The sequence below is a fragment of the Bombina bombina genome, chromosome 5 (assembly GCF_027579735.1).
Source record: "Bombina bombina isolate aBomBom1 chromosome 5, aBomBom1.pri, whole genome shotgun sequence".
NCBI lineage: Eukaryota > Metazoa > Chordata > Amphibia > Anura > Bombinatoridae > Bombina > Bombina bombina.
The window spans coordinates 232,580,437-232,724,615 of record NC_069503.1 but is presented as its reverse complement, the minus strand read 5'-3'; the positions used below and the strand labels follow the sequence as shown (position 1 = coordinate 232,724,615).

The window sequence follows — 144,179 nt, the reverse complement described above, 5'->3', positions numbered from 1 at the left end:
AGGGCTATTTGTAGGGTTAGACTTAGGTTTAGTGGTAGGGATAGTTTAGTATTTTAAGGGTTAAATAATTTAATATAGGTGGCGGCGGTATAGGGGGATTAGATTAGGGGTTAATAATTCTAAAATAGATGGAGGCGGTGTTAGGGGCTCACTTTAGGGGGTTAGAGATTTAATATAGCTGGCGGCGGGGTATGGGAGCGGAGGTTTAGGGGTTAATAACTTTATTAGGTTGCGGCTGGCTACGGGAGCGGCGGTTTAGGGGTTAATACATTTTTTTATTGTTAGGCTAGTGAGGGGGGATAGCGGATAGAGGGTTAGACGTGTCGGGCTATGTTTAGGAGGCGTGTTAGACAGTGCGGGTGATTTAGACTTTAGTCAGGTTTTGTAGGCGCCGGCAGTTTCTAACGTGGCGCAAGTCACTGGCGACTCCAAAAATCTGTACTTACGCAGATTTCTGGACATCGCTACTTTGTCAGACTTGCGCCACTTTAGCAACTGACGGCGCCGCATATTGGATAGCTCGAGTTGCGAGCTGAAACTGCGGGCGACGCGGGTTCCCTCGCTTGCACCGCAAACTACGCCGTTTATCGGATCGCGCCCGCGATGTCCACACTTAATATATGCGTATGGCGTTATTACATGTGCAATAGAGCAAACAAATAGTGAATATTTTAAACCCCTGTACAAATGAAAAATACATATTCACATACTACTCTAAAGGTCATCTAAAGATTTTAGAAACTATTTTTATTTATATATATCTCCAAAAATTCACGTCTCATGAGAAATCATAAGATGAGGATATACTAACTATTAAATAGTCTTATACACAGTTAGAGAGCTATACAAACATTTATTTTGGTCACAATACATTGGTATATATCTGATGATGTATTATGAATATGAATGTTTTATATCATTGTTTTGTATAGCTATGATGATGTTTTTATGTTATATTTTTGTTGCTACACAATATATCGGTACACACCCGATGATGTATTATGAATATGAATATCTTATATTATTGTTGTGTATAGCCATGATGATGTTACTATGTTACACTTGGTTGCTACATCATCTCTTGATATGTCAATCACTATGGCCTAGATTTAGAGTTCGGCGGTAAAAGGGCTGTTAACGCTCCGCAGGCTTTTTTCTGGCCGCACCATAAATTTAACTCTGGTATCGAGAGTTAAAACAAATGCTGCGTTAGGCTCCAAAAAAGGAGCGTAGGGCATTTTTACCGCAAATGCAACTCTCGATACCAGAGTTGCTTACGGACGCGGCCGGCATCAAAAACGTGCTCGTGCACGATTCCCCCATAGGAAACAATGGGACTGTTTGAGCTGAAAAAAAACCTAACACCTGCAAAAAAGCAGCGTTCAGCTCCTAACGCAGCCCCATTGTTTCCTATGGGGAAACACTTCCTACGTCTGCACCTAACACTCTAACATGTACCCCGAGTCTAAGCACCCCTAACCTTACACTTATTAACCCCTAATCTGCCACTCCCGCTATCGCTGACCCCTGCATATTATTATTAACCCCTAATCTTCCGCTCCGTAAACCGCCGCAACCTACGTTATCCCTATGTACCCCTAATCTGCTGCCCTAACATCGCCGACCCCTATGTTATATTTATTAACCCCTAATCTGCCCCCCACAACGTCGCCGACACCTACCTACACTTATTAACCCCTAATCTGCCGAGCGGACCTGAGCGCTACTATAATAAAGTTATTAACCCCGAATCCGCCTCACTAACCCTATCATAAATAGTATTAACCCCTAATCTGCCCTCCCTAACATCGCCGACACCTACCTTCAATTATTAACCCCTAATCTGACGACCGGAGCTCACCGCTATTCTAATAAATGTATTAACCCCTAAAGCTAAGTCTAACCCTAACACTAACACCCCCCTAACTTAAATATAATTTTAATCTAACGAAATAAATTAACTCTTATTAAATAAATTAATCCTATTTAAAGCTAAATACTTACCTGTAAAATAAACCCTAATATAGCTACAATATAAATTATAATTATATTATAGCTATTTTAGGATTAATATTTATTTTACAGGTAACTTTGTATTTATTTTAACTAGGTACAATAGCTATTAAATAGTTAAGAACTATTTAATAGTTACCTAGTTAAAATAATAACAAATTTACCTGTAAAATAAATCCTAACCTAGGATATAATTAAACCTAACACTACCCTATCAATAAAATAATTAAATAAACTACCTACAATTACCTACAATTAACCTAACACTACACTATCAATAAATTAAATAAACACAATTGCTACAAATAAATACAATTAAATAAACTAGCTAAAGTACAAAAAATAAAAAAGAACTAAGTTACAGAAAATAAAAAAATATTTACAAACATAAGAAAAATATTACAACAATTTTAAACTAATTACACCTACTCTAAGCCCCCTAATAAAATAACAAAGCCCCCCAAAATAATAAATTCCCTACCCTATTCTAAATTAAAAAAGTTACAAGCTCTTTTACCTTACCAGCCCTGAACAGGGCCCTTTGCGGGGCATGCCCCAAGAAGTTCAGCTCTTTTGCCTGTAAAAAAAAACATACAATACCCCCCCCCCCCAACATTACAACCCACCACCCACATACCCCTAATCTAACCCAAACCCCCCTTAAATAAACCTAACACTAATCCCCTGAAGATCTTCCTACCTTGTCTTCACCATCCAGGTATCACCGATCCGTCCTGGTTCCAAGATCTTCATCCAACCCAAGCGGGGGTTGGCGATCCATAATCCGGTGCTGAAGAGGTCCAGAAGAGGCTCCAAAGTCTTCATCCTATCCGGGAAGAAGAGGCGATCCGGACCGGCAACCATCTTGATCCAAGCGGCATCTTCTATCTTCATCCGATGACGACCGGCTCCATCCTGAAGACCTCCACCGCGGACCCATCTTCTTCCGGCGACGTCCAACTGCAGAATGACGGTTCCTTTAAGGGACGTCATCCAAGATGGCGTCCCTCGAATTCCGATTGGCTGATAGGATTCTATCAGCCAATCGGAATTAAGGTAGGAATATTCTGATTGGCTGATGGAATCAGCCAATCAGAATCAAGTTCAATCCGATTGGCTGATCCAATCAGCCAATCAGATTGAGCTCGCATTCTATTGGCTGTTCCGATCAGCCAATAGAATGCGAGCTCAATCTGATTGGCTGATTGGATCAGCCAATCGGATTGAACTTGATTCTGATTGGCTGATTCCATCAGCCAATCAGAATATTCCTACCTTAATTCCGATTGGCTGATAGAATCCTATCAGCCAATCGGAATTCGAGGGACGCCATCTTGGATGACGTCCCTTAAAGGAACCGTCATTCTGCAGTTGGACGTCGCCTGAAGAAGATGGGTCCGCGGTGGAGGTCTTCAGGATGGAGCCGGTCGTCATCGGATGAAGATAGAAGATGCCGCTTGGATCAAGATGGTTGCCGGTCCGGATCGCCTCTTCTTCCCGGATAGGATGAAGACTTTGGAGCCTCTTCTGGACCTCTTCAGCACCGGATTATGGATCGCCAACCCCCGCTTGGGTTGGATGAAGATCTTGGAACCAGGACGGATCGGTGATACCTGGATGGTGAAGACAAGGTAGGAAGATCTTCAGGGGATTAGTGTTAGGTTTATTTAAGGGGGGTTTGGGTTAGATTAGGGGTATGTGGGTGGTGGGTTGTAATGTTGGGGGGGGGGTATTGTATGTTTTTTTTTACAGGCAAAAGAGCTGAACTTCTTGGGGCATGCCCCGCAAAGGGCCCTGTTCAGGGCTGGTAAGGTAAAAGAGCTTGTAACTTTTTTAATTTAGAATAGGGTAGGGAATTTATTATTTTGGGGGGCTTTGTTATTTTATTAGGGGGCTTAGAGTAGGTGTAATTAGTTTAAAATTGTTGTAATATTTTTCTTATGTTTGTAAATATTTTTTTATTTTCTGTAACTTAGTTCTTTTTTATTTTTTGTACTTTAGCTAGTTTATTTAATTGTATTTATTTGTAGCAATTGTGTTTATTTAATTTATTGATAGTGTAGTGTTAGGTTAATTGTAGGTAATTGTAGGTAGTTTATTTAATTATTTTATTGATAGGGTAGTGTTAGGTTTAATTATATCCTAGGTTAGGATTTATTTTACAGGTAAATTTGTTATTATTTTAACTAGGTAACTATTAAATAGTTCTTAACTATTTAATAGCTATTGTACCTAGTTAAAATAAATACAAAGTTACCTGTAAAATAAATATTAATCCTAAAATAGCTATAATATAATTATAATTTATATTGTAGCTATATTAGGGTTTATTTTACAGGTAAGTATTTAGCTTTAAATAGGATTAATTTATTTAATAAGAGTTAATTTATTTCGTTAGATTAAAATTATATTTAAGTTAGGGGGGTGTTAGTGTTAGGGTTAGACTTAGCTTTAGGGGTTAATACATTTATTAGAATAGCGGTGAGCTCCGGTCGTCAGATTAGGGGTTAATAATTGAAGGTAGGTGTCGGCGATGTTAGGGAGGGCAGATTAGGGGTTAATACTATTTATGATAGGGTTAGTGAGGCGGATTCGGGGTTAATAACTTTATTATAGTAGCGCTCAGGTCCGCTCGGCAGATTAGGGGTTAATAAGTGTAGGTAGGTGTCGGCGACGTTGAGGGGGGCAGATTAGGGGTTAATAAATATAATATAGGGGTCGGCGGTGTTAGGGGCAGCAGATTAGGGGTACATAGGGATAACGTAGGTGGCGGCGCTTTGCGGTCGGAAGATTAGGGGTTAATTATTGTAAGTAGCTGGCGGCGATGTTGTGGGGGGCAGATTAGGGGTTAATAAATGTAATATAGGGGTCGGCGGGGTTAGGGGCAGCAGATTAGGGGTACATAAGTATAACGTAGGTGGCGGTCGGAAGATTAGGGGTTAAAATTTTTAATCGAGTGGCGGCGATGTGGGGGGAGCTCGGTTTAGGGGTACATAGGTAGTTTATGGGTGTTAGTGTACTTTAGGGTACAGTAGTTAAGAGCTTTATAAACCGGCGTTAGCCAGAAAGCTCTTAACTCCTGCTTTTTTCAGGCGGCTGGAATCTTGTCGTTAGAGCTCTAACGCTCACTGCAGAAACGACTCTAAATACCGGCGTTAGAAAGATCCCATTGAAAAGATAGGATACGCAAATGGCGTAGGGGGATCTGCGGTATGGAAAAGTCGCGGCTGCAAAGTGAGCGTTAGACCCTTTAATCACTGACTCCAAATACCAGCGGCCGGCCAAAACCAGCGTTAGGAGCCTCTAACGCTGGTTTTGACGGATACCGCCGAACTCTAAATCTAGGCCTATGACTGGTTTAATTAGGTAACACCCACATCAGGTGTTGCTCATTGTTTAGTTGAAGGTGTATGGTATATATAGCAAGTATTCCTTACTCAATGTATTAACCCTGATGAAACAGCCACTGGTTGTCTGAGAAACGCGTTGCTAGTATTTTAACAATTTTTAAATAAAGTATGTTTATTATACTTACAACTTGCTGCCATACACTTTATTTTCCTAACCACCACAACTTGATTGGATTACCGGGAGCTCCTGCTTACCTATTATCAGTCTACTGGGTGACTGTTTGATCCCAATTCGCTTCTATTGCACTAAGGGAGGTGCTTCACCAAATGTGATTGTAAACTTTACCCATTTTACACCTCTCCTGTTTAAACAATATTAGGCCATATTGGCACCCTTATTCTTCTGATTATGTCACTTACAGATTTTATTACAAGCACAGAGACTCCTATTTTGCTAATCATTCTTTTTACTACTTATGAAAAATGAAGAAAAACAGAGGGGCGTCTCATGTGTGGTATCATCAGTGGGAAACAGAAAATTGTAGATAATATAGCCAAATGAGTACTCACATACTCCAGTAGCACACTTATGTGCTGGTAGGGACAGGCTGCAGAATTTAAAAGGTGTGACAGCTCACCCGTCCAACAGCGCTCTTACGGCTAGATTTAGAGTTTTGTCGGTAACGACCCGCGTAGCTAACGCTGGCTTTTTTCTGGCCGCACCTCTAAAATAACTCTGGTATTGAGAGTCCACAGAAAGGCTGCGTTAGGCTCCAAAAAAGGAGCGTAAAGCATTTTTAACGCAACTGCAACTCTCGATACCAGAGTTGCTTACGGACGCGGCCAGCCTCAAAAACGTGCTCGTGCACGATTCCCCCATAGGAAACAATGGGGCTGTTTGAGCTGAAAAAAACCCTAACACCTGCAAAAAAGCCGCGTTCAGCTCCTAACGCAGCCCCATTGTTTGCTATGGGGAAACACTTCCTACGTCTGCACCTAACACCCTAACATGTACCCCGAGTCTAAACACCCCTAACCTTACACTTATTAAGCCCTATTCTGCCGCCCCCGCTATCGCTGACCGTTGCATATTATTTTTAACCCCTAATCTGCCGCTCCGTAAACCGCCGCTACTTACATTATCCTTATGTACCCCTAATCTGCTGCCCCTAACACCGCCGACCCCTATATTATATTTATTAACCCCTAATCTGCCCCCCACAACGTCGCCTCCACCTGCCTACACTTATTAACCCCTAATCTGCCGAGCGGACCGCACCGCTATCATTATAAAGTTATTAACCCCTAATCCGCCTCACTAACCCTATAATAAATAGTATTAACCCCTAATCTGCCCTCCCTAACATCGCCGACACCTAACTTCAATTATTAACCCCTAATCTGCCGACCGGAGCTCACCGCTATTCTAATAAATGTATTAACCCCTAAAGCTAAATCTAACCCTAACACTAACACCCCCCTAAATTAAATATAATTTTAATCTAACGAAATTAATTAACTCTTATTAAATAAATTATTCCTATTTAAAGCTAAATACTTACCTGTAAAATAAATCCTAATATAGCTACAATATAAATTATAATTACATTGTAGCTATTTTAGGATTAATATTTATTTTACAGGCAACTTTGTAATTATTTTAACCAGGTACAATAGCTATTAAATAGTTAAGAACTATTTCATAGTTACCTAGTTAAAATAATAACAAAATTACCTGTAAAATAAATCCTAACCTAAGTTACAATTAAACCTAACACTATACTATCATTAAATTAATTAAATAAAATACCTACAATTACCTACAATTAAACCTAACACTACACTATCAATAAATTAATTAAATACAATATGTACAAATAACTACAATGAAATAAACTAACTAAAGTACAAAAAATAAAAAAGAACTAAGTTACAAAAAATAAAAAAATATTTACAAACATAAGAAAAATATTACAACAATTTTAAACTAATTACACCTACTCTAAGCCCCCTAATAAAATAACAAAGACCCCCAAAATAAAAAATGCCCTACCCTATTCTAAATTACTAAAGTTCAAAGCTCTTTTACCTTACCAGCCCTGAACAGGGCCCTTTGCGGGGCATGCCCCAAGACGTTCAGCTCTTTTGCCTGTAAAAAAAAACATACAATACCCCCCCCAACATTACAACCCACCACCCACATACCCCTAATCTAACCAAAAACCCCCTTAAATAAACCTAACACTAAGCCCCTGAAGATCATCCTACCTTGTCTTCACCTCACCAAGTATCACCGATCCGTCCTGGCTCCAAAATCTTCATCCAACCCAAGCGGGGGCTGGCGATCCATCATCCGGTGGCTGAAGAGGTCCAGAAGAGGCTCCAAAGTCTTCATCCTATCCGGGAAGAAGAGTAGATCCGGACCGGCAACCATCATCTTCCAATCGGCATCTTCTATCTTCATCCGATGAGGACCGGCTCCATCCTGAAGACCTCCACCGCGGACCCATCTTCATCCGGCGACGTCCAACTGAAGAATGACGGTTCCTTTAAGGGACGTCATCCAAGATGGCGTCCCTCGAATTCCGATTGGCTGATAGGATTCTATCAGCCAATCGGAATTAAGGTAGGAATATTCTGATTGGCTGATCGGAACAGCCAATAGAATGCAAGCTCAATCTGATTGGCTGATTGGATCAGCCAATCGGATTGAACTTGATTCTGATTGGCTGATTCCATCAGCCAATCAGAATATTCCTACCTTAATTCCGATTGGCTGATAGAATCCTATCAGCCAATCGGAATTCGAGGGATGCCATCTTGGATGAACCGGCGTTAGCTCAAAAAGCTCTTAACTCCTGACTTTTTTCTGCGGCTGGAGTTTTGTCGTTAGATTTCTAACGCTCACTTCAGACACGACTCTAAATACCGGAGTTAGAAAGATCCCATTGAAAAGATAGGATACGCAATTTACGTAAGGGGATCTGCGGTATGGAAAAGTCGCGGTTGAAAAGTGAGCGTTAGACCCTTTTTTGAATGACTCCAAATACCGGCGGTAGCCTAAAACCAGCGTTAGGAGCCTCTAACGCTGGTTTACACGGCTACCGCCAAACTCTAAATCTAGTCCTTAGTGTTGTAGTGCTGGTACTACAGTGAAGATACAAGACAAGAGCACTACATGTGCAGACTATTTAAGATGCAACCAATAGTATTTTCTTAATATAAGTGGGTACTCACATACTCCAGGAGCACACCAATGTGCTTGTGGAATCCGGCTGCAGATTTAGGCAGGTGTGGCAGCTCACCCAAACAGATGGTCTCTGCAAGCAGTGGTGGGGAGACAGAGATTAATTTGACACTGTATTCAGCATACCTTGATTATTGCACCCTCTGTTATACAAACACCAAAACCACCAAGAGACCATCTGTTTGGGTGAGCTGCCACACCTGCCTAAATCTGCAGCCGGCTTCCACAAGCACATTGGTGTGCTCCTGGAGTATGTGAGTACCCACTTATATTAAGAAAATACTATTGGTTGCATCTTAAATAGTCTGCACATGTAGTGCTCTTGTCTTGTATCTTCACTGTAGTACCAGCACTACAACACTAACGCCTAGATTTAGAGTTCTGCGTTAGCCGTCAAAAGCAGCGTTAAGGGCTCCTAATGCTTCTTTTTACCGTCCGCTGGTATTTAGAGTCAGTCAGGAAAGGGTCTAACGCTCACTTTCCAGCCACGACTTTTCCATACCGCAGTTCCCCTTACGCCAATTACGTATCCTATCTTTTCAATGGGATCTTCCTAACGCTGGTATTTAGAGTCTTGGCTGAAGTGAGCGGTACACCCTCTACCGACACGACTCCAGCCGCAGAAAAAAGTCAGTAGTTAAGAGCTTTCTGGGCTAACACCGGTTTATAAAGCTCTTAACTACTGTGCTATAAAGTACACTAACACCCATAAACTACCTATGTACCCCTAAACCAAGGCCCCCCCACATTGCCGCCACTCTAATAAAAATTTTTAACCCCTAATATGCCGACCGCACACCGCCGCCACCTACATTATCCCTATGTACCCCTAATCTGCTGCCCCTAACATCGCCGACACCTACATTATATTTATTAACCCCTAATCTGCCCCCCCAACGTCGCCGCTACCTTATCTACACGTATTAACCCCTAATCTGCCGACCGGACCTCGCCGCCACTATAATAAATGTATTAACCCCTAAACCGCCTCACTCCCACCTCAAAAAGCCTATAATAAATAGTATTAACCCCTAATCTGCCCTCCCTAACATCTGCGACACCTAACTTCAAGTATTAACCCCTAATCTGCCGACCGGACCTCGCCGCTACTCTAATAAATGTATTAACCCCTAAAGCTAAGTCTAACCCTAACACTAACACCCCCCTAAATTAAATATAATCTTATTATTATTAAATAAATTATTCCTATTTAAAGCTAAATACTTACCTGTAAAATAAACCCTAATATAGCTACAATATAATGAATAATTATATTGTAGCTATTTTAGGATTTATATTTATTTTACAGGCAACTTTGTTTTTATTTTAACTAGGTACAATAGCTATTAAATAGTTATTAACTATTTAATTGCTACCTAGTTAAAATAATTACAAAATTAACTGTAAAATAAATCCTTACCTAAGTTACAATTAAACCTAACACTACACTATCAATAAATAAATTAACTAAACTACCTACAATTATCTACAATTAAATCAACTAAACTAAATTACAAAAACAAACAAACACTAAATTACAAAAAAAAAAAGATTACAAGAATTTTAAACTAATTACACCTACTCTAAGCCCCCTAAAAAAATAAAAAAATGTCCTACCCTATTCTAAAATAAAAAGTTAACAGCTCTATTACCTTACCAAGCCCCCCTTAAAAAACCTAACACTACCCCCCTGAAGATCTCCCTACCTTGAGTCGTCTTCACTCAGCCGAGCAGCGATGGACCAAAAGAAGACATCCGGAGCGGCAGAAGTCTTCATCCTATCCGGGCAGAAGAGGACATCCGGACCGGCAAACATCTTCATCCAAGCGGCATCTTCTATCTTCATCCATCCAACGAGGAGCGGCTCCATCTTCAAGACCTCCGGCGCGGAACATCCTCTTCTCCCGACAACTACCGACGAATGAAGGTTCCTTTAAGTGACGTCATCCAAGATGGCGTCCCTCGAATTCCGATTGGCTGATAGGATTCTATCAGCCAATCGGAATTAAGGTAGGAAAAATCTGATTGGCTGATTGAATCAGCCAATCAGATTCAAGTTCAATCCGATTGGCTGATCCAATCAGATTGAGCTTGCATTCTATTGGGTGTTAGTGTTAGGGTTAGACTTAGCTTTAGGGGTTAATACATTTATTAGAGTAGCGGCGAGGTCCGGTCGGCAGATTAGGGGTTAATACTTGAAGTTAGGTGTCGCAGATGATAGTTATTTTACAGTTAATTTTGTAATTATTTTAACTAGGTAGCAATTAAATAGTTAATAACTATTTAATAGCTATTGTACCTAGTTAAAATAAAAACAAAGTTGCCGGTAAAATAAATATAAATCCTAAAATAGCTACAATATAATTATTCATTATATTGTAGCTATATTAGGGTTTATTTTACAGGTAAGTATTTAGCTTTAAATAGGAATAATTTATTTAATAATAATAAGATTATATTTAATTTAGGGGGGTGTTAGTGTTAGGGTTACACTTAGCTTTAGGGGTTAATACATTTATTAGAGTAGCGGCGAGGTCCGGTCGGCAGATTAGGGGTTAATACTTGAAGTTAGGTGTCGCAGATGTTAGGGAGGGCATATTAGGGGTTAATACTATTTATTATAGGCTTTTTGAGGCGGGAGTGAGGCGGTTTAGGGGTTAATACATTTATTATAGTGGCGGCGAGGTCCGGTCGGCAGATTAGGGGTTAATACGTGTAGGTAAGGTAGTGGCGACGTTGGGGGGGGGCAGATTAAGGGTTAATAAATATAATATAGGTGTCGGCGATGTTGTGGGCAGCAGATTAGGGGTACATAGGTATAATGTAGGTTGCGGCGGTGTACGGAGCGGCAGATTAGGGGTTAATAATAAAATGCAGGGGTCAGCGATAGCAGGGGCGACAGATTAGGGGTTAATAAGTGTAAGGTTAGGGGTGTTTAGACTCGGGGTACATGTTAGGGTGTTAGGTGCAGACTTAGAGAGTGTTTCCCCATAGGAAACAATGGGGCTGCGTTAGGAGCTTAACGCTGCTTTTTTGCAGGTGTTTTTTTTTTTTTGAGCCCAAACTGCCCCATTGTTTCCTATGGGGATATCGTGCACGAGCACGTTTTTCCAGCTAGCCGCTACCATAAGCAACGCTGGTATTGAGAGTTGAAGTGGCGGTAAATATGCCTCTACGCTCCCTTTTTGGAGCCTAACGCAGCCCTTCAGAGAACTCTAAATACCAGCGTTATTTAAAAGGTGCGGGGGGAAAAAACACGCATAGCTAACGCACCCCTTTGGCCGCAAAACTCTAAATCTAGGCGTAAGAGCGCTGTTGGACGGGTGAGCTGTCACACATTTTTAATTCTGCAGCCTGTCCCTACCAGCACATAAGTGTGCTACTGGAGTATGTTAGTACTCATTTGGCTATATTATCTACAATTTTCTGTTTCCCACTGATGATACCACACATGAGGCGCCCCTCTGTTTTTCTTCATTTTTCATAGTTACACCTGGATCAGCCGGCGAGGAGGAGGCAGCCAATGCAGAAATTCGTCCATTTATCTAAAGGACATTAATACCCTTTTTTCACTTCCTCAAAGGGTATTATTTGTTGCAAGAAAATTGCTTGCCACATATTTTGTTGTTATTATTATTTTTTATAGATGTTTATTATCCCATTGTCCATTTTTTAGCGCCCCCTCTGTTGTGAGTAGGTCACATTGCATATACTTGTTTTTACTACTTATGCAGCTTTTCACAGAAATAACATATCAGAAAACACAGAAAAAGTTGAACAATATAGTGAAAACGAGAACAACCAATGAAAAGGTTGTATGCAAATGAGCTGATGAGAGTAGCCAATGAGCATACTCATAGTGCCCATTAGTGATGTCGCGAACCTAAAAATTTCGGTTCACGAACGGCAGGCTCGAACTTCCGGTATTGTTCGCGAACCCGCGAACCGCCATTGACTTCAATAGGCAGGCGAACTTTAAAACCTACAAGGACTCTTTCTGGCCACAATAGTGATGGAAAAGTTGTTTCAAGGGTACACCTGGACTGTGGCATGCTGGAGGGGGATCCATGGCAAAACTCCCATGGAAAATTACATAGTTTATGCAGAGTCTGCTTTTAACCTGAGGATTAAGATCAACAATCAAAAATGTTTTAATTTTAACCAGTAACAATACTTTGACAACAATTATGATTGGTGTAAATAGTTGGCAAGACGGCCTGGCACACAGGCTGGCAGGCAGGAGGTAAATGCAATTCAATGGCACTAGGAGACTGAATATTTGCAGTCCAAAAAATTATGATTTTTATTTTTTTATATACTGTTACAAGAATTATGATTGGTTCCACTAATTGGCTAGTTGGGCCTGGAAAACACGCTGGCAGGCAGGAGGAAAGTGCAATTCAATGGCACGAGCAAACTGAGGAATCACAAGCGATCAATTTGGAATTTTAAAGATTAACAATACTTTTACAACAACTAAGATTGGTGGCACTAATTGGCTAGTTTGTGCCTGGCACACAGGCTGCCAGGCAGGAGGAAACTGCAATTCAATGGCACTAGTAGACTGAATATTTGCAGTCCAAAAAATTATGAATTTTAATTTTTTTGATACTGTTACAAGAATTATGATTGGTGCCACTAATTGGCTAGTTGGGCCTGGCACACAGGCTGGCAGATATGAGTCGTGGATGGTAGGTAGGGCAGCAATTTAACACAGTATGCTGTGTAAGTGACAAAAACACAGGCCTGATAGAAAATTAAGTTTGATTACACTAGCAAAATATTTTAAAATATTAGATTTTAATATTAAAATTATGTTAAGAAGTGCAATGCACATATGAGTGGTCGCACTGGCTGGCTGCTACGTAGGGCAGCAATTAACAACAGTATGCTGTGTAAGTCAGACAGTTAGACACAGGCCTGATAGAAAATAAAATTAGATTACACTAGCATAATGATTTAAAGACTTTTTTGGGGGAATTTAAAGAAAAAGGTTAAGCACATACATATGAGTCGTGGCTGATAGCCTTGGAAGGGCAGCTATTAAAAACAGTAGGCTCTGTAAGTCAGATACACACACGCCTGATAGAAAATACTATTAGATTACACTAGAAAAATGATTTAAATTATTTTTTTGGGGGGGGAATTAAAAAAAGGTTAAACACATATGAGTCGTGGCTCATAGACTAGGGAGGGCAGCAAGTAAATACAGTAGGCTCTGTATGTCAGCAAAACACACAGGCCTGATAGAAAATTATATTAGATTACACTATCAAACAAATTTAAACTTTTTTTTTTTATATTTAAATTAAGGTGAAGAAGATATGAGTGGTGGCTGCCTGGCACATACCAATTAACCAAAAGACTGAAAAAAAAATGAGGTATATTAATGCTGAGTGAGCCTGACAGACACAGGCCTGATAGAAAATGTAATTAGATTACACTAGAAAAATGATTTAAATAAAAAAAATTAAATTTAAAATAATGTTCTAAACGGATATTAACACTGGTGGCTGGCACAGAGCAATGAACCAGAGTATATGCTGTGTGACACTGGCCTGATAGAAAATGAAAAATAATTACACTAGCAAAATAATTAAAATTTTTGGTTAGTTAAATTTAAACTAATGTTGTTAGGGAGATATCAGTGGTGGCAGTAATCACAGCATATGCTGTGAGCCTTAAACACACAGGCTGAAAGCCAGGCAAATGCTAATAAAAAAAAATAAAAAAAACGGCACGAAATATAGCCCTTGCAGCAGAGATGAGTGGAGTCCTTCTGGACTGTAGTGGACACTAAATACACTAGCCTAGTTATGTTTTTCCTATTAATGTCAGGAGCAAAAACACAACACGTCCTCTCATTAAGAAAGCAAGGTCGTTATGAGTCTAAAATGGCGGATTCCGAGTAGCTGGGAGGGTCTGTGAGGGAGTGTCTGATGTTGATTGGCTCTAATGTGTCAGACGGCTGTGACATACAGGGTCAAAGTTTCCTCAATGATGACACATAGGGGCGGATCGAACATCGCCATGTGTTTGCCCGCAGACGCGTACGCGAATAAGCTATGTTCGCTGTGAACCGTTCGCGGTCGAACAGTTCGGGACATCACTAGTGCCCATATACTGCCCACATAGTCCCAATTCCTCCACTTTCTTTTTGCTGCTTGTGCAGATAAGTACATTTATACAATACATTAAATATTTCCTTATTGTATGTTATTTATTTTAGTGCCTGTGTATTTTCCCTTATAAGTCTTTCCACTTCATTTTTCTAATTCAGTTTAACCTTCTGGTTTTAGGTTTCCCCTTCTCCCTTATGGTACTCCGTTTTTATACCATTTTATAGCTGCTAACAGCTTTTATGTCCTACTTGTGTGCTCCTTTTCCCGCCCTTTTATTTACCTCAGAGCTGACATTTAGTCAGACAGCTCACTGCTGCATCCCTCTCCGCTTGTCAGCTGTTCTAGTGGATACTTTGTAAGAGTTTTTCTCTTTCTATTTCTTCTCTGCATGTAATTATTTTTTCACTCCACTAAGTGTACAGTTCCTAAATGTTTTTACCTCACTATTTCCTTATTTCATTACACACTCGTTGCTTCCCCAAAGCAGTTAAATATTAAATTAATCCTTGGTTCTCCACAATTATTATTTTAAAAAATGTCTCAAAATGAAAATAATATGGAAATCTCTGTTAACTCTCTCAACGACAAATTGCCTAATTGTATATCCCAAATGGATAACAAAATGAACTCACTTATGGCAGTTATTAACCCTAATAGTTCTGCTCCTAGGAAGTGTAAATCCAAAACTAAACATTCATTATCTGCTTCCCTAAAGCCGTTAAAATCTTTAGGTCTGTCCCATCCAGACTCTCCTCCTGCACCTCTGCAAATTGCAGACAACTCTTCTGCTGGCCGGCAGATTACCCTAGGCACCCGAACCCCTGATCATAACAAGAGCTGTATATCAGGGCGTATTTTTTCAGACTCTGACCTCACTAATTCTCTTTTAAAGAGATCAGTTTCTGACCTAAAGGCTCGTAAAAGACAATTTAACAATATTTCCTCTTCTAAGGAAGATTATTTTTGTGATAATGAGCATTCTAATCACTCTTATGATTTCTCCTCTGATTTTGACTTCCATGGTTTTTAAAATATAAAAGACGCAAAATAGCCCATCATAATATACCCCATAAAGATTATTTTTTTCTAGATTCCCTTGGTATGTGAGATTAGAGATTATATGGACCATTAAAAAATCTGCTAGTTCTAAACTTAGATCGGAATGCCCAAGACCCTCACTTGATCCCCAAGGTTCTAATTTGAAAAATTGGTTCTGACCTGCTCCTTCGGGCCTGTCAAGACACACTTTTAGACACTACTGGTCCCATAGCAAAAAATGTTATTTAATTAAAGAGGCTATCGCTTCCAATTCTTCTCTAGACCCTTTTGTCATAAGAGAATGGATTTTAAGGTCTGTAGCCTTTCGGGGGAATGCTTACGAAGTGATTGTTGCAGAAAGGAGGAGAAACATCATTAGAAAGTTAGACCCTAAGCTTTCTGATTTTTCCACTACCCAATGCTCCACCGATACTAATGGTCTACTTTTTGGAGACATTTATTCAAAATGAATAATTATGCCAAAACTTTCAATACATTGTCTAAAACAAAATCAACTATTAAAAAGACCCTTTTACACACAGTCTAGTGTTTTTGACAGGGCCCGGAAGAGAAGGGTCAGTTTTTCCGGCCGCTCCAATTACAACGCATTCAATACAAGGTCCCAATATTATTACTCCAATAAGTACCAAACCCAAACACAAAACTCCTCATTTTTCACCTTAAGAGGTCATTCCTGGCCATCAAGGTCTTTCAGAACCAGAGGTCATTCCAGAGCTCACTCAGGAAAATTTCTTCTTCCCCCCTTTTCACCTTTATTCCTCAACAAAATAGATGGCAGACTCACTGTGTTTTTCCCCAATTGGCAACTTATCACCTCAGATCCCTGGATTCTGCAAACCATATCTGGAACCATAATAGATTTTGTCAAAACCCCTTGTCAATTATCTCTTCCAACTCCTATAAAATTCTCAAATCTAGACAAATGAGCTATAGATTCAGAAATTTCATCTCTGACATCAAAACAGGCTATAGAATTGGTCCTCAGGGACAGGAACAGTTACATAAGCAACTTTTTCCTGGTCAAAAAAAGAAGAATGGTCTCTTTCGACCGGTGATCAGTCTCAGAACTTTGAATGTCTCTGTCCTTTATCAACACTTTAAAATGGAGGGCATTCATCTTCTTCGAGATTGTCTCCAAGATCGAGATTGGTTGGTTCGTTTGGATCTAACTGATGCTTATCTGACTGTTCCTGTCCATCAGGATTTCAGGAGATTTTTTTCGCTTCTATTGGAACAACATCCTTTGGCAATTCACATACCTCCCATTCGGTCTTTCCTCTGCCCCATGGATCTTTACGAAAATTCTGAAAACCAGTCTCAGCTTGGCTAAGGTTCAGAGGTGTTCGTCTTATCATTTATCTGGACGATATACTCATAATGAATCAAGACCATTCTACCCTTTAATCTCATCTCAACCTCACCATCTCCCTCTTAGAAAATTTGTGTTTTCTCATAAACTGGAAAAAAAAATCAGCTCTTACTCCCTCTCAAAATCTTTCTTTCCTTGGTTTCCAAATAGACACCATTTCCTCTATCCTCAGTCTTCCTCAAGACAAGATTTCCAACATAAAGAAAGAAATTTTGCTTGTGCTCAAAATACCTTTCTTCCCTCTGAGACTTCTAGCTTGCATCATTGGGCTTCCTTTCTCCTACATCCAGGCAATATTTCCTGCTACCCTCCACTATCGGTCACTTCAACGTCTGAAAATTCACTTCTTTCACAAAGGTCTTTCTTATTCACATCCTATGTCCCTCTCCCAGGAAGCTTGTCAGGAATTCAACTAGTGGCTTCTCAATATGGATGCATGGAACGGCAGAGTCATCTTTGGGAATGCTCCAGACATCATTATAGAGGCAGATGCCAGCAATTCTGGCTGGGGCGCCCATTGTGGTTCTATTATCACTGGTGGTAAATGGACAAATGCGGAGAGAAATCTTCACATAAATTGCAAGGAACTTCTTGCGGGTTCTTTTGCAATAAGGAGTTTTGTTCGAAACACTTCTTTATCTTCGCATGGACAACATTTCTGCCGTGAGATATCTGAACCGCTTGGGTGGAACCAAATCAAAAGCCCTTACAGAGATCACGAAAGATCCAGGCAGAATACATTCCTGGCCTCTCCAATTTTGCCGCAGACTGGAGATCTCGTTATCTTCAAGACTCCAGCGATTGGAAATTACTTTGGAAATGTTCCTCTCTCTTTCCTCTCTGAAAGGTCCCTTTTAAATAGATCTTTTCACTTTCAGATCCATCTTCCAAATGAGACCCTATTTCAGTTGATGTCCGGACCCAGAGTCCTCTGCAATAGACGCGTTTTTCCAAACCTGGCAAATTCAATGCACCTATTCCTTTTTCCATGATTCCGAGAACCATCGCTCATCATCAAAGATACCAGATCTCCCTTCTCCTGATAACTTTGGCCAATCCAATCCTGGTACCCCTCTCTTCTGAAGCTCTCCTTCATTACCCCTCTTCTCATCCCTCAACTTCCCAATCTTCTATTAGACCCTCTAGATCTAGATCATCCGCATCCCCTCTTTCTGGACAGATCCCTCAACCTCGTAGCCTGAACAATTTCAGGGTCCCCTGGACCTTCGAAGGACTTTTGTAAAGGTCTAAATCCCTTCTTCAGGAATCATGGCCTCCTTGCACCAAAAAAGCATACCTTTTAGCCTGGTCCAAATGGTCTGGCTGGTGTTCACAAAGGAGTTTGGATCCAATTTCTGCCCCTCTTCCCAAAATAATTAATTACTAATCTTCTCTTTTTGATAATGGTTTTGCTTATCGTTCCATGAATCATGCCCGTTCCGCTATTTCCGCTAGTCTTTAATGATCTTCCTATTGGTCTTCACCCCCATATTTGCCACCTTCTCAAAGCCATTAGATTCAAGAATCCTCCTTTAAAATACTATTTTTTCTGGGATGTAGATCTTGTCATTTCCTTCATGCTAAATTGTCCTTCTAATCCTAATCTTTCCCTCAAACAACTCTCAGCTAAATTGGCTACCCCTCTCTGTCTCCTTTCCTTCCACAGGGTTTCAGATGTTAGAGCTATTGACATCAATTCTAAAATGTTTTCTCCTTTTAGCGTAACTTTTATCATTTCTTGTAGAACTAAAACTCTTTCTAAATCTTTCTTCTATCCTTTTTCCCTGCCCAACCCAATCTTTGTGTTGCTTCTTGCCTCAGGGAATACGACTCTAGAATCTCTTCTCATAGATCCTCTTCTTCCTCTCAACTCCTAATTTCCTTTTGTCCCTACTCAGAAACCTTTCTCCTCTTCCTCTATCGCTAGATGGGTAAAAAAGTTTTTTATACTTTTAAACGTTCTACGCGTTGGGGTATGCACAATACTGTGACGGAGAGTTACATCTGAGCAAGTGTTCAAGTGACAAGGCAATATGGATTACAGAACGCTGACTATCGTCACTCTTTGATTATCACCAAGGAGCTATCTGAAGTTTGGCTGTCCTGTTCCATACTCTGAGAGGTGCTAAGCATCCTATCAATACGAATTCATCCTTACCTCATATGTTTTAGTTTTTTTGAAGTAAGTGTACATCTGAGTAGGGGCTGTATATGAAGAGACTCTTTACCAGCAATAATTTCTTACTTCATTTAATCATCTAATTTTCTCTGGAGCCAATTTTTAGTGGACTTGTATTTCTCAAGACCTAATGCTGTATTATTGTATTTTTATGTTAATGATATATATTTATAACTTGCATTATTAACAATACTGTGCATGTATATCAATTCAATTTAATTATAAGCGCCATTGAGGTTCTTTTTGTTATATATATATATATATATATATATATATATATATATATATATATATATATATATATATATTTATATTTAGACATATGTGTCTATATGTATCTCTATGTTAAATCCCTTTGAAGCTGAGACCTCATATTTTTCAGCCCTTACAATTTTTTTGTGCAATTTTGTTTTTTAAATAATTTTTATTAGATGGTGTTATTATGTGTGTAACTGTACTTTGTAATGTGTTTTTGATGTGTTTGTGATTGTGACTCACGCATTCGCGTTTACTTTCAACTTGTAATATGAGCACTAAACATGACAAGCACAAACACCTGCGATAAACCCCTTTTCGCTCATGCATAACTGTTAACTCGACACTCTTAATCTGCCCCTCTGTTGGGATATTTGTAAAGTAAACAAACGTGGTTTCAGTATAAACAACAGATATGAAATGTTAATGTATGTTTAGACATTTATATGTTATTATTATGTGTATGTACATTTTTATTTTATTTTTATTTTTAATTCTGTTCTCTTATTTTTTTGTTGGAGATAGTGAAAAAACTTAATACAGATATTAAAAAAAGTTTCCCCATGTAACACAAGCAATCACACAAAATTCATGGCATTCTCTAGCAAGCAAAAATGGGAGAGTCAGTTGCATTTGGCGCCAAATGGTTTAGGCCCAGGACCACGTCAAGGACGGTCTCTCTCCCCTGCTGGCACCCTAAAGAGCAGCTCAAAGTAAGTGTGTGACTAAGAGTACGCTAATAAACTGTGTATGTGTGTACAGATGAGTATGTTTATAGACACATGAGTTTCTGTCTGTTGATAATTTTGTTTTGCAATTTTCTTTATGGGCTTGTTACCCAGGCTGGTCATGCATGCTTTCAAACAAACAACCTGAGAACCACCCAGGGTGACACAGGCCTTTGTAATTTCCCTAAGCACATACAAAACACAGAAATGGGCTGTGCTCTTAGACTGGACTGGGTACACATTCTAAGCGACTGTAAAACCCACAGCGCTGAATACTTACAGACAGCTGTACAGTTTCCAGAAACTCAGACAGTTAACCCCTGACCAGCCTGGGTGATAAGCCCATAGGGAAAATTACAAAACAAAATTATCAACACACACAGAAAACCTGGTAGTCTCTAGCAAGTACACAGTAATATTTAAAAGCAAAAATGGGAGAATCTGTTGCATTTGGCGCCAAACAGTTTAAGCCCAGGACCACATCAAGGTCTCTACCCTCCTAGGACCCTAACCTGCACACACACAATACATGTTTTCAAACAAACGGAGAACCACCAGGGTGACACAGGCTTCTGTAATCAAGGCTGGATTGGCCTACTAGGACACCAGGAGATTTTTGGGTGGGCTGCAGCAGTTTGGTCTGGTTGCTGGAGAGGCTATGTACTCTCTTATCTTCCCCTTTGAGCAATATGTATTTTCTTGTAAATTTTATCTCTTAGAACATGCACCATTTTAGTAGCCTTTCTTTTTACTTTGAATGCTTTTTTTTTATATATAATCTAATCAAGTCAGACTATGAAACAGAGTGACACACCGTTTGAGCCTCTTCTCCAAATCACACTAAGGATAATCATTTTCCCACTGTGAAGGGGAATCGTGAATACAATTGGCTTGTTGGCTGCCTAGATCACAACTATCTGTCATTTTTTTTTTATTATAAACTAATATAATTTAATTCTGAAAAAAATATTAGAAAAGGAGTATCTCAGTAGGGCGTGTGTATTCTATGGACTCAACCGAAAATTGGGCTGGTTTTAAAAAATTTCCAGGTCTGCTTTTTATTCCCAGTCCGGCCCTGTTTGTAACTTCCCTAAGCATATACAAAACAGAAATGGACCACACTCTCAGACTGGACTGGGTGCACGCCCCAAGTGACTGCAAAACCCACAGCCCTGAATACTTATAGACAGCTGTACAGTTTCCAGAAACTCAGGCAGTTAACCCGTGACCAGCTTGGGTAACAAGCCCATAGAGAAAATTACAGAACAAAATTATCATCACAACACACAGAAAACTAATTTGTGCACACACAGACAGAAACTCATTTATATATAATCATACTCATCTGTACACACATACACAGTTTATTAGCATACTCTTAGTCACACACTTACTTGAAAACAGAGTGTCACACTCACACTAATCTACACACACTCATAAAAGCAAACAGGCAAGCAATCACTTTAATAAGATAATAAGATTAGTTTGTGTGTAGGGGAGCAGCTGTGCATGTGGGCAGAGAATGTGGGTAAAAAGCCCAGCTCCCAGTACAGATAGTGAGTGTTGAGTACTCACAGACTGTTGGTAGGGTTGCACACTCGCCTATGTTTACCTGGACATTAATGAGTTACACATACTGCAGGGTGTGCCGGGAGGAGCATGATTTGATGTGCTATCCAGATGCATATTACATTTTCCTACCTGCACACCCGCTGCAAGTGTAACTCATAACTGTCCAAGATACCATAGCCGAGATGGCAATCCTAGCGGTTGATCATCCAGCTATAGCTGAGAGCTGTAGTGGAACACACTTGGCTAGCTTTGTAAATGGGTGGCCAGTAGAACTAGTTAGTGTCTGAAGTACATGTCAGCTCCCATGCTCATAATATACATAATGTGCAGAAGCACAACATAGGCAGTGTATGTAGTAGGTTAATAAGCCAAAGTGGGCAGTATGCAGCTATTCTGTGCTTAGGAAAATAAAACTCTGCTAAAATGTGTCCCTGCTGCAGGCTCATGCTGTTCTTCTGAATATTTTGCATGAATACTGCACACCTTGTGAAACTTCTGCTGGAGGCATTGCTTTTCTCAGCTTCCTTGTAAGGGCAGATTGAGGAAGCACTAGCTGCCATCTGGTTCCTGTTAAAGAGAAAGATAAGTTATCATTTTAGGTTGAATTCTCATCTGATATTCACATATTCACCTGTTTCTGTGAAAGTAGAGAGCATTACAAAGAAAGAATGCCTGAAGAATGATGTCAGTTGTTTATGTAAAATGTAAAAACAAAGATAAAAGGAAGAAACTGTTTCCCCTCTTGGTAACTTGCAATAAATAAGTACAAACAAGCAAAGTGGTTTTAACCCCCCTTTCCCCCAAACTACTGTCCACCATAATACAGACATCAACAGGTTCACAAAGATTTCAAGGAGAAAATGAATAAACAATGTGATGTTAATGCTATTTGTTTAAAAGATACTGTGACAGTGGGAATCCTGTCACTCATAATTACTCTGTAAACACTTATGCTTGAAGTAGTCAGCAGTGACTAAATGAAAGCACAGTAAACCCAACATTTTTCTTTCAGTATTCAGATAAACAACATTCTATTTACTTCTGTTGTCTAATTTGCTTCAACCTTTCAATATCCTTTGTGGAAGAAATAGCAATGCACTTGGGTGAGCCAATCCCACAAGGCATCTATGTGCAGCCTCCAATCAGCTACTGAGCCTTTTTAGATATGCTTTGTAACTAAGGATATAAAGAGAATTAAGCAAATTAGCTAATAGAAGTCACTGGAAAGTTGGTAAAAATTGCATGCTCTTTCTATATCATGAAAGAAAATATGTGGGTTTCCTTCCCCTGTAACTCGTTGACAAGCTAGGAGACATGTTGAAAGAAGAGAGAAAGAAATACTTTGTAGCACACTTACTATATGTAATTGAGAATTATACCAACCAATATGAAGGGAAGGGGGAGAAGGAAAGTGGGGAAGACTTAAAAATAAAATTTGACTTTTAATATTTATTAGTTAAAAAACTTAGACACATATTAAAATCATTAAAAACATACAGAATACATATACTTGCCCTCTGGAGAATAAGTCACAGAACTTAATACAATTATGTCACACAAGTGTCTATAAAAGGTTTACAGTATACATAAGAAAGTGCTAATCACAATTTATACTATTAGTCATACTCGCTTGTACCGCGTTTGGATATCGCACTTAAAGGTAACCAATGAGTTAAATGTATACAGAACCAACGTAGCTATACTACACAGGGATCTCTGTCTCACTATTAGCCGCTGTCTAATTGTTTGCCACTAGGGCTTACACTGACTCATATAGCACCTACGTCAAGAATCAGTTTGTAAAGAGACAGGGTTAATCCCAAGTCCATACGCTACTTATTTACATAATTAAAAGATAGCAATGTGTAAGTTTAAACTATATGCGTGAGCACCAATATATAATCAAACAGAGGAGGGCAGGGCGAACACCTGACGCGCGTTTCACCACTGCTTTCTCAAAGGCCTTTATATGTTGGGGATTAGGCACATAGTTTAAACTCATACGTTGCTATCTTTTAATTATATAAATAAGTAGCATATGGACTTGGGATTAACCCTGTCTCTTTACAAACTGATTCTTGACGTAGGTGCTATATGAGTCAGTGTAAGCCCTAGTGGCAAACAGTTAGACAGCGGCTAATAGTTAGACAGAGATCCCTGTGTAGTATAGCTACGTTGGTTCTGTATACATTTAACTCATTGGTTACCTTTAAGTGCGATATCCAAACGCGGTACAAGCGAGTATAACTAATAGTATAAATTGAGATTAGCACTTTCTTATGTATACTGTAAACCTTTTATAGACACTTGTGTGACATAATTGTACTAAGTTCTGTGACGTATTCTCCAGAGGGCAGGCATATGTATTCTGTATGTTTTTAATGATTTTAATATGTGTCTTAGTTTTTTTTTTCCTTCTCCCCCTTCCCTTCATATTGGTTGGTATAATTCTCAATAACATATAGTAAGTGTGCCACAAAGTATGTCTTTCTTTTTTTTTCAACATATATACTTAGTTAGCACTTGGCACTGCCTTTTGCAGTAACTTGGGCTTTTCTGTTCTAGGATTTTGAGTATTTACCCCACCCCCCCCCTCTGGCCTCCGTGTCTGCCTTTGTTGTCAGACAACAATCTAACAATGCTAGGAGACATACCAGTTCTGGGGATTAAAAACCCGGATTGCTAGGCAGGTTGACAGAGAGGGGAGAGAAAACAAAGATATATTTTTTTGTCCTAGCTGAAATGCCGTTTTTTCCTTTCTGTGGATTTATGAAAAACTGCCCTGGAAAAAGGACTTTATTTTACTTTCTGCACTTGCAGCTTTACAAGTGTTCAAATAAAATGTTTTCCTGGAGATTTTAAAGGTACAGCACTTTGGATTGTTTTTATTAGCTGAAAATAAGCTGTTTTTATGTACCAGTTCTGTCATGCAATAAAGCTTGTAACTGTTTAATGTAAAAAGTAAAAGGACGTCAAAACCTGGCTCTTCGACTGAATGCCCATCCTCTCCCCCCTCCTATCCCCTTTCCCTTAGCGCCTTGACACCCTCACGGGTGATTAGTTTGCACTCTATAAGTACCCAATAGATAGATAGATAGATACATAGATAGATAGATAACAATGCTTTTTCCCTAACGCCGCTATTACAAGTCTTGTCAGAATAGGTGTATGTCACGGATATCAGACGGCTAAGGTTACCCCCCACCTCCCTACAACCTCACCCCTGTTGTTTCTCAGTGGTTTTGGGCTCCTCAGAGCAACCACCATCTCTGGAAGCTGTTTGTTTGCTTTGTGTTGGCTTGTTTTTGTGTTCAGAGAAAAGTTGGTGTATGACCAGGAAAACCCTCCTAGGCTGGCTGGGCTCCTGGAACTCCCGGTCGGCTGCCTTACAACGGACACCTGCCTAACCCCTCTCAGGCTGGCCAGGCTCCTGGAACTCCCGGTCGGCCACAGGACAGCAGAACACCCGCTAACTTTAACCCAGGTCGCTCCAGCAACCATGTGCCCCAGAGCTCCGCTCTTTTGGGGATTAGTAGCCCCTGGGGAGTACAAGGGGTGGGGGAATTGCCGGGGGGAGCTCCTTTTGGACACCCCTAACCCCATAACTTCAACGGACTGTAACTCCGGTCCCCAGTAACGAATCAGGCTGATTTTTGGACTGTGGCATTTTGTGACCGAGAGATTTAAAATGACACCCTGGAAGTGCCGCCGCTCCACCGGGATCACCCGAAACTGCCACCCCTATGTATTGGGATTATGTGAGACTGTGGCTCCTATGGAGGTGCCGGGCTGTCTAGAGGGGCGGGAATGGCGGGAAATTAGTGGGATTGTCCAGGGTCTTATCAAGATTAGCTGACTGTATAAAAGGAGTGTGTGTTTTCAATAAAACCAGTTCCTGTTAAACCTGAATGCTAGGCTGTCTAGTTATTTGGGTTTGCTCCAGCTAAAATCACTTTTCCTGAGCTACATAGCAGCCTGTTCCAGGCAGAGGAAGGACACTCTGACAGAGCTACCTAGTCTGGTAGCTGGAGTCTGCTACAGGGTGGGACCCTGAGTACTGGTGCTGTCAGGCATCAGGGGTGGCTACAGGCTGTGGTCACTTGCCAGCTACATAGCTGCAATCGGCAGGGAGGAAGCAGGACCCCTTTTGGCGGAGCTACCCAGTCAGGGTAGCCGGGGGTATACGTCACATTGGCTGGCAGTGGTGGGATCTGCTACTTTTACAAGGTTCCTGCTGACAGAGGAGACGTACCACAGTAGCCGGTAAATATGGAGGCAGAGTTCCTAGGGAGAGTACAAAAGATGCTGACTGGAACAAAGGATCCTTGTTCGGAACAGGACGTTCTGACATGGAGGAACCTTGCCCTCCGAGACCTTTGGTGGGAGGCTCTGCAACAGGAGCAGGAAAATGGAAAGGTCCTCCCCACCAATGACACGAGATTCTGTGTACAGTGGACCGTGAGACTGCCTTTCCTGGGAGAACAGCCAAAGAAGGAATGGCTAGCTGTTCTACATAGACTGATCCAGCAAGAGATGTGGGTGGAGGACGGCTATCGAGCCCTCCAATGGCTCGCTATGCAAGCACAGCCATGGCTGGAGGAAGGATCCCCCATAGAGGGCTTTGGCTTCGGCGGCCCTGGATTGTTGTTTACAAAAAGGACAGAGGACCCACAGTTTGGGAGCGAGACAGACCAGGGTCTAGAGGATATCTCTGGGCTCCAAGAGGAACTGCTGGATCTCTTGGAGGAGACCTGGCTGCTGGACGATCTGGATTTTATAATTGACCAGGAAGAGGCACTGGTCAAGGAATACAAGAGGCTGCTGAATCTCGCTAAGCAGCGTGCCAGGGGCATACAGATCTGGGGTGCAGCCCTCTGGGATTCATGGAGCTTGACTGTGGAGGAGTGGCAGCAAAGAGAAAGGGAACCAGGGCTCCTGGATCCTGATTAGTAGTCTGGCTCTGAGATTATAGACTTGGAGAAGGGAGAGATGGATGTCGATAACTCTCCATAGCGGCAGAATCCCTTGCTGGGAGAGGAGACAGTTGGTCTCTCTCCCCAGCGGCAGAGCCATCCCCTGGGAGCAGAGGTAGTCGTCCTCCCTCCCCGTAAACAGAACCCCTTCCTGGGAGAGGAGACAGTCGGTCTCTCTCCCCAGCGTCAGAGCCAGGAGCCGGGAGAGGAGACAGTCGGTCTCTCTCCCCAGCGGCAGAGCCAGGAGCCAGGAGAGGAGACAGTCAGTCTCTCTCCCCAGCAGCAGAGCCATCCCCTGGGAGCTGAGGTAGTCGTCCTCCCTCCCCGTAAGCCGAACCCCTGCCTGGGAGAGGAGACAGTCGGTCTCTCTCCCAGCGGCAGAGCCAGGAGCCAGGAGAGGAGACAGTTGGTCTCTCTCCCCAGCGGCAGAGCCATCCCCTGGGAGCGGAGGTAGTCGTTCCCCCTCCCCTTACAGAGAAGCCCTTGCAGGGAGAGACGGGTATCAATATCTCTCCCCAGCGGCCGAACCCCTTCCTGGGAGAGGAGACAGTCAGTCTCCCTCCCCAGCGGCAGAGCCAGGAGCCGGGAGAGAAGACAGTCGGTCTCTCTCCCCAGCGGCAGAGCCATCCCCTGGGAGCGGAGGTAGTCTTCCTCCCTCCCCATAAACAGAACCCCTTCCCGGGAGAGGAGACAGTCGGTCTCTCTCCCCAGTGGCAGAGCCAGGAGCCAGAAGAGGAGACAGTCGGTCTCTCTCCACAGCGGCAGAGCCGGGAGAGGAGACAGTCGGTCTCTCTCCCCAGCGGCAGAGCCAGGAGAGGAGACAGTCGGTCTCTCTCCCCAGCGGCAGAGTCATGAGCCGGGAGAGGAGACAGTCGATCTCTCTCCCCAGTGGCAGAGCCATCCCCTGGGAGCGGAGGTAGTCATCCTCCCTCCCCTTACAGAGAAGCCCTTGCAGGGAGAGACGGGTATCAATATCTCTCACCAGCGGCCGAACCCCTTCCTGGGAGAGGGGACAGTCGGTCTCCCTCCCCAGCGGCAGAGCCAGGAGCCGGGAGAGAAGACAGTCGGTCTCTCTCCCCAGCGGCAGAGCCATCCCCTGGGAGCGGAGGTAGTCTTCCTCCCTTCCCGTAAACAGAACCCCTTCCCGGGAGAGGAGACAGTCGGTCTCTCTCCCCAGTGGCAGAGCCAGGAGCCAGAAGAGGAGACAGTCGGTCTCTCTCCACAGCGGCAGAGCCGGGAGAGGAGACAGTCGGTCTCTCTCCCCAGCAGAAGAGCCAGGAGAGGAGACAGTCGGTCTCTCTCCCCAGCGGCAGAGTCAGGAGCCGGGTATGACCAGGAAAACCCTCCTAGCCTCGCCGGGCTCCTGGAACTCCCGGTCGGCTGCCTTACAACGGACACCCGCCTAACCCCTCTCAGGCTGGCCAGGCTCCTGGAACTCCCGGTCGGCCACAGGACAGCAGAATACCCGTTAACTTTAACCCAGGTCGCTCCAGCAACCATGTGCCTCAGAGCTCCGCTCTTTTGGGGATTAGTAGCCCATGGGGAGTACAAGGGGTGGGGGAATTGCCGGGGGGGAGCTCCTTTTGGAACTGGGGGTTTTGGACACCCCTAACCCCATAAATTCAACGGACTGTAACTCCGGTCCCCAGTAACGAATCATGTTTTTGGACTGTGGCATCTGAGGACCAAGAGCTTTAAAATGATACCCTGGAAGTGCAGCTGCTCCACTGGGATCACCCGAAACCGCCACCCCTATATATTGGGATTATGTGAGACTGTGGCTCCTATGGAGGTGCCGGGCTGTCTAGAGGGGCGGGAAAATAGTGGGATTGTCCAGGGTCTTATCAAGATGAGCTGACTCAGATCTTTCCTTCACTCCTCACATTCAGCCCTTGGCTAAAGCCTGCCGCTTCCACCTTAAAAACATCTCTAAAATTAGACACTTCCTTACACAAGACACAACTAAGATTTTAATCCACTCTCTCATTCTTTCCCACCTTGATTATTGCAACTCTGTCCTCTCTGGTCTCCCCACTTGCCTCCTAGCTCCTTTACAATCCATAATGAATGCCTCTGCCAGACTCATCTTCCTTACACGTCGCTCTTCATCTGCTACACCTCTCTGCCAATCCCTTCACTGGCTTCCTCTTGCTTCTAGGATCAAACTCAAAACTCTCACTCTTACATACAAAGCCCTCAACTGCACCGCTCCCCCCTACATCTCAGACCTTGTCTCCAGATACTCTCCCTCCCGTCCCCTTCGCTCTGCTCATGACCTCCTACTCTCCTCCTCTCTTGTCACCTCATCACACTCCCGTTTACAGGACTTCTCCAGACTGGCTCCCATCTTGTGGAACTCTCTGCCTTGGTCCACAAGACTCTCTTCTAGTTTTAAAAGCTTCAAGTGCTCCTTAAAGACTCTACTGTTCAGGGATGCATACAACCTACGCTAACCTTTCCTAATACCAGTTCCTCTCCTCCATTGCTATCCCCGGAACCCCCTTAGCATGTAAGCCTAAAAGTCCAGCTGTTTGTAGATCACCTTCTTAAGAGCTGACAGTGCAACTCTTGGCAGGGCCCTCTACCCATTTGATCCCTATAATTGTTTTGTTGTACTCCCCCTTTGCTTATAGCGCTGCAGAATCTGTTGGAGCTCTACAAATAACTAATAATAATAATAATAATAATAATAATAAAAAGAGTGTATGTTTTCAATAAAACCAGTTCCTGTTAAACCTGAATGCTAGGCTGTCTAGTTATTTGGGTTTGCTCCTGCTAAAATCACTTTTCCTGGGCTACATAGCAGCCTGTTCCAGGCAGAGGAAGGACACTCTGACAGAGCTACCTAGTCTGGTAGCTGGAGTCTGCTACAGGGTGGGACCCTGAGTACTGGTGCTGTCAGGCATCAGGGGTGGCTACAGGCTGTGGTCACTTGCCAGCTACATAGCTGCTATCGGCAGGGAGGAAGCAGGACCCATTTGGCGGAGCTACCCAGTCGGGGTAGCCGGGGGTATCCATCACAGTGTACCGCACACCTTTTTGGCTGTCACGCAACGTCAGTACTGCACTTTAAGAAAAGTCCTTTTTCAATGGGACTTTCATAGTGCCGATATTACGAGTTTTGCGGTGAGGCCAAAAAGTGAGCGGTACACCCTAAAATGACAAGATCCATACCGCCATCTAAAGTCAGTAGTTATTAGTTTTATGCTACAAAGCTGTAACATAAAACTCATAACTAAACTATCACAAAGTACACTAACACCCATAAACTACCTATTAACCCCTAAACCGAGGCCCTCCCGCATCGCAAACACTTAAAAAAATGTATTAACCCCTAATCTGCCGCTCCAGACATCACCACCACTTAAAAAATGTATTAACCCCTATTACGCCGTTCCCCGACATCGTCGCCACTATAATAAAATTATTCACCCCTAAACCACCGCCCTCCCGCATCGCAAACACTATTTAAATATTTTGCATAAATAAAATTTAAATATTATTAACCCCTAATCTGCTGTCCGCCCACACTGCCACTATAATAAACCTATTAAAAATTAAACCACAAGCCCCCCACAACAAAATATACTAAATTAAACTATTAACCACTAAACCTCTGGCCTCCCACATCACTACATAAATATATTAACCCCTAACCCTAACCCTAAGCATAACCCTAACCCTAACACCCTCTAGATTAAATATAATTAAAATAAATCTAAATAAACCTTACAATTATTACCTAAAATACGTACTTACTTGTGAAATAAAACCTAAGCTAGCTACAAAATAACTAATAGTTATATTGTAGCTATCCTAGGTTTTATTTTTATTTCACAGCTAAGTTTGTATTTATTTTAACTAGGTAGACTAGTTAGTAAATAGTTATTAACTATTTACTAACTACCTAGTTAAAATAAATACAAAGTTACCTGTAAAATAAAACCTAATCTGCCTTACACTAAAAACTAACATTACAATAAAATGAAATAAATTAAATTAATCAAATAGAATTATCTAAATTTAAAAAAAAAAGAAACACTAAATTACACAAAATGAAAAACGAAATTATCAAAAATAAAACAAATTACTCCTAATCTAATAGCCCTATCAAAATAAAAAAATCTAAATAAACTTAAACTAACCATTGCCCTGAAAAGGGCATTTGGATGGGCATTGCCCTTAAAAGGGCATTTAGCTCTTTTACATTGCCCAAACCCTAAGCTAAAAATAAAACCCACCCAATAAACCCTTAAAAAAACCTAACCCCCGACGATCCACTTACAGTTTTCAAAGACCGGATATACATTCTCATCCAGGCGGCAGAAGTCCTCATCGAAGCCGGCAGAAGTCTTTATACAAGCGGGCAGAAGTCCTCCTCGAAGCCGGCAGAAGTCTTCATCCAAGCAGCAGAAGTCTTTATCCAAGCGGCAGAAGTCTTCATCCAGACGGCATCTTCTATCTTCATCCATCCGTCACGGAGCGGGTCCATCTTCAAGACATCCGGCGCGGAGCATCCTCTTCTTCCGATCATCGCTGGAAAATGAAGTTTCCCTTTAAGTGACGTCATCCAATATGGTGTCCCTTACATTCTGATTGGCTGATAGAATTCTATCAGCCAATAGGAATTAAAGGGGGAAAATCCTATTGGCTGTTGCAATCAGCCAATAGGATTGATCTTTCATCCTATTGGCTGATCCAATCAGCCAATAGCCTTGAGCTTGCATTCTATTGGCTGGTTGGTTAGCTTGGGTTTATTTAGATAGGTTTTTATTTGTGGGGTTTGGTTGTGTGGGTGGTGGGTTTTACTGTTGGGGGTTATTAGTATTTTTTTTTACAGGTAAAAGAGCTGATTTCTTTGGGGCAATGCCCAGTAAAAAGCCCTTTTAAGGGCCATTAGCAGTTTAGTGTAGGCTAGGTTTTTTTTATTTGGAGTGGGCTTTTTTTATTTTGATAGGGTTATTAGATTATGAGTAATTCGTTTTCATTTTTGATAATTTTGTTTTTTATTTTGTGTAATTTAGTGTTTATTTTTTTGTAATTTAGGTAATTCTGTTTGATTAATTAATTTTTTTTTTATTGTAATGTTAGTTTTTAGTGTAAGGCAGGTTAGGTTTTATTTTACAGGTAACTTTGTATTTATTTTAACTAAGTAGTTAGTAAATAGTTAATAACTATTTACTAACTAGTCTACCTAGTTAAAATAAATACAAACTTACCTGTGAAATAAAAATAAAACCTAAGATAGCTACAATATAGTTATTTTGTAGCCAGCTTAGGTCTTATTTCACAGGTAAGTACGTATTTCGTTTTAAATAGGAATTATTTAGGTAATAATTTTATTTAGATTTATTTTAATTATATTTAAGTTAGGGGGTGTTAGGGTTATGCTTAGGGTTACGTTAGGGTTACGTTAGGGTTAGGTTTAGGGGTTAATATATTTATTTAGTATTAGTGATGTTGTAGGCCAGAAGTTTAGGGGTTAATAACTTTAGTATAGTGGCGGCGACATTGGGGGTGGCAGATTAGGGGTTAATAACTGTAATGTAGGTGGTGGCGATGTCAGGGGCAGCAGATTAGAGGTTAATAAGTATAATGTTGGTGTCAGCGATGTCGGGGGCGGCAGATTAGGGGTGTTTGGATTCAGGGTTTATGTTAGGGTGTTAGGGGGCGGCAGATTAGGGGGTTAATAAGTGTATTCAGGTGGCGGCGATGTTAGGGGCAGCACATTAGGGGTTAATAACTGTTTGTAGGTGGCAGCGATATCGGGAGCGGCAGATTAGGGGTTAATAGTTTTATTTAGGTGGCGGCGATGTTAAGGGTGATAGATTAGGGGTTAATGACATTTATGTAGGTTGCGGGGAAGTCGGGGAGGAAGATAAGGGGTGTTTAGACATGGTTTTTATGTTAGGGTGTTAGGTTTAAACATCACTTTTTCTTTCCCCATAGACATCAATGGGGCTGCGTTACAGAGCTTTTCTTTCCCCAATCGCAGGTGTTAGGCTTTTTTTTTGCCGGCTCTCCCCATTGATGTCTATGGGGAAATTGTGCACGAGCACGTCAAAGCAGCGTTTGTATTTAGGTGAAGCATGGAGCTCGATGCCACCATATCGCCCGCACAAGCCTGCTTTTTGCAAACATGTAATAGCAGCGCTATGAAAGGTGAGCAATGAAAATAGCGTACACGAAATTAGCGAGCAGCCATAACGCCATAACTTGTAATCTAGCTGAATATAAGTAGAAATCGCTAGTTAGAAGGACTATTAATAGGTGAGAAAGAGTGTAGGGTAGACATGCTACTAATGCTCACAAATGTAGAATCGTCCCTCCCAGCCCATCTTGGGGTAATTTGAGAGGTATGGTAGAGTATCTAGATTTCCTCTTAGCCTGTCTAAATCGAAGCTACTGAGTATATCCTTGAGACATAGATTATTTTAGATTGCTTGCGAGCAGATTTCCCTTTTACAATTAAGAAAAATTACCTAACATATTTGGGAATATATTTCTTTTCATCATCTAAAGACATGTTTAAAGAATGAAACAACCCAAGACTTATTTAAGTAGGTAAAAAGCCTATTTCTTGGCTGGGTCAAATAGGAGTGATTAGAATGAACATTCTCCCAAAAATATTTTACCTTATGCAGACTACCCCTATCCCACTCCCAAATAATTATGCCATGTAGTTTCAACAACTACTAGAGAATTATATATGGAAGGTATCAAGCTTTAGATCAATAAAAATGCACTGTATCTGCCTAGGAGAAGGGGAAGTCTAAACTTGTGCCAAATCTGCATCTATTTGTGCTGCAAAGACTAGTAGAATGGTATAATAATTATATCCAAATATATTGGGTACAGCTGGATGCTGAGATCATCCAACAAGGTAATCTTTTATTATTATTATCAGGTATTTGTAGATCGCCAACAGATTCCGCAGCACTGTAAACATAGTCGGTATACAGGATAACTTTTGTAGGGATCAAGTGGGTAGAGGGCCCTGCCGAGAGTTTCACTCTTGTAGTCGGCTCTTATGAAGGCGATCTGCAAACAGCTGGGCTCATAAACTTACATTCTAAGGGGTTCAAGGGGGAAGCAATGGAGTAGGAAATGTTAGTGTTGGTTGTATGCATCCCTGAATAGTAGAGTCTTTAGAGAGTGCTTGAAGCTGTTAAAACTAGGGGAGAGTCTTGTGGAGCGAGGCAGGGAGTTCCACAAGATGGGGGCCAGTCTGGGGAAGTCCTGTAAATGGGAATGTGAGGAAGTAACAAGAGAGGAGGAGAGGAGGAGATTGTGAGCAGATCAAAGGGGACGGGAGGGAAAGTATCTGGAGACAAGTTCTGAATGTAGGGGGGAGCAGTGCAGTTGAGGGCTTTGTATGTCAGAGTGAGGATTTTGTGTTTAATCCTAAAGGCAAGAAGAAGCCAGTGAAGGTATTGTCAGAGAGGTGCAGAAGATGAAGAGCAACATGTAAAGAAGATAAGCCTGGCAGAGGCATTCATAATGGATTGTAAAGGAGCTATGCGGCAGCTAGGTAGACCAGAGAAGACAGAGTTGCAGTAGTCAAGGCGGGAAAGGATGAGAGAGTAGATTAAAATCTTAGTTGTGTCTTGTGTAAGGAAATGTCTAGTTTTAGAGATGTTTTTAAGGTGGAAGCGGCAGGCTTTAGCCAAGGACTGAATGTGAGGAGTGAAGGAAAGGTCTGAATCAAGTGTGACCCCAAGACATCTAGGCTCGCTAGAATGGATTGAAGCCAGGGTGAGACCACCCTTGCTCTCTTGATACCCACTACTCAAGGAATTCTTTCAAGAATTGGACATGGTCATACATACTAGCAGGAATATCTGGACCCCCTTCTCACCCATTAACCCAATAGCAGGCACTCTAGCAGTGCCTCCTCCACTCAGGAAATTTAGCCCTAGTTCTAGGTATAGCTTGAGGCAAGGCATTAATTTAAACATTTATGACCAGGGAAAAGTCAAACCACAAAGTGAGTTACAAGAATGGAATGCAGATATCTTCTCCTTTTGTTTTAAATACACGCGGATCACACACTACATGACCATACACCAACATAAACAACTATTTTCTAGGGCAACCACTCTTCTGAGAGGTTTTGTATACAAACAATACCCCTAGACACACAATTTCAATAATCTACAAACTTCCAGTACAGACACCCTTTCCGACTTATTTACATAACTGACATAAGGACCTAGGAACCACGTTATCTGAAAGAATGGTTAAAACTTTTGAAAATAGCCAGATGGTTACCTGCTATATCCTGGAAAGGATGTGGACTTGATGGTAAAACCCTACATATTTGGTGGCAATTCTCAAAATGGAAACCTTCTGGAGGGAGGTATTACCGCCCGTGAACAGAGTCCTGGAGACAGACTATTATTATTATTATTATTATTATCATTTATTTGTATAGTGCCGCCAAATTCCGTAGACTATTGGCATGACCCAGGTATACTCCTATTGTAAGAGACCCCAAAAAAGTAAATACAAAATTAAACAGTTACTTACAACACTAATGCTGACAAGTGTGAAAGGGTTGATACCCCAACATTGGAAAATGGCAACAATTCCTACCAAGTCAGACAGGGAGATACAAGTAGCAAATACCTTACAACTAGAAAGATACCACTATATAAAATAAGGGGAAATTGAACTACATGAAATATTGTAAAGGAGAACTGACTGCATGATAATTATGTAGATGAAAATGACTTGGTGCATACTGCCTGTCACTCATTGACCCTATACCCCCCCCCCCTTTTCTTTTTATCTCGCTACTGGCTAGATATAATATGCCTCAGGGCATACCTGTATAAGGGTACCTCATAAACTTCAATATAAACAGGCATATGATGTCACCTTATCTTGCATAACAGTTCTACTATTTGAGAACTTACTTTATACTGATCTTTTTGCATAGTACATTAGTAGGAATTAGTAAACAATTTATTGAAGTATTGAAGTTTATTTGTTAACATTTGAAAAGTTAAAGTTCAATGGGCTTGGGGAGGGGTTAATCATGCCATAGGCATAGAGGTTACCTTATTTTATAAGCTACGGCCTTTAATTAAAGGACTTCAGAGGACATTGGGAGCTGGTACTTAAATGACTAACCAGTAAGTAATTATAATCAAATAGGACACACTATAAAACTAATCTATAACAGCAGCAAATCTTTGACTTAAAGGGACAGTAAGGTCAACATTTTAAACTTTTATGTTTTTGATAGAGCAACAACTTTCCAATTTAATTCTGTTACCAAATTTGCTTGGTATATTTTATTAAAGCTAGGTAGGCTCATAAGAGCTCAGGAGTGTGCACGTGTCTTTAGTACTCTTTGGCAGCTCTGTTTTGCAACATTATTTGTAGCTTTTTTATACAATGTTGCAAAACACTGCTGTCATAGAGTACTAAAGACACACTTACTTACTCTTACTGTCCCTTTAAGTGCCCAAGTGTGATATACCTTTAAGGTATATCACCTGTTTGGCCTCTAACCCTATATAAGGCTTCCTGTTCCTGTATCTCATTGCCTGAATAATAAAGGACATATGCACTGCAGTGAATCTGAGTATCTAACTTTCTCTGATTGTTCTGCTGTGTTTCAAACTTCCTACTACAAGTTCTATTACTAAGTTCTAATTATTACTCTGTAAAGCAATATCGTTACTTTTTCCTTTTGCATTGTTGGGCAAGCTCTTGACAGCCTTTTCCAGGAATCTCTCATTCAAACTTACCGTTACGCTGACAGGAGTTAGCTGTCTGCAAAATCTCTCAGCGAGGACACAGCGTCTGCAGGACCGGAAGTTAGTCACGCACATACCCGCTGCTGTGTAAACTCTAAACACGCCGAGGAGGACAGGTATCAAAGTGTTATCCACTTCAAGTGTATTATTTCTCTCATTGATTTGTGTACATACAAACCTTTGTATCAACTTTCTCACCAATTGCCACTGCAAATACCGTAACTCATTCTATGACTGTTTACCTACACTTTTCCTCAGTATTGCTCATTGCTGGATTCCTCTCTATAATTGTGAGCTTCTGTGAGTGCATGTATTGTACGTGTGTGTGTGTGTGAAGATAGAAGGACACTAACAGTTAATACCTCATCAACTGTGTAAGGATTCTTACTGCTGTAATACCAATTCAAACCACTTATCTCCTTGCTAATCTATTCATATAAGAGTCAGCCCACGCTGTGAGAAACATCTTAAAGCATAAACTCTGCTCTCATTAATCCTGAAATTACTTAACATAAAAACTAGCTCACTGTACTGTTACCTAGAGTAATCAGTGACTCTTGGGTTTCATTCACAAAAGAGCAACAAAAACTCATTTATCTAACAAATATTGCAGCAATTATATCGTATTTGTTACACCAAGAAGGAACTTTAAATATCTTTGCTGGCATGCCACCCTGGGCTTCTAGACTGCATCTAGAAAACTACAATTCATACATCATGCTACAACTGTGCATGCGTGTGCAGAGATTATCAGAGAGACAAAACATGCAACAGACACTATAAGGTAAATGCGCACACTGAGACCAATGTAAAGGATGCTTATATATAAATATTGGTATCTGTATCTATACCTATATATAAATTGTGTATATACTGTGTATATATATATATATATATATATATATATATATATATATATATTCCAAACAGTGGTGTAAGTGCACTCTCACCAACTTTTGCAGCTTGTCAGGGTGCTATAAGGTTAATAATAGAATGTAGCAAAAAAGCACTCACTGAACAGTTCCAACTGTGACAAAAAGTTTTAATTCAAACTAGTGACGTTTCGGGACAGCAACAGTCCCTTCCTCTGACAAATCAACAATGTGAAAATGCAGGCCTTAAATAGGCACCAAACTGCCCTCCCCTCGTGATTGACCAATCATGGCCAAAGTTGCATGACACACCTTACAAATTGACTAATAGCTATCAATGATACAAAACTAGTGTATATAATGATTCAAGTGAATAGTAGAAAAGTAATTTAAACATGAAACTCTGTGTTGCCAATAAAAAGGGGGGGGCAATCTCACTCCAACCATACATAAAAGTCAGCTAAATATCATTAAATATGTAAACAAAACAGTAAATCAACAGTGAAAGAGGGGGATCGTGATTCAACCAATCATTGTCGCCCTGGCTCATGGAGATCGTAATACCACCAACCAGCAGTGTTCTAACTCTTGGAGATCATAGTGGCACCAATCAGCGGCGTTATGGCACTCAGTGCTAGATACGTCATAACTACATGCATTCAAACTACGCCCACCTGTCACTAGGGACGCATATTGCCTCTAAAAGCCAAAATATCCCATTTAACATACTCTCAAATATAGCGCTCCCCAGACCGCTGCATGTCTATAATAAAACAACATTATGAGGCCGCCCTTAGATCACCAGTGTTAACTCTAAATATGTGGCCGAAACTGATCTGAATTTGTGTTAAAACTACCATCTCAAGCATCTCAAGCAGCACAGATTACAGAATCAGCGTTGTCACTCTATACAAGCAGATTAACACAAATATGTAAGCCCTGTTAGAGCCGCACTTGGTTCTTCTGCTACAGCCATCCTACCAAAGGTAAATACAATGCAGAGAACTATCCCATCGTTAGTGGGACCGCCCCCATATGGGCGTATCAAAACATTGCCAAGTGTTAACCGAGTCTATGTGTCGTATTGTGACTGAAATTATAAATTATGTAATGGTGGATACATCTCCTCTTTGTTCTGGTTACTTAGTCCTTTGAATTTAGTAGAGGAGCTGTGACTCCTTTTAGCTTAGAAAATAATTACTATAGAGCGACACACAGGGATGACAGCGATATACAGCTGACTTATGGATATCATCCATTATGTGTTGATAATGGATGTCTTTAATTGTGTTAGATTTGTCTTATTTTTCTTTTTTTGCTTTATTTTTTGAGCCTTATTATTTGGCTTTATTCTTTGTATATATTTTTATTTAGGTTGGTGATTGATGCACTGGAGGTGACCTTACATTCTGGTAGCTCATACATTGAGATGGATCAAAATTACACTTAGGTCTCAACATGAGATTAAGCACGTTTATTTATTTTTGTAGGACTAATGTGATCAAGTGCCGGTCTGATAATGTAACTCACTCTTAGGATGTTCATGCCTGCATTTGATGAGAACAGAGCCAGTGCTAGGTGAGAACACAGCCACAAACAGTTGAGTGGTAACGGTATGAATTTGGTAGGTGTGCTTATCAGTCACAATACGACACATAGACTCGGTTAACACTTGGCAATGTTTTGATACGCCCATATGGGGGCGGTCCCACTAACGATGGGATAGTTCTCGGCATTGTATTTACCTTTGGTAGGATGGCTGTAGCAGAAGAACCAAGTGCGGCTCTAACAGGGCTTACATATTTGTGTTAATCTGCTTGTATAGAGTGACAATGCTGATTCTGTAATCTGTGCTGCTTGAGATGCTTGAGATGGTAGTTTTAACACAAATTCAGATCAGTTTCGGCCACATATTTAGAGTTAACACTGGTGATATTTGAGAGTATGTTAAATGGGATATTTTGGCTTTTAGAGGCAATATGCGTCCCTAGTGACAGGTGGGCGTAGTTTGAATGCATGTAGTTATGACGTATCTAGCACTGAGTGCCATAACGCCGCTGATTGGTGCCACTATGATCTCCAAGAGTTAGAACACTGCTGGTTGGTGGTATTACGATCTCCATGAGCCAGGGCGACAATGATTGGTTGAATCACGATCCACCTCTTTCACTGTTGATTTACTGTTTTGTTTACATATTTAATGATATTTAGCTGACTTTTATGTATGGTTGGAGTGAGATTGCCCCCCCTTTTTATTGGCAACACGGAGTTTCATGTTTAAATTACTTTTCTACTATTCACTTGAATCATTATATACACTAGTTTTGTATCATTGATAGCTATTAGTCAATTTGTAAGGTGTGTCATGTAACTTTGGCCATGATTGGTCAATCACGAGGGGAGGGCAGTTTGGTGCCTATTTAAGGCCTGCATTTTCACATTGTTGATTTGTCAGAGGAAGGGACTGTTGCTGTCCCGAAACGTCACTAGTTTGAATTAAAACTTTTTGTCACAGTTGGAACTGTTCAGTGAGTGCTTTTTTGCTACATTCTATATATATATATATATATATATATATATATATATATATATATATACAAATATATATGTCCAAAGGGACTAAATGTAGAAGGAGAAAATGTATGGCTGGTGACTCTAGATGACACTAGCTTGTACACAGTTATTCCCCACCTAGAAGGATTAGCAGCGGTTAGAAGACAACTACTAAAGTATCCCTACGTGGGGCCACCCCTTGAATTCATACTCAATTTATTGGAAATATGTCTGAGGAGGAATTATTTCCGATTTGAGTGTCAGTTCTATCTACAGCTAATGGGCACAGCGATGGGGTCCAGTGTGGCCCCATTTTACGCAAACCTATTTATGGCCAATTTTGAGAGCATTGGAACTGCAAGTTTTCAAAGACCAGAAATAAAATACTTTAAAAGGTATATAGACGATTTACTGATTGTCTGGTCTGGTACAGAAGAGAGTTTACAACAATGGTTTAATGAGCTGAATACAGAACATGCTCAAGTTAAAAATAAACTACAATATACAAGAAATATAAATTCCTGGACTTAAAGATAGCAAAAAACAACAATGAGCTATATACAACATTGTTCAGGGAAAACTACAGATAGGAATTCCCTCCTAAATGCCTCCAGCTGTCACCCACCAGCCCTAAAAAGAGCACTCCCTAGGTCTCAATTCATTAGGGTGAAAAGGAACCAAACGGATAAAGCCTTGGCAGAAATTCGGATGGATGAGATTAGAGGTTGTTTTATCCAAAGAGGTTATCAGAAGAAAATACTACAATGGCATATGATGTCTATAGATCAAGAGATTGGTCACAAGAATATTGAGCAAGGTCAAGTCAAAATGACTCTCTCAACAACATACACTGCAGATAAAAATGAGTTCAATACCATCCTAAAGAAAAACTGGGAGATACTAAGCTCAGATGACACGCTTCCCTTTAGGAGACTGGGGAGCCCAAGAGTTGGCTACCGAAGGGGAAGATCATTAAAGGACATTCTATAAAAGAAACTAAAACATGGCTGGGTAATGTCAAACCAGGATGCTACAAATGTAGCAGCTGTACTACGTGTAATGGAATGATATCTGGCAAATTCTTTCACCACCCCAGAGATAAGATGAAATACTATGTGAAACACAGAGCTACATGTACCACTAATTATGTGATTTATTTGCTGCTCTGTCGTGTTCTATGTGGGAAAACGAGTGACAATATGAGAATAAGGATGGCCAACTACAGAAACTCAATACGTACAGCCTTAAAAAACAAAGATCAACCAGTGGTCCATCACTTTTTACAGTGTGGACATAATGTGGCAGACCTGAGATATACAATAATAGATCACTTCCCCCCATTGCAGAGAGGTGGAGGTCATAATAAAGTCCTCATGTAGAGGGAGGTCAAATGGACATATGAGCTTGAGACTTTAAGTCCGAAAGGGCTTAATACCAAAATAGAATGGCATTGTTTTCTATAAGTGTTCTACATTTCCCATATTTCATATGCCATTGGTAGCACTCCTCTGATGTTTAGAATTGATCTAGCTTGTATAGCTTATTGCTGCAATTTAGAATGATATACTTAAGCAGATTAGAATGGATTCGATTGACTTATCTTCCACTAAGACGATATATAGATTCTGAGTGAAAACATGTTTAATGCTTTAACAATAGGTGTAAGTAGATATGCACTAAGGATCATTACCTATCATTTTTAGGTATAGTATAGTCTAATTGAGTATACCTTTGTGCAGACCTACCTGAATCAAGTAGTAATTAGTTAGGGAGTTGTATATGTAGTTAGGAGAATGAATAGGAATCAACAGGTTAAAATACCTTATTCTTAGGTTTAGATCTCACGGTTGCTTGCTATTTCCTAGTTACGGATGAGTAAAGTAGGATTAGTAATTGTTGTGCTGTTACCGATCATATGTACATACAATACATGTCAAGTTTATAGAAATTGTTATGTTGTGGCAGGTTGCTAGGCAACGGGCATCGCCCAGTAGTGACGAGTGCACCGCACCAAACAAACAGCTAATGATTTTGGAAATACATGAGGTGAATGAAGCTGATAGGATCACTTAGGTTGTAAGTTATATAACTATTGTATATGTTTTAATATGGTTGTAATGGTCTGAGGACGGGGTTGAAACCCCCGAAAACGTCACTTTGGAAATGAAAGAAATTTGTTTATTGTAATACCAGAGAGTACTTGCCATACTTTGGAGGATATATATATATATATATATATATATATATATAGTACCAAAATACCATCATATGTATATTAAATATGTATTTATGAATAAATAGAATATATTCTGCTAAATGAAGAACATTGGAATGTGAAATATTCATATTTTCTTGTCGGGTTAGTGCGCTAGTTAATATGCAACCATGTTTGCGTGCTTAACACGTGCACAATATTTAAAGTTTGGGTTTTTGTGTGCATAGGGTTAGCACACGAGAGATAACTTTTAACTTGTAATACGCCCATTTCTCGATGCATGCAAAAAGCTTACTTCTAGCGGAGATAGAGTGGGAGTGTTAAATACCGCTCCACTTGTGATCTGGTTCTATGTCCGTCTTTAATTTTTGGCTTAGAGATATACTTCAGGGAATTTAGAAGACATTGATAGAATAATAAATGAAAATTAAATTTTTTTTACTTACACTGCCACCACACAATTTCTTCTACACCGCCGTGAACCATCAAACTTTACATTCAGTCTAGCAGTGTGTGAACTTTACATTTTTGCATTTTTACACAGTTTTACAGTTACACAATATATATTTAAAAAAACACTCAATAATATAGAGCAATGCAACCACTGCATAAATGTAGAGCTCCTGCTCTGTGTCATGCACCCTAACCTGAAGCACATTATACAGATGTCAGAAAGTTGACAACAAATGTACAGCTCCTATAGACTGTGAGCTCTCCGGAGCAGGGCCCTCTTCCTCCTGTACTAGATTTGTTTAGTTTTGTTATGTTTTGTATTTTATCACAAATCTTTGTCATTGTATACCCCTATCATTGTACCCAGCGCTACGGAATTTGGCGGCGCTTTACAAATAAATGATAGTAATAAATAATAATAATAATAATATGTAAATGCAACTACAACGAGGTGAAGCTTCACCATCGGACAACATTTCAGGGGTTAAACAGGAACATGGCTTTCAAGAGAGCTGCAGCAACAGGAGGGAAAGCAAAAGCATTGTGATTAGTAACCATTCTAGAGTATTTGTGCTCAGCAATTTATTGCCCCTTTTTTCAATGCTCAAGAACTATAATGCAAATCTAAAATTAAAAGCAAGTTTGATGCACGGGATATAGGAATAGAAAATGGCTGCTATATAGAACTACAAAAATGGCTTCTATGAAAAACCATGAATAGGAAGTACCAAATATGAGCATTGTATGAAACTACAAAGTTGGCCTCCTTTTGAAAGAAAAAGGTTTAATAATGCATCAAAAAGCATAAAAAAAAACTCTGGCCTAAAATGGTGAAATATGTGCAAAATGTAAATGTGCAAAAAGATTTGTGTGAGTAGATTTGTGCTGGGGCATAATTATAATGAGTGCATTTTGTAACAGATGTAGGGTTGCTACCCTGGCCATGTTTTCCTGGACATTTATGAGTTACACATGGTGCAGGGTGTGCAGGGAAGAATATGGATAGTGTTGTTCAGCAGCACTGTGTGACTTCCAGAGCCACAATGCATATTCCTCCCTGCACACCCTGCAGCATGTGTAACTCAGAACTGTCCAGGAAAACATGGCTGAGGTGGCAACCCTAAACAGATGTCATGTGCTAGTTGAAATTAATTAAATATGTCTAAATATAAACATGTTTGTTCAAAGCATAGCTATAATTTTTATTAGTTCTAATTTGTTTTTATGTATAGGATATTTATAAAGAATACTATAGCATTCAAAGTCAACAAAAATATATAGGCTTCGTACAGATAATCAGTCAGATATTCTATAATCAAAAAACAAAAGACCTATATCAACATACCTAATGATCATAGTTTGATTTTTAATTGTCAGTATATGGCCGGGTTATAATACAATATATTTAATAATTATCCTTTAAAATAAAACCCCAATAAAATGCATATACGAAACAATAAAATTAATGTAAATTCCTAAATTCTTTTTATTAGTTAAAATTTATAGACACATTGAAATATATTTGTAGAAAGCCAGATATGAATCAATATTATACACATTTAAACTATTATAATATGCTATGCAAAGATCATAAAAGTTGCCTTATTCCCAATAGTCTCTCAAATCAGAGTTGCATTTAAAATACCACAATGAGATATACAAGATTCTGAGCCACTAACATTCAAGCAGTACAATCAGCTATATAGCCATAATTTATTTTATATCATTTAAATTTAAAACATCAGAAATTGTATATATTATTTGTGCCAACAACCAAACTCCTATGCCAATTTATCTAAGCTGAAATGAACTCTTAGTAACTTACAATTAAGACCAATTCTAAGATATATATATATATATATATATATATATATATATATATATATATATATTTGCCAAGATAAATTACTTATCACTAAAGATTTGTTTTAAAATACACAGGCTATGAAATACAAGGTTAAAATACAATGTATTCCTTTAAGTCTGCTACCTACAGCAACAATAGATGTTTGTTTAAATATTTAGCATACAAAAGGCAAGCTTAAAACTATCCAGGACTATGAATATGAGTCTAAAATATAAATATGCTCTTTAAATCTATCAGTTGTAATTTAACTGTAGCGACTATGCATATATTTTGTTTTAAATATTACCTATATTTAGCAACCTCTTATACTTTACCAAATCGATATTCAGCTTCCAGTATTTCTCAACAGGTCCAATATCACCTCAGAATACAAAAGGGGAGTTCTGCAATGTGGAGAAGTAAGGATAGCTATAATGCCTTTTTGTAACTGTATTTCAAACGCAGTCAATTTCAGTTACCAGTTAGCACACAGACAGCAGCCCCCCTTTACTATCCTATGCTTGGGGTTTTATCATGTGATATAACCCCACCCCTTTTTGTTCTGTACCATCATTGGTGAATTGGTTTGGGAGGCCCTTCTAGCTGAACATCTCATTGGACACCTGGGAGGTCTTATCGGATTGGCCCTGGGAAATTTCATTTTTAACTTTTTGGCTGTAATACTGGATTTTGGCCATCAGGGGCAGCAGACAGACAAACAGTTTTATTTTATACTGCTAACAGAAAATTACAGATTGTATATTTTTAATGTGTACACTATAATTTGATATTAATACATATTCATAGGATCATATAGGGCTATTTTCTCTGATCACTTCAATATCAGACATAAGCATATTTTTAATAATCATATTAATAAATAATTTATACTGCTAACTATTATCTTAAACTCCATTTAAAAATAGCATTTGGTTATTTCCCTTTATTCGTATAAAACCACAGCATATCTCATATTCAGTACACCTCCCATTGGGATAACCACACGGGTATTTGTTATATGCCTGGAAAATAAATAAATAGATTATTAAAATTGGTCATAGTAAATTGTTAAAAACATCTTATGTTTAAAAGAAAAATACATAGGTCAAGGCATGTTGAAATCTGGATTCCTAGGTTTTCAGCTATTCATATTTAATATGTGTCTGAATATATATGTTCATTTGAGTAACTCCTTATATTCATACAAAATACAGCATATTAAACATTGTTATATAGTATTTAAATTGTGCAGGCTGTAGTTTAAAAATTAATTTAATGGCTACAATGCAAACCATGTGTTTTTGCATGGCCAAACTTCCATTGTCTAGAATATGTGGATGCAAACACAATAGGGGCCCCATATCTTTGCATGTACTTAAGTTTATCACTCATCTTGGTATACACATCTGAGGGGTTTCAAAATGCTAATTTCGCTTTTGTAACTGTCTGTTTGCTCATAATATGTTAGCTTATCAGGAAATAGTGCATAACTTTGTCTACAACAGAGGTTGGTGGTCTAAGACCTGGAATAAACAGCCATGTAGATGATTATTATTTGTTATATAGTATTTAAAATGTGCAGGCTGTAGTTTAAAAATGAATTTAATGGCTACAATGCAAACCATGTGTTTTTGCATGGCCAAACTTCCATTGTCTAGAATTTGAGGATGCAAACACAATAGGGGCCCCATATCTTTGCATGTACTTAAGCCATGTTTGATACGTTTATCACTCATCTTGGTATACACATCTGAGGGGTTTCAAAATGCTAATTTCGCTTTTGTAACTGTCTGTTTGCTCATAATATGTTAGCTTATCAGGAAATAGTGCAGAACTTTGTCTACAACAGAGGTTGGTGGTCTAAGACCTGGAATAAACAGCCATGTAGATGACTATTATTATTTTTTTTAAACAATCTGTTTTTCTATACAACAGTCTAAGCCTTTGTTCTTTTCTGAGATAACTATGCAAATAGTTTCTTTGATGAGTGAGTGAAGGGGGTCTTGTCCACACAGTGACTTTTTGGAGTTTTACAAATAAAATGAATTATTTGGTGTATACAACCATCTATATATATTAAATAATAATATGTATATATATATATATATATATATATTATTTAATAACATTCACAGATCGTCTGACATAATCAAATCATGGAGTGCTTGTCTTTTATAGTTTGTTAGATTTTTCCTTTTAAAGGGAATTTAAACACTAAATACATGGAAAAAAATGATGCATTCAGAGCAAATATTAGCCTGAAAATAGAATGAATATGTTGAAACCTAGGTTTCCCATATATAACCTCTTCTGCTGAGGACATTTAGAGACAGATATAAAAGAGTCAGTAAACTGTGCTGTAAGGAATATAGCTATATTAACAGAAAGATTTGAGGCATTGCTGTGTAAGTTGGCATGATACTGTATCACAAGGGGTGATTGCAGGTGGGCAGCTTATTATTGTAACTTAATGGCCTCAGCAAGGAATGAGAACAGACTTCTAATTCTAATTTTTGGACTTTTATTTACAGGGGTAGATTTACCAATGTCTGTCTGACATGATACGCTGTAGCATATCATGTCCGACAAACATCTCTGAATTGCCTCAGAGGCAACGGACAAGTTATGGAGCAGTGGTCTTTAGACCGCTGCTTCATAACTGCTGTTTCCAGCAAGCCTGAAGGCTCATGTGGAAATTCGGAGCTTGATTATTCGACCCCGTAGACTCAATAAAGATTCAGCAGGCAGCAATCTGCTTTTCTAAATGACAGATCTATACAATTTAAAAAATAATTTATTTTTTAGGCAATATTTATTAAAGTAAATGATACTCATGTAGATTACAAGTTTTGCGTCCGTGTTTTAACGCTGAAAAAATGTCTATTTCAGCATTAAAACAGCAACGCAGACATTACGAGTCTTGTCGGTATAACTGTACTGCAAGCCTTTTAGCCTGTAACGCAACGTTAGTCCCGCACTCGAAAAAAATGAAATTGTTTCATGGGATTCCCATAGCGTTGCCATTATGAGTTTTGCAGTGAGGCCAAAAGCTTGTGTTACACCCTATAACAACAAGATCTGTACCGCCATCTGAGAGCAGTAGTTATGAGTTTCACGCAACAAAACTGTTACATAAAACTCATAACTAAAGTGTTACAAAGTACACTAACACCCATAAACTACCTATTAACCCCTAAACCGAGGCCCTCCTGCATCGCAAACACTATTTTTAAGTTATTAACCCCTAATCTGCCACTCCCAACATCGCCGCCACTAATAAAATGTATTAACGCCCACACTATACTAAAGTTATTAACCCATATTCCCTTGCACCCCAACATCGCCCACACTAAATAAAGTTATTAACCCCTAAACCTCTGGCCTCCCACATCACTGCCTCTAAATAAACCTCTTAACCCCTAAACCGCCAGCTCCCCACATCACCAGAAACTAAAGTAAACTATTAACCCCTAAACCTAACAACCCCCTAACTTTAAATTAAAGTTAATTGAATTGAGGTGTCAGCTAGGTGCACCTTATCCCGGGCTGAGGTACACCTTAGGGCGCTATTCTCCACATTACCACGCTTTAAATTAAAGTTACAAGATCCCTATCTTAAAATAAATAAAAATTTACCTAGGAAATTAAAAAAAAAACTAAATTTAAACTATGAATTAAAAGACTTAAATTAAACTAACTGCAAATTAAATAAACTAAATTGCAAATTAAATAAACTAAATTACACATTAAAAAAACCTAATCCTGCTAAAAAAAAAAAAATCTACTATCACAAAAAATAAAAAATTCTAAAGTGCAAAAAAATAACAAACACTAAATTACGAAAAATAAAATACAAAATTATTCAAAATAAAAACAATTACACCTAATCTAATAACCCTATAAAAATAAAAAGCCCCCATCCAAAATAAAAAACCCTAGCCTACAATAAAGTACCAATAGCCCTTAAAAGGGCCTTTTGTAGGGCACTGCCCCCTGTAAAAAAAATACAAAGACCCCCCCAACAGTAAAACCCACCACCCAACCAACCCCCCAAAATAAAAAACCTAACTCTAAAAAAAAAACTAATCTACCCATTGCCCTGAAAAGGGCATATGTATGGGCATTGCCCTTAAAAGGGGCATTCAGCTCTTTTCTTGCACTTAAAAGGGCATTCAGCTCTTTAAGAAATGCCCAAACCCTAATCTAAAAAAAAAAGGCCAATCCAAAAAAACCTTAAAAAAAGCCTAACACTAACCCCTCTTTAGGTACTCACAGTTGCTGAAGTCCCGCTTGAACGATCTTCATCCCGGCGGCTCCATCTTTATCCAGGTGGCTCCATCTTGATCCATCGCGGGACTGGCATCTTCTTCATCCTTGCGGAGCGTTCGATGCGTGGAGGCGGAGGTCCAGCGAAGGTCCAAGGTGGAGGTCCAGGCGAAGGTCCAAGGAGGAGGTCCAAGGCGGAGGACCAGACAGAGGTGCATCAATCCGACTTGGTCCATTTAATTTTTCAGCCAATAGAAATGCAATGGTACCCCCAGTATAAAGGGGTACCTTGCATTTGAAGCCTCAGTGTGCGACGGACGATCGCATGAAGAGGATCTTCACGTCGGATCAATGAACCTCCGTCTGGACCTCTGCCTTGGACCTCCGCCTGGACCTCCACCTTGGACCTTCATCTGGATCTCGGCCTTGGACCTTCGCCTGGACCTCTGCCTCTGCGCATCAACCGCTCACACCTCCCCAGGGATGAAGAAGATGCCTGTCCCACGATGGATGAAGATGGAGCCGCCAGGATGAAGATCGTTCGAGCAGGACTTCAGCAACTGTGAGTACCTAAAAAGGGGTTAGTGTTAGGCTTTTCAAAAGGTTTTTTGGGGTGTTTTTTGTTTTTAGATTAGGGTTTGGGCATTTCTTAAAAGAGCTGAATGCCCTTTTCAGGGTAATGGGTAGATGACGTTATTTTTAGATAGTTTTTTTTTTGTGGGGGTTTGTAATGTTAGTGGCTCTTTGTATTTTTGTTTAGAAAAAGAGCTGATTTTTTTTAGGGCAATGCCCTACAAAAGGTCTATTGGTTATTTATTATTTATTATAGACTAGTCCTAAAGCCTGTTCACACAGGACATTTTTTGCAGTACAGCGGTCCCACTACTTGCTCTCTCCCCCTCTCTTTTGTGCTCTCTCCCCTCTCTTTTGCACTCTCTCCCCCTCTCATTTGCACTCTCTCCCCCTCTCTTTTGCGCTCTCTCTCGCTCCACCTCTCTTTGCTCTCTCTCTCCCCCCCTTCTCTTTTGCTCTCTCCTCCCCCCCTCTCTTTTTGCGCTCTCTCTCTCCCCCCCTCTCTTTTGCTCTCTCTCTCCCCCTCTTTTTTTGTTCTCTCTCCCCCCTCTCTTTTGTGCTCTCTCCCCCTCTCTTTTGCTCTCTCTCCCCCTCTCTTTTGATCTCTCTTCCACCTCTCTTTTGCTCTCTCTCTCTCCCCCTCTATTTTTGCTCCCTCTCTCCCCTCTCTTTTGCTCTCTCTCCCCCTCTCCTTTGCTCTCTCTCCCCCCTCTCTTTTGCTCTCTCTCCCCTCTCTTTTGCGCTCTCTCCTCCTTTTTTATGCTCTCTCTCTCTCCCCCTCTCTTTTGCGTTCTCTCTTTTGCGCTCTCTCTCTCCACTCTTTTGCACGCACTCTCTCCCCCTCTCTTTTGCATGCTCTCTCTCTCCCCCTCTTTTGCGCTCTCCCCCCTCTCTTTTGCGCTCTCTCTCTCTCCCCCCTCTCTTTTGCACTCTCTCTCCCCCCCCCCCCCTCTTTTGCACTCTCTCTCCCCCACTCTCTTTTGCGCTCTCTCTCCATCCCTCTCTTTGCTCTCTCTCTCTCCCCCTCTCTATTGCTCTCTCCCCTCTTTTTTTCTCTCTCCTCCCCCTCTCTATTGCTCTCTCTCCCCCTCTCTTCTGCACTTTCCCCCTCTCTTTTGCTCTTTCCTATCTCTTTCTGTCTCTCCCTCTCTTTCTATTTCTCTCCCCTCTCTCGCGCCGACTGAGCCCGACCACGCCCCCGACCACGCCCACATTCCTGCTCAACCACGCCCACTTTCGCCGCAACAGCATGTCAGGTAAGGCCAGGTGTGTTTGTCCTCGTGCTGTCTCTACTGCGCATGACAGCTTTGGAACAAACACACTTGGCCTTTTATATAATAGGATTAGGTTTCTTTTATTTTGGGGTGTTTTTTTTAAATGGGTATTAGAATAGGAATAATAGTTATTATTTTGGATAATTCGTTTGTTATTTTGTGTAATGGTTTTTTTTTTGTTTTTGGGTGTTTTTTTTTTAGAATAACCATTTTTTAGATTTCTAGATCTAGATTAGATTTTACTTTATTTTTATTTTGTGGGTTTGGGGAGTAAGGGGTTTGTATACTATTGGGGGGGGTGGGGTTCTTTTGTAGAAAAAGAGATGATTTCTTTAGGGCAATCCCCTACAAAAGGCCCTTTTAAGGGCCCTTGTTAGTTTATTATAGATTAGGGGGTTTTTATTTTGGGGTTTTTTTATTTTTCTTTTAAAACAGGGTATTACAATAGGAATAATTTTATTGTTTTGGATCATTTTGTTTGTTATTTTTTTGTAATGGTAGGTTTTTTATTTTTTGTAATTTTAGTGTTTATTATTTTAGTGTAAGGCAGCTTAGGTTTTATTTCACAGGTAAGTTTGTATTTATTTTAACTAGGTAGTTAGTAATGGTTAAAAGTTAATAACTATTTACTAACTAGTCTACCTAGTTAAAATAAATACAAACTTACCTGTGAAATAAAAATTAAACCTAAGCTAGCTACAATATAACTATTAGTTATATTGTATCTAGCTTAGGTTTTATTTCACAGGTAAGTATTTAGTTTCAAATAGGTATTATTTAGTTAATAATTGTAACTTTAATTTAGCTCTATTTTAATTATGTTAAAGTTAGGGGGTGTTAGGGTTACGGTTAGGGTTAGGTTTAAGGTTAGGTTTAGGGTTACGGTAAGGTTTAGGGGTTAATATAGTTTAATTTAGGTTGTTGTGATGTGGGGGGCTGGCGGTTTAGGGGTTAATAGGTTTATTTAGTGGTAGTGATGTGGGAAGCCAGAGGTTTAGGGGTTAATAACTTTATTTAGTGGCAGTGATGTCGGGGAGCGACAGAATAGGGGTTTATATCTTTATTATAGTGTGGGCAATGTTGGGGTGTGGTGGGAATAGCAGATTATGGGTGTTTAGACTCGGGGGTATTATGTTAGGGTGTTAGGTTTACACGTAACTTTTTTTTCCCCATAGACATCAATGGGGCTGCGTTATGGAGCTTTTCATTCCGTGAACGCAGGTGTTCGGTTTTTTTCTAACACTCTCTCCCCGTTGATGTCTATGGGTAAAGAGTGCACAAGCACGTCAAAGCAGCGCTTGTATTTTGTGCAGTATGGAGTTCAACGCAACCATATCGCACACACAAGCTGGCTTTTCTAAAACTCGTAATGGAAGCGCTATGGAGGGTAAAATAACCTAACTTTTGTTGCGTTCGTTAACTACCCTCTATAGCGCAAAACTTGTAATCTAGGTGACTGGGAGGTTTTACCTGTAGTGCTTGAAAATGTATGGCAATGTCTCCTCATTTCTCAATGATTTTACATAGATTATTGATAAGTACATAGTGTTAATTGCTAGCAGGTGATAGAAGCAACTACTAAAATATCTCTACACCAACTTGCCTGCTTTAAACGTTAGTATCAGGTGCTAAAAGCTCTATCCTAGTTTAAAGCCAGGGTTATGAAACAGGGGTAAGCAACCACTTCCTGAAGCATGGAATGGACCGTGAGGCTGCTAGTCTGTCCCCACGATCCAGGGCCAAAACGCGTCAACAGTTTTGGTAAGCCTTATTCTATTATCTGTACGATAGTTTTACGATTGTAAGTTCCCACGGGAACAGGGCTCCCAATTCCCCCTGTATTTGTTTGTTAAATTTTGTCTGGTGTCTCATATTGTACTGTCCTTTTATCTTTGTTACCTATGAACAGCGCTGCGGAATCTGTTGGCGCTTTATAAATAAATAAATAATAATATTATTAATAGTTTTAGCTTTATTGCACTATTGTGATATATTTCTACAGGTCACTAGCAAGTTACAATGAACATCACTTTAGAAGATTCACTACATCACAGAGGGATTTCATGTAAGGATCACATTATCTTCATAGATTTTATGTTCTGACATCGTCCATCTTTATAGTCGATATAAATTTTTTCACTTCTCACCTATCACTTGTTGACAATCTTTTGTGATTTATTTTTGTGATTCATTAACTTTTTACTCATTTTTATTTTTCAATTTATTTTTATTTTTTCACGTTTTTATTTTATTTTTCTCTCTATTTTTTCTATTTTTTGGGAATTTTTTCACCATCACATATTGAAATACGTCATCACTGGAAAACGTTTGCTTTCATCTTGGACGTTTAGTTTTATATGTTTTTAATATACTGTGCTTAAAACGTATGTATTGTTTTGTACTATCCTTTTAAGTATTTTAATATAAAATATACATTCACACAATCTTTTGGCGCTCTTGACACTCTTTTGACCATAACATGTACTAGCAGTCTCTTTATATAATGTGATCTTGCCAATGAGTATGGGTATTTTTTTAGCATTAGGATTTTGATTACTATGGGTGCTGCTAATTATAAAGTAAATCTTTAAGTCATGACAGGATTAGGGTTTTGCCCTTTGTCATCTCATGAAATAATTTTGAGTAGAAGCTTAAATTACTAAGTAACGGACTGAGGATACTCAGAAAGGTTTGTGGTGCCCTCATTTTGCTCACCACATCTGCAATCACCATGTAGAAAAAGAAAACAAGTTCCTGAAACAAGAAAGTGAGACGTTCCACTGGCTGAAAACACAACATTTTATGAATGTTCTTCTTCTTATGCTTTGCACTATAGTTCAGTTCATTGCACTGCAAGAACAAAGATAAACAGACACCGTTTCTGCCATTGGAAAGTAACTTTTTAAGAGATGGTTTAGTCTGTGAAATGCTCATTTTTTCTCATTCAACATAAGATATAAACTTCTTTAATAAATGCTGTGTTTTTATTTCAATTCTCACTTGTTTGTGATGAAAATGTTTGATTTACTTTCTTTCATTTTTTTTTACCCTTTTGATTCAGGGGCTGAATCTTATTCGGGTACAGACATTGGGGCCAATTTACTAAGCAGCGTATGCTGCTCATTTCGGCTCGCTGGAATCAGTAGTTAAGAAGCAGCGGTCGTAATTGTGCTGCTCCTTAACCCGTCTGCCACCTCTGAGGTGGCGGACTAAAATCATCCCAATCAGATACGATCAGGATGATTGGCCACAAATGTGCAGGGGGTGGCATTGCCCAAGCATTTTACAAGAAATGCTTGAGAAATGATAAATGCAGAGAGCGTATGCTGTCGGCATTTATCACTGTCGGGTTACAGCGAATCATGTCTGCCCGCCATATAACAAATCGGCCCCATTGCTTTTACATATCTCTGCTTTTTGCACTTGCAGTAATGATAATCATCATCATTGTCATTATTAATACTTTAATGACACTTTCAGATAGTTAAACATATTATAAATCCAAAGATGCTTTTTCTGGATAGTTTATTATCGTACACGACAAGCAGTAGAATTAATCATTTTTAATTCACATACTTTGGGCTAAATTAAAAGTGGAGCGCTAATTTATTGCACGCCCGCAAATAGGCAAATTTGCCTGTTTGCGGGGGGTGTGATAAATAACCAGCAATTGCTGGGTTTATTGCTATCAGATCTCTGGTTAATTTTCTAAAAGTGCCCCAAATGCTCCCAAAATAAAGGGTCTTTTAGTTTTTATGCGTTAAAAGTGGCGGGTGTGGGGTGTTAGAACAGAAAACCAACTAACTAGTAATTGTAAAAAGGCTTACAAAGAGTAATAGGTAACTCAAATCTGTGTGCAAATAGATTATGAGCAAAGCCCTATAACAGTCAAACGAATAAAAAACATTCATGCACTAAAATTTATTGAATTATAGTTTACTAAACCACACATACATTAGCAAGGGCTAAAAATTAAAAACACTACACCCCAGATGAACTGGAAATCTGATTATATCAGAGTTATCAAAGTACTATCTGACTAGCAGCATATATATGAGGATAAATATATAGGCTAAGCCCTTACAATCCGAGGGCTAAGTTAATATTAATTTTTACTGTTATCAATTATGCTGCTAAGAAAGTCAGAACAACTAGGGTGAGCAAATTAAAAAAGGGAAAGACAGAGCTTATCCCAGAGGACCCTGACGTACGTTTCGCAAAAAAACGCTTTCTCAGAGGGGTCAAAGGTCAAGGTGTTAGAACAGAAACGGAACTAAAAAAGTGCCTTTACATAGCGGTCTATGGGGACCGTGTGTTCCCTGTATATATATATATATAATATATAATATATATATATATATATATACACATATATATATATATATATATATATATATATATATATATATATATATATATATATAAAAAAGTCAATGAAAAGGTGCACTCCATGAAACTGTATGTAACTGCCGTGGTGCTGCATATAAGTAAATAGCATATCCAGTTTGCCTCAAAATAGAGAAAAAAGCAGATGCTGCACTCACCGGTCTTGTAGCAAACAAATCCTTTAATGTTATAGTTAAAAATCCATCAAATAAACAAAAATACTTGATGGACTTTTAACTATAACATTAAAGGATTTGTTTGCTACAAGACCGGTGAGTGAAGCATCTGTTTTTTCTCTATTTTGAGGCAAACTGGATATGCCACATATATATATATATATATATATATATAGAGAGAGAGAGAGAGAGAGAGAGAGAGAGAGAGAGAGAGAGAGAGAGAGAGAGAGAGAGAGAAAATAATGGGGAGTGCACTCGCCAGGACTTTTCAGAAGTTTAATTCCAAAATGTGAACGTTTTCGGGGGGTTAGCCCCTTCTTCAGACACACAAAGATACAATATGACAAACCCACACCCAGACACCCTTATATATATAGGTCAGCCAATCACCAGCTCTCCGGGTAGGGTGCCACCCACACGGAGTGGACACTCCCCTAGCAACCAGTGGGGCTGACAAAGATAAAAACAACAGTGCATTAAACAGTAAATCTATACAGCAGGATATAAATAGAATGCAGGATATAAATAAAATGCATAAAGACCATATGAATTATATAATTACATTACAATATTGGACATAATGTCAGGCACAAGAGGGTGAAATAGGCAAGCCAAAGCAATATAATCAACCTGCAATGAGGCAGAGATAAGCCCAAAGTTAGTGTATGGGCCATGTTGGCCCGGCAACCAGTGTAATCTAAGTTAGCATGTCAGTGTAAACAGTGTTGCGAAGGGGCCAAGGTAATTATGTTTCACAAACAAACGATAACATGATATCCAAAGTCAAGTCTGAACTAGCAAAAACTAACAAAACCAGGGACCCTAATCTCAAGTGGCTTAGCGTAAACAAAATCCTAAAAATAAAAGCTTAACAGCCAGAAGAGAACAGCAATAATAACATTAATAACGGGCAGAGCATATCATTGATCAAATGTAAAATATAAGATAATGCCTGTCAGTGTTAGGAATACCTGCCCGCAACTGTGGCAGTTACATCGGTCATTCAAGTTACAAAAGACCGGGAACACAAGTCATTTAAACCCGACCGGTTGCCTAGCAACCAGTAAACACAAATTCTGCAAGCCTGTCAGCGGTTAATACCGCAATCATTACAGGGACCGTGCACACATAAAGAAAAAGAAAAAGTCAGATGCCAAATCCATAATATAAGAGGCAGGGTTAGCGCTGGATATATATATCAGCAACACTGAGAAACCACATTAAATCAGTATACAAAATACAGCACCTTACCCACTAGCAATATGAGGACCAATCAATTATATGAGAACAAGGGGCACTGTAAAAGAGCATACAGCCAACATGGGGAAATGTTGTATGGCAAATTGTGTGTGTGCCTGTCAACATTCGTGTGTAAATAGAAAGGGACAATTATAAGAACGTGTGTGGGGAGTAAGCTAATAGGCAGCAGTAGAGCAGCCCAACAGAGACATGTCAATGGTCATGGGGATAAAGCAAAAAACAAAGCAAAAAAGGGGGAGCAAAAAAACAAAAAAAGGAATCAACAATACAACCAGCTGAATAAAATAAAAATAAAACAATAACATACTGCACACAATCAAAGGCACATGAATAAATACTGTTGTGACAGTATATGAGCATATAAATATAGGAGAGAGAAAAAAGCAGAGAAACATGGATGGTAACATGAATAAGAAACCATGAGTAAGAAGCCAGGGCACAACAGACCCTAGATCAAAATTTCAATTTAAGCGGTTGGAAGTTAGTCTTGGGGCATAATTCATAGACACACCTGCCAGTCCAGATGTGTGTTGAGCCCTTTAGGTATGAGTGTCTCCAAGTCATATGTCCAATGTGCCTCCTTTCTGAGTAACAGGGTACCCCTGTCACCACCTCTGCTAAGGGGGGGTACGTGATCAATGATGGTGTAACTAAGGTCCTTAAACGTGTGCTGGTTGTGAGCGAAGTGTCGTGCCACCGGTTGTTCAGAGGTCCCATTTTTGATAGCTATTCTGATGGCTGACCGGTGATTGGCCATTCTAGTGCGAAGGTCATCGGTCGTTTTACCCACGTAAAAAAGGCCACAAATACAATGTAGCAGATAGATTATGTGGGTGGTGGTACAAGTTAGTCTGTACTTATGAAACTACTTTTTCTTTTTGTGCGGATGTGTGAAGTAGTTGCCAGTAGTTAGAGCGCTGCAAGTGGTGCAGCCAATGCATCTGAAGACGCCTTTTTTATCCAGATTAAGTCAGGTACTCTTGTTATAGCTTTTTATAGGGTCAGTTTTCACCAAAATATCTCTGAGTGATCTTGATCTTCTAAAGCCAATCCTAGGTGGTGGCATGGACTGAAATGGTAACGCAGGATCCGTGCTCAAAATATGCCAATTTTCTTGGAGATGTTTGTTGATTCTCTGTTTATCACCAGTGTATGTGGTTACAAAGGTCATTCTGGGAATATGCTTGTCCTCATCAGCAATGTCCCCATTTTCCAAAAGATGTGTTTTATGTTGTTTGAGCAATTTTGCAGGGTAACCCCTTTGGGAGAATCTGTATTCCATTTCTGTCAACTGTTCATCCTTTTTCAAATCCAGTGTATTATTTCTTAGGACTCGTTGTAGTTGAGATTTAGGCAGAGCACTTTTGAGCGCAGGGGGGTGGCAGGATGTATAGAATAGAAGGGAGTTCCTGTCAGTCTCTTTTCTGAACAATGTGGACTGTAGTTTGTCCGAATCTTTAAACAAGCGTACATCCAAAAAGTCAATTGTGGTATTAGAATAATTCATTTTAAATTTTAAAGCTGTGGATGCACTGTTCAATTGATGGAACCAGAGGTGCAATTCCTGTTCTGTTCCACTCCATATCAGCAGCAGATCGTCGATGTAGCGTTTGAAAAACTTTATCCGCTGATCTTTGAATAGGTCTGTGTCTTTGGTCTCAAAGTGTGCCATATAAAGGTTAGCGTATGAGGGTGCCATATTAGACCCCATGGCCGTCCCCTGTTTTTGCAGGTAAAAATGTTTTTCAAATTTGAAATAATTAGTTGTTAAGCAGAATTCCAATAGATGGATCAGAACGTTTACTGGTGGCCCCACATAGGCCCTTTCTATTTACACACAAATGTTGACAGGCACACACACAATTTGCCATACAACATTTCCCCATGTTGGCTGTATGCTCTTTTACCGTGCCCCTTGTTCTCATATTGCTAGTGGGTAAGGCGCTGTATTTTGTATACTGATTTAATGTGGTTTCTCAGTGTTGCTGATGTATCCAGCGCTAACCCTCCCTCTTATATTATGGATTTGGCATCTGACTTTTTCTTTTTCTTTATGTGTGCACGGTCCCTGTAATGATTGCGGTATTAACTGCTGACAGGCTTGCAGAATTTGTGTTTACTGGTTGCTAGGCAACTTAGTGCTATGGCGCGGTCGGGCCGGGCTGTGACTATACAGCTGGCCCGATGCGCTGACTAAAAATTACATACCCGCTCAGCAGAGAGCAGAGAGCGGGTCTGTAAAAGCGCCGTATTTTAGCTAATTAAACGGTAAAAAATGCTTTTATGGCTATAGCACCTAAATAATGTTATATAATTCTGCACTATGTGCAGAATTATATAACATTATTTTTAAGGTTTACTGTCCCTTTAAGCCGATGTATCCAATATACTTCTTGTCTACATTAAGCCCGGAATTGGACCCCACCTCTAGGAGAATTTCCAATCTGTTCAATGGCTGACCAGGAAAAAAAGAGTCCACATTTTGATTGTGTACATGAATAAAATGCTTTGACAATGCAGAACAAGGATTATTGTTAGTAATATAAGACAGATTTTCTTGTATACAAGTTCTAGCGTCCCTTGTGGTCATTCCTATGTATTGTCCTTTACATTGTGAATATTCAATTACATAACCCCAACTTTAGATGTACAATTTATACATCCTTTAGTATCAAAACATTCACCTGTTCTATGTGAAAAAAATGTATTAGTAACATTGATATAATCGCAAGCTTTACATCTTCTGCTATCACATCTAAAAGTTCCATTAAATCTCAGCCAAGAACTACCTGTAGATGGGGTTTTTAACATGCGTAGAGATAATACATTCTGCAGACTTAAGGTTTTTGAATGCACAAATGTACAACCTTTATCAATCTTATTCTTTAAGATATCATCTCCATAGAAAAAAGGAAGATACTTCTTTATTATCCCACACATATCATTATATTGATTGGAATATTGTGTAATAAACAAAGGGTGATAATCCTTTTTATTTTCTGCTTTTTCTTTAACATTTGATCCCTCTCCATCTTTTCTACTTCTGAATATACTCTATCTATTGTTATTTTTGAATACTACCTAGTTTTTTTGATTTACACCTTCAATCTTACAAATATCTTTATTTGAGCAATTGTGCTTAACCCTCATAAAATGCCCTTTATCTATACCTCCAAATGCATGCCTGGGATGACTGCTTGAGGCATGTTATATGGTATTGCCTGAAACAGGCTTTCAAGATAAACATGTATCAATTTTCCTTTGTTCTTTATTACTTTTTAAAGTAATATCCAATAAATTAATTGAATACTTATTCCATTCAAAAGTAAAGTATTAATTAGATATTGCACAAAATAAATCACTTCTTTCTCATCTAGATCCTAAATAACATAAATTATGCTTACCTGATAATTTCCTTTTCTTCTGATGGAAAGAGTCCACAGCTGCATTCATTACTGTTGGGAAATAAGAACCTGGCCACAAGGAGGAGGCAAAGACAACCCAGCCAAAGGCTTAAATACTCCTCCCACTCCCCTCATCCCCCAGTCATTCTGCAGAGGAACAAGAAACAGTAGAAGAAATATCAGGGTGAAAGGTGCCAGAAGAATATAAGGACGCCCCACATAAAATTACGGGTGGGGAGCTGTGGACTCTTTCCATCAGAAGAAAACATTTTTATCAGGTAAGCATAATTTATGTTTTTTTTTTCTTAAATGGAAAGAGTCCACAGCTGCATTCATTACTTTTGGAAAAACAATACCCAAGCTATAGAGGACACTAAATGCCAAGACGGTAGGGTACAATAGGCACCAGGCCTGAACCTCTACCCAATAAAAAACCCTGCTTCATCCGAAGCCGAGAATATTTTTAAGAGGAAAAGCCCCAATGACACTGACTCGCAGTTAGTCCGGAAGCCAAACTAGAGACCGCAAACGGACTCGACTGAGCCAACAGTCCTCCAGGAGACACCGTTGCCCAACAAATGGTCCCCCACCGCTCATCTCCAAGCTGAAACCCCCAAGGGAACAAGGCAAAAGGAGAACCAAGGAAACCAAAAGGTCCCCTAATACAAAAAGAACACCTCCACAAGAGAGCCCAGCTCACAGAGACCCAAAGGGGCCCAAACAGGGAAAGGAGGCCATGCCTATGCCAAGCAAAACCCAGGATAAGACCGGGCACAGAGAAAGAACAGATGTCTCCAATATCCTGCAAGCACGGAATGCAACTGAAGAGGCAAAGTCCTCCCAGTGTCTGGCCACTGGCCCAAAGGCAACCCCCAGACAGAGGGCACGTTCCAGGCAACCTAAGTCGCCGGACCTACACACAGGTCCCTGAAAAGGGGAACACAAAATCTCCAATCGAGGACTCCCGAGAAGAAGAGTATACCCTCAGAACCCGAAGGAAGAGTAAACCTCTTCTAATCAATGGAGCAAGTTGAAAGGAAAATCTATACCCTAGCAGACTAAGCTAACAGGATAGACTCAACAAAGCTCACACATCCAGAGGAGACTGCGTGAACGCAGCTCCTTAGACCGCTCGGCCATCCTGATCTGCAGACCCACACTCAGCTGGACCAACCCAGCCTCCGGGATCCAAGACAGGTAAACAAAAGAATCCCGAAACAGGTACAGGAATGAGCGTAAGGACAGCACAGCCATCCCCACAGAGCACAAGTACAACCCGACTCTGAAACAGACAACAAGGCCATAGACCTAAGGATCTATCAAATAAAGGCCCAACAAGTCTGGTTGGGGCCAGCAAGACCCCAGGGGGAACCAATCCCACCTGTCCGCCTCCCATACAGGAGAAGCCCCAAGCAAGGACTCCATCTCCATAGGGAGGAGAATATACCATAAAGAAAAGGGATGATGCCAGAAGGACAACAACTGTCCTCAAGGCCCAAAGGCACTGGCTAATGGGAAGCGAAATTCCCAACACAGATGTCCTAGAAAAGGACCCCCTACAAGTAGCTTGCCGAGCAGAGGCACAGTCTACCCATTCGCCTGCAGAGCAGGGAATCCATGGGAACACTGGCAAGCTAACCAGGGGGATGCAACCCTAAAGCACACCAGAAAATTGGACATCCAACGCTAGCAGCTGGTATGAACCAACCAACCTTGAGGCTCAAGCTACACGGCTAACCACCAGATGACATGGGCTATTCTGTGACAAAGAGTAAAAATACTCCGAAAACCTGGCCAACCATGATCCGATTAGGTAGATGGAGCAAGGACACAGCCCAAGTTCCCACTACCGTGGAACACCCTGACCAGCCCTAAAATCCAAGATTCCAAAACTACCCAGACTGAGTCAGTAAAAAGGCCAAGCGAAGCTTCAGCAACCGGAAGTCTCAGGGAGAAAAACAGGTCCGGGTACCCTAGAACTAAACACCCCAACTGGCCAAAAAGCCAGATGCAAGGGTATGGATGCATATCCAGAAAATCCAGATAGCAAGAGAACTCGAAAGCCCCGACCAAAGGAAGAAACCACCCCTAGCTAAAGTCCAACGCTCCAAGGAGCAAGGCTAGAAGTCATATGAAGATACTTCTCAGAGCCTCAGGACGGCCAAGGGATACCTCAAGGTCAAAAAAATCCTACTAACAGGACTAGTCTCCCTAACACCTCCGCACAAGCAGAGGACACAAGGAAGAGAAGGCACAAAGCCTACCCATCTCTGGAAAACCCCAAGCTAAACAAAAGCCACCAAAGGGAACAACCATCACCCAGAAACACAGATCCCTAAAAGGAGATCCACTCACCCGGAGACAATGGAAGAAGATTCAAAGGCCTCTTATAACTCAGTCAAGTGTAAGAGCTGCATCTAGATATACTAGAAACAGCTTACGCATACACCTGCAAGGTGTCAAGAGCTGCAACAAGTTTTAAACTGCAAACCTTCCGCATGCTAGACAGCTATCCTGTACAAGATGTTGGATCAAGCCCAAAAGGACTAAAAAATGAAGGCCAAACCTCTCAATAGTGGTATGGAGCATTAAGCCCTCTCACCCTCCACCACATGGGGGAGGAAACTCTAAAGTTCTGATGAAATCAGATGTCAAATAGTGACGCAGCAGAAAAATTCCCCTGCCTGGTCATCTATGACTGAAGGCTATAAGGACTGAAACAATCCTTCCCACCTCACGGACACACAGGTCCTCTCAAATGCTTAGTTGAACATGAAAAAACAATGATAACCTGAGCACTCTGCGCTTCTACTGAACCAGCCGAGCAGAACAGCGCCACGTGTCTGAACAGCAGCAAGACCAAACGAACCTGACAGGACCAGCCTGCACCTAGGGTCCCAACCGGGAAACTGTGTAAATTCTCCCTCGTAGGGGAAAAAACAGACATTTTGAACAAAGGACTTACATGTCCAACAACTTCCGAAGAAGTAATAAAGAGTATCAATCCCAGAAGGTTCCCGAAGGAAACAAAAACAAAAAAAAGACATCCCATCAGATATAAATAAAATATAAGGCAACCTGGAGGTTAACGCCCAAAAAGACACAGGCCTACCTGCAGGACCAGCCAAATGGAGCCCTATCACACAAAACTTGGAAAGATCTCAAACAAATGACAATCAGGAGATTACTTCATCCCCACATGTCTAATGAGGTGCACCATTCGATTTATCAGACTGAAATTCCCCATATCTGGTAAGGATAGGGTCATTCAATAAATGAAAAACATGTCTGAGCAACACGCGAAGGCGCACAATCCTGTAACGAAAGACACAACACTCAGGGACAGATACCCCCGCGGGGAACTGTAGAGGCCCTCCCCAAGGTGGAAGGCCCGGGACAATAGGGCACAAGCACATTCTCAAATAAACATCTGGACTCTGCAGACGACCCATTGCCAACATTATGTGGAAGCGAAAACGTGCTGCAACCTCCTGAGGAAACACGCCACCCTGCATGGTGGAACCATAAACTGGGTTACCCGCATGTGCCGAAGTATTATTTGGTAGGGAACTCACCTCTCGGAGAACAGGAGCCCCAGAGGCGGATGGCTCAGCAGTCCCTTGATTCCCGAAGCCCGAGGAACCAGGCGCTCTGAAATGGCATATGGAACAAAACCCTCCGGATTCATCACCAGACACAGAATCTGAATCTGAAATCAAAATAGTCTCAGTATCAGAATCCTCTGTAACTGAATCTGAAATTAACACAGTCTCAGCATCAGAATCCTCTATAACTGGATTGAGGATATTTAAATATGGACTAAACTGGTGAAAACTGACACCCCCAATGGCTGGGGCACTCACCACCTCCTACCCTGCGGACTAGAAAATTTTCTTCGTCACGCGGTAGGGGATGCGGAAATGGAACAACAGGACGTAGCCACGTCCTAACACAAGGTGAACTGTACAGTCCAAACAAGTGCGCCAGACCAAAAGACTGCGTCACTTTCAAAGGCCTCAATGTTCCAACCATGAGCCCAGTAAACATTGCAACATGATTATAACCCCTCCCCCTGTTCAATAACCCCCCCCCCTCAAGGGATATTAACCCTCGATTCCAAGATACTAAAAGAGTCTCACTGAGACCCTTATGTATAGTTACAACCACAAGGTAGTAGCTTCTCGAGAAACATTCACATTACAATACATTGAAAATAAAGTAAAATGAAACGATCTTACCGGAATCTATGCCGTGGAACAGAAACACGGCCCTTCAAGTGTGACGGATAGTAGCATCGCCTCCGCTGGACTTGATAGAAGAAAACAGGCAGTGAAGTGAAGTTTGACAACGCCGATTGCTTGAGGAGCTGTTAATATGAGTCGGGATGGTTTTGCAGAAAGAAACTCCCTGAATCTCCGGACTCTAACTTTCATCCAAGCCCTCACTGAGAGACTGACAGGACTACTTAAAACTCCTGTCCCATGCCGAAGAGTACTACCTTCCATAAGAGACAAAAACTAAAATTAAAAATTCTGACACTTCTCTGCCATCCTCCTGGGATGAAAGGCAAAGAATGACTGGGGGATGAGGGGAGTGGAAGGAGTATTTAAGCCTTTGGCTGGGTTGTCTTTGCCTCCTTCTGGTGGCCGGGTTCTTATTTCCCAAAAGTAATGAATGCAGCTGTGGACTCTTTCCATTTAAGAAGAAAAAGGACCATATCATCTATGAATCTCTTATAAAGAAGTATAGAATCCAGGTAGGGGTTACTATCTCCATAGACAACAGCACGCTCCTACCAGCCCAGAAAGAGGTATGAGGGTGCAAAACGGGCCCCCATCGCAGTGCCTTGTCTCTGGATAGTAAACCCCTTCAAACATAAAATAATTTCGCTCTAAAAGAAATTGGGTAATCTCTAAGATATATTCTATCATATCTTTATTAAATAAAGATCAGAATTCTAAGAAAGAGGGGCTCTAATAAAAAAAAACATTACCAGATACAATAGGACATCCCTTTACATTTTCTAATCCTTTATGTGTTTCCGTCAAGTGGTAAAAGACTGGACTGCGTGGATGTTCAATGCATAGATAATCATCTTCTATTTGTCATTTATCTTCATTAATATAATATTGTCGATCACAAACCACTATACTCTCTCCCTTATCAGATCTCTTAATGGCGCTAGGTTCTCAGTCGTATCTGACAGCATGAGAAGGAGGCTCCCATTGGAGCCTATGGAAGCGCGCTCTATTGAGCGCAAAGCTTCCATCTGGCTCACAAAAATCACGCTCGAGTAAGCGCAATTCTGTGCTCCACTCGTAATCTAGCCCTTTATCGGCTCAAAGTTTGCAATAAATTAATTTTGCAGAGAAAACAACACATATATAAAGTGCAGCATGCTTTAAATGTACATAAACTTGACATTTTCCTTTGAAATGTAAAGTGCAGATTTTAATTGAAATAGCTATATCCTAAAGCTATTCACAATAAGTTTATGTACATATAAAGCATGCTGCACTTTATATAGAAAATGAGAGTAAGCATTTGACTTCAACATTTTTACACTATAATTTTTTTATTTTGCAAAGATAGCAACCAATCTAAAATGTAGAAAGTGTTTCCCCTTGTTATCATCATTTGTTTAGGATGCATTTTAAAGCTATATCACAATAAACAATCATAACATATATGCCTTTATGAGTACAGAAGGAATTTGCCCCAGGGTTCTTCAAACTTTTTTTTTCCAAGACCTAGTGCCATGATACCACATACCTTTGTGACCCTATTTTTATGCTTGGCCTGAAAATTTCTGATTTACTTTATTCCTGATTGTAGTCAAACTTGAAAGTGTTGTAAAAAGCAATAATACAACACACCCTCTCATACAATACACACACCACATAAACGCTAATATAACACACACCACACCCTCTCATACAACACATACGCACACACGCTCATATTACACATACAACACACACACTACACACACAAGTCGTGACCCAGTAAACGTGGTGTTGCAACCCAGTAATGGGTCCCGACCTATGGTTTGAAGAACCCTGTCCTAGAGTAAAGCAGAGATGAAATACTGTACTAAGCTTCTAAACTGTAGATATGAAAACAGATGCCATGTTACAACTCTGAAACAGCAATTTGAGCATATTGTTGTGTAATTCATATTACAACATATGATTTTTACCTGGACTTCAGGTTTTAGACAACTGCCGTTGTTGACAATTACATATGATATATATTATCTAATTGTCAGCACTTACAGAAATATCAGTAGACCAAACTTGTCAGGGACGTACCTCAGTAAGCTAAGACTTCCCAGTCTGGCAAATGCCAAGAGTGATTTCTTAAGTCTCAGCGTCCCACTGCTGCATCTCTCTAGACTGCACGCTGCCTAGTTTTAAAGGGCCGTGTCCTAATTACTGGAACTCCCACCTGGAGGCTATTGGAGTGGTAGTTTCTATAAATAGTCACTCAGCCTACCACTCTGGGCTGAGTCATTGCCTTACGTACCTTGTTCCTGGTTTCTGAAAGTCTATGCATACTTTCCTGAAACCTGTATATGCTCACCTTGTTCCAGAGACCAAGCATACTTACCTTTTACCTCTGTATGCTCCTTGTTCAGGAGACCAAGCATACTTACCTGATATCTGCTTATGCTCACCTTGTTCCAAAGACCAAGCATACTTACCTGATATCTGTGTATGCTCACCTTGTTCAAGAGACTATGCATACTTACCTTGCATATACTTATCTGGTTTCTGTGAATGCTCACTTAGGTATAGCAGGCATAGCTTCAGTAGCAATCTAGTATCCCATGACAGTCTCACCAACAGTACCCGCTGGGAACCCTGTGCCTGCTGATTATCCTGTGTCTGTAAAGCAAGTGACAGCTTTCCTCAAATCTGCTGTACCTACCTGGTATCCCATGACAGTCTCACCAACAGTACGCGCTGGGTGTTCTGTATTGAGACTATGGGGCCGAATTATCAAGCTCCGAATAGAGCTTGATGACCCTGTTTCCGCACGAGCCTTCAGGCTCACCAGAAACAGCAATTATGAAGCAGCGGTCCAAAGACCGCTGCTCCATAACTTATATGCCTGCTCTGAAGCTGCAGACATTAATCTCCCCGATCCTATACGATCAGGCTGATTGACACCCCCTGCTAGTGGCTGATTGGGGCGGCATTGCACAAGCAGTTCACAAGAACTGCTTGTGCAATTATAAATGCCGGCAGCGTATGCTGTCTGCATGTATTAATGTGTGGCGGACATGATATACTACATTGTATCATGTCTGCTTGTACTTTCATAATTCGGCCCTTATGTTCAAACTTGCTGTTCTTGCATTCTGAGTTCCACACACCCTAACCTTCTCACAAAACTACCTTTTAAGCATACCTGGTACAAGGTGTAAAACTGAATTAAGATAAAAGAAAGAGAGAGATTTATTTCTTTTAGAGGAAGCACAAGAATCCCTGTATAAGAATTTGGGCAGGTTCGCAAGACATGGAAACAAATCGGGCAGATTCCTGGCCTCAATTTTCAAAAGGCAAACTAAGAGAAAACCCATAGCTGCTTTGAAAGTTAAAGATAAAACAACAGGATCAGATATCTCTCTTATTCCAGAACTTTTATACTGATTTATATTCATCTCAAAATCCAGAAGTGCTTAATACCAATAAGTTCTTGGAAAATGTAGCCCTTCCTAAAGTCTCTGATCTAGATCCTGATTCTTTAAATAAGCCGATAGAAGAACACAAAAATTATAAAACTATCACCTCTATGGCCAGAGGGAAAACTCCAGGCCCAGACAACATGCCTTTAGAGTTTTACCAGATCCTTTCACTGGAGATTGTTCCTGTTCTAAGAGATCTTTATCAAATCTATTTTGAAGAGAACTATACGACATCTGAAAGTTTTAAAAGAGCTAATATCTTCTTTCCCAAAAATAATAAAGACCCTTCAGAAATATGATGTATTATCAAATTTTCTTCATTCTCTTGGTATCTTTATTTGAAAAGCAAGAATATAAGTTTAGATGCCGGCCCATATTTGGTGAACAACCTGGGTTGTTCTTGCCGATTGGTGGATAAATTAACCCACCAATAATCAAGTGTTGTACAGCTTATATGCCTTCTTTTTCAAATAAAGATAGCAAGAGAACGAAGAAAAAATGATGATAGGAGTAAATTAGAAAGTTGTTTAAAATTGCATGTTCTATCTGAATCACAAAAGAAAAAAAATGGGTTCAGTGTCCCTTTAAGGTAACTAGTATTTGGAATGGTGTAGGTTAATATATTTTTATTGAAATTTAATTCTTGTGAATTGCTTACAGGTAAATAAAATGCAAAAATTAATCCAATTTACACATACTATAAAATTTGCTGTTTTCTATATCTTCTTTGTTAAAAAGCATAACTAGGAACGCTCATAATAAAGAAATAAGATAAAAAATACTAACACATCAGAGCATTTTCTTTTTCCACTTGCTGTTTAATCTACAACAGTGGAATATTGTCAGTAGATGAGTGTTAACGATAGCTAGAAATCTAAACTTAGATACAATATAAGGACCTAAATATTCATGAAGCAGGACTGTATGTAGCACTGCAGATATGAAATTAGAAAGTTGCACAAACAAAATATTGTTTCAGATGAATAGTTTGTCAGAAAAAAAAGTAATTTCGTCTTGTCTGCTATTAATGGGGTTATTTCGTTCAGCCCTATTTTGACAACATAGGGTTGATCATTAAAGGGACACTAAAGTCATAATTAGACATTCATGATTTAGACTGAGCACACAATTTTAACAACTTTATAATTTACTTCTATTATTTAAAAAACCTAGGTTCTAGCTGCTGATTGGTGGCTGTATATATATATATACTGATTGTCATTGGCTCACCCATGTGTTCACTTAGAAAACAGTAGTGCATTGATGCTCCTTCAACAAATAATACCAAGAGAATGAAGCAAATTTGATAATAGAAGTAAACTGGAAAGTTGTTTAAAATTTTATGGTCTACCTAAATCATGAAAGAAAATGTTTGGGTTTCATGTTCCTTTAATTGAAATTTGTTAGCCAATTATTTCCTACGAGGAACGACTTTAGGGCTTGCAGCAGAACACGTTTTTATTTTTTAATGGGGTCAGGATTGTGGGGAACATACGTAAAACTTGCATACTTATTGGCTTAAACAGAAATCAATCAACTTACAAGGCAATTGATAGATCACTTTAGAATAGTCTGAAGATTTGCATGCGGAAAAGCCTTTCCCATCGTTTACATGAACAAAACAAGTTAATTTTTGTGTTGCATGCATTTGTTTATTTGTTAAAGGGGCTGCTCATGTTGCAAAAAATACCGCAAAGTTAGTGATCTTTTTTCTGCATTTGTCCAAATACACAAATAGTTACTAATACCGAACCACTACTTTGCTTAGTGAGTAGCATAAGGCTCATAGCCAGTGGTGTATTTCATTGTTGTGCCGCCCTATGCACTCTGTGAGGTGAAGAAAGCACATTTTATAATAGAAGTAAATTGGATACTTTTTGTTAAAATTGTATGCTCTGTCTGAATCACAAAAGAACATTTTGGGGTTTCATATCCATTTAAAGCAGATGGATTAATCCTTTGAATGCCATGGTTGGCTGTAATGCATTGTGAAGATAATGTCAGTGTTAGAAGGTAAAGTACATTAATATATTTAGTCATTAAATACAGTAGTAATGAAACTGTACTAAAAGCAGGATACAGTAAACCGTTGCCACCTGGCAATACACAATCCTTCATTTCCTCATTATAAGAGTGCCATCCTAGTGCAACAAATGTGACGCTTCGGGTCAAACCAACTAATAAAGAGGGGTGCTCTATAATTCCAAAAAAATAAAATATCTATTTTGCTTTATTATCTTGATGTAATTTGCTGAAAAGCATATGTAGATAGGCTTAGTAGCTATAGAACAAAAAGGAACCCCGTGGGGAACCGAGAGCGGGGTGCGCTGACAGAAATATTAAATGGTGTAAGTACTTAGTGTCTATGGACAAACCATACTAATCCATGTGAGGAAATGGTGCTGTGTCTTCTGAAACAGTCAAATGTGCAGGTGGCAAGGCTCCTCTGATCTTTGGGAAAAAGGTATCTGTGAATTAGAAAAAAAGCGTGATATTGTTGACTCAGAACCCAAAATAGGTGATAGATGTTAAGGCTTACCAAAGGTAATGGCACCGTGTAACTGGTGCTGGCAGGCAGGCTAACACTTTCAGTGGTTAGCACACTGGGTGGCCTCCGGCAATCTGTGCACAGGTGGTATTCAGTGTTTCCTTAATTGGCGTCTGTGCGGCTGCTAGCTGAGACGCTGCGGTATAGCAGAAACTTAGAAACCTTTACCAGAAAGGCTCAATACAGAGAACAAAAGCAGGCAAAGGACAACTTCCGTATATTTAAAATCAATAAATTTTAATCCATACAAACTGCTACGCGTTTCTAGACCATAAACCGGTCTTTTCTTCAGGCATACAAACAATGGATATAAATTCATTAAAAGTGTTAACCTTATAAACAATTAAAAAACGGAAGTTGTCATAGATTCCAAAAAAAGACCAATGAAATATAGGTGGTTACTTTGAATCTTATTTGTGTTAATCGGGCTTAGTCACCTGTATGCTCAATTGGCACCTGCAAATGGTTATCCAATGAAACACTCGAATATTCATCTCAATCTGCCACAACAAACTTGAATGTTCTAAAGTGTGCCTGCTCAAATAAATATAATAAAATACTTAATCTGCCTAGGTAAACAATGTGTGAGTCTGAGTATGATCGTTTGAAAAGTATGTGTGACCCCATGTAAAAAGGCAAATAAAATTGTCAATTAACAAAAAATCTTGTATTTGCATTGGATGTGAAGTGTGTCAATTTATCTTAATTCAAATCTATGGACATAGAGGCGTGTAAATGTATATTCGGCAAATGGTGTGTATTGAACATGAAACCACGATGTAATTTAATAAGTCACAACAAGGATGTGTGTGTTACACAAAATCGTGACCTATAAGTCAGAATATATTCTGAACAATACTTGATTTTGACAGGGTAAACTATGTAAGTTAGTTATAATTACAAATTTCTATGTAAAATGTAATCCTTGTGATAAACCACAACCTGTGAATAAAATTCTTATTGTATTCATCACTAATATGAGGGACTCAAAGATTCCAAATGTTATATAATTGTCCACAATTGGCAAATGAGACTGGACTCACAGCTCTGGATGTTAATACGTAGAGGTTCTTTAACCTATAGATTCTAACGAGAAATCTGTGTGTTCCTGAAGATGGCTTATGTTATGTTACTATGAGGGTATCTGATCTTACACTTCTGTGATTGAAACTTGAATAGATGAGTCTAGCGAATGATTGTTCTGATTTGTTATTATTTGCTTTGTTTAAGCAATCTATATTTAATAGTCATTTTTTATATATATATATATATTTGTATTCTTCGTTTGGGAAATGAATGACCAATAGTGTTGAGAAACACCATTAGTAATAAATTAGTCTCAATGATTTAATAGTCTTGTTGTCTATACAATAATTTTGATCATTTCACAAAAGATTGGGCCATTCTTCAAAACTCCTAGTTCGGAGAGTTTGTGGCAGCTCTTCCAATTTTTAAAAATAGATCTAATGGTTACCTCGGGATATTGAAATTGGTCTGATATATCTAAAATGAACAGTACATAAAGTATAGTCATTCTTACCATCAGCTATTGTTATATGCTATTTGGTGTTTGATCTAGTGTGTCTAATGTATCATGTATCCCTATGTTAGTGATGTCTAGTGGGCTGGGACATATTGAAACTATTATGGCAGTCCATAGTGTGTGTTTGCTGTTAGAGTGGTGGAAAAAAAGTAAGGTGTGTGGGAAATAACTGTTTGAATGTATATGAAGAATTGGTATGATGAATAATCGAATCTGCTAAGTATGCTCTAATGGCTATATTCTACATAAATGTTAGAATGCATATATATCCTATCCTAAGTTTTGGGTTAAATTTTAGTTGAAAGCTGCTAAATCTAAATTAGCGTTTAGACCATCAGGAAAAAAGAGTTTTTAATTTAAAGATCCAGAAAGTTTCTCGTTGTCTGAGTTTGTTTGTTCTGTTGTAATCTGCAGACCTAGGGATAAAATCTATGGGTGTATATCTGAAAGTATATGGATTGCCTTGGTGTTTATTTAGACAATGGTTTGGTACACTGTGTTTGATTTTAGTTTTTTTGCAATTCTTGCAATTACGCAAGTGTTCACCCCACCTTATTTTTATTTTTCTACAGGTGCGGCCTACATATTGTAGGCCGCATATACACTCCAATAGGTATACTACAAAAGAGGAATTACAGTTATAAAATCCCTGAATGGGGTATGTGTCCCCTGTCGTGTGAGATCTGAATGATTTACTACCATGTTTGATGTACTGGCAAGAATTGCAACCAGTTTTCCCGCATTTGTATGTTCCTTGTAAACCAAATATCCCATTTTTGGTATGTGTATTGTTTTTGGATCGTTGTAAAGTATGTTTAACTATTTTGCTTGGTGCTAGTTTGCTTCTCAGAGTGGGCGCTCTCCTGTAGACTATCTTAGGTTTATCTTGTACAATATTCTTTAGAACAGGATCTCTTTGGATGACATGCCAATGTTTGTATATTATCTGATTTATTTTATGAAAACTACTGTTGTATTGTGTAATAAACATGGTCTTATCTTGCTTTGTTGTACTATTGGTTACTCTGTTGTTTTTATTGTTATTGAATAATATCTCATCTCTATTTAATTTTTTGGTTTTTGTCAATGCATTATCCAAAATGTGGACCGGATAATTTCTTTCTAAAAATCTGTTGTAAATGACCTGACTTTGTTCAAGAAAGGTGTTAAAATCTGAACAATTCCTCCTGATGCGTCTAAACTGACTGTACGGTACGTTGTTAATCCAACTTCTGTGATGGTTACTGTGGTATTCTAAATAGCTATTGCTATCAACATCCTTAAAAAATGTTTTTGATGTAATGGTCCAATTGGGACCCCAACTGAGTATCAAATCTAAATATTCTATTGATTCTGTTTGAATGTTGGCTGTAAACGTAATCCCCATATTATTGTTATTAAGATTTGTTATAAATGATTCCGCTGCTTGTAGGCTGCCATTCCAAATTAAAATAAGATCATCTATGTAACGGCCATAGAATACCAGGCTCCCCCCAAGGTTCGCTTGATGTATGTAGATCTCCTCAAAAAATCCCATGAAGAGATTCGCGAAACTTGGGGCGAACCTGGTACCCATGGCCGTTCCCTTTATCTGTAAATAATAACGATCTAAATATAAAAAATAGTTGTGTTGTAAAATGTATTTGATACATTCTAAGATGTAGGTTCTTTGATCCTCAGGTAAAAAAGGGTCCTGTTCTCAAGTTTCAATCACAGAAGTGTAAGATCAGATACCCTCATAGTAACATAACATAAGCCATCTTCAGGAACACACAGATTTCTCGTTAGAATCTATAGGTTAAAGAACCTCTGCGTATTAACATCCAGAGCTGTGAGTCCAGTCTCATTTGCCAATTGTGGACGATTATATAACATTTGGAATCTTTGAGTCCCTCATATTAGTGATGAATACAATAAGAATTTTATTCACAGGTTGTGGTTTATCACAAGGATTACATTTTACATAGAAATTTGTAATTATAACTAACTTACATAGTTTACCCTGTCAAAATCAAGTATTGTTCAGAATATATTCTGACTTATAGGTCACGATTTTGTGTAACACACACATCCTTGTTGTGACTTATTAAATTACATCGTGGTTTCATGTTCAATACACACCATTTGCCGAATATACATTTACACGCCTCTATGTCCATAGATTTGAATTAAGATAAATTGACACACTTCACATCCAATGCAAATACAAGATTTTTTGTTAATTTACAATTTTATTTGCCTTTTTACATGGGGTCACACATACTTTTCAAACGATCATACTCAGACTCACACATTGTTTACCTAGGCAGATTAAGTATTTTATTATATTTATTTGAGCAGGCACACTTTAGAACATTCAAGTTTGTTGTGGCAGATTGAGATGAATATTCGAGTGTTTCATTGGATAACCATTTGCAGGTGCCAATTGAGCATACAGGTGACTAAGCCCGATTAACACAAATAAGATTCAAAGTAACCACCTATATTTCATTGGTCTTTTTTTGGAATCTATGACAACTTCCGTTTTTTAATTGTTTATAAGGTTAACACTTTTAATGAATTTATATCCATTGTTTGTATGCCTGAAGAAAAGACCGGTTTATGGTCTAGAAACGCGTAGCAGTTTGTATGGATTAAAATTTATTGATTTTAAATATACGGAAGTTGTCCTTTGCCTGCTTTTGTTCTCTGTATTGAGCCTTCCTGGTAAAGGTTTCTAAGTTTCTGCTATACCGCAGCGTCTCAGCTAGCAGCCGCACAGACGCCAATTAAGGAAACACTGAATACCACCTGTGCACAGATTGCCGGAGGCCACCCAGTGTGCTAACCACTGAAAGTGTTAGCCTGCCTGCCAGCACCAGTTACACGGTGCCATTACCTTTGGTAAGCCTTAACATCTATCACCTATTTTGGGTTCTGAGTCAACAATATCACGCTATGTGGCGCCCTCTTTTTTTCTAATTCACAAGGCTTAGTAGCTGCTGATTGGTGGCTGCACATAGATGCCTCGTGTGATTGGATCACCCATGTGCATTGCTATTTCTTCAGCAAAGGATATCTAAAGAATGAAGCAAATTGGAATGTTGTTTAAAATTTTATTATTTACCTGAATCATGAAAGTAAAATTTTGGGTTTAGTGTCCCTTTAAACATCGCAAACTCTCTGACAAAGCTACGTAGTTCAAGTCCTCTGTCTCTGGAACTCCCAGGGAAACCTCTAACTCTCTTGTTGCTGCCCATCTTTGCCAAACCAATAATTTACAGTATGTCCACCTCCCACCCATGTTTTCCAAATCTGCTGCCCTAGGCACGGGCCTAGTTAGCCTAGGCCATAATACTCCCCTGCTCACAGCAAATCATAATATTTAAGATTTGATTAAAATTAAACTAACACAAAAGGCATGCCCGTGTTTTAATTAAAAATAAAGTAACCAGACACTCCAGGAAGCTATTACACTGTTGATTTATTTTGACAATAAGATTAATATATTTTTTTTTATATTTTTTTACAGTGACACTCTTCAACGAATGCTTAAATTTAACAAACTGGCCTGAATGCCATATCACATGATGTGTTAAGCATACACAGTATGCTACTTTGTGTATATAGTACACCAAATGCTATCCCTAGCACATCTATACTCTGTACAACAGAGGCAGAATAATTAGTCTTACAGAATATCAGATCATCCTTTAGGATGTACACAACAACATGTTAGCACATTACACAACATTTTCTGACAAAAAACAACAGTAACTACATTTCCACAGGAACATAATCACTCTCTCAAGCATATTTTTAAACATTTTTGCTACTTATAAGGTATACACTAGTTTTGACATCTGCCACATTGAAAGATTTCCCATAATTACAGCACAGCTAATGAATAACATAAGCATAAAGCAATTTATAAGATTTTATCTAAAACATTATATAATTGCAGTAAAAGTTTTCCCCTGTGAAATTTTGTTTATTAGTGTAGTGATTTATAGCGTTCAAACTATATCAGGAGCTAATCGTTAATTCACAGTGCCCAATTCACACGACAGTCTTTGGCTTTCATATTTCCGTCTCCTCATTATCAATGCATAATTACTGGCAATCATATTCCATATTAGGTGGTCCGCGGACAATGTTTAAATAGCCAGCAAGGGCTCCTAGGTCAAGAGACAAAGACCTCTGTCTTCTGAGCATCTCCGATTCTTCACTCACATACACTGATGAGTCTGGAGAAATAAAAGCGACAAATGAAACAAATTAAATACTTTAAAAATACATGAATGTATATAAAAATAAATAAATAAATAAAAAAAAGTGATTCAAACGAGGGAAAGGATCAAACAGTCACTAAAACCTTTCATTGTAAAATTTATGTTAACAAAATAAAATCACTGACCTCTTGTTAGCACAGTTTACAAGGTTCTGGAAATCAAGAGTAGTGCATCGATATACCCCCCAAAAAAGCCTGGTGTAACTAATGTTTCCGGTATCCTTTGTTGTGGTTAGTTACTTTTGTGACTACATTTAATAATAAAAAAACTCTAATCTATTTGTTCTGTCTTTGTTTACGGCCCTCATTATGTGCATTTGTTACTTGTTCACCCACAGCCCTCATTATGGGTGACAAAATCAGCTTTGGACTGTGGCGCTCCACAGTGTTTAGACACAGTTATGGCCATAACCAGTCAGCTGACAGGCATACACACATACTTCCTAACATAAGGACGGGTGAGGATAGAGAGGCGGAAGAAGCTCTAGGGAGCCGAAAAGAAAAACAATAAACACCATATTGCACCCGTAATCTAGCACTTAAGATAGTGATCTTACTCCTGTATAACCCAATATACTGTATTTCATGCTGCTTGTTTAATAAGTAGTTTTGAATTAACATTAAAAAAAAAAGTTAGCTTACAAGAACATGCCACTAATATTGGAAAAGTTGCTATAGATTGTGGATTTCTTAAGACAGATTGTATCACTACTATTACATCAGAAATATAAAATAAGAAAACCAGAATCCACCTTTTCCCCTAATAGCTTATCTGACAATGCGTTAATTTAGTGCTTCACGAGTCAAAATATGTGTAAATATAACTACACTGTGTACAGATACATCTGCAAATAATATTACAATCAGAAAATGATAGCTAAGATGCAGTATGTGTTGTATTGAATGTTTCACATCTCTTGTACATAGCACTGATAAAAGTTTCCATACAAGTGAGGAACTTTGCATTGATATTAACGATTTTGGTGTTTATGGGAAAATGTACGATCCTTTGCCTTACTGTAACAACTTTTTTCTTTTTATGCCAGTAGAGGTTTGTCCCTGCTCAGCAATAAAATTGTTTTTTATCGACCAGTGAGCAAATCATCCTTGAATACCGGTTGTGCACAAACATACATTTCCTGTTAGTTTCAATACCAGTTTTGCACTTATATTTTACACCCTTGATAGAACTTTTTTAAGTTGAATGTCCTTTTAACAGTTTTAAGCCTTGTGCTACCTCATTCTCACTTATCTAGAGGGTTATTATGGTAAATATTTCGGCATTTTATTATTTGTAAAGAGACAGTAAAGTCAAAATTAAATGTCCATGATTCAGATAGAGCATGCAATTTTAAACAACTTTCCAATTTACTTCTATTATCAATTTTTCTTTGTTCTTTTGGTATTCTTTATTGATGAATAAAGTTAGGCAGGCTGATAGGAGCTTAGAAGTGCTTGTAACTATCTATAACATTGTTATAAACATTGTTAAAAACACTGCACGTGCACACCGTTGAGCTCCCCAATAATTACTCTTTAACAAAGGATATCAAGAGAACTAAGCAAAATTGATGCTAGAAGTACATTTGAAAGTTGTTTAAATTTTCATGCTCTATCCAATCAATGTAAGTTTATTTTTCACTTTACTGTCCCTTTAACCTATAACAGGAAATCTAAATGCAAAATAACAATATCCAAAAATATTAATAAATGTGCAATGGTAAGGAAGCAATACAAAGTAAAATACCCTAAAGATAATATAAAGATAAACAGGAAATAACAAAATGATCCCAAAATCAAAATACAAACTAATAAAAAATAAAAAAAATAAAGGTGCCCATCTACTTATTAATTCAATTAAAATAAAGTGATTATAATATATAAATAAAAGGGACACACAATATAAATACATTTTTATGTTCATTCAGTTATTAACCATCTTAACGTGTGTTGTTTATCTGTTATCTTGTAAGGATTTCCTTTTGCTTCCTTAGTATTGAACATTTACACATTGTTTTCTATATTGTATATTTTTAATAATATGTTAACTGTATTTTATATATGTTTGTTTTACTTTGTTTCTGACATTCCCCCTCTTCTTTTACAATTTATAATGTGTATTTGGTTTTCCCTTTTGTATCTGTTATTATAAAATATTACATTTTAAATAAAGTTTTGTTGGCAGCAGTCTGTACCTGCTATGTTTTCAGGCAGCTCAAACTCTCTCTTGAGTAATCGTTTCCTTTCAAACAAAGCACTGTCCAAACTCTGGCAGCGAGGTTGGTCCTCTGGAGGAGGATGCAAGGCTTCGTGTTTTAGCAGGTCAGCAGCAGAAAGCCTTTGATTGGGATTACGTTCCAGTAATGAAACAAGAAGCTGCCTCATGGCGGGACTGCAATCTTCTGCTATGTCTTCTACTGGCGGTGCCTGCTTGTGTATCTATAATCCAGCAAAGAAAACGGAACATAAAAATCAGATACTATTCTTGGTCTGTTCTTATGAGGCTCAAATTAGTTTATAGAAAAAAAGTCTACACACCCCTGTTAAAATGTAAGGTTTTTGTGATGTAAAAAAATGAGACAAAGATAAATAATTTCAGAACTTTTTCCACCTTTAATGTGACCTATAAACTATACAACTCAATTGAAAAACAAACTGAAATCTTTTACAGTGGGGAAAAAAAGTATTTAGTCAGCCACCAATTGTGCAAGTTCTCCCACTTAAGAAGATGAGAGAGGCCTGTAATTTTCATCATAGGTATACCTCAACTATGAGAGACAAAATGTGGAAACAAATCCAGACAATCACATTGTCTGATTTGGAAAGAATTTATTTGCAAATTATGGTGGAAAATAAGTATTTGGTCAATATCAAAAGTTAATCTCAATACTTTGTTATATATCCTTTGTTGGCAATGACAGAGGTCAAATGTTTTCTGTAAGTCTTCACAAGGTTGTCACACACTGTTGCTGTTATGTTGGCCCATTCCTGCATGTAGATCTCCTCTAGAGCAGTGATGTTTTGGGGATGTCGCTGGGCAACACGGACTTTCAACTCCCTCCAAAGGTTTTCTATGGGGTTGAGATCTGGAGACTGGCTAGGCCACTCCAGGACCTTGAAATGCTTCTTACGAAGCCACTCCTTCATTGCCCGGGCGGTGTGTTTGGGATCATTGTCATGCTGAAAGACCCAGCCACGTTTCATCTTCAATGCCCTTGCTGATGGAAGGAGGTTTGCACTCAAAATCTCACGATACATAGCCCCATTTATTCTTTCATGTACACAGATCAGTCGTCCTGTTCCCTTTGCAGAGAAACAGCCCCCATGCTTCACAGTAGGTATGGTGTTCTTTGGTTGCAACTTAGCAGTCTCTCTCCTCCAAATAGGACAACTTGTGTTTCTACTAAACAGTTCTACTTTGGTTTCATCTAACCATATGACATTCTCCCAATCCACTTCTGGATCATCCAAATGCTCTCTAGCATCCTTCAGACGGGCCCGGACATGTTCTGGCTTAAGCAGGGGGACACGTCTGGCACTGCAGGATCTGAGTCCCTGGTGGCGCAGTGTGTTACTGATGGTAGCCTTTGTTACGTTGGTCCCAGCTCTCTGCAGGTCATTCACTAGGTCCCCCATGTGGTTCTGGGATGTTTGCTCACCGTTCTTGTAATCATTTTGACCCCACGGGGTGAGATATTGCATGGAGCCTCAGATCGAGGGAGATTATCAGTGGTCTTGTACGTCTTCCATTTTCCAATTATTGCTCCCACAGTTGATTTCTTCACACCAAGATGCTTGCCTATTGCAGATTCAGTCTTCCCAGCCTGGTGCAGGTCTACAATTTTGTTTCTGGTGTCCTTCAACAGCTCTTTGGTCTTCACCATAGTGGAGTTTGGAGTGTGACTGTTTGAGGTTGTGGACAGGTGTCTTTTATACTGATAATACGTTCAAACAGGTGCCATTAATAGAGGAAATGAGTGGAGGACAGAGGAGCCTCTTAAAGAAGAAGATACAGGTCTGTGAGAGACAGAAATCTTGCTTGTTTGTAGGTGACCAAATACTTATTTTCCACCATAATTTGCAAATAAATTCTTGCCAAATCAGACAATGTGATTGTCTGGATTTGTTTCCATATTTTGTCTCTCATAGTTGAGGTATACCTATGATGAAAATAACAGGCCTCTCTCATCTTCTTAAGTGGGAGAACTTGCACAATTGGTGGCTGACTAAATACTTTTTTTCCCCACTGTAGGTAAAGGGAAATAAAAAACTAAAATAATATGGTTGCTTAAGTGTGAACACCCTTAAACTAATACTTTATTGAAGCATCTTTTGATTTTATTACAGCACTCTTTTTGGGTATGAGTCTATACAGCAGTCTTTTTGGGTATGAGTCTATCAGCATGGCACATCTTGACTTGGCAAGATTTGCCCACTCTTCTTTGCAAAAACACTCTAAATCTGTCAGAATGCAAGGGCATCTCCTGTGCACAGCCCTCTTCAGATCACCCCACAGATTTTGAATTGGATTCAGGTCTGGGCTCTGGCTGGGCCATCCCAAAACTTTAATCTTCTTCTGGTGAAGCCATTCCTTTGTTGATTTGGATGTATGCTTTGGGTCATTGTCATGCTGAAAGATGAAGTTCCTCTTCATGTTCAGCTTTCTAGCAGAAGCCTGAAGGTTTTGTGCCAATATTGTCTGGTGTTTGGAACTGTTCATTATTCCCTCTATCTTGACTAAGGCCCCAGTTCCAGCTGAAGAAAAACAGCCCCAAAGCATGATGCTGACACCACCATGCTTCACTGTGGGTATGGTGTTCTTTTGGTGACATACAGTGTTGTTTTTGCACCAAACATATCTTTTGGAATAATGGCCAAAAAGTTCAACTTTGGTTTCATCAGACCAGAACACCTTTTGCAACATGCTTTTGGGAAACTTCAGATGTGTTTTTGCAAAATTTAGCCGGGCTTGGGTGGTTTTTTTTGTAAGAAAAGGCTTCCGTCTTGCCACTCTACCCCATAGCCCAGACATATGAAGAATACGGGTGATTGTTGTCACATGTACCACACAGCCAGTACTTGCCAGATATTCCTGCAGCTCCTTTAATGTTGCTGTAGGCCTCTTGGCAGCCTCCCAGACCAGTTTTCTTCTCGTCTTTTCATCAATTTTGGAGGGACATCCAGTTCTTGGTAATGTCACTGTTGTGCCATATTTTCTTCACTTGATGATGACTGTCTTCACTGTGTTCCATGGTATATCTAATGCCTTGGAAATTCTTTTGTACCCTTCTCCTGACTGATACCTTTTAACAATGAGATCCCTCTGATGCTTTAGAAGCTCTCTGCGGAACATGGCTTCTGTTGTTGGATGCGACTAACAAAATGTCAGGAAAGACCAACTAGAACAGCTGAACTTTATTTGGGGTTAATCAGAGGCACTTTAAATGATGGCAGGTGTGTACTGACTCCTATTTAACATGATTTTGAATGTGATTGCTTAATTCTGAACACAGCTACATCCCCAGTTATTAAAGGGTGTTCACACTTATGCAACCATATTATTTTTTTATTTTATTTTTATTTCCCTTTACCTAAAAGATTTCAGTTTGTTTTTCAATTGAGTTGTAAAGTTTATAGGTCACATTAAAGGTGGAAAAAGTTCTGAAATGATTTATCTTTGTCTCATTTTTTTACATCACAGAAACCTGACATTTTAACAGGGGTGTGTAGACTTTTTATATCCACTGTGTGTGTGTGTGTGTATATATATATATATACACATATATATATATATATATATATATATATATATATATATATATATATATATATATATATATATATATATATATATATATATATATATACACACACACACATACAAACATACACACACACTGGAAAGAGTTATATTGTTTACAACTTAAAGGGACAGGAAACCCAAATTATTAATTTCATGACTCGGATAGAGCATGCAATTTTAAACAACTTTTCAATTTGCTTCATTATTTAGATATCCTTTATTGAGAAGCATAGCTAGGTAGTCTCAATTTGCTTCTATTATCATATTGTCTTTGTTCTTGTTTGTATCCTTTGTTGAAAAGCAGGTTGGGAGGCTCAGGATGCTTTTAACAAGCAAATAGTTATCCAGACATGTGCATGCTACCTACCTAAGTAATCCTTCAAGAAAGAATACCAGAACAAAGCAAATGTGATTAAAAAATAAAAAAATAAAAAAAACAGAATTTATGTTTACCTGATAAATTGCTTTCTCCAACGGTGTGTCCGGTCCACGGCGTCATCCTTACTTGTGGGATATTCTCTTCCCCAACAGGAAATGGCAAAGAGCCCAGCAAAGCTGGTCACATGATCCCTCCTAGGCTCCGCCTACCCCAGTCATTCGACCGACGTTAAGGAGGAATATTTGCATAGGAGAAACCATATGTTACCGTGGTGACTGTAGTTAAAGAAAATAAATTATCAGACCTGATTAAAAAAACCAGGGCGGGCCGTGGGCCCGACACACCGTTGGAGAAAGTAAATTATAAGGTAAACATAAATTCTGTTTTCTCCAACATAGGTGTGTCCGGTCCACGGCGTCATCCTTACTTGTGGGAACCAATACCAAAGCTTTAGGACACGGATGAAGGGAGGGAGCAAATCAGGTCACCTAAATGGAAGGCACCACGGCTTGCAAAACCTTTCTCCCAAAAATAGCCTCAGAAGAAGCAAAAGTATCAAATTTGTAAAATTTAGAAAAAGTGTGCAGTGAAGACCAAGTCGCTGCCTTACATATCTGATCAACAGAAGCCTCGTTCTTGAAGGCCCATGTGGAAGCCACAGCCCTAGTGGAGTGAGCTGTGATTCTTTCAGGAGGCTGCCGTCCGGCAGTCTCATAAGCCAATCGGATAATGCTTTTAATCCAGAAGGAGAGAGAGGTAGAAGTTGCTTTTTGACCTCTCCGTTTACCAGAATAAACAACAAACAAAGACAAAGTTTGTCTGAAAACCTTAGTAGCTGCTAAGTAAAATTTGAGAGCACGAACTACATCCAAGTTGTGCAACAAACGTTCCTTCTTTGAAACTGGATTAGGACACAAAGAAGGCACAACTATCTCCTGGTTAATGTCTTTGTTAGAAACAACTTTTGGAAGAAAACCAGGTTTAGTACGCAAAACCACCTTATCTGCATGGAACACCAGATAAGGAGAAGAACACTGCAGAGCAGATAATTCTGAAACTCTTCTAGCAGAAGAAATTGCAACCAAAAACAAAACTTTCCAAGATAATAACTTAATATCAACGGAATGTAAGGGTTCAAACGGAACCCCCTGAAGAACTGAAAGAACTAGGTTGAGACTCCAAGGAGGAGTCAAAATTTTGTAAACAGGCTTGATTCTAACCAGAGCCTGAACAAAGGCTAGAACATCTGGCACAGCTGCCAGCTTTTTGTGAAGTAACACAGACAAGGCAGAAATCTGTCCCATCAAGGAACTTGCAGATAATCCTTTTTCCAATCCTTCTCGAAGGAAGGATAGACTCTTAGGAATCTTAACCTTGTCCCAAGGGAATCCTGCAGATTCACACCAACAGATATACCAAATTATGTGGTAATTTTCTGGTTACAGGCTTTCAGGCCTGAACAAGAGTATTAATAACAGAATCTGAGAACCCTCGCTTTGATAAGATCAAGCGTTCAATCTCCAAGCAGTCAGCTGGAGTGGGTCGAACGGACCTAGAACAAGAAGGTCTCGTCTCAAAGGTAGCTTCCATGGTGGAGCCGATGACATATTCACCAGATCTGCATACCAAGTCCTGCGTGGCCACGCAGGAGCTATCAAAATCACCGACGCCCTCTCCTGATTGATCCTGGCTACCAGCCTGGGGATGAGAGGAAACGGCGGGAACACATAAGCTAGTTTGAAGGTCCAAGGTGCTACTAGTGCATCCACTAGAGCCGCCTTGGGATCCCTGGATCTGTACCCGTAGTAAGGAACTCTGAAGTTCTGACGAGAGGCCATCAGATCCATGTCTGGAATGCCCCACGGTTGAGTGACTTGGGCAAAGATTTCCGGATGGAGTTCCCACTCCCCCGGATGCAAAGTCTGACGACTCAGAAAATCCGCTTCCCAATTTTCCACTCCTGGGATGTGGATAGCAGACAGGTGGCAGGAGTGAGACTCCGCCCATAGAATGATTTTGGTCACTTCTTCCATCGCTAGGGAACTCCTTGTTCCCCCCTGATGGTTGATGTATGAACTTGGCCCTCGCTAGCTGAGGCCAAGCTTTGAGAGCATTGAATATCGCTCTCAGTTCCAGAATATTTATCGGTAGAAGAGATTCTACCCGAGACCAAAGACCCTGAGCTTTCAGGGATCCCCAGACCGCGCCCCAGCCCATCAGACTGGCGTCGGTCGTGACAATGACCCACTCTGGTCTGCGGAAGGTCATCCCTTGTGACAGGTTGTCCAGGGACAGCCACCAACGGAATGAGTCTCTGGTCCTCTGATTTACTTGTATCTTCGGAGACAAGTCTGAATAGTCCCCATTCCACTGACTGAGCAGGAACAGTTGTAATGGTCTTAGATGAATGCGCACAAAAGGAACTATGTCCATTGCCGCTACCATCAAACCTATCACTTCCATGCACTGCGCTATGGAAGGAAGAGGAACGGAATGAAGTATCCGACAAGAGTCTAGAAGTTTTGTTTTTCTGGCTTCTGTCAGAAAAATCCTCATTTCTAAGGAGTCTATTATAGTTCCCAAGAAGGGAACCCTCGTTGACGGAGATAGAGAACTCTTTTCCACGTTCACTTTCCATCCGTGAGATCTGAGAAAGGCCAGGACAATGTCCGTGTGAGCCTTTACTTGAGGAAGGGACGACGCTCGAATCAGAATGTCGTCCAAGTAAGGTACTACAGCAATGCCCCTTGGTCTTAGCACCGCCAGAAGGGACCCTAGTACCTATGAGAAAATCCTAGGAGCAGTGGCTAATCCGAAAGAAAACGCCACGAACTGGAAATGCTTGTCCAGGAATTCAAACCTTAGGAACCGATGATGTTCCTTGTGGATAGGAATATGTAGATACGCATCCTTGAAATCCACCTTGGTCATGAATTGACCTTCCTGGATGGAAGGAAGAAGTGTTCGAATGGTTTCCATCTTGAACGATGGAACCTTGAGAAACTTGTTCAAGATCTTGAGATCTAAGATTGGTCTGAACGTTCCCTCTTTTTTGGGAACTATGAACAGATTGGAGTAGAACCCCATCCCTTGTTCTCCTAATGGAACAGGATGAATCACTCCCATTTTTAGCAGGTCTTCTACCCAATGTAAGAATGCCTGTCTTCTTATGTGGTCTGAAGACAACTGAGACCTGTGGAACCTCCCCCTTGGAGGAAGCCCCTTGAACTCCAGAGAATAACCTTGGGAGACTATTTCTAGCGCCCAAGGGTCCAGAACATCTCTTGCCCCAGCCTGAGCGAAGAGAGAGAGTCTGCCCCCCACCAGATCCGGTCCCGGATCGGGGGCCCGCATTTCATGCTGTCTTGGTAGCAGTGGCAGGTTTCCTGGCCTGCTTTCCTTTGTTCCAGCCTTGCATAGGTCTCCAGGCTGGATTGGCTTGAGAAGTATTACCTTCCTGCTTAGAGGACGTAGCCCTTGGGGCTGATCCGTTTCTGCGAAAGGGACGAAACTTAGGTTTATTTTTGGTCTTGAAAAGACCTATCCTGAGGAAGGGCGTGGCCCTTGCCCCCAGTGATATCAGAGATAATCTCTTTCAAGTCAGGGCCAAAGAGTGTTTTCCCCTTGAAAGGAATGTCAAGCAATTTGTTCTTGGAAGACGCATCCGCTGCCCAAGATTTTAACCAAAGCGCTCTGCGCCACAATAGCAAACCCAGAATTTTTTCGCCGCTAACCTAGCCAATTGCAAGGTGGCGTCTAGGGTGAAAGAATTAGCCAATTTAAGAGCACGAATTCTGTCCATAATCTCCTCATAAGAAGAAGAATTACTAATAATCGCCTTTCCTAGCTCATCAAACTAGAAACACGCGGCTGCAGTGACAGGGACAATGCATGCAATTGGTTGTAGAAGGGAACCTTGCTGAACAAACATCTTTAGCAGACCTTCTAATTTTTTATCCATAGGATCTTGGAAAGCACAACTATCTTCTATGGGTATAGTGGCGCGCTTGTGTAGAGTAGAAACCGCCCCCTCGACCTTGGGGACTGTCTGCCATCAGTCCTTTCTGGTGTCGACTATAGGAAAACAATTTTATAAATATGGGGGGAGGTACTAAAGGTATACCGGGCCTGTCCCATTCTGTACTAACAATGTACGCCACCCGCTTGGATATAGGAAAAGCTTCGGGGGGCCCCGGGGCCTCTAAGAACTTTTCCATTTTACATAGTGGTTCTGGAATGACCAGATAATCACAATCATCCAAATTGGATAACACCTCCTTAAGCAGAGCGCGGAGATGTTCCAACTTAAATTTAAAAGTAATCACATCAGGTTCAGCTTGTTGAGAAATGTTTCCTGAATCTGAAATTTCTCCCTCAGACAAAACCTCCCTGGCCCCCTCAGACTGGTGTAGGGGCCCTTCAGAAACCATATCATCAGCGTTCTCATGCTCTACAGAATTTTCTAAAACAGAGCAGTCGCGCTTTCACTGATAAGTGGGCATATTGGCTAAAATGTTTTTGATAGAATTATCCATTACAGCCGTTAAATGTTGCATAGTAAGGAGTATTGGCGCACTAGATGTACTAGGGGCCTCCTGTATGGGCAAGACTGGTGTAGACGAAGGAGGGGATGATGCAGTACCATGCTTACTCCCCTCACTTGAGGAATCATCTTGGGCATCATTTTTACTAAATTTTTTTATGACATAAAATACATATAGTTAAATGAGAAGGAACCTTGGTTTCCCCACAGTCAGAACACAATCTATCTGGTAGTTCAGACATGTTAAACAGGCATAAACTTGATAACAAAGCACAAAAAACGTTTTAAAATAAAACCGTTACTGTCACTTTAAATTTTAAACTAAACACACTTTATTACTGCAATTGCGAAAAAGTATGAAGGAATTGTTCAAAATTCACCAAAATTTCACCACAGTGTCTTAAAGCCTTAAAAGTATTGCACACCAAATTTGGAAGCTTTAACCCTTAAAATAACGGAACCGGAGCCGTTTTTATATTTAACCCCTTTACAGTCCCTGGAATCTGCTTTGCTGAGACCCAACCAAGCCCAAAGGGGAATACGATACCAAATGATGCCTTCAGAAAGACCTTTCTATGTATCAGAGCTCCACACACATGCAGCTGCATGCCATGCTGTCCTCAAAAACAAGTGCGCCATACCGGCGCGAAAATGAGGCTCTGACTATGATTAGGGAAAGCCCCTAAAGAATAAGGTGTCAAAAACAGTGCCTGCCGATATAATCATATCAAAATACCCAGAATAAATGATTCCTCAAGGCTAAATATGTGTTAATAATGAATCGATTTAGCCCAGAAAAAGTCTACAGTCTTAATAAGCCCTTGTGAAGCCCTTATTTACTATCTTAATAAACATGGCTTACCGGATCCCATAGGGAAAATGACAGCTTCCAGCATTACATCGTCTTGTTAGAATGTGTCATACCTCAAGCAGTAAGAGACTGCACACTGTTCCCCCAACTGAAGTTAATTGCTCTCAACAGTCCTGTGTGGAACAGCCATGGATTTTAGTTACGGTGCTAAAATCATTTTCCTCATACAAACAGAAATCTTCATCTCTTTTCTGTTTCTGAGTAAATAGTACATACCAGCACTATTTTAAAATAACAAACTCTTGATTGAATAATAAAAACTACAGTTAAACACTAAAAAACTCTAAGCCATCTCCGTGGAGATGTTGCCTGTACAACGGCAAAGAGAATGACTGGGGTAGGCGGAGCCTAGGAGGGATCATGTGACCAGCTTTGCTGGGCTCTTTGCCATTTCCTGTTGGGGAAGAGAATATCCCACAAGTAAGGATGACGCCGTGGACCGGACACACCTATGTTGGAGAAATTATGCTGTGTGTATGCTGTGTCTGAATCACAAAATAAAAATGTTGGGTTTCCTCTCTGTTTAAACAGTCGCCCTGTTGCATGAAGGTATTAGAAAATACTATTTAAAATGAAGTACACATACTATATAGAGGTAGGAAGGGTATGCTGAGCGTGGGTACCGCTTCACCCAGGGAGGATTTCCAGTCTGCATATGAATAACTGTGGCTCCCAAACTGTATATATCAGACTTGGTAGAGTGGCCTCTGCAGAGAACGACTTCTGGACTCATGTAAAGCTGCAATAAATGATCAATATCAGTCATTTACAAATGCTTTCTTTGTATACACTACATGAATAAGTCATGGTAATAACATAATATACCCTGATTACGCAATATGTTCTTGTATTACACAGTGTTCTCTATTTCTGGCGCTTCCTCTTAAAACCAGTTACATACTAATAGACAAAGAAATCTATAGCCCGATTGATAGATGGAATTATAGCTACTTTTTTAAACAAAGATCCCATTATAAATTATGGTTTTAAAGATTATCTCCTTAATAAAAGCAAACAAAAATGAAACTGTCCATGATAAAATGTTCTTAAAAAAACACTATGAAATTTAGAGGAACTGAAAAGAACTAACTGACATTAAAATGAAAAAAAATCATGTTAAAAGCTGCTTTTGCATCTCGATAAAAGCAGGTTAAATCTAAGTAACAGTTGTTTGTGTCCATTTGCAGTTGGGAAAAAGCAGGTAATTTTAAGACTATCGACCCTAGACTACTGTGTGTTTAATCCCTGCTAAGGTTAAGCACATAGTAGAAATACTGCAGGGGACTTGCAAAGCACTGCTGGTCCTGAGTGGAAAACGCTGATGATCCAATCAGCTGCACTAGTCGCACAACTCAGATGTAGAACAAGCACTGCTGATTGGAACAATGGAATTTTCAGCTCAGGGCCAGCAGTGATTAGCGAGTCCTGAGTGGTATTTATACTGTGTGTTTAACTACTCTGCAGGGATTAAACACAGAGTAGTAAAAGGTTGATAGTCTTAAAATTACATGGCCTAATGGACAAGTACATCCTTTAAAAGGTCACAATGGGGATATTTATAGTGATTGCTGTTATTTTCAGCATTTTGTAACTGTAACATCGTTGTGTCTTTGTATCTTATTATTATAAGTATATAAGCAATGGACACTAGTGAAACAAAATTAGATGCTTCTTTCGTGTTTTCCATTGTTTTTGGGTGTCCTGTGTGTGTACTACAAAATGTATTGCAAATCAATTACCTCTGTCCCTCTGAGGTCTTTTGGGTAATACAGATCACCAGTCATCTGAACGCTTAGTCCAAAGTCCACTAGAACAGCTTTTGTTGACATCAGAACAATGTTGCTCGCTAGAATGACAAGTTATAATCAATTATTCATTTTTTACTACAATATTACCTCTAGTGTGCATACACAATACTGGCTTCTCTATATACAGGGAGTGCAGAATTATTAGGCAAGTTGTATTTTTGAGGATTAATTTTATTATTGAACAACAACCATGTTCTCAATGAACCCAAAAAACTCATTAATATCAAAGCTGAATATTTTTGGAAGTAGTTTTTAGTTTGTTTTTAGTTTTAGCTATTTTAGGGGGATATCTGTGTGTGCAGGTGACTATTACTGTGCATAATTATTAGGCAACTTAACAAAAAACAAATATATACCCATTTCAATTATTTATTTTTACCAGTGAAACCAATATAACATCTCAACATTAACAAATATACATTTCTGACATTCAAAAACAAAACAAAAACAAATCAGTGACCAATATAGCCACCTTTCTTTGCAATGACACTCAAAAGCCTGCCATCCATGGATTCTGTCAGTGTTTTGATCTGTTCACCATCAACATTGCGTGCAGCAGCAACCACAGCCTCCCAGACACTGTTCAGAGAGGTGTACTGTTTTCCCTCCTTGTAAATCTCACATTTTATGATGGACCACAGGTTCTCAATGGGGTTCAGATCAGGTGAACAAGGAGGCCATGTCATTAGATTTTCTTCTTTTATACCATTTCTTGCCAGCCACGCTGTGGAGTACTTGGACGCGTGTGATGGAGCATTGTCCTGCATGAAAATCATGTTTTTCTTGAAGGATGCAGACTTCTTCCTGTACCACTGCTTGAAGAAGGTGTCTTCCAGAAACTGGCAGTAGGACTGGGAGTTGAGCTTGACTCCATCCTCAACCCGAAAAGGACCCACAAGCTCATCTTTGATGATACCAGCCCAAACCAGTACTCCACCTCCACCTTGCTGGCGTCTGAGTCGGACTGGAGCTCTCTGCCCTTTACCAATCCAGCCATGGGCCCATCCATCTGGCCCATCAAGACTCACTCTCATTTCATCAGTCCATAAAACCTTAAAAAAATCAGTCTTGAGATATTTCTTGGCCCAGTCTTGACGTTTCAGCTTGTGTGTCTTGTTCAGTGGTGGTCGTCTTTCAGCCTTTCTTACCTTGGCCATGTCTCTGAGTATTGCACACCTTGTGCTTTTGGGCACTCCAGTGATGTTGCAGCTCTGAAATATGGCCAAACTGGTGGCAAGTTGCATCTTGGCAGCTGCACGCTTGACTTTTCTCAGTTCATGGGCAGTTATTTTGCACCTTGGTTTTTCCACACGCTTCTTGCGACCCTGTTGACTATTTTGAATGAAACGCTTGATTGTTCGATGATCACGCTTCAGAAGCTTTGCAATTTTAAGAGTGCTGCATCCCTCTGCAAGATATCTCACTATTTTTTACTTTTCTGAGCCTGTCAAGTGCTTCTTTTGATCCATTTTGCCAAAGGAAAGGAAGTTGCCTAATAATTATGCACACCTGATATAGGGTGTTGATGTCATTAGACCACACCCCTTCTCATTACAGAGATGCACATCACCTAATATGCTTAATTGGTAGTAGGCTTTCGAGCCTATACAGCTTGGAGTAAGACAACATGCATAAAGAGGATGATGTGGTCAAAATACTAATTTGCCTAATAATTCTGCACTCCCTGTAATGTATCCCAGTGCACTTTTCTATATTTGATCAGGAAATCAGCTTAAAGGAATATAAAACCCAAAGAATTGTCTTCCATAATTCAGATAGAACATAGATGTAAATTGGATATTTTGTTTAAAATTGTATTATCTAATTTTATTTGTTCTCTTGGTATTCTTTGTGGAAAAACATACCTAGGTAGGCTCAGTAGCAGGGAGCTAGCTGCTGATCGGTGGCTGCACATATATGCCTTTTGCTATTGGCTTCCTGTTGTGTTCAGCTAACTCCCAGTAGTGCATTGTTGCTTCTTCAAAAAAGGATACCAAAGGAATGAAGTAAAATTGATAATTTAAGCAAATTGGAAAGTTGTTTAAAATTGTAAGCTTTAAATCATGAAAGAAAAATGTTTGGTTTCATGTCCCTTTAAGCATTACTTGAAGTGACATACTAGTGCAATGAAAAAATGTTAATGCATTTTATTATATAAAATAATTATTATTATTTATTAAATAATATAAATATAAAGACCTTGTTATGGTAAAACATATCTGTGTGTAGTATGTTAGACTCTAATTTGAAGTAAATAATCATTTAAAATCAGTTCTAAAAGACTAATTTCTGACTCACGCTGCAGGAGGTTCAAGAGTCTAGCTGAAGCAGTGATTTAACCCCTTGATTACATATGCCCTTTCATCACAAATAATGCTTAAGGCACTGCTATGGTGGTATTCTGTACAATCAAGGTGGTCTGCAACCTTTTGATTGTCATGTATAATATAGGAGTCTGAAATGTATAGATCTCAATATCACATCATATATATATATATGTTATCATCATTATTTATTTTTAAAGTGTTAACTTTCTATTTAGTACTATACATAGGGAATATTACATATAGGCTTCAAAAAAAAAAAAAAAGAAAAAAAAAAGAAGTAGAGAGCTCTGCCATTGAGCGCAAACAATAGTAGATGCACTTTTATATCATAATAATAATAATAATAGACAGGAAGACAGAAGACTTACGTTTTATATCATGGTGGATGACATTTTTTGAGTGAAGAAAATCTAATCCTTTAAGAATGTTTTTTGTCACCCAGATGATTTCAAATTCTCTCATCGGGCCACAGCTTTCCAGCTTTTCCATGACAGAGCCTCCTTCTCCAGCTTCCATGAAAAGATGAACTATACGGTCACACAACACAGCCCCGTATAGCTCAGCGATATTTTCATGACAGAACTGAACTTGTATCTCCACATCTGCTGGTTTGAACTGTTCTACTGGGATCTGTGGTATAGAAAAAGGTGTCATGTAACGGAGTGAGAAGACGCCAAATACTTGTTTTTCTATGGATAAACTCTGCCTTCTAGCAATATATTTTAAGTATTTAACAGTTTATATTTTCATGATCAAATCAAAAAGCAATAAGTACTGAACTCCATATAAATAAGGACTTCCAAGGAGAAGAAAACATTTTTTTTGTCAGAACCAATCATTTCCTTCAGGGTCCAGAATCAGTGCAGGAGCTAATGAATGTCTGTCTCTGATTGGCTAAAGCAGAGAAGATTAGGATAAACTTGCTCACAAGACTTTTCAAGCGTTATGTCCTTGAACTACAATGCAAGTTTTGCTAGCAAAGCAATTTTCCTTTAAAAACGTTTATTTTGTATGTACACATGTAACAATAAAAGTAATTAGTTGTGGATATAAACATTGCATATATATATATATAAATTACTTTCATGTCCCTTTTAAATTCAAACTTCTGCCCCATTGTAATATCAAAATCAACAATGGCTAGTAATGATTTCAAGTTAAAACAAAACAGAATTTATGCTTACCTGATAAATTACTTTCTCCAACGGTGTGTCCGGTCCACGGCGTCATCCTTACTTGTGGGATATTCTCTTCCCCAACAGGAAATGGCAAAGAGCCCAGCAAAGCTGGTCACATGATCCCTCCTAGGCTCCGCCTACCCCAGTCATTCGACCGACGTACAGGAGGAAATATGCATAGGAGAAACCATATGATACCGTGGTGACTGTAGTTAGAAAAAATAATTCAACAGACCTGATTAAAAAAACCAGGGCGGGCCGTGGACCGGACACACCGTTGGAGAAAGTAATTTATCAGGTAAGCATAAATTCTGTTTTCTCCAACATAGGTGTGTCCGGTCCACGGCGTCATCCTCACTTGTGGGAACCAATACCAAAGCTTTAGGACACGGATGAAGGGAGGGAGCAAATCAGGTCACCTAAATGGAAGGCACCACGGCTTGCAAAACCTTTCTCCCAAAAATAGCCTCCGAAGAAGCAAAAGTATCAAATTTGTAAAATTTGGCAAAAGTGTGCAGTGAAGACCAAGTCGCTGCCTTACATATCTGGTCAACAGAAGCCTCGTTCTTGAAGGCCCATGTGGAAGCCACAGCCCTAGTGGAATGAGCTGTGATTCTTTCAGAAGGCTGCCGTCCGGCAGTCTCATAAGCCAATCGGATAATGCTTTTAAGCCAAAAAGAAAGAGAGGTAGAAGTTGCTTTTTGACCTCTCCTTTTACCAGAATAAACAACAAACAAAGAAGATGTTTGTCTGAAATCTTTAGTGGCCTCTAAATAGAATTTTAGAGCACGGACTACGTCCAAATTGTGTAACAAACGTTCCTTCTTTGAAACTGGATTCGGACACAAAGAAGGTACAACTATCTCCTGGTTAATATTTTTGTTGGAAACAACTTTCGGAAGAAAACCAGGCTTAGTACGCAAAACCACCTTATCTGCATGGAACACCAGATAGGGCGGAGAACACTGCAGAGCAGATAACTCAGAAACTCTTCTAGCAGAAGAAATTGCAACCAAAAACAAAACTTTCCAAGATAATAACTTAATATCTACGGAATGTAAGGGTTCAAACGGAACCCCTTGAAGAACTGAAAGAACTAGATTAAGACTCCAGGGAGGAGTCAAAGGTCTGTAAACAGGCTTGATTCTAACCAGAGCCTGAACAAACGCTTGAACGTCTGGCACAGCTGCCAGCCTTTTGTGAAGTAAAACAGATAAAGCAGAGATCTGTCCCTTCAGAGAACTTGCAGATAATCCTTTCTCCAAACCTTCTTGTAGAAAGGATAGAATCCTAGGAATTTTTATCTTGTTCCATGGGAATCCTTTAGATTCACACCAACAGATATATTTTTTCCATATTTTATGGTAAATTTTTCTAGTTACAGGCTTTCTAGCCTGAATCAGAGTATCTATTACAGAATCTGAAAACCCACGCTTTGATAAAATCAAGCGTTCAATCTCCAAGCAGTCAGTTGGAGGGAAACCAGATTCGGATGTTCGAATGGACCTTGAACAAGAAGGTCCTGTCTCAAAGGTAGCTTCCATGGTGGAGCCGATGACATATTCACCAGGTCTGCATACCAAGTCCTGCGTGGCCACGCTGGAGCTATCAAGATCACCGAAGCCCTCTCCTGATTGATCCTGGCTACCAGCCTGGGAATGAGAGGAAACGGTGGGAATACATAAGCTAGGTTGAAGGTCCAAGGTGCTACTAGTGCATCTACTAGAGTCGCCTTGGGATCCCTGGATCTGGACCCGTAACAAGGAACCTTGAAGTTCTGACGAGAGGCCATCAGATCCATGTCTGGAATGCCCCATAATCGAGTTATTCGGGCAAAGATTTCCGGATGGAGTTCCCACTCCCCCGGATGGAATGTCTGACGACTCAGAAAATCCGCTTCCCAATTTTCCACTCCTGGGATGTGGATTGCAGACAAGTGGCAGGAGTGATCCTCCGCCCATTGAATTATCTTGGTCACTTCTTCCATCGCCAGGGAACTCCTTGTTCCCCCCTGATGGTTGATATATGCAACGGTCGTCATGTTGTCTGATTGAAACCTTATGAATTTGGCCTTTGCTAGATGAGGCCAAGCTTTGAGAGCATTGAATATCGCTCTCAGTTCCAGAATGTTTATCGGGAGAAGAGATTCTTCCCGAGACCATAGACCCTGAGCTTTCAGGGGTTCCCAGACCGCGCCCCAGCCCACCAGACTGGCGTCGGTCGTGACAATGACCCACTCTGGTCTGCGGAAGCTCATTCCCTGTGACAGGTTGTCCAGGATCAGCCACCAACGGAGTGAATCTCTGGTCCTTTGATCTACTTGAATCGTCGGAGACAAGTCTGTATAATCCCCATTCCACTGTCTGAGCATGCACAGTTGTAATGGTCTTAGATGAATTCGTGCAAAAGGAACTATGTCCATTGCTGCAACCATCAATCCTATTACTTCCATGCACTGCGCTATGGAAGGACGAAGAACAGAATGAAGTACTTGACAAGAGCTTAGAAGTTTTGATTTTCTGACCTCTGTCAGAAAAATCCTCATTTCTAAGGAATCTATTATTGTTCCCAAGAAGGGAACTCTTGTTGACGGGGACAGAGAACTTTTTTCTATGTTCACTTTCCATCCGTGAGATCTGAGAAAGGCTAGGACGATGTCCGTATGAGCCTTTGCTTTTGACAGAGACGACGCTTGAATCAGGATGTCGTCCAAGTACGGTACTACTGCAATGCCCCTTGGTCTTAGAACCGCTAGAAGGGACCCTAGTACCTTTGTGAAAATTCTCGGAGCAGTGGCTAATCCGAATGGAAGTGCCACAAACTGGTAATGCTTGTCCAGAAAAGCGAACCTTAGGAACTGATGATGTTCCTTGTGGATAGGAATATGTAGGTACGCATCCTTTAAATCCACCGTGGTCATAAATTGACCTTCCTGGATGGTAGGAAGGATCGTTCGAATGGTTTCCATTTTGAACGATGGAACCCTGAGAAATTTGTTTAGGATCTTGAGATCTAAAATTGGTCTGAATGTTCCCTCTTTTTTGTGAACTATGAACAGGTTGGAGTAAAACCCCATCCCTTGTTCTCCTATTGGAACTGGATGAATTACTCCCATCTTTAACAGGTCTTCTACACAATGTAAGAATGCCTGTCTTTTTATGTGGTTTGAAGATAATTGAGACCTGTGGAACCTTCCCCTTGGGGGTAGTTCCTTGAATTCCAGGAGATAACCCTGAGAAACTATTTCTAGTGCCCAAGGATCCTGAACATCTCTTGCCCAAGCCTGAGCAAAGAGAGAAAGTCTGCCCCCCACCAGATCCGGTCCCGGATCGGGGGCCATCCCTTCATGCTGTTTTGGTAGCAGTGGCAGGCTTCTTGGCCTGCTTACCCTTGTTCCAGCCTTGCATCAGTCTCCAGGCTGGTTTGGGTTGTGAAGTATTACCCTCTTGCTTAGAGGATGTAGAATTAGAGGCTGGTCCGTTTCTGCGAAAGGGACGAAAATTAGGCTTATTTTTAGCCTTAAAAGACCTATCCTGAGGAAGGGCGTGGCCCTTTCCCCCGGTGATGTCTGAAATAATCTCTTTCAAATCAGGACCAAACAGTGTTTTACCCTTGAAAGGGATGTTAAGCAATTTTGTCTTGGAAGACACATCCGCTGACCAAGACTTTAGCCAAAGCGCTCTGCGCGCCACGATAGCAAACCCTGAATTTTTCGCCGCTAATCTAGCTAATTGCAAAGCGGCATCTAAAATAAAAGAGTTAGCCAATTTAAGTGCTTGAACTCTGTCCATAACCTCCTCATACGAAGATTCTTTATTGAGCTACTTTTCTAGTTCTTCGAACCAGAAACACGCTGCCGTAGTGACAGGAACAATGCATGAAATTGGTTGTAGAAGGTAACCTTGCTGAACAAACATCTTTTTAAGCAAACCCTCTAATTTTTTATCCATAGGATCTTTGAAAGCACAACTATCTTCTATGGGAATAGTAGTGCGTTTGTTTAGAGTAGAGACCGCCCCCTCGACCTTGGGGACTGTCTGCCATAAGTCCTTTCTGGGGTCGACTATAGGAAATAATTTCTTAAATATAGGGGGAGGAACAAAAGGTATGCCGGGCCTTTCCCACTCCTTATTTACTATGTCCGCCACCCGCTTGGGTATAGGAAAAGCATCGGGGGGCACCGGAACCTCTAGGAACTTGTCCATCTTACATAATTTCTCTGGAATGACCAAATTGTCACAATCATCCAGAGTAGATAATACCTCCTTAAGCAGTGCGCGGAGATGTTCTAATTTAAATTTAAATGTTACAACATCAGGTTCAGCTTGTTGAGAAATTTTTCCTGAATCTGAAATTTCTCCCTCAGACAAAACCTCCCTCCTGGCCCCTTCAGATTGGTGTGAGGGTATGTCAGAACCGTTATCATCAGCGTCCTCTTGCTCTTCAGTGTTTAAAACAGAGCAATCGCGCTTTCTCTGATAAGTAGGCATTTTAGATCAAATGTTTGCAATAGAATTATCCATAACAGCCGTTAATTGTTGCATGGTAATAAGTATTGGCGCACTAGATGTACTAGGGGCCTCTTGTGTGGGCAAAACTGGCGTAGACACAGAAGGGGATGATGCAGTACCATGCTTACTCCCCTCATTTGAGGAATCATCTTGGGCAATATCATTATCTGTGGCATCATTGTCCCTACTTTGTTTGGACACTATGTCACAATCATCACATATATTTAAATGGGGAGAAACCTTGGCTTTCATACATATAGAACATCGCTTATCTGATGGTTCAGACATGTTAAACAGGCTTAAACTTGTCAACAAAGCACAAAAAACGTTTTAAAATAAAACCGTTACTGTCACTTTAAATTTTAAACAGAACACACTTTATTACTGAATATGTGAAAAAGCATGAAGGAATTGTTCAAAATTCACCAAAATTTCACCACAGTGTCTTAAAGCCTTAAAAGTATTGCACACCAAATTTGAAAGCTTTAACCCTTAAAATAACGGAACCGGAGCCGTTTTTACATTTAACCCCTATACAGTCCCAGGTATCTGCTTTGCTGAGACCCAACCAAGCCCAGAGGGGAATACGATACCAAATGACGCCTTCTATAAGCTTTTTCAGTGGTTCTTAGCTCCTCACACATGCATCTGCATGCCTTGCTTTCCAAAAACAACTGCGCATTAGTGGCGCGAAAATGAGGCTCTGCCTATGACTAGAAAAGGCCCCCATCTGAAAAAGGTGTCCAATACAGTGCCTGCCGTTTTTTAACAACAATCCCCAAGATTATAATAACTATTAAGAGTTATAATCTGCCAAATATGCTTAGCAAAGTAATCGTTTTAGCCCAGAAAAATGTCTACCAGTTTTTTAAGCCCTTATAAAGCCCTTTATTCTTTTACTTAATCTAAGAAAATGGCTTACCGGTCCCCATAGGGGAAATGACAGCCTTCCAGCATTACAAAATCTTGTTAGAAATGTGGCCAGTCATACCTCAAGCAGAAAAGTCTGCCAACTGTTTCCCCCAACTGAAGTTACTTCATCTCAACAGTCCTGTGTGGAAACGGCAATCGATTTTAGTAACGTCTGCTAAAATCATCTTCCTCTTACAAACAGAAATCTTCATCTCTTTTCTGTTTCAGAGTAAATAGTACATACCAGCACTATTTTAAAATAACAAACACTTGATTGAAGAATAAAAACTACATTTAAACACCAAAAAACTCTTAACCATCTCCGTGGAGATGTTGCCGGTGCAACGGCAAAGAGAATGACTTGGGGTAGGCGGAGCCTAGGAGGGATCATGTGACCAGCTTTGCTGGGCTCTTTGCCATTTCCTGTTGGGGAAGAGAATATCCCACAAGTAAGGATGACGCCGTGGACCGGACACACCTATGTAGGAGAAATAAAGGTTTTATTCAGAATGTATTACAATAAGCATCCTATCTGAATTGCATAAGAGTTTGCACGGTCAGGATATTGTTGTTAATAACAAAAAACCTTTTAAAATAACCATATATTTCCCAATAAACTTCCCTGATAAACTACGAGGGTTCAATATGAATATCTTAGAAGGATAGAAGCTAATTTGTATAACTGAGTTTTTATTTGCAAACAAGTGGTGCTCTAAAATACAAGCATTATGGAGCACTAACAGCAACAGAGAGTAATCCATACCTCTTGCATTTTAGTGCTGCAACAGTTAATAACTATCTTGTGCATGTGCTGCAGCTAGAGTAATTCATATTGGATAGTGTGGATAACAAAAGTCACTCTACAGTCACTAAAATAACTAAACTGTTGGTTTCTTTCTTTGTACATATTAGATATAGCACAAACACGTACTCACAAGTATACACAAATAGGATCAATAAGATTAGGGGGAACACAATTCACACACACACATACACACTTAATGGGACAGTCTACACCAGAATGTTTATTGTTTAGAAAGATAGTTAATCCCTTTATTACCCATTTCCCAGTTTTGCACAACCAACACTGTTATATTAATAAACTTTTTTCCTCTGTGATTACCTTGTATCTAAGCCTCTCAAGACTTTCCCCTTATTTCAGTTCTTTTGACCGACTTGCATTTTAGCCAATCAGTGCTGAAGTTGAGCACAATGTTATCTATATGACACACATGAACTAACGCCCTCTAGTTGTGAAAAACTTTCAAAATGCATTCAGATAAGAGGCAGCCTTCAAGGGCTTAGAAATTAGCATATGAGCCTACCTAGGTTTAGCTTTCAACTAAGAATACTAAGAGAACAAAATTGATGATAAAAATAAATTGGAAAGTTGTTTAAAATGACATGCCCTATCTGAATCATGAAAGTTTATTTTTGACTAGACTGTTCCTTTAACCCTTTATCTACCCAAGCTTTTTATTTAGCTTATCGTTATACTCATTCTCTAACACCTCAAAACCTTTTTTTATTTACCCTTTTATCAAGTTTTAATTCAACCTCATTTGCAGGTTTTCAAAAGCTTTAAAAGAGAAAAGCAGTATTTAGAATAATTTGCAAATACACCAACACCACCCACAAAATGAGTGCGCTACTACCACTTTGTACTTCCCTTAACCATATGGTGTGTGCTTTATGCGTATTAGGCATGTTAAAACAATTTAACTACCAACTGATAATACTGCACATAACTGGCTGCCATCGACTTGTAATCTAGTCTAGTATGTTGGTTGATAAAGGTACATTGTGTATTAACATCCTGGCTACACAGAAATCATGATCTGACTAAACAATGAGACTATTTAAAGGTTTACTAAATCTGGTGCAGATAAGCTATGTTTACGTGGTATTTCTGTTGATAGCGATGGGCTCACAGGAACATACCAATTTGCATGCCATTCGTTTTCTTGTCTCTATATCTTGTGCCAGATGTACACTTCCAAAAGCACCAGAAGGAATAAATTCAGAACCAATATTTTTGTACGTTCGCTTCCAAGGGAATAAGAGCACATCTGCGTCTATCTGATAACGACCATTTTTGATTGTTAGCATCTGAAGAAAAGGGAAAAATATTATTGTCATTAGACAAATATATCATCTAAAAATTTCAATTTTTTTTCTCAAAAAAATGAAAAAGCTGTAATGATTCATTTGATGGCAGGATGGAAACTAGTTGTCATATTTTACACTAATTTGTGTTAAAGTGGGATTTTGTTTAATTTCCAACTCCATAATGTGTTTATAAAAAGTGTTCCACAAACTCAATGTGTTAGTAAAATAAATAAATAAAACAATTTCACAAATAAACTGATGGTTCTGCTAGCATACAGGATCTAATACACCCCTCACCACCAACAACAGTAAACCTTTAAAGCTAAAATGCTTTTTTATTTGCTGTATTTATAGAACAAACAAGTTAAGAAAATATGCTTGGAGCAATGTACTTAAAGGGACATAATACTCATATGCTAAATCACTTGAAACTGATGAAGTATAACTGTAAAAAGCTGACAGGAAAATATCACCTGAGCATTTCTATGTAAAAAAAAAAGGAAGATATTTTACCTCACAACTTCCTCAGCTCAGCAGAGTTAGTTCTGTGTAAAAAAAATATACTTCAGCTGTTGCTCAGTTGCAGGTAAAAAAAGAAAGAAATGAACAGCAGCCAATCAGCATCAACAGCGCTGAGGTCATGAACTCTTTTACTGTGATCTCATGAGGTTTGACTTAACTCTCATGAGATTTCATAGTAAACGTCCTTAAACTGAATAGGGAAATAACATGAGAGTGCACGAGGCTCAATCCCTTAGCTGTCCCGGGACAGACATACCGATTTGCTGCTTAGAAGTCCTTTACAATGGGATGAGGCTACTGAGGAATTTTTGAGGTAAAATATCTTTCTTTTTTACATAGAGATGTTCAGGTGATATTTTCTAGTCAGCTTTTACAGCTATGCTGCATCACTTTTAAGTGTTTCAACATTTGGGTATTATGGCCCTTTAAGCCTTTTTTTTGTCATGACCATAGTTTTTCACTAGAACAGTCTGATGTTTTGTCTTCCTGTTCCTGCCTTTTAAGTGTGTCCCTTGTTCTATTTAGTCTGTATTTAGTTAAAGGGACATAATACTCATATGCTAAATCACTTGAAACTGATGCAGTATAACTGTAAAAAGCTGACAGGAAAATATCACCTGAGCATCTCTATGTAAAAAAAGGAAGATATTTTACCTCACAATCTCCTCAGTTCAACAGAGATAGTTCTGTGTAAAAAGTTATACTTCAGCTGCTGCTCAGCTGCAGGTAAAAAAAAAATTAAAAAATGAAGAAATGAACAGCAGCCAATCAGCATCAACAGTGCTGAGGTCATGAACTCTTTTACTGTGATCTCATGAGATTTGACTTAACTCTCATGAGATTTCATAGTAAACTTTCTTAAACTGAATAGGGAAATAACATGAGAGTGCACACGGCTCAATCCCTTAGCTGTCCCGGGACAGACATACCGATTTGCTGCTTAGAAGTCCTTTACAATGGGATGAGGCTACTGAGGAATTTTTGAGGTAAAATATCTTTCTTTTTTACATAGAGATGTTCAGGTGATATTTTCTAGTCAGCTTTTACAGCTATGCTGCATCACTTTTAAGTGTTTCAACATTTGGGTATTATGGCCCTTTAAGCCTTTTTTTTGTCATGACCATAGTTTTTCACTAGAACAGTCTGATGTTTTGTCTTCCTGTTCCTGCCTTTTAAGTGTGTCCCTTGTTCTATTTAGTCTGTATTTAGTTAAAGGGACATAATACTCATATGCTAAATCACTTGAAACTGATGCAGTATAACTGTAAAAAGCTGACAGGAAAATATCACCTGAGCATCTCTATGTAAAAAAAGGAAGATATTTTACCTCACAATCTCCTCAGTTCAACAGAGATAGTTCTGTGTAAAAAGTTATACTTCAGCTGCTGCTCAGCTGCAGGTAAAAAAAAAATTAAAAAATGAAGAAATGAACAGCAGCCAATCAGCATCAACAGTGCTGAGGTCATGAACTCTTTTACTGTGATCTCATGAGATTTGACTTAACTCTCATGAGATTTCATAGTAAACTTTCTTAAACTGAATAGGGAAATAACATGAGAGTGCACACGGCTCAATCCCTTAGCTGTCCCGGGACAGACATACTGATTTGCTGCTTAGAAGTCCTTTACAATGGGATGTGGCTACTGAGGAACTTTTGAGGTAAAATATCTTTCTTTTTTACATATAGAGATGTTCAGGTGATATTTTCAAGTCCGCTTTTTACAGCTATGCAGCATCACTTTCAAGTGGTTCAACATTTGGGTATCATGGCCCTTTAATATTGAGTACAGTGCAGTACTCCCACCACAGAGGGTGCTGTGGATTATGATTTTACTTCAATGTCTCTAGTCTCTCAGTTACTGTATGCAAGTTTTTTTCTCTAAACTACTTTATCTGTGCTAAGTGCTCATCTGTTATGCTGAAGTTTACTAATGTGTAGTCAGGTAAGGGGAACAATGAGATGTGCAATACCAGGGTGGATAGACTAGAATGCAATGTGTGAGGAAGCAAGGCATCTGAATAGTGTTGCACAGTTTAGAACATGTGTAATTGTCTTTGATTAGCAGAGGCTTAAGACATCAGGGTCTGCATGTGCTCGGACTGGAATTCACAGAACATACAGGGAGTGCAGAATTATTAGGCAAATGAGTATTTTGACCACATCATCCTCTTTATGCATGTTGTCTTACTCCAAGATGTATAGGCTCGAAAGCCTACTACCAATTAAGCATATTAGGTGATGTGCATCTCTGTAATGAGAAGGGGTGTGGTCTAATGACATCAACACCCTATATCAGGTGTGCATAATTATTAGGCAACTTCCTTTCCTTTGGCAAAATGGGTCAAAAGAAGGACTTGACAGGCTCAGAAAAGTCAAAAATAGTGAGATATCTTGCAGAGGGATGCAGCACTCTTAAAATGGCAAAGCTTCTGAAGCGTGATCATCGAACAATCAAGCGTTTCATTCAAAATAGTCAACAGGGTCGCAAGAAGCGTGTGGAAAAACCAAGGCGCAAAATAACTGCCCATGAACTGAGAAAAGTCAAGCGTGCAGCTGCCAAGATGCCACTTGCCACCAGTTTGGCCATATTTCAGAGCTGCAACATCACTGGAGTGCCCAAAAGCACAAGGTGTGCAATACTCAGAGACATGGCCAAGGTAAGAAAGGCTGAAAGACGACCACCACTGAACAAGACACACAAGCTGAAACGCCAAGACTGGGCCAAGAAATATCTCAAGACTGATTTTTCTAAGGTTTTATGGACTGATGAAATGAGAGTGAGTCTTGATGGGCCAGATGGATGGGCCCGTGGCTGGATTGGTAAAGGGCAGAGAGCTCCAATCCGACTCAGACGCCAGCAAGGTGGAGGTGGAGTACTGGTTTGGGCTGGTATCATCAAAGATGAGCTTGTGGGGCCTTTTCGGGTTGAGGATGGAGTCAAGCTCAACTCCCAGTCCTACTGCCAGTTTCTGGAAGACACCTTCTTCAAGCAGTGGTACAGGAAGAAGTCTGCATCCTTCAAGAAAAACATGATTTTCATGCAGGACAATGCTCCATCACACGCGTCCAAGTACTCCACAGCGTGGCTGGCAAGAAAGGGTATAAAAGAAGAAAATCTAATGACATGGCCTCCTTGTTCACCTGATCTGAACCCCATTGAGAACCTGTGGTCCATCATCAAATGTGAGATTTACAAGGAGGGAAAACAGTACACCTCTCTGAACAGTGTCTGGGAGGCTGTGGTTGCTGCTGCACGCAATGTTGATGGTGAACAGATCAAAACACTGACAGAATCCATGGATGGCAGGCTTTTGAGTGTCCTTGCAAAGAAAGGTGGCTATATTGGTCACTGATTTGTTTTTGTTTTGTTTTTGAATGTCAGAAATGTATATTTGTGAATGTTGAGATGTTATATTGGTTTCACTGGTAAAAAATAAATAATTGAAATGGGTATATATTTGTTTTTTGTTAAGTTGCCTAATAATTATGCACAGTAATAGTCACCTGCACACACAGATATCCCCCTAAAATAGCTATAACTAAAAACAAGCTAAAAAATACTTCCAAAACTATTCAGCTTTGATATTAATGAGTTTTTTGGGTTCATTGAGAACATGGTTGTTGTTCAATAATAAAATTAATCCTCAAAAATACAACTTGCCTAATAATTCTGCACTCCCTGTACAAAAAATACAGATTCCACAGAAATACAAAAAACGGCTGCACATCAGATGGCAAATTTAAAAACAAATATTTATTAAAAGGGCCAGTAAACATACCAAATGTTATATAATTCTGCACATAGTGCAGAAATATATAACATTAGCTTAGCACTAGCTTTATAAAACAAAAGTCTGCAAAGATATTTACCTAAGAAAATGACTTTTAAAGAACGCCGCTCCTTGCTCTACTGAGCGGGCCTTTTTTTTCAGAAGCGCATTGTGGCACGCTGTCTATTCACAGCAGGCCCAATCGCGCCATTAAACTCAATCTAGTTCGCTCCCGCAACCAGACCAGAGCGGGACACACACGAACGTATACAATCCTGCACTGGCACTATTCTGGCTAACAGCCATCTTTCAAATACACTAGTCAACTCTGGTTTAAGAAGCCTTTCCATTTTTAAAAGCATGTTTACATACTACAACTATACATGAATTCAAGGAAAAGTAAAGCTTAGAATTACATATTTAAAAGCACACAGAGCAATAAAGTAGTAACACAATCTGACCATTAATTAAATAAGCGACTATACATTTTATAAAAGTAGCCAGTGATGAATGTCTGTCTTACCCTGTTCAGTATAATTCCACATTCACTTTGCAGACAGTTATACAAATTGTTTTTTACATCCGAGACTTGATTTGCAAAGTTGAGTAGTTCCCTGGTAGTTCCATATCTGACAGAAGACAAAAGAGACATTTCTTGTCCACTCAGAATCAAAGAATCTGATCTGTTTTCATATTCGTATGGTTCATGACATGTAGCAACTGTCCTTTTATCTTCATCAGAGTCTTCACCATCTAGGTACAAATTTTCCATATTGTTAACAATGTCCGACATATTCAGAAAAGCATACAACAATTCAGTCTCTTCCTTGTGATCACTATTTGTGCTCATAAATTCCATTACGGTATTGTTTTTCAAAGCCGTACCTGTAAAATAAAAAATATTTTATACTGTAGGCAATATAAAACACTACTGTTTCATAACTTAATATAAAACAAGTCTTAGGCATATACAATTCAATTGTATAATTTAATGATCAACTGAGGAATGCAAAAAAACAAATTGTGGCAATATGGTTTTGTATATGTGTGTTTGTGTGTGTGTATATATATGTATGTGTGTGTCTGCATTTGTGTAAGTAGATATACAGTGGGTATTGAAAAGAATCACACCCCCCCTTGAAATAATCAAATTTAGCTGCTTTGCAGCCTGAAATAAAGACAGACACAGTTTTTGTTTATCCATTTGTAAAGGACCTTATACTTTAATGCAGGCTCTGAGATCTCCTGTGCTAAAGGATAAGCGTGACTCTCCAGCATGCTAGAGAGGGTAAGTATAAAGTTATAGGTAAACTTTTTTCACCTGTAGCAAAAGAACAATTTACATTAGTTTAAAACAAAACAAATACAGAATAGTGCAGCAGATTTATAAATTTATACCAATATATAAAGTGGGTATTGAAAAGAATCACCCTCCTTGAAAATAATCACATTTTGTTGCTTTGCAGCCTGAAATAAAGACACACAGTTTTTGTTTATCCAGGTGTAATTAGTCAATGTAACTTATAACATCCAAGTGAAAGATATAACACCAACATGTCAGACAAAAATAAAGACAATTCAAAAACAGAATCACTGAGTTAGAAAAAGGATCACCCTCCTAAAATTACTTGTAAACTCAACTTAAGCACCTTGTCAACAGCACACACAAAGACATTTAACCTTCAACTGTGATCCGCTGTTGGCATGTTGTTTATTATCAGCATGAAAAGAGCTTTCCTGGAGCATCTCAGTCCCTGGTAGTGCTACTGAAGCAAACAATCAACTATGAGTGGCAAGGCACTGTCAAAAGAACTCCGGGATAATGTTGTGGACAGGCACAAGTCAAGAGATGAATACAAGAAAATATCAAAAGGCTTTATCAATGCCTAGAAGCACAGTGAAGTCTATTATTAAGAAGTGGAAGGTATTTGGTACAACACAGACCCTCTCTGGATCAGGATGTCGCTCCAAACTGGATGAAAGAGCCAGGAGGAAACTGCTCAGAGAGGCTACCAAGAGGCCAACAGCATTGTGTGCATGTGACAACAATATCACAAATTCTCCACAAATGGCCTGTTGCAAGAAAAAAAGCCACTCCTCAAGAAAGGCCACATGCAGTTACGAATGAGCTTTGCCATAACACACCTAGGACATTCTGAGGCCACATGGAAAAAGGTGTTATGGTCAGATGAGACTAAAATTTAATTAATTATTTAGCCTCAATAAACAACAATATATCTGAAGGAAATACAATACAGCTCACCATCCAAATTATGGGGGTGTTTCTCTGCAGCAGGCCTGGAGCACTTGTCAGAATAGAAGGAATAATGTATGGGGCAAAATACCGTCAAATAACAGCAAATAACAAATATGCTGCCCTCCGCTAGGAAGTTCACCACAAAATATATATACAGCACCTTACTAGGGTAAAAGTCCATGTGCAACTTGGGACAGAGTAGCTGCAAACACCCCATGTGACTCACAAAAGGTATAACAGATTCCTACAGCACCATGAAGTAGTCAAATTTTATTGAAACAAGGACAAAGCAGACAGGTGACGTTTCTGGTGTTTAACCCTTACACATGTTGTGTTTGGATGTCCTTCTCCCCCCCCCCCCCCCCCGTGTTCACTTTATTTAATTCTATAGATATTATGGGTTCTTTAGACTAGGAACATACCATGTTTTTGTGTATATAGTAAATAATGGCATATGGTGATTTTCAGACAAAAGTCTTGTAACCTGTTTTTACAATATGAGTTTTCTAAGTATAATCACATTATATATAAAAGTATTGAACATTCTCCTTCTTGCATTTAGACTGTAGACGATATGGAATGGAATGTACGATGTATTGCAGCACATTTATATACATGTATCTATAAAATGGATTTGATTATCTTAAGATTAGGGGGCCTAGTTATCAAGCCGTCAACCTCAAATATGCTGGAATTCCGCATCGTATTTGTGGCGAGGCTGATACGCCTTAGTTATCAAAGGCTCGAGACCGGCAAAAGTAGAATTTTGTGACGTAAGCATCGATCCGCCGGACTCAGTCCGACACAGATCAATTCTTACGTCACTCCAGATGTTCCGCACACAAGTGCGGCACATTCTCACTACTTTTGCTAGTTATCAAAAAACTAGCAGGTACGCTCGGCACTTTTACGGCCCAGCGTACCTGGTTTTCAATCCGCAACCCCTGGAGGCGGCGGATCCCATAGGAATCAATGGGAGTCTGACCATAGCGAAAGTACAAGTTCGCTGCTGACAGACATCCCATTGATTTCTATGGGAGCTGTCTACACCTAACACCCTAACATGTACCCCGAGTCTAAACACCACTAATCTGTCCCCCCCTACACCGCCGCAACTAAATAAAGTTATTACCCCCTAAACCGCCGCTCCCGGAGCCCACCGCAACTATAATAAATGTATTAACCCCTAAACCGCCGCTCCCTGAACCCGCCGCAACCTATATTAAATGTATTAACCCCTAATCTGCCCCCCCCTACACCGTCGCCACCTATAATAAATTTATTAACCCCTATCCTGCCCCCCCTACACCGTCGCCACCTATAATAAATTTATTAACCCCTAATCTGCCCCCCCTACACCGTTGCCACCTATAATAAATTTATTAACCCCTATCCTGCCCCCCTACACCGTCGCCACCTATAATAAATTTATTAACCCCTAATCTGCCCCCCCTACACCGTCGCCACCTATAATAAATTTATTAACCCCTAATCTGCCCCCCCTACACCGTCGCCACCTATAATACATTTATTAACCCCTATCCTGCCCCCCACTACGCCGCCGCCACTGTAATAAAATTATTAACCCCTAAACCTAAGTCTAACCCTAACCCTAACGCCCCCCTAACTTAAATATTAATTAAATAAATCTAAATAAATTAACTCTTATTAACTAAATGAATCCTGTTTAAAACTAAATACTTACCTTTAAAATAAACCCTAATATAGCTACAATATAAATAATAATTATATTCTAGCTATCTTAGGATTTATATTTATTTTACAGGTACCTTTCAATTTATTTTAACTAGGTACAATAGCTATTAAATAGTTATTAACTATTTAATAGCTTACCTAGCTAAAATAAAGAGAAATGTACCTGTTAAATAAATCCTAACCTAAGTTACAATTACACCTAACACTACACTATACTTTAATAAATTAATCCCATTTAAAAATAAATACTTACCTGTAAAATAAACCCGAAGATAGCTACAATGTAATTAATAATTATATTGTAGCTATCTTAGGATTTATATTTATTTTACAGGTAACTTTGTATTTATTTTAGCTAGTTAGAATAGTTATTAAATAGTTATTAACTATTTAATAACTACCTAGCTAAAAGAAATACAAAATTACCTGTAAAATAAATCCTAACTTAAGTTACAATTAAACCTAATACTACACTATCATTAAATTAATTAAATAAACTACCTACAAATAACTACAATTAAATACAATTACATAAACTAACTAAAGTACAAAAAATAAAAAAAGCTAAGTTACAAAAAATAAAAAAAAAGTTACAAACATGTTAAAAATATTACAACAATTTTAAGCTACTTACACCTAATCTAAGCCCCCTAATAAAATAACAAACCCCCCCAAAATAAAAAAATGCCCTACCCTATTCTAAATTAAATAAATTTCAAAGCTCTTTTACCTTACCAGCCCTTAAAAGGGCCATTTGTGGGGGCATGCCCCAAAGAAAACAGCTCTTTTGCCTGTAAAAGAAAAATACAACCCCCCCCCAACATTAAAACCCACCACCCACATACCCCTAATCTAACCCAAACCCCCCTTACAAAAACCTAACACTAATCCCCTGAAGATCATCCTACCTTTAGTTGTCTTCACTCAGCCGAGCCACCGATGGAACTGAAGAGGACATCCGGAGCGGAAGAAGTTAATCCTCCAAGCGGCGCTGAAGAAATCTTCCATCCGATGAAGTCATCATCCAGGCGGCGCTGAAGAAAAGTCTTCGATCCGGCCGATGTCATCTTCAAAGAGGCGCTGAAGAGGTCTTCTATCCGGGCGAAGTCATCTTCCAAGCCGGGTCTTGAATCTTCCTTCCGCCGACGCGGAACCACGTTCTTCACCGACGGACTACGACGAATGACGGCTCCTTTAAGGGACGTCATCCAAGATGGCGTCCCCTCAATTCCGATTGGCTGATAGGATTCTATCAGCCAATCGGAATTAAGGTAGGAAAATTCTGATTGGCTGATAGAATCAGCCAATCAGATTCAAGTTCAATCCGATTGGCTGATCCAATCAGCCAATCAGATTGAGCTCGCAATCTATTGGCTGATCGGAACAGCCAATAGAATGCGAGCTCAATCTGATTGGCTGATTCCATCAGCCAATCAGATTTTTCCTACCTTAATTCCGATTGGCTGATAGAATCCTATCAGCCAATCGGAATTGAGGGGACGCCATCTTGAATGACGTCCCTTAAAGGAGCCGTCATTCGTCGTAGTCCGTCGGTGAAGAAGGTGGTTCCGCGTCGGCGGAAGGAAGATTCAAGACCCAGCTTGGAAGATGACTTCGCCCAGATAGAAGACCTCTTCAGCGCCTCTTTGAAGATGACATGGGCCGGATCGAAGACTTTTCTTCAGCGCCGCCTGGATGATGACTTCATCGGATGGAAGATTTCTTCAGCGCCGCTTGGAGGATTAACTTCTTCTGCTCCGGATGTCCTCTTCAGTTCCATTGGTGGCTCGGCTGAGTGAAGACAACTAAAGGTAGGATGATCTTCAGGGGATTAGTGTTAGGTTTTTGTAAGGGGGGTTTGGGTTAGATTAGGGGTATGTGGGTGGTGGGTTTTAATGTTGGGGGGGTTGTATTTTTCTTTTACAGGCAAAAGAGCTGTTTTCTTTGGGGCATGCCCCCACAAATGGCCCATTTAAGGGCTGGTAAGGTAAAAGAGCTTTGAAATTTATTTAATTTAGAATAGGGTAGGGCATTTTTTTATTTTGGGGGGGTTTGTTATTTTATTAGGGGGCTTAGATTAGGTGTAAGTAGCTTAAAATTGTTGTAATATTTTTAACATGTTTGTAACTTATTTTTTTATTTTTTGTAACTTAGCTTTTTTTATTTTTTGTACTTTAGTTAGTTTATGTAATTGTATTTAATTGTAGTTATTTGTAGGTAGTTTATCTAATTAATTTAATGATAGTGTAGTATTAGGTTTAATTGTAACTTAGGTTAGGATTTATTTTACAGGTAATTTTGTATTTCTTTTAGCTAGGTAGTTATTAAATAGTTAATAACTATTTAATAACTATTCTAACTAGCTAAAATAAATACAAAGTTACCTGTAAAATAAATATAAATCCTAAGATAGCTACAATATAATTATTAATTATATTGTAGCTATCTTAGGGTTTATTTTACAGGTAAGTATTTATTTTTAAATAGGAATAATTTATTAAAGTATAGTGTAGTGTTAGGTGTAATTATAACTTAGGTTAGGATTTATTTTACAGGTAAATTTCTCTTTATTTTAGCTAGGTAGCTATTAAATAGTTAATAACTATTTAATAGCTATTGTACCTGGTTAAAATAAATTGAAAGGTACCTGTAAAATAAAAATACGTAAATCCTAAGATAGCTAGAATATAATTATTATTTATATTGTAGCTCTATTAGGGTTTATTTTAAAGGTAAGTATTCAGTTTTAAATAGGATTCATTTAGTTAATAAGAGTTAATTTATTTAGATTTATTTAATTAATATTTAAGTTAGGGGGGCGTTAGGGTTAGACTTAGGTTTAGGGGTTAATCATTTTATTACAGTGGCGGCGGTGTAGTGGGGGGCAGGATAGGGGTTAATAAATTTATTATAGGTGGCGACGGTGTAGGGGGGGCAGGATAGGGGTTAATAGGTTTAATATAGGTTACGGCGGGTTCAGGGAGCGGCGGTTTAGGGGTTAAACTATTTATTTAGTTGCGGAGAGGTGCGGGATCAGCAGGATAGGGGTTAATAATTTTAGGGGGTTACTAGGTATACTGTAGGTGGCAGCGGTGTCCGGGAGCGGCGGTTTAGGGGTCAATACATTTATAAGAGTTGCGGCAGGGTCTAGGAGCGGCGGTTTATGGGGTTAATACATTTATAAGAGTTGCGGCGGGGTCTAGGAGCGGCGGTTTAGGGGTTAGTAACTTTATTGAGTTGCGGGAGGCTCCGGGGGCGCCGGTATAGGGGGTAGAACAGTGTAGTTTAGTGTGAGTGCTTAGTGACAGGCTAGCAATAAAGCTGGGAAAAAGCCGAAGGGCAGCGAGATCGGATGAGTGATAACTCTCACAGTCCGCTGCTCATCGCCCCGCGGCTTTTTGACAGCTTTATTTGATAACTTAGGCGTATTTTTTCAGGTCCGCGGCGGCGATGTGAGGCGAGCTTAGGTGGGCGTATTGGGCCGGCGAAGCCAGAAAAGTAGACGGCTTGATAACTACCCCCCTAGGTCATAATTATATTATAAGTATGCACTACAGCTTTAACACTTATTCTTGTGGCCTGCCCATTTTGTATACCTATTGGAGAGAACCAATAGGATGCCATTAACCCTTTTTAAATAGCTTGTATGTTGGAGAGATAACCAAGTCAGCTATGAGTACGGCATGTAGCTGAAACGTGTAAGCTGTTCCTTTGACGATATGGGCACCATTGTACTCTGTATGTTTTAAAACAACATGGAATAAAAGTCAAGTTTTATTTATCCACACATCAATGCTCCTCCAGTTATTTCCTATTCTATCTTTGGCCTTTTGAGTGGGAGTGTCATACTCTGCAAGGGAGCAGGTTCAGGAGTTGGGAGCTGTTGTGCAGAGGTGTCAGGTTCTGGGGTTAAAGTTGTGTTTTGTCTGCGTGAGTCTTTCCTTTTTGGCATAATTAAACAGGTACAAGGTTTTAGGAAATAAAGGTGATGGTTTTGTTGATAGGATAATTAGCAATGCAGAGATATGCAAATTAGATAAGGCAAAGTCTATAGGCTGTAGACTGGAACCATATGGTGTAGACTGGAACTCTGTAGTAACAGGCAGGAATGCAGATCTTTGTAATAACAGGCAGTATACTTGCATATGCTGTCGACTGGAACTCTGTAATAACAGGCAGGAATGCAGTCTTTGTAATAACAGGCAGGATACTTGCATATGCTGTAGACTGGAACTCTGTAGTAACAGGCAGGAATGCGGATCCTTGTAATAACAGACAGGATACTTGCATATGCTGTAGACTGAAACTCTGTAGTATCAGGTAACAAGCAAGCAAAAGTACCTGAGTCAGTCCTTAGGAAATAGAGAATTAGCCAAGATCAATTGCCAGGAAATCAGTCCAAAAACGAAAAACACAGTGCCAAGGCACCAGGAAATCCAACAAATCTGTATTTCACTCAGGAAACAGGACCAGAGGGTCTGTCAGAGTATAACACTCAATGTCAAGGCCCAGAACTGCAAGCAAACCTCCCAAATATAGCAGGCTGCTGATTATATGATTTGTTTCAGCTGGTAAGCAGGTGGAGCCAGAGAGCCAAAGTTGCAGCAAACAGAAAAACCCAATATTCTTAGCCTGTGATCAAGCCATCTGGTGTCAAAGAGGTAAGACAACAGGCTGGGAAAGAGCAGCAGCAGAAATAGAAACAGGTCCCAGGTTCAATTCTAGGTTGGATCATGACAGGGAGTGAAGCATCGGAGAGTGATCCCGGACAAGAACACCTCACCTGGAAAACCGCTGCTACTTGGAACAGTGAAGGTCTTTGAGCGCTATACCCCCCGAAGCTGGCCGCTACGATCAACGTCATCACCCGGAGCGGAGTTGGTCTGCCCTGAGGGACGTTGCGGAGGATCCGTGTCGGCTGTGGGAGAGAGGCTTGTCGAGCAGGAACAGACCCAAGTACTTACCAGCCATAAAAGACTCAGGACAGGGTGTAACCTGGGAGTCAGGCACCTCCAGGTTTTCAAGCATCAGCCACAAATTGGAGCAGTTAAGTGGGGGTAAGCTGCTTATTATTATTGTATGCATACCAGTAGCAAAAACACTTAAATGCTAAAACGCTTAAATACTCAAGAAGTGGTGAATATTTTGAATAGTCTAATGCAGTGGTTCTCAACCAAAGTGACCTCAAGGCCCGGTAAATTTTAGCTGGACATGTCCAGGGCCCGGTAGTTTGGGGGCCCTTTCTTTGGCCCTTAATGTTGGGGTTCCTGGCTCTGGAGGTTGATGGGCCTGTTGGGATTAGGACAGGGAGGCTACCATGTTCATTTGCATGAATTTGAATACATTTGGGTCAGTTTGAGACAGTTTTCCTGGGGCCTTGATTGGTCTTAGTCTGCCCTTGGTGTGCAGTGGGGTAAGAGTGTACAGTGGGGGCATGACAGGTCAGGGCCCACCAGCAGGGCTATCACGGCCCGGTACTGGGCCACGGCCCGGCTGTTGAGAAACCAGGGTCTAATGGACATTACAGGATTAAGCTGGGCACAGGTGCACCCAGGGTCTCCCTAAGGAGTACTTTGTTACTTTATGACTTGAAAACTGCAGTCTACAAACGGTCACCATCAAATGTAACGGAACTGGATCAGTTCTGCAAAGAAGAGTGGGAAAATATTGCAGTGTCTAGATGTGCAAAGTTAGTAGAGACATATCCCATCAGACTAAAGGCTGTAATTAAAGCAAAATGTGGTTCAACACAAGGGGGTGGATAATTTTTCCAACTCAGTGATTCTGTTCTTGAATTGTCTTTATTTTTGTCTGAAATGTTGGTGCTATATCTTTCACTTGAATGTTATAAGTTACACTGAGTAATTACAACTGGATAAACAAAAACTGTGTGTCTTTATTTCAGGCTGCAAAGCAACAAAAATGTGATTATTTTCAAGGAGGGTGATTCTTTTCAATACCCACTGCATATATTAGTATACATTTATAAATCTGCTGCACTATTCGGTATTTGTTTTGTTTTAAACTAATGTAAAATGTTCTTTTGCTACAGGTGAAAAAAGTTCACCTAGAGCTTTATACTTACCCTTTAGCACGCTGGAGAGTCACGCTAATCCCGTAGCACAGGAGATCTCAGAGCCTGCGTTAACGTATAAGGTCCGCAGGCTTGGTGATACACCATTCTAAGCCTTCTATTATCATAGCCCGGGGCTTTGTGAAGAAGGATCGGGATTAGAGCAGCTCTCCTGCACGCTAGAGTTAAATATTTAACCCTTAAAAGCTAATTTCATTTTGGCAGCATTTGTTAGTTTTCTTTAAAATTATTTAGTGCATTTATTCGGATATTAATTTTGTGAAAACAAAACGAATATCTATGTTTTCGTCACAAATGCACATTCGTAACAAAGTCTACTCAAAATCACTACCTCCATGTAGGTTTGAAGCAATACTGTATGCTTTTGAACTAATGCTGACATTAAATTGATTGAAAAGTTTTAAAGATTTAAAGCCCAGTATTTAAAAATAATTTTAAAAACCATGGGCACTTTAAGTCATTAAACCTTACAATTATGCTTCTTTTTTAAATTACTTTTTGTTACAGTAAACACACAGACGATCCTCCGCCCGTATCTTCTTCAGTATTGAGCAGATTGATGACAAATCCGGGTTCCTCCAATCGTTGTGTGTCCTCTTTGGGTCCAGCTCGTGAGGCACACAATGATTGGTGGAAGCTGGATCATCATCAATATGCTCAATACTGAGATGCGAGCAGAAGATCGGCGGTAAGTTTACCGTAACAAAAAAGTATTTTTTAAAAATAAGCGTAATTGTAAAGTTTAATGACATAAAATGCATGTTTTTAATAGTATTTTTAAATAAATCATTCAACTTTTCAATCACTTTTAAGGAAGCAGAATATATAGGAGGGGTACAAACTCCTTAAAATGATTCAAAGAAGTTTCTTCCTACACTGAGTAGGGAAAACAAGACAGTATTCAACAGTTTGAATTATAGCTCTAAAATAGCTCAAAAGAAAACCTCATCCATGTCACACCCTAATCTGACAGTTGTAAGTCTTTGGAATGCGGCATATAGAGGAAATTCCCTTAATTAACCCAGACATGAAATGCCATATTTCAAATTACTGTTTCCAAAAATGAAAGTAAGAAGCTGTGAAAATCTAAAACAAAAAGTAACATTTAGACCGGTTGCTCATAAAAAAAAACAGAATGTTCCAATAATCAACCTTTTCTTGAATTATGAATGTAAATGCAATTATTTTCCATACTAAATCTAAATATATGACCCTATTTAAAAATAAATGAGACAAATGTTCATATGTATGTAATGCAGGTTTTTAAATAATATGTACTTGTTTGCAAAGAAGTTAATAATTAGTCAACAGTTATCACAGTTTATAGAAACAAAATCATTTAGGATTATTATTACTAATAATAATAATAATAATAATAATAATAATAATAAACGGGAACCCAGTATTACTGGGAATCTGATATTTATTGCAGATAGCACCGGTAACACTTTAAATGCAAATATCTGGACCCCTTGTTTTTTTTGTCTTAGAACTGTGTATACTTTACATTAAAAAAATGGAAGGTAGATTCTGTGAACATTATGTATATCCTCTTTTGCTAGTACTGGGGGAAACAGCAATTTCATATTCTTTTCCCATCTATCTAAATCAAAGACCTCAGATGCTGTTGAAAAACAAATTAACTAAATTAAGCTGTACATATAACCAATGGGGACATTATCTATTTGAAAGTTTAAATAACTTTCACATAAAGGACATGTAAAAAGAAAATGCTTTAAAGTGATGGTAAACTTTAGCTAATCAAATGCCATTTCTGTAATCTTTGCCATTTTTTTTATCCGTGAAAAGGGTTAATTCTGTGCCTATAGTAATGCTTTTATTACAATGTTATGCTGGCCCAATTGGATTATTTTTTTTTTTTTTTATGACAATTCCAATGAACATCCAATCAGTGTGCGTGTCATATGACACTTTTGAAGTCCAGCCCTATGAAAAAACACTTAGGAAGCCTATGTAGAGAGTCGGTGGAACTGCTCTCTATGTCACAGCCCAGCCAAAAGAGGAAATGAAGTGGGGCGGATTAACAGAAGATACCAAGTAGGTTTATCAATCTTTTATTCCAAAATATATATACACACACTTTAAAAAAATATAATAATAATAATAATAATAATAATAATAATGATTATGCAGGTTTGTAAACCAATATATTTTTCATTGTAACATTCTTCAAGTCAAAATTACCATCACTTTAACGTGTAGGAAAAGTTTATTATTGCATTATTGCTTGTATACAACTATGAATTTCACCCCAGCAAAGGGTTAAACACAAAGGTAATGTCAGTTACAGAGCAGCAATTCTCTACTGGGACTTAGCTGAACACATCTGATTAACCAATTACAAGAGTAATATGCACACAGCCACCAATCACCAGCTAGCTCCTAGTAGTGCATTGCTGCCCCTGAGCCTACCAAGGTATGCTTTTCAAAAACAACAAGGAACAAAGTAAATTTGATAATATAAAGAAATAGAAAAGTCTAGAGAAAAATGCACGATCTATATAAAACCATGATGGTTTAATTTTAACTTCCATGCTCCTATATGAAACTTTTTTTTTTTTTTTTTTATCAGGGATGGATACATCTTGATTCAAATGAAGAGATGCAGGCTCTCTAGGTCAATGTTTCTCAACCGCAGTTCTCAAGTACCCCCAACAGGTCAGGTTTCCATTATATCTGAACCAGTGCACAGGTGAAGCAATCAGCTGATCAGTAACCATGGTTACTAACCTGCTCTCACCCATCAGCTGATTATTTCACCTGTGCACTGGTTCAGCTATAATGAAAACCAGGTTGGGGGTACTTGTGGACCGCGGCTGGGAAACAATGCTCTAGGTCACTGGTTCTTAGGACGACAATGTGTGAGAATTACATACTTGACCATCTCTGGGTGTTATACAATACAAATAATGCTCATAAAAAGCACCCAATGGTATTGCGTGATTTCTCTTTATGCCAGCGAGTTTTGATCATCAGGTCTTTACACCTTATAAATATTTGTCTCTGGAATTATTTTCATTTTTCAACCATAAAACTTATTAGAATATAACCTTTTTAACTTCTAATGTTTAAAGGGAATTCTAGAACTAGTGAGATAGACTATCTTCAGAGACTAGCTCTTGCAGCAGTGTAGCAGAGCTTTCTTTACTACAAGAGACATGTTAGTGCAATCATAATATTTTAATGCATTAGAGTATTTTATTAGTTCATTATTACGGCCCTTTAAGCAGAAGGGAAAAGGTCACCTCTTTATAAAAGGAACTAAAACTGCTAATGTTGCAAATAAAATTCCCATTTCAAAAAAGTTGTCTAAGACATTATTACCAAATTAAAATATATTCTATCATAGACCTGTATCTGTCTATACGTTTGCCATCATGTCAGTGTAAAGTTAAGAATATTTCTGATTTTGTCTTTTTTTTTGTTATTTATATCATTGCTGCACAAATAAATAGACACACAATTCCTGCCGTACAGATATTTTTATGTATTTTGTAATTATTAAAGAAAACCACCACACTTTTCTAACTTAAAGGGACACCATACTCAAATTGCTTTTTACAATAGTCTTGTCTGAAATCCAAGGAGGTACATATTTTCATCCTCATTACTCTTAATATATTGCCAGGTTGTGGAAATTCCCAAGACCCCTACTTGGAATGAGTTCAACTAAAAAAATCCCCATGCTGCAACTATGCAGGATGGTTATTACATCTTGGAGAGTAAACTGCCTAAATCTGGATTACTGGGACTTTAAATGTGTGTCCTTTTTGTAAGTAGAATACCTGTAGTTTATAAATACAATTATATATACATATTTACACAATTGTTTTCCATATTTTTTATACAGAAACAGATGTGTCCATACTGCAATTTTATATTGAAATTCTGTGAACATGTCTATATAATGGTTGGTGCTGCATTATTTTTTGCTGTGTGTTTTTTCTTATTTTAATGTGTGTTACCAGAGGATCAATACTAAGATTTTTATAACATATCTTTCTTATCTACTTTTACTCCCATAACTGGAAAATAGCTCTAGATATGTTCTGCCTGAATTGTAGCCCTATATTACTTTGACATACATTCATGTATTTTGTCTTATGTGTGATTTTTTTTTTTTTGCTTTCTAATTAGCATTTTCTAATTCTATGAACTTAAAATGCACCCAGTTGACTTCTCAAGGCTAACCCTGCAACACATCTTTCCCTAATAGCCTTTAACTGATAACACCTGCAAAACAATGTACTTTATATTAAAAATATGACCTTTTCAGACTATTATAGCAACACAAGGTATGTTTGTTGTCCCTTTAAATGTGTTCATTACGTTCATATCTCTTTATGTCTTGAAGAAATTATCCCAACAGCATCACTTCATAACATTAACAGTGCATCCCTCGGCAGGGCCCTCTACCCATTTGATCCCTATAAATATTATCTTGTATACCGCCTATGTTTATAGCGCTGCAGAATCTGTTGGCGCTCTATAAATACCTAATAATAATAACAACAACAACAACATTAGAAATCTGCAAGTCACACATAACAGAGGTTCACAAATAGGATATATAAAGAATTCCACATCCCACTCAGAGTTAGCTGAATCAATTGCACGGTTGTGAAATCATAATCACAGTGCTGTACAGTTTCCAGTACACTAGTAACTAATGCTAGTTACATCCATAGGGGGTTTGCACATACAAACTAAGCTAACCAGCCTCCAGGTGTTTCTAAACACATACCAAGTGGTTTAACCAGAGCTATCATCAGACTCTTAAAGTAAGCAATACACTGGCCTTTCTAGCACCCAAAGGGGTTAACGTCTGTTGGAGAAGCTTCTTGATGAAGAGCTGATGAAACACATTCCGCTGTTTGTAAATGTGAGCAGAATTCTTTTGAAAAGTGGAGGAAGGAAAAATGATTATGTAAATTAAAGGGAATGGAAACAAAAATGGATTAATTTCATTGTATCCTTTGTTGAATTTTTGGTTCTTTCTAGGAGTGTTCATTCAGAGGTTTTGGATATTTCCGGATGCGGTGGCCACTTGCGGTGTTCAGCTCTTCTTGTGAAAGTGCATTACACCAAGATCTGTGCAAATCCAGATTTTAGTGCGTTGCACTTTCACAAGAAGAAATCCGTAAGTGTCCACCTTCTTCCACATTCTGAGTCATCAAATGGGAGATGTTAAAAGGTCATCTCAGATTCCCATTCTGGTTATTTATATGGAATCTGAAGCATTCTTGCTACTGGCCTATTTCCCTGATCTTGACCTTGGTAAAGTTTCTGGACTACTTCACCTGCTTGACCCTTCTACTGGGATATGCTGTCTGTAGATTGATTTATTGGCTTATGAACTGTGCACCTGCTTTATCCTATTTGATGCCTGGTTTCGGACAGTTCACGGATTACCCTCCTGTTGCCCTGATTGTTTCCTGCTACCCAACCTCTGCGCAATTGGTTCCAGATGGAAAATCATGTAACCTCATTATTTTATACAGGGACTTGATTTTTGGAAGCTACTGTTCCCTAGTAATAGGTTCAGTCAAAATTAAACTTTCAAGGTTTGTATAGAGTGTGTGGTTTTAAACAACAATTTTCCAATTTACTTTTATTCTTAAATTTGCTTCATTCTCTTGGTATAATTTGCTGAAAACTAGGTAGGCTCATAGGAGCTCAGGAGCATGCAAGCGGCCTCAGCAGTCTATGGCAGCAGTGTCTGTAACAGTGTATAACATTACTATAAACATTGTTGCAAACTGCTACCACAGAGTGTTGAAGACACGTGCACGCTCATGAGCCTTCCCAGGTTTACTCTTCAGCAAAGCATACCAAAAGAACAAAGCAATTTTAATGATAGAAGTAAACTGGGATGTAGTTTACAATTTCACACTCTAAACCATGAACGGTTATTTTTTTTCTTCACTGCCAGTTTAAACAAATCTTGTAAACTAGGCAATAGTGAGAAAAACCTCAATTAGGAGCATTATTGCAATATAGTTCTATTTGCAAAAAAACCCTTCACCTTAATGTTAATACCATAGTATCATGGTTCCAGCCGTTGATGAGCTTCAGGTGTCGGTGCATGCTCTACTTGCCGGTGAAGTCACAAGAAGCATTGCTAATGACACAAAGCTATACAGACTGTAGTTATTGTTTGTTTTATTTTATGTGAAATCAGATGTCAAATACATATGGAGTCATAACAAGGTAACAAACAAATTGTTCATCCTCTAATCACAGGATTATTTAGACTGAAGAATTTGGTTTGCAAATGCTAAGCACAATATATTTTTATCAGCCATTTCCTAAACACTTCCCATTAGATGTGAATATTACTGTAAATTGCTGGCACCAGTTACACGAGTTGCCTCACAGGAAGTAAAAGATTGACAGTGGAATTTAAATTAACTCCTTTTGGTGTTACTACACATTGTAATATTACAGATACAACTGTGCTTAATTGTTTGCAATTTATAAATTTGTTTTAATTTAAAAATCTTTTTTTTTTTCCCCAACCTATTAACTTCTGATTTCATCCCTCATATCAAGTCACAAGCTTTTTTGCTTTTGGGACACCGGTTTTGAAATTCCAGTGAAACCTCTATTTTATAGGTTTTTGACAACCATATTAAAGTAATCTGAAAATATAAAAAGCAATAATGAGAATAGCAAATTTAAAGCAAAACTGTAATGCAAAATTGTAGTAAAATTGCACATCATTTTCCACTGCCTTAAAATTAAAGTATTGACGTCAATGTGAATTACATTCACAGCCAATCCAGAATTGATATGAGAGTAATTCATACATGCTCATGTAGACAAACTATATATATTTATTAATCACATTTACCTTGCTTGGTAATCTTTACTAAAACATTGCACCTTTCCATTATATTATGATGAAGTAGGCTCAGGATTATGTATGTTTTGAGTAATATGGCAACAGTGATTGTAACAACGTTTTTATGGTCTCAAAAAAAAAAAGTGTATTTTTTACTTTCATATCTCTAACACATAGGCAAAAGCCACATGTACAGGTGAAACTCGAAAAATTAGAATATCGTGCAAAAGTTAATTTATTTCACTAATGCAACTTAAAAGATGAATCTAATATGAGATAGACTCATTACATGCAAATCAAGATAGTTCAAGCCGTGATTTGTCATAATTGTGATGATTATGGCTTACAGCTCATGAAAACCCCAAATCCACAATCTCAGAAAATTAGAATATTGTGAAAAGGTGCAATATTCGAGGCTCAAAGTGTCCCACTCTAATCAGCTAATTAAGCCATAACACCTGCAAATGGTTCCTGAGCCTTTAAATGGTCTCTGTCTGGTTCAGTAGGAATCACAATCATGGGAAAGACTGCTGACCTGACAGTTGTGCAGAAAACCATCATTGACACCCTCCATAAGGAGGGAAAGCCTCAAAAGGTAATTGCAAAAAAAGTTGGACGTTCCCAAAGTGCTGTATCAAAGCACATTAATAGAAAGTTATGTGGAAGGGAAAAGTGTGGGTGAAAAAGGTGCACAAGCAGCAGGGATGACCGCAGCCTGGAGAGGATTGTCAGGAAAAGGCCATTCAAAAGTATTGGGGACTTTCACAAGGAGTGGACTGAGGCTGGAGTCAGTGCATCAAGAGCCACCACACACAGACGGATCCTGGACATGGGCTTTAAATGTCGTATTCCTCTTGTCAAGCCACTCCTGAACAACAAACGTCAGAAGCGTCTTACCTTGGCTAAAGAAAAACAGACCTGGTCTGTTGCTCAGTGGTGCAAAGTCCTCTTTTCTGATGAGAGAAAATTTTGCAACTCATTTGGAAACCAAGGACCCAGAGTATGGAGGAAGAATGGTGAGGCACACACTGCAAGATGCTTGAAGTCTGTGTTGATTTGGGGAGCCATGTCATCTGCTGGTGTTGGTCCACTGTGCTTCAACGCCATCGTCTACCAGGAGATTTTGGAGCACTTCATGCTTCCTTCCGCAGACAAGCTCTATGGGGATGCTGACTTCATTTTCCAGCAGGACTTGGCACCTGCCCACACTGCCAAAAGCACCAAAACCTGGTTCAATGACCGTGGGATTACTGTGCTTGATTGGCCAGCAAACTCGCCTGACCTGAACCCCATAGAGAATCTATGTGGCATTGCCAAGAGAAAGATGAGAGACATGAGACCGAACAATGCAGAAGAGCTGAAGGCCGCTATTGAAGCATCCTGGTCTTCCATAACACCTCAGCAGTGCCACAGGCTGATAGCTTCCATGCCACGCCACATTGAGGCAGTAATTGCTGCAAAAGGGTCCCAAACCAAGTACTGAGTACATACAGTATGCATGCTTATACTTTTCAGAGGTCTGATATTGTTCTATGTACAATCCTTGTTTTATTGATTGCATGTAATATTCTAATTTTCTGAGATTGTGGATTTGGGGTTTTCATGAGCTGTAAGCCATAATCATCACAATTATGACAAATCATGACTTGAACTATCTTGCTTTGCATGTAATGAGTCTATCTCATATATTAGTTTCACCTTTTAAGTTGCATTAGTGAAATAAATTAACTTTTACACGGTATTCTAATTTTTCGAGTTTCACCTGTACTGTATTGGTGAAACAGATAAGGGAAACAGACTTTCCATACAGATGCAAGACAATAAATTGACACAAATAGATGGATAAACACAGTATTGAAGTGAAATAACTTAAACAGAGGCATGGCTGCTCATATATAATATATATCATGTTTGTCTCAATAAGAGTAGTATGGATGTCCAAATTGATCAAGTTCTTCTTTAAAATAATGGGAAAACACTAGAGGGATATATAAATGGTGTGAATTGCTTACAAGACAACAAATCTGAGGTGTTCCAGTCAAATTGCTTTGTTATTTTAAAACAGCTATCAGTACTTGCATTTATGCTAAAAAAAAAAATCAACAATGTCTCCTGCATCTTTACTTATTAGTAGTTAACGTATTCATTGCACTGTGTTTTTACTACGTTGCTGGTATAATACATCTGTGGCCATTTAAGATAATCAGATTAACTAAACCTTATTGTTTTGGTATAAATCAATTATTTTTCAGTGATATCACAGGAAGAGGAGTGCAGTGATGCAGCCCTGAACTGGGTCTCCAAGCAGGCTTTTACTGCAGAGACCCTCCGTAGATGTATTCATGTGTACAAACAGGCAGAATAATCTAGCATGGATGTCGGCATGTAACATGTCTCCTCTGGCTGCATGGCATGCTGGGAATTAAAATTCCAAAAAGGGGATATATTTGTTGGGGCAGTGGACACTATGGAAGTGCATTCAGGGTTTAACATTCTACATGCAAACTCCAATTTCTCAGTTGTTAGAGACACTTTGGCAAGTGGGTTTGTTGAACCCTGGTAAATCACACACCTTTGCAACATCTTAAAATTAGTTATAGAAAGGGGAAAGCTAAAAGCAGAAAAAGACATATAAAAAAAAATAAAAAATTATCAAAATCTGCACAAGCATCAACATTAACAAATTCGCAATCATATTTCACTGACAAGAGAATAAAACATACATTCAATACACCAAGCCTGGCTGTAAATTTAGAGAACATGATATAAAAAGTTTGAATTAAAACCAGTGTAGCATTCCTTGTTTGCAAGTTTCTGAACAAAATATGTGAAATACTGTACAAAAGTTTCTATTTTTACATCAAAAGTCAGTTTCTGAAAACGACTGTGTATGTTAACTAATTTCAGCAAATATGCACCTGAGTGGAATCTGTAAGAAATGCTATGGCACTAGCAATTAACCAATTGGTAGGCTAATCAGTATTGACAGCAAGTGCAGTGGCCTTTTTAACAAACCTCTTGTGGTAACCTACTTTTTTCACAGTAAAACAAGTGTGAGATGTGGTTCTTTTTTCAAGATACAGATCTATGGGGAAGTGGTCAGAATGGAACATACTATTTTAAATAACAAAAAAAAAATTTCCTCTTAGTATCTATTTACTATCATAAAACTATAAAACGTACCTATGAAGAAGAAAAAGAAAGCTCAAACTATGGCATTTGCAAAATATATATACACCTCGGTTAACGCGCGCCTCGGTAAACGAAAAATCGGTTTACGAATTAAAATTTCTGAGAAAAAATGCCTCGGTTTACGAATTTTTCCCGCAATACGAAAAAAAGTGTCCTGGTTTATAGATCCGCCCCCCCTGCCCCATGCGTGATTTGGAGCCATTGGCAGAAGATTTTGGAGCCTTTTGGAGCAGGTTTTGGAGCCTTTTTGGTGCATCTCAAGAAGTGGAAAGGTAGGGAGCTGAGCTTGGTTGTTTGCATGCCTTTTACTGTGTGTTCTGCATTCTGGGGGTGATTTCCATGCCAGCTCATGTGCTGTGCATGCCTGTTACAGCTCATCTGCTGTGCATGCCTGTTACAGCTCATCTGCTGTGCATGCCTTTTAGTGTGGTTTCCATGCCAGCTCATGTGCTGTGCATGCCTTTTTTGCATTGTGGGGTTGTTTTCCATGCCAGCTCATGTGGGTGTAAAGCATTTTTAATTTTTTTTGCATACTTAGGGACGGTGGTGTCATGGCACCCAAGAAAGCAGCGGAAGCTGGGAAGAGGAAGAAGGAGATGATTCTGCTTGAGGACAAGAAGGAAATCATCAGGAAGCATGAAGGAGGAATGCGATTGACTGACCTTGCAAAAGAGTATGGAAGGAGTGCATCCACAATCGGTACAATCCTAAAAATGAAAGAGAAGATTACTGGGAGAGATGCAGCCAAGGGAGTCACCCGGGTCTCCAAGCAACGGCCACCTGTTCTGGAGGAGGTCGAGAAGTTGCTCCTGCTCTGGATTGAACAGAAGCAGCGTGCAGGGGACTCAGTGACCAAGGCGATCATCTGCGAAAAAGCCAAGGCCTTGCATGCTGACCTCCTCAAACAACAGCCAGGAACGTCAGCAGATGCAGAAGGCTTCAAGGCCAGCAGGGGGTGGTTCGAAAGGTTCAAGAACAGATCTGGCATCCACAGTGTGGTCAGGCATGGAGAGGCTGCAAGTTCCGATGTTGCTGCAGCTGAAGATTTTGCTACGGAGTTCCTGGAAGTCATAGTTTCAGAGGGCTACCTTCCTCAGCAGGTCTTCAACTGCGACGAGACTGGACTCTTCTGGAAGAGGATGCCAAAGCGTACCTTCATCACAGAACAGGAGACCTCATTGCCTGGCCACAAGCCGACGAAGGACCGTCTTACCCTCCTGTTCTGCGCCAACGCCAGTGGGGACCTTAATATCAAGCCCCTGCTTGTCTACCATTCAGAGACCCCACGGGCCTTCAAGAAACACAAGGTGAACAAGGAGCAGTTGAGCGTTTTGTGGCAGTCTAACCCAAAGGCTTGGGTCACACGCCTCTTGTTTGTGAAGTGGGTCAATGCGGTTTTTGGTCTTGCTGTGAAGAAGTACCTTGTGGATAATAACCTGCCACTCAAGGCCATGCTGCTCATGGACAATGTTCCTGCCCATCCTCCAGGCCTCGAGGAAGACTTGCTGGAGGACTTTAATTTCATCAAGGTCATGTTCCTTCCGCCTAACACCACCCCACTACTCCAGCCAATGGACCAGCAGGTCATCTCCAATTTTAAAAAAATCTACACAAGGGAGCTTTTCCAGCGATGCTTTGAGATGACAGATCGCTCAAGCCTCACCCTCCATGAATTTTGGAGAGAGCATTTTGACATTGTGAGCTGTCTGCAGATTATCACCATTGCCTGGGCCGGGGTCAGCCAGACAAACCTAAATTCTGCTTGGCGCAACCTTTGGCCAGACTGTGTTGTAAAACCTGCCTCCAGTGCTTCTGCACCTGCACCAGAGTCAACAGTGTTGGAGGAAATTGTTTCCTTGGGGAGGACCATGGGCCTGGAGGTGACTGAGGAGGATGTCTACGAGCTGGTGGAGGAACACAACCGTGACCTAACCACCGAGGAGCTGGTGGAATTGCAGAAGGAGTCGATGGAGGAGCAGATCGCATTTGAGGAGGAGGAGGAGGAGGAAATGAGTGAGGAACAGCTCTCTTCCACGGAACTCAAGGAGGCATGCCAAATGTGGGTAAACCTACAGACTTTTGTACAGCAGCACCACCCAGATAAGGCTCTAGCCCACAGACTTGTGAGCAGTTTTGACACAGACATCATGTCCCCTTTCCGAGGGATGCTTAAAAGGCGCCAGAGGCAGCAGACAATGGAAAGGTTCCTACAAAAACAGCCTAGACATGAAGAAGAACCTGCTTGTGTTAGTGCTGCCCAGTTGCCCTCGTCCTCCTCATCTTCCAAACAGTGTTGAAATTGTTTTGCTATTTTCCATGTTTTCCCTGTTGACGTGTTATTTATGTACAGTACAGTTAAAGTGTACTGTACCATGTTACCAACAGTCTGCCATGTTTTAAAAGTTGATGTGTGATGTTTTAAAACATAAAGTTGGATGTTTGAAATATTATGTACAGTATTTATGCCTTTAAAGTGCACTTTATAAAGAGTTTTGAACAGATAAAATACTGTGTTTGACTTTTTTTTCTCACCTCCGGAACGCATTAATTGGTTTTCAATGCATTCCTATGGGAAACCGTGTTTCGGTTTACAAATTTTTCGAAATACGAAACGTCCCGGAGAACGGATTAATTTCGTAAACCAAGGTCCCACTGTATATACATACACACACATATATATATATACATACACATATACACACACTCTGAGTGGCCACTTTATTAGGTACAGCTGCCTAGTAGCATGTTGAGTCTCCATTAGCCTTCAATACAGACTGAATTCATCTAGGCATGTATTCAATGATTCAAAGATGCTGAACATTTTGTGCAGGTATTGTGTACCATGCAGACATGAGTGTGTCACGCAACTCCTGGAGATTTGATGGAGGTATAAGCCTACAGCGAATAACCCTTTCCAGCTCAACCCAAAGATGTTCAATAGGATTGAGATCTGGGGACTGAGCGGGCCACTGCAGCAAAGAAAACACATTGACATCACACACTAGGAACTTCAACTCATGAGACAAAGCAACATTTTTCCAGTGTTCTATGGTACAGTGCTGATGTTGTTGTGCCCACAGAAGGCGCGTTCTCTTGTTCTTCTATGACGACAACGGCAACCAATGTGGCCGCCTGCTGTCGTAGCCCAGCCGCGACAAGGTGCGCCTGGTGATGCATTGCAATATCTTTTTCTCTGCACCAAGGTTGAATTCTGATGTGATTCGCGGAGCTGTGGCCTGTCTGTTTGCTTGCCATCCTCCTCTGATCTCTCTCATCAACAAGCGTTTTTCTTTCACAGAACTGCCGCTGACTGGATGTTTTTTGTTGATTGCACCACTCTTGATAAACCATTGAAATTGTGGTACGTGAAAAGTTTAGGAGTACTGCCATTTCAGATACACTTTGCCCAGCACGTCTTGCACCTACTATAATGCTACATTCAAAGTCCATTAGATCACTGCTCTTCACCACTCTCGCTGCAGTTTGTACACTTAAAGGACCAGTCAACACATTAGATTTGCATAATCAACAAATGCAAGATAACAAGACAATACAATAACACTTAGTCTGAACTTCAAATGAGTAGTAGATTTTTTTATAACAAATTTCAAAGTTATGTATATTTCCACTCCCCTTGTACCATGTGATAGCAATCAGCCAATCACAAATGCATATACGTATAGCCTGTGAATTCTTGCACATGCTCAGTAGGATCTGGTGACTCAAAAAGTGTAAATATACAAGACTGTGCACATTTTTTTTAATGGAAGTAAATTGGAAAGTTGTTTAAAATTACATGCTCTATCTGAATTATGGAAATTTAATTTAACCTGAGTGTACCTTTAACTGAAGGTAGGAAGGTTGTTCTGCTGTATTTATACCAAAACTGTGGCCTCAAACTATTTGTGTGCACAGTAGGGCTGTACCTAATAAAGTGGCCGCATAGAGTGTGTGATATATATATATTTATATATATCTCGTGTCGTGGTCCTGGGCTTAATCCTTTGGCGCCAAATGTAACTGACTTCCACCAGTTTTGCTTTCAAACACTGCTGGCGAGTGCCAGGTTTTCTGTGTTGTGTTGATGTTTGTAATGCTTCCCTGCGGACCTGTCTCCCTGGCTGCTCTGGGGTTAACTGACTGGGTTGCTGGGAACTTTGCAGCTGTCTGTCAGTGTTCAGGGCTGTGGAGTTTGCTGTGGCTTAGGATGTGTACCCAGTCCAGTCTGTGAGTGTGGTCCATTCCTGAGAGATAGATTCATATATACTGTATATATATATATATATATATATATATATATATATATATATATATATATATATATATATATATATATATATATATATATACACACACACATTGTTTTATTTACAAATACATAGAACATATTCCCTTATGTAAAGAACATTGGAAATATGAATTTTGCATAAATAGGTTTTCATCTACTTAAAGGGACAGTCTACTGCAGAATTTTTATTGTTTAAAAAGATAGATAATCCTTTTATCACCCATTCCACACTTTTGCATAACCAACACTGTTATATTAATATATTAATACACTTTTTACATGTGTGTATCCAAGCCTCTGCACCCTTATTTCAGTTCTTTTGACAGACATGCATTTTAGCTAATCAGTGCTGACTCCTAGGTAACTCCACATGAGTGAGCACAATGTTATCTATATGGCACAGAAGAAATTGCACTAGCTATAAAAAAAAAACAGTAAAAATGCACTGATATATAAGGCGGCCTTCAAGGGCTTATAAATAAACACTCGTAGTCTGGCCCTTAATGTTTTACCTTTCTATCTCTTTAATGCAGTTATAAGCTACATTGAACTAGCATAAGTGAGTCTGTATTTGAATTTTCTGCTCCTAAGAAAATATATTGTTTGATAAGGAATTTTGAGGACATGAGTGGCCTTTTTTTGCAGTCAATCTGAACCCCTTGAGAGAGAGAAAAAGAGGGGCACAATACTCTACATTTTTTTTCTGTGTTCCATGTAAAAGTGAAAGTTTTATAATGGCCCACAGTGCTTTGCTTTCTGGGAAAAAAACAAAAAAAACAATTGAGGCTGAATAAACAAACCAGTTTGTTATGTGGGATGTGCTCCTATCAACTAATGAGATGTTCTGGGACTCAGTTGCACACAGTCCTGCACTGTCCGTTTGTGTCATTTTCAAAATTAAACAGTTTTCAACTAACCCCTTTTTAGGCCTTTTTTTGTGAAAGTGATATTTGCGCTTCACTGAGTAATACCAACGCACACTAATGTGCACTGGTATTGCAAGTTGACAGCAATGCGAATGCGAGCTTGCGTTCGCATTGCTGGGAAGCATTGTGCACACAAGAGCGTCATTCCATAGGCTCTAACGGTTTCTCACAGCATGAGAACATAGCCCAGCGAAGGGGGCAAGTCACGCAGCGATGGCAACAAATTGTAAATATATAAGTACTGTATAGGATTATATACATATATAATTGTGTTACATATATATTTACTGGGAACACATAATTCCCATAGATCGCAATGTAATGGCATTTTTCTAACACTCCCCACCCGCCACTTTAGCCCCCAAAAACCGCCTAGTGCAGTTATTTTATTAAAAAATAAAAAGGCTAGAATTTTTATTTTCTAATAAAATACACAGCACTGTATTTTGGGGCATTTGAGGCACATTTATAAAATTAACCAGAGATCTGATCTCTGGTTAATTTTATAAGCACTTTTTTCTACCGCGAGCTTACTGTAGCAATAACCAGCCACTTGTAATGATAAATTAGCACTCCACTTGTAATCTAGCCCTTTATATTTATAAAACACACATACATAGTTAAACATGTTGTAACTGCTCTTTCATAGACATAATAGAACAATTAGGAGTACTATGTCTATTTAGCTTAGCCCCCTTATGCAAATGTGAAGAGCTTACAGGTACTGCTACTAATATCCCATTCAATTTTTATTGCTACATATAGACCCAGCCTCTCACATCACCCTAACCCACTACTTAGAATAAACTTTTCTACTGCCCACTCAAATCCCACATTGGCCAAGAAATGCCCATCCCAAACTGTACACCCAGATTACTAAACCTCACTTCCTTTGGCCCCTGTCTCATTATTAGATTATGTCTGAAATGGTAATATTGCCAGATAGGAACAGAACATTCACCTATGTGTATATGTTATTTTCTTTTTTTTAGTCATTTTTATTTAGGTTTCAAAAACACCATATAATACAAGATTGCAATATGTGGCAATTTAACAGACTATAGTAGATATTCAATAATCTATTTCACACCATGACTATAATTTTATTGCTTAGCACAATCACTTTCAACTGCTTACTAACTGATTAACATTACACTGAAATTAAATCTGTCTAGATAAAGATACAGTTTCTAAACAATAATAAGGTTGTAGCATTCTTGGAAAACCCAATACTATGAATCATAACAAGACATGTTTGTAATCTCAAAACTCAAATATTCCCTAGAAAAAAAAATATATTGCTCTCTTTTTAGTCAAAAACAACATGAATGCAATGCTTGTTAACTATTTATCTTACTTTATACTACATAAGTGACAGCCTGGAGAAAGAAAAAAAAAATCTAAATGGAAATTAAATTTCTATGATTCAGACAGAGAATGCAGTTTTAAGAAACTTTCCAATTTACTTGTATTATTACATTTACTTTGTGCTTGCAATGCTTTGTTAAAAAAGTATACCAGCAATCCACTGGTGGAAACTAGCTGGTGATTGGTGGCTACATAGATATGCCTCTGGGATTGTAATACAATGTATTTAATTATATTTAGCAATACAATCTTTGCAACATACTTTAAAAAAGGATTTAAAACCCACATTTTTTTATTTCATGGTTTAGAAAGAGCATGCAATTGTAAACAACTTTCCAATTTACTTCAATTTTCTAAATTTGCTTCATTCTCTTGATATCATTTGTTGGAAAGCATATCTAAGTAGGCTCAGTAGCAGCTGATTGGTGGCTGCACATAGATGCCTTGTGTGATTGGCTCACCCATGTGCATTGCTGTTTCTTCAACCAACAATATCTAAAGAATAAAACAAAATTAGATAAAAGAAGTAAATTGAAATGTTGTTTAACCCCTTAACGACCAACGACGTATGGGGTACGTCCTGCAAAAAAATGCAGTTAATGACCAAGGACGTACCCCATACGTTGTTGGTCTTTGAAAGCAGTGGAAGCGATCCTGATAGCTTCCAGCTGCTTTCATGTTATTGCAGTGATGCCTCAATATTGAGGCATCCTGCAATAACTGTTTTTAGCCATCCGATGCAGAGAGAGCCACTCTGTGGCCCTCTCTGCATCGGCTACCGATGGCCGTTATCGTTGGTGGGTGGGAGCTCATCCAGGGAGGCGGGTGGGCAGTTATTGGTGGAGGAGGGGGGAGGGATCTAGTGCGGGTGCGTGCGCACGGGCGCGCACGTGCACGTGATGTCTATCAAAACAGCATCACTATGCTGTAGATCTGGAGGGTGGGAGAGAGGACAGGGGAGGGTGGGATTTTGAAATCAAGGCATCAGGGCGAGGGTGGGGGGTTGGATGTTGAGGGGGGGGGGCAGCTACACTACAGAAATAAATAAAATATTTAAAAAAAAAAATTAAAAAAAAATACATTATTATTTTTCAAACTGGGTACTGGCAGACAGCTGCCAGTACCCAATATGGTGCCCAATAAAGGCAGGGGGGGGGGTTAAAGAGCTGTTTGAGGGGGGATGAGGGAGGTTGGGGGCTAAGGGGGGTCCTACACAGCAGAAGAATTATTTTTTATTTTTTTTTTTAAAAACCTAAAACTTTTATTTTAGTACTGGCAGATTTTCTGCCAGTACTTAAGATGGCGGGGACAATTGTGGGGTGGGGGAGGGAAGTGAGCTGTTTGGGAGGGATCAGGGGGTGGGATGTGTCAGGTGGGAGGCTGATCTCTACACTAAAGCTAAAATTAACCCTGCAAGCTCCCTACAAGCTACCTAATTAACTCCTTCACTGCTAGACATAATATACGTGTGATGCGCAGCGGCATTTAGCGACCTAACTACCAAAAAGCAACGCCAAAGCCATATATGTCTGCTATTTCTGAACAAAGGGGATCCCAGAGAAGCATTTACAACAATTTGTGCCATAATTGCACAAGCTGTTTGTAAATAATTTAAGTGAGAAACCTAAAATTGTGAAATATTTAAAGTTTTTTTTAATTTGATCGCATTTGGCGGTGAAATGGTGGCATGAAATATACCAAAATGGGCCTAGATCAATACTTGGGGTTGTTTACTACACTAAAGCTAAAATTAACCCTACAAGCTCCCTACATGCTCCCTAATTAACCCCTTCACTGCTGCGCATAAAACACGTGTGGTGCGCAGCGGCATTTAGCGGCCTTCTAATTACCAAAAAGCAACGTAAAAGCCATATATGTCTGCTATTTCTGAACAAAGGGGATCCCAGAGAAGCATTTAAAACCATTTGTGCAATAATTGCACAAGCTGTTTGTAAATAATTTCAGTGAGAAACCTAAAGTTTGTGAAAAAATTTGTGAAAAAGTGAACATTTCTTTTTATTTGATCGCATTTGGCGGTGAAATGGTGGCATGAAATATACCAAAATGGGCCTAGATCAATACTTTGGGATGTCTTCTAAAAATATATATATACACATGTTAAAGGATATTCAGGGATTCCTGACAGATATCAGTGTTCCAATGTAACTAGCACTAATTTTGAAAAAAAGTGGTTTGGAAATAGCAAAGTGCTACTTTTATTTAGTACCCTATAACTTGCAAAAAAAGCAAAGAACATGTAAACATTGGGTATTTCTAAACTCAGGACATAATTTAGAAACTATTTAGCATGGGTGTTTTTTGGTGGTTGTAGATGTGCAACAGATTTTGGGGGTCAAAGTTTGAAAAAATTGTTTTTTTTTTCATTTTTTCCTCATATTTTATAATTTTTTTAATAGTAAATTATAAGATATGATGAAAATAATGGTATCGTTAGAAAGTCCATTTAATGGCGAGAAAAACGGTATATAATATGTGTGGGTACAGTAAATGAGTAAGAGGAAAATTACAGCTAAACACAAACACCGCAGAAAAGTAAAAATAGCCTTGGTCCCAAACGGACAGAAAATGGAAAAGTGCTGTGGTCCTTAAGGGGTTAAAATCATATTTAATGATGCAAGTAAATCATTCAAATTTTAGAGCCTTTTCAATTAACTTCTATTATCAAGTTTACTTTGCTATCTTTGTATCCTATGTTGAAAATCATACTTAAATAGGATCAGGAGCAGCAATGCACTACTGCGACCAACACAGTAATTGGTAACCACACACACATGCTTATTTTCATTGGCTGACCAGATGTGATCAGCTGACTCACAGAAGTGCATTGCAACTGACTTTGTTTAACACTATCGTGTAATAAAAGGTTCTAACATTATACTAGAGCATTTTCTTTTTGCACTTTTGTGTCTCTTTAATTTGTTCACATACTACAGAATAGGGGGGGGGGGACCTCATTATGACCCATAATAATGTGAAAAGGATGAGCACCCTGGTACTAACCCATAGTAAACATAACACAAACAGTTTACGAGATAGAGCTGCTTAGTTTCTGTTTAAATACAGTATCTCTATAAAGAATTGTGGTAAGGGATAGGAAAGTCAGAATTAAACTTGCACGATTCAGATAGAGCGCGTAATTTTAAGACACTTTTAAATTCACTTCTGTTTTCAAATGTGCTTTGTTCTCTTGGTATCCCTTGTTGAAAAAGAATACACACATATCCTACACTAGTGGGAGCTAGCTGCTGATTGGTGCCTGCACACATTTCTCTCGTGAGCTATGTACAACTTGCTGCCAGTAGTGCAATGATGTTCTTTCAGCAAAGGATAACAAGAGAATGAAGCAAATTTGATATAAGAAGTAAATTGGAAAGTTGTTTAAAATTGTAAGTTCTATCCGAATCACAAAGGAAAATTGTGGGGTATCCTGTCCCTATAAATGACAAAAGATTGCATGGGTAGTGTGCATGCACGTGTATACAAAGCAGGCTGGTGCACACAAATAGGGTGCTATGCTGCACTGGCAGCAGATGTAACATTTGCAATCTAATTTTATAGTAAAAAAAGTTATACATAGAAAATGATCTATAATCCAGTGCAGTTTATGTTCTGCTTAACGAGTCTTTAAATATAGGGATGTCAAATCTATTAACAAATCACACAAATCCACATGAACCATAACAGAACTGGAACTAAACATACACTTCAAAAGTAATTTAAACAATTACATATCTCAGTTTGATTTAATGTACTCATATGATTTTCAAAAGCTGACTTTGCTCAGAGATTAAAAAAAGTATTTATTTACATTATTACATCATAAAACAAAGCGATTCATTACACAGATACCATACAGTATCTGGGTTACACAACTGGCACAGAAGAAAAGGTCAGGCATATTCAGACTCAAGAACTTCAACAAATAAACTTATTTTATTTAGTTACAAACAGCAAAGTATTTTCTCGCAGCTGACCCTCAAATAAACAAAGTTAAGCAAGAAATTACTATTGCCAGTCTTCAAATTTCTACTGGTAATGCAATTAAAATAGATATTTTTCTATACCCATAATATAATATATGGGTAAGCCAATAATAAGAGGTACATTTGTTCAGCCACCAATTAGCAGCTAACTTGCAGCTCCTGAGCCTACCTAGGTATGCTTTCAACAAAGGATACCAAAACAACTAAGCTCTATTGGAATCATTTAGGAATAAAATTAGGTTTTCATATCACATTAATATAGTTTGGATTTGAAAAACAAACAAAAACATAAGTTGTACTTTTAATTTGGTTTCAAGCAATTACCTTTTTTTTTAACAATGTGCCAATTGTCAAGTACAGGTTTTCCAGTATTCTACTTTTGCTTTATCGTGTTCTGTTGCCACTAAAACTGTACACATAATAACAACACATTTAAGATATATCATTCAGAATGGTGTGGGATCAATTGTATGACATTCTAAATAAGACTTTTGCCCATATCAGTTCTAAACACAGGTTTTCATTCTATGGAATAAGTTTGTCCAGAGGAGAAAAAAAAAGGCTTGCCAGGAGCCATATGAGTTATGGAATTTGTTCATATAGCTTGTGTATATTTTCTTAGTATAACTTATTACACAGTCAAATTTGTGAAAGTAATAAAAAAAAACTATGTCTCTTAAAGCCTGTACATACTAGGTCAAAATATTCTTGTTTTGGGGGGCGCACCCAGTGCACACTTGTGATAACACAATATATATTTTTGTCATGCCAGGTATACTCAAATACTCTATGTTATACCAACATATAAAGATTAAAAACACTTTGTCTCTAAAATAACATTTCAAGATCAACAAAGTTTATATGAAAAAGATCAATGCAACACATGGATTATAAGACTCCCTAGTTCTGTGTTACACTATTTAGGACTGCAACACCTCTGGATGTCCCAAAAACCCCTGAGGGAAAAAGAAACTCATAAAAAGGTCATGGAGATGTTTGTCTTTAGTGTCTGTTACTGGGAAACATTTAAAGGGACACTCAGGTTAAATTAAATTTTCATGATTCAGATACAGCATGTATTTTTAAACAACTTTCCAATTTACTTCCATTAAAAAAAAATGTGCACAGTCTTTTATATTTATAATTTTTGAGTCACCAGATCCTACTGAGCATGTGCAAGAATTCACAGACTATACGTATATGCATTTGTGATTGGCTGACTGCTATCACATGATACAAGGGGAGTGGAAATATACATAACTTTAAAATTTGTTATAAAAAAAATGTACTACTCATTTGAAGTTCAGACTAAGTGCTATTGCATTGTCTTGTTATCTTGCATTTGTTGATTATGCAAATCTAATGTGTTGACTGGTCCTTTAAAGACCTTTTGTATTCCTATCTGTACCTCCCCCTCCTCCCAAAAGTATCATTACATCATTTGCAAAGATTAAATAAAAAATGAATAAAGAACAATTTATCATTAGCAGATATGAAAAACATATAGAGAATCATTACTAACTTAAAATTGTACAGAAACAAGGTATATATATATATATATATATATATATATATATATATATATACATATATACACACACACACACCACACATATACAAATACATATATACACATACATATATACACACACACATATACAAATACATATATACACACACACACAAAGAGATAAATGAGCTATTTGCTTTCCAATTTTGCATTTGGATGTATATGAGAAACAGAAATACAAAAGTAAGACAAGGAAAAGCTATCAAACTCATATGTATATCAGTCTAATTGATGCAGTGGGAAATATCGTTGGTAAGATCAGATAGACATTCAAATACTCAAACGATTCTTTGTGCTGTGTAAAAACTGTTTAGGAACAAGATGCAGATTTTCAGGCTAGACTTGAATACATTAAAAGCGTTATTGCTACAACTCAGTACTAGTAGGTTACTAGCTGATGTGCCCGGCTTACCTGTGCACTGCCCGCTGTACCAAGGCATGTCTGTAGGACTAGTTACCATCCATGGGAAAGCGGTAAAGCGCTGCCATGATCTGTGCCCAGTACTAGTGAGGCGTGACTGTGTTGATCAAGTGCTGCTGCTGGGAAGTCCGGATAAGGAAGCTTTCACAAGCAGCAGGCAGGACTTTCAGGAAATGATGAGACTGAAACAGAAAAACGCAGGAGCCTGAGCAAACCATTAACCCTTACACCACCTAGTCGTGGAACTAGTGACAGCAAAAGTGACAAATAACTCAGATGCTAGAAGAAATATGTTCAGCTCCAAACTAAACTTGCAGTCTGTTTACAAGAGAGACCCCACACACAGAGAGATTAAAGGGACAGTCCGGTCAATATTTAAACGTATATAGATTAATTGCATATTTGAATAGAAATTTATGTGCAATATACATTTGTTGGCAAAGATACTTCTAGTAAAAGTTATCACTATTTTTGCAATACAGTTTTTTCTCTGCATGTACATGTGAAGCATAGCTAAATATTATCAGTTCATTTTAAATAATGCAGCTGCTCAAAATTTCAGTGGGGCTTTATCATGTCAGCAATAAACAAACTGGGTCATTGCCAGATGGTACAATCACTTTAGGCTTGCTGACTGAGCAAGTGTTATGTTTAAAATTCTGGTGCACAGTGCATACTTTAATACACTTTTGAAACAGCTATAGCTTTTATTACAAGCATTTTTGCTAATCTATACTATAATCGCATTTGTAACGCGTCTGTCGCCAGTTGCGCACGCATCCTCAAAGGAATGTTGGCTGCGCAAGGCAGCCAAAAGAATGTTGGCTGCGCGCGCAGCCAAAAGAATCCACCTGGATGCAGGGTAGGCAAATCCAAAGCCTTAAAAAAAAAAAAACACAACCGCCCGCACGAAATAACAAAAAAACACGTAACTCCCCGCAAGAAATAAAAATAATCCTCCCGCACAAAGTATTAACAAACACCTAAACCGCAAACCCCCACATCACAAAATAATAAAGTAATTAACCCCTAATCCGCAAATAACATAATTAAAATATTAACTCCTTAACCGTCCACATCGCAATAAACCTAATTAACCTATTAACCCCTTAACCGCAAAAAAACACATCGCAATAAACCTATTTAACCTATTAACTCTTAAACCGCCAAACACCCACATCGTAATAAACCTAATTAACCTATCAACCCCTTCAACTGCCAAAACCCCACATCGCAATAAATCTAATTAATATATTAACCCCTAAACCGCACACCTACCACAACGCAAATAACTAATTTAATTACTAAGCACCCTAACCTAACACCCCCTAAATTAACCCCAATTACTACTAAATTACAATTAAAAAAAAAAAACTAATATTAAATTACAAAACATTTCATAAAAAAATAAACAAAATATTAAAAAATAAAAAAAATTATACCTAATCCCTATGAAAATAAAAATCCCCCCAAAATAAAAACACCCCCTAATCTAAACGAAACTACCATTAGCCCTTAAAAGGGCTTTTTGTAGGGCATTGCCCTAAGTTAAACAGCTCTTTTACATTTAAAAATACAGTAAAAAAAACCCACCCACAAAACGCCTCAAAATAAAAAAACCTAACACTAAAAAAACCTAAACTACCAATTGCCCCTAAAGGGGCATTTGTATGGGCATTGCTATTAAAAGGGCATTCAGTTCTTTTACTGCCCTTAAAAGGGCAATCAGCTCTTTTTCAAGCCCATTAAATCGCTAATCTTAAAAAAAAAAAAAAAAATCCTAAAACTAAGCCCTAAATAGGTACTCGCCTTTAATGAAGTCCGGAGGAGAAGGTCTTCTTCCAGGTGGCTCCATCATCTTCTATCCTCATCTGGAACGAAGGCGGCGCGGAGCGGAGGTGCAGAGCTGGCTTCCCTGATGCACGGATCCTCAGCGGCGGTCCTCAAGGGTGGCAGTCCTCAGCTGCGGTCCTCGGCGGCGGCGGCGGTTCTCTGCGGCGTGGAGGCTCCTCTTTATACAATCGTCTGTCGCACACTGAAGATTGAATGCAAGGTACCCCATATTTATTGGGGTACCTTGCATTCCTTTTGGCTTAAATTTTTAAATCAGCCACTAGGATGAGAGCTACTGAAATCTTATTGGCTTATTTGAACAGCCAATAGAATTTCAGTAGCTCTAATCCTATTGGCTGATTTAAAAATTTCAGCCAATAGGAATGCAATGTACCCCAAATTGAATGCGGTACCTAGCATTCGATCCTCAGTGTACGATGTACATCGGATGGAGCCTCCACGCCATCGAGGATCGCCGTGGACCACCACTCTGAACCGGTTAACTAGTAGTAGGGAGTTCTCAGCCTGTATAGACCGACTTGTTTTGCTTTACCAGGCTAGATGTTAAACAACCTTCTAGTTATTAGTCCCTAAGGTACCGGTGGGTCTACAGCTTGATATAGCTGGTTACTGCATTGTACTTTATTGTATTGTGCCTTGTGGTTTGTTTGTTAGCACAACCCCATTTGTGGATATATGTTAGCAGGTGTTTGGGAAGGTGTATACCCTAATTCCCCTTGTTTATAGAGAACGCGTATAACTTTTGTGCCGGACTTCAACATTGCTTGTCATCAGCCCTCCCACACGCTGCATGTTGCCATAGTAACAGCTCCTCAAACAGCTCTAACCCCTATTCTGTGACATCCATCACTTTTTTGTGCTTATCTCTGGATGAACTTTTCTTTATTTTACATGAATACACATATACACACACACACATATATACAGTATATACATATATATATATATATATATATATATATACACACACACACACCAACAGCAAAAAGATTACGACTCACTGAAGTCTCAGAAAATGGTTAGCATTTTTAAGCAAGTATCTTTTAATTAAGGTATGAACATTTTTTTAGTTATATGCTATTGCTCACTTAATAGACTACAGTATAGTGTAAATATAACTTTTATATGCACTGGGTGACAAGAATATTAGTGTGACTCACTTTAGTGCTATATTCGATTTATTGCGGTGGTCTGGAACCGAACCCGCAATATCTTTGTGGTATGCCTATATATATATATATATATATATATACATACACTGTGTGCATATGTGAGTATGCTGATCAAACAATTTTGTTTTGACTCCCTTTTGCTCGTACAAGTATATTGCAAAAATGCTTATATTCAAAATAGCAATGCACTCACACAAATTTCAGCTTTTAAACTTTTTTTACATGAAAACGTAAATATTCTTAAGAAGTTAATAGTTCTTTTTCGTACACCTGACAGAATTTGTTCGAGTTTACTGTCTTAAGTGAATGTCAACTTTCTCGAATGAAAGCCCTGTTTTTAAAAATACTATTAAAAACAGGGGCACTTTCATTCATGAAAGTTTACATTGAAACCGTTCTTTTAAAATACGTACCATTTATTCTTAACAAGCGTGGAACAATGGAGCAGCGATTCCCCCGCCTCCAAGTAGTCTCTTCTTACGCAGAAATGACGCATCCGGCTTCCTCCAATAACGGCTTCCCTACCAGAGCAAACATTGCCTGAGGCCACAACGTGATTGGAGGAAGCCGGATTCGTCATTTCTGAAGTAAGAAGAGACGCCCTGGGAGGGGAGGAATCGCTGCTCCGGTGTTCCACGCTTGCTAGGAATAAAAGGTATTTTAAAAGAACGGCTTCAATGTAAACTTTCATGAATGAAAGTGTCCCTGTCGTGAAAGTTGACATTAAAGTGAAAGTAAATTTGGTCCCATTTGAACAAAGTACTGCATTGCCTAACTGTATAATAAGCAAATCACTTTTTTTTCTAATAAATGTATAGATTTATGCCTTTTTTTTAATACATTCTTTTTATACCGATATCCTGCTGACTTCTCCCATCTACTTCTTCCTACTTTTTACAGTGTTTGCGTATAGAGCGGTCCCACCCGCTCTATACGTATTAGAGAAGCGCATTCACATGGACAATTTATTGTGCGCATGTATTTCGTTCCCAACATAGTAATGAATGAATAACAATATTGTATTCATTCATTACTATGCGTTTTTAAAAAGAGACAAGCAGCATCGTTTTCATACCTTTCAAGCAGCTTCAGTTTCTTCTTAGAATGGTCTGCGCATGCGCGTAAAGGGCACGCGCATTGAAGAAAAAAGTAGATAGTTGATTTTACCGCATGCGCAGATGCCACAAGTGACCGATGACGTTGCTTCACGGCCGCCTAACGGCCAGTATTTCAGTTGGCCCAAATAAGAACGTGACCAGGAAGCAATATGCAGCCAAAAAATTGGGTTGCATTTATCGGCAATAAAATTCAGTATTTATTTCAGGAAAAACTTGATTTGCAAACAAGTTATAAAAATTTGATGAATGAAAGTTCTATTCATTTAATACATAATATGTTGTAACGGTGAGCAACAGAGGAAACTTTACTTTCACTTTAACTTGCTCGATTGGAAACAATGCAACATTTTATTTTAACAGACTAACACTTTGTTTGCTCCATTTGATTTTCAATTGTCAAACTCCACATATCACTTTCCTTATTTAGAGGGGCCAATCCAGATTTGAGTCTGGAGATGACAGAACTTGCCAATCTCACTGTGTTAACAACATTTCTAATGTTTGGCTTCTCCAGAAATTATAAAAAGAGAACTACCTGCAAATTAAAAGGACATGAATCCCACATATTTTTTTTTTTTGCATGATTCAAATAAAGCATGCATTTTTAAACAGCTTTCCAGATTACTTCTATTTTCATTTTTGCTTCATTATCTTTTAATCCTTTATGGAAGGAGCAACGATTCAGTACTGGCAGCTAGCTGAACATATTGGGAAGCCAATGACAAGAGGCATATATGTGCAACCACCAATCAGCAGCTATTCTTAGCTACAGAGTCTAGGTATGCTTTTCAACAAAGGATACCAAGAGAATTAAGCAAATTAGGTAATAGAAGTAAATTGGAAAGTTGTTTAAAATTGTATGTTCTCTGTTAATCATGAAAGAAAAATGTTGGGTTTTATGTTCTTTTAAGGACAGATAAGGTGCTCTTGGACTTTTCAGGACGGGAAAATTCAAAAAAAAATTTTTTGTTTTTAAATATTTTTTATTGAGGTTATACAATGTACAGACACAACAAGGTTATATTGCTTACAAATCCAATGTTGGCAATATTATACAGGTCTCTCTGATATATTAAAGTTGCAACATATATTAAAAGTAAGACCTTAATTGGAAAATTAGTTTAAAATCTCAGCAAGACATAACAACAGTTTATAACACTTGTAAGTAAATAACATACAATATTAAAAGCAAACCTCTAATTTATCCATTTTTCAAATATGATCATATTTCCCCTTTAACACATAATAAAGCCGCTCATAAACCTTTACCCTCTTATGATAAGCTAGGGTCACCTGTGGGCCCTCAAAATAGTACCTTTGTCATGGGAGGGATTTAAGGGGGATATAGAGACAATAAAATAGAGTTTCTATAAGATTTATTTTCTTATGCTTAACTAATAAGCCGATGGGAGTATAGGGGGGGGGGAGCAGAAGGAAGGGGAAAGGCGAGGTGAGGTGACGGAGCCGGCACACACCCAAGAGGCTAAGGTTAGGGGTAGTAAGAAAAGGATAATATTTTATGCTGGGTTGACAAAGAAATGATACAGGGCTAACTGTTATATCTCCCCTCAGGGGTTACTGTCACCACTGGACGGAGCTGGAAAAGGGATATGGGATATGACCCACTCTATCTCAAGAGTGGGAAAGGATAAGGGGAGATATCTTTAACCAGGAAGAAAACTAGAATGGAGTATATATATGAACAGGGGCTATGAAATCATATAGAGAAATGTATAACGTTTATCTTATCCCCAGTAAGAGGGTCGTTTGTTGAGGGCTATCTGGGGACACGTTAATGTAACTCCTGTATAACCCATCTATGCGGCCTCATGTCGAACAATCTACCAGGAATAGTATTCCTCCTATGAATTAAGGACTATGAGCCAGAGGGCATCTTAAATAAACTCTTTTGGATATAGTTTAAACAAACACAAGGTAAGTTTTTAGTATCATAAAAAACATATATATGACATACAAGAAGTGCACCTTTTGTTATTCTCGAATATACTCCTAAGGGAGGCTAGTGATGAAAATTCTTAGGCGCTGAGTATACAAAGCTGAGTTTGGGTTTACTTAAACAATTATCTGTCCCTGCTAGGACTAAGATTGGTCACTTGTGTTTGGGGATAAGGCTAAGCTTGTCCCAATAATAAAAAACATCTTATCTATATACATTCTCAAATATAAGAAATTCCTTGTAAACTCATCTTATTGAGATTGACTATTTTAGTAGTACTCGCTTATCAGGTTCAGCTTAAATGTGTATCCTTTAATAGCGAGAATATACAACCATCTTCTCAACCTTCCATGACTTAGTCTTCTAAACTCGGGTAATGTTTGATGCAGACATTATATATCTAAATCATAAAGTGAGATTAGAGTCCTGTGCAAATATAATAGTAATAATAGTGCTCTTTGTCTTTCGGAGATCCAACTATTAATTTTTAGCTCACATACATCCTGCTGTCTCGGCCGCTGACAACACGACAGTATACTGCTCAATTATTGCACATAAAGGTAGCGGCACATATTTATAAAAATATTATAGGAGAACTCTGTTCTATCTCACACCAAACAGCCACTGTATCCAGTATGTGACATTATCCATCTAACAGGTTTTGTCTTTGTGATAGCTTA

General features: G+C 39.2%; 1 protein-coding gene across 1 annotated transcript; it reads right to left on the bottom strand.

The window, feature by feature from the left end:
* Positions 1–75,138: 75,138 nt before the first annotated feature.
* On the bottom strand, positions 75,139–137,514 carry MAP3K8 (mitogen-activated protein kinase kinase kinase 8). Its single transcript, XM_053713895.1, has 8 exons — positions 137,390–137,514; positions 105,221–105,582; positions 100,237–100,404; positions 92,063–92,324; positions 89,299–89,405; positions 88,146–88,298; positions 78,159–78,402; positions 75,139–75,919 (listed from the first exon to the last, which is right to left on the bottom strand). Exons 1-8 carry the CDS (start codon positions 137,436–137,438, stop codon positions 75,786–75,788), a joined length of 1,479 nt encoding a protein of 492 aa, XP_053569870.1. The 5' UTR covers positions 137,439–137,514; the 3' UTR covers positions 75,139–75,785.
* Between the last annotated feature and the right edge of the window lie 6,665 nt (positions 137,515–144,179).

Bases quoted from the DNA above. Each gene is read 5' to 3' on its own strand.
- MAP3K8 (XM_053713895.1), bottom strand. From the start codon at position 137,438: ATGGTAACTAGTCCTACAGACATGCCTTGGTACAGCGGGCAGTGCACA. The intron at 78,403-88,145 runs GTATGTGTACTT...GCTGGATTATAG, and splicing joins ACCCTTCCTACCTCTATATA to ATACACAAGCAGGCACCGCC. The intron at 75,920-78,158 runs GTACAGACTGCT...TTATTTCTCCAG, and splicing joins GCTGCCTGAAAACATAGCAG to ACTCATCAGTGTATGTGAGT.